General features: G+C 42.3%; 3 protein-coding genes across 4 annotated transcripts; 1 reads left to right on the top strand and 2 right to left on the bottom strand.

Annotated features, from left to right (window-relative positions):
- Positions 1 to 45,962: 45,962 nt before the first annotated feature.
- ARHGEF26 (Rho guanine nucleotide exchange factor 26) lies at positions 45,963 to 94,161 on the top strand. Its single transcript, XM_032193304.1, has 14 exons — positions 45,963 to 46,982; positions 48,356 to 48,395; positions 49,770 to 49,915; positions 55,446 to 55,502; positions 59,125 to 59,285; positions 73,002 to 73,154; positions 73,657 to 73,786; positions 74,862 to 74,936; positions 76,393 to 76,482; positions 82,201 to 82,355; positions 86,519 to 86,728; positions 91,404 to 91,471; positions 91,924 to 92,028; positions 92,335 to 94,161. Exons 1-14 carry the CDS (start codon positions 45,963 to 45,965, stop codon positions 92,475 to 92,477), a joined length of 2,553 nt encoding a protein of 850 aa, XP_032049195.1. The 3' UTR covers positions 92,478 to 94,161.
- Positions 94,162 to 95,107: 946 nt separating this feature from the next.
- DHX36 (DEAH-box helicase 36) lies at positions 95,108 to 114,013 on the bottom strand. Of its 2 annotated transcripts, XM_032192879.1 has the most exons (26): positions 113,810 to 114,013; positions 113,557 to 113,678; positions 112,669 to 112,870; positions 112,063 to 112,101; positions 111,680 to 111,850; positions 110,660 to 110,739; positions 109,539 to 109,613; positions 109,237 to 109,403; positions 108,993 to 109,074; positions 108,345 to 108,485; positions 107,426 to 107,528; positions 105,518 to 105,605; positions 104,416 to 104,471; positions 104,236 to 104,300; positions 103,605 to 103,748; positions 102,845 to 102,962; positions 102,140 to 102,238; positions 101,116 to 101,289; positions 100,716 to 100,802; positions 99,922 to 100,005; positions 99,721 to 99,820; positions 99,546 to 99,636; positions 98,758 to 98,878; positions 98,101 to 98,253; positions 96,908 to 97,112; positions 95,108 to 95,828 (listed from the first exon to the last, which is right to left on the bottom strand). In XM_032192879.1, exons 1-25 carry the CDS (start codon positions 114,011 to 114,013, stop codon positions 96,927 to 96,929), a joined length of 2,952 nt encoding a protein of 983 aa, XP_032048770.1. In that variant the 3' UTR covers positions 95,108 to 95,828; positions 96,908 to 96,926. The 2 variants fall into 2 exon arrangements, with proteins under 2 accessions (XP_032048770.1, XP_032048769.1); XM_032192878.1 differs by lacking the exon at positions 95,108 to 95,828 and having other exon boundaries at positions 96,174 to 97,112.
- A 1,760-nt stretch (positions 114,014 to 115,773) lies between these two features.
- On the bottom strand, positions 115,774 to 139,330 carry GPR149 (G protein-coupled receptor 149). Its single transcript, XM_032193444.1, has 4 exons — positions 137,670 to 139,330; positions 136,468 to 136,660; positions 134,624 to 134,913; positions 115,774 to 118,316 (listed from the first exon to the last, which is right to left on the bottom strand). The coding sequence occupies exons 1-4, from the start codon at positions 138,636 to 138,638 to the stop codon at positions 117,744 to 117,746; spliced, it is 2,025 nt and encodes a 674-aa protein (XP_032049335.1). The 5' UTR covers positions 138,639 to 139,330; the 3' UTR covers positions 115,774 to 117,743.
- Between the last annotated feature and the right edge of the window lie 4,198 nt (positions 139,331 to 143,528).

Here is a 143,528-nt window from a genome sequence, read left to right as displayed (position 1 = left end):
TGCCTCTCTCTTCTGTGCTTATGAACATCAAATCCAGTTAACACTCTTAGTATTTTCCCATGTATTTTCCAATTTTCCAATACATACAGCAGGATAGGTCTTATTTTAAGGAATAAATATATTGAATGTAGACTGCAAATTTTCTTGCTAAAATAAATGTTGCTCTTGTTAAAGTAAACTTATATTGCCATGCACAGAAATAATTCTTTTGAACAGTTACCGTATTTGATCAATTATCACCCAGATGCTTTGCATTTAGAGTGATGATTTGCCTCATTCAAGGAACTCTAAAGGTAATTGAAGTGAATTTTTCAAATGGTGGATCAAGGACAGAAGCTGGTGATATGCTGCCTACTTTTTGGAGAGTAGCCAAGCATAATATTTAAAACATCTTTTTCTCCAGAGGACCATCCAATTACTACATCAGTTACTACATGAGTAAGATCAAGTAGCATTTTTCCAAATTAGCAGTAGATACCGTGAACTAAATAAAATCAACAATGAATTTAAACTAAATGCAAGGTGAGACAACAAAAATGGAGAATGAGCAAAGACGCGAGCACTCCATCTGCCCGTTTGCAATCCAGAAGGGAATGCAGCTCTGTCAGAAGAGGGTCAGCGTAAAACAGCTTGACTCTCAGCAATCAAACCAAGCGCAGCGCAGTGCAATTGTTGTTGATCAAATACACATTTTCTAGTGAAACCATCTGCAATGTGATTTGTGTCTTTCCTGACCAGAATATATTTATGAGAATGCACTAGTGTGATGCAGTAAATGAGTTTCTGTGCTATTGTTGACAACTTAAGTGATTCTTTTCATAAAATCAGAAAATAATCATAGTGCTGGCCATGTGGAAAATGGGAATATTCAGAAAAAGTTGAACTGTCTTTGAGATGTCTGGTTAAAAGGGATGGGAGCTATGTGACAGGATTATAAAAGCTGTGGCGTGGCAGTTGTGAAGGTCGGGTGAGGAAAGTGGCTGTGTTCAGAGCAGGGCTGGGCCAGCCCTTCCAGACAACATCTTGCAGACCTGTGAGAAGTGCTGGCTGCTCCAGTGCTGCCTTCTGTGCTTGCAGATTCAAGCAAACGTCGGAGGACATCTTTGTAGTTCTGAATCGAACAGCTGCAGGGTTATTAGAAGATTCATAAAACCTACAAAAGACCTCATGAATTTCTAAAGACTCAGAAATGTAGAGTGTGCAGAATAACATCTGCTCATGTTTCCTAAGGTCTATTGTTGCATCTGCCCTGACAAAGAATCCCAAAGAATGCACGTTGTTTGTATGTTTTCTAAACACTTCATGAGACATCGTTTCTAACAGCTCATTTGAATATCTAGGAATATCCTTTCACACAAATTCCCTCTGCAATCAAACAGGAATTAAGAGGAAAATATGTTCTTGTTTTAATATTTGAAAAAGAAATCTGGTGAAAATCAGGCAATTACAGTTGCCGGAGGCATTGATGAGAGTGATTGGAAGCCAAAAGATTACTCCCTGTCGGTGATTTTCCTTTGCTTTTTCTACATTTGCTCCCAGTGGTGACTGGCAGAGAGAGCACACACTGTAAAAGCCTTACAGGGCTTCAACAGTACTAAAATATTTGACTTATGCTAATGGGAACATTTGTTATGAGACTGCACGAAAATGCATCACCTTCTTCAAAGTACCCCAGACAGTCACAGAGACAATAATGGTAAATTATTTGATATTGATATTGATTTAGCTTCTGAACAAGCTTCAGTTTGTTATCCCTCTCCAGTTGTTATCAGGGTTGGGGGAGTCATTGTATAAGATGGAAGATTTTCTTTGGAGGAAATTGAAAATGGCAGTACTGTAAGAGAATCTTTAGAAAATCACTGAGCTATATGGGAACTCTGTAGTTAACATGTAAGTACCATCACAGAGAAAAAAAAAAAAAAAATCATGGCATAGCATATCTGTTTAAACAGAGTGCTGAATGGAAACTTCCCTCTTGAACAGCTTCACGACCTGGAGGATGTTCTCAGCTGCCTGCAGCTCGTCAGGCGGGTAAGTGCTCGGCCAGCAGCTCCCCTCTGCCCACCTGCCTTCCATTCTCCTGCTGATGTACATGAAAGTGTGGTGCTGTCACAGGGCATTGCTGTGTTTTCTCTATCTTGCTCTGCTCCCATCTCGTGTGTGTTGCTGTCGAATTGCTGCAGGGAAGCAGTAGCAGCACCTGCAGTGAGACTCGGGACCTCAGTAGGCTTTTCTTGCAATTGGTTTTCTGTCTCCATGCCATCACCAAGGCTAATGAGCAAACAAAGGCTTCATTTAAGATTATACTCACATGACCATAAGACGTTCAAAAGAGACAATGTTAAAAAAAAGAAAATGCTTGAAGTTTTCTCACTTGGTAATTCTGGTTTCCCTTACTATTCCCTAGAGTAGCTGAGGTGTGCTTGCCAAGAGATTAGGAGTTCCCTCTTTTCTAATAGTTTTGTGGCCTTTTCTCCTACGTGTCCTTCTCTTCTTCAGACTCAGGACAGTGCTTTTTAGAATAAATTAAACTAAGTCATGTTCCTTACTAAGGCAGCAGTGCTGGAAATGGGTGCTTGTATTGGCTGCACTGTTTCAAAGACATTCCTGCAAAAAAAAAATGGCTTCATAGATGAGAGCAGTGGGTGCTCCCCTGCATCTGCACCTCAAACCTACCGGAGGGCTATATGACAAATATGATGTGCTGCCTGTTCCCTTACACTGTTTGCCACAGAAGGGAAATAGGGATGTATGTCTTCATGTTAAGCCAGGGTCTCGTTCTCCTCGGAACCCTAGTGTTGGATGTTGGGGTGTGAGAAGGGCAGCTCGTACTTAGCAGCTGCTTTAGTCAGAGTGCACTGCTCTGGTGCGTAGTAATGCTGCTTCTCAGCTGGAGCTCTCTGACTTCCCAGTGCTGCCAGGATGTTGTGAAAGCCACCAGGAATTTCCTTCAGGGCTGATGCTGCAGTGGGGCAGCCGCGGGGCTGCAGGGCAGGGTGCGGCTGTCCCTGCAGCGCTGCGCCTGCAGCAAGTAGGGTACAGCTCCAAACCTTGTGAAAATAGAGTGATAAGGACCATATAATCCAGATTAATAATATTATTTTAATATTCTTTTTGAATGTGCATAAATGTGTTTTCAGTATCGTCTGTAAGTTGTGCAACAGGCATTTTTGTCACTTTGAATAATTGGTAATTGAAAAATCTTCCCCATCTGTTTATAATAAAACGCATCTGTTCAACATCTGCTGGGGAAAAAAAAGTCTTTGGTGGAGGAGAATCCGTGGATTAGGGAAAACGGTCACTGTTCAGAAGCCAGCAATCATCTGGTGAACCTGCATAATGTGCTTTTCCAGGTTCTAGAAGAGCACACTTCCAGACAGAGGTGGTTAGCTGGGGGAGCAGGAAGGAGCTGAGCTGCTCACCTCAGTCTTAGTGCAAAAAATCCTCCTTTCCAGCCATGGTCTAACTCCTAAATTTAATTTATTATTATAGAAACATTAATAAGAATCACATATTCATTCTAGAGTCACACCACTTAAAATATTGGCCTGTACTTTCAAAAACAACTATTTGCTATTATGTGTTAGGTCAAACCCTCTTAACATCTATGCTTTGGGCCTTAGCTGAAGCCTTTAAAAACGGCAGTCCCTTTGCAAAGGAGGCATCTACACCCTTATTCTTTTTTTTTTTTTTTTTCTCTTTCTGCTCAGAGGCTTCACGTACCTCAGAATTTTGTTATTGTAAATAGCACCTCACTGTAATCTACCATCCACTGCGTTCTCTTTGACTCTTTCACCGCTTTTAGAAGTAATAAGAGAATTATTCAAGTTCCTTGATTCTAAATGAAAGCTTTTTTACCACTGAGGTAATTCCAGCCCGTAAGAGTGAGTCAGAGAGAGTGCATCTCTGTTAAAATGTCGGTGTTTTTACCATGTTTCAGCTGTGACATTCTGCAGTAAATAGCTATGACGTATACATGAAACACATTTTCCAAGAAAGACGAGAGATCTGGACTAAATTCCTGGTATTTGTAAAGAAAAGTGGAGAAAAAAAAATCTTGCTATTTTTATTTATTTATTTATTTATTTATTTCCCCAGACTCTTTTAACAAGAAGTATAAATCACAATTTGGTCTGTTCTTTGATAGTCACCTGTATATACCTGTCAAATAACCTGCATGTGCTGTCTGCCAAGGAAGCACTGAAAAGCAGAAGGCTGAACTCTCCCACAGTACTTGCGTTCCTGCAGATCAGCTCTAAGACAAAGAGATAATCTCCTCTTTATTTCCTGATGTCATTACACACAAATTAACACATGAGCTTTTCTGAGCAGAGCGGGCTTTGTTAACAGGTAGCAGGAACACAATGGTAAACAGCCTGGAGTAAGCGACTCCAATGCAATAATCTTTTGTTTTGGTTTCAGAGCAGTAGCTCTCTGAAATGCTTCCTTTCAATGACATTAAAGCATGGAAACTCAACTTCTGTTGCTTGCAAATCTGATGCTATTCTTAAACGGGTGCTGCATAAAGCAATGGGAGCTCTTATGAGGCAGCAGAGCTTGGCAATGTTTAAACACAGGCTTACAAACATCTTAGGAAATGATAGGGAATTTGAATACAGTTAAATTCCACCACCTTCTTTTTTAATCTAGCTGTAAGCATGCTATAAAGTCAATTTGCATTTGATTTAGTGCTGTATGGAATCTTCTGTTCCATTTTTCTTTGGTTCACATACATGGAGGACTTGAGGGACTAAATAAGTCATTATATATTCTGTGGCATGATATTCCTCTGATAACTTTTCAAAGACAAATTGGGAAGCTTGCATATTAAACACCAGCAGTTCATGATAATGATAGGTCAGCTTCAAGGATAAAAACAGATGTGTATTTGGAAGTTAGGATCTTATGTTTGTATAAAAATTCAGTTTGATCTAGAAAGATCTCTTCTAAATAAATTCATCTGATAAAGTCATTTTTCCAGGTGAAAAATATCCAAAAAAAAAAAAAAAAGAAGGCTTAGACACTTCTAGTATTCTTGAGCAGTGTAGCAGTGTGCTGGTAGGATAAGTCATAATGTGATTTGAAGAGGAATTTGGACCACATTCAGTGTGAAAAGGGTTTTTCAGGATTTGTCAAGAATTGTTTTACAAGCCCCAGCTATTCCTGGCCAGTGCACATATCTGCACAAAACCCCCATGAACTCAAATCTTGTTCTGAACTTGAAATACAGACAATTTTTCAAATACAAATCGATGCTGGTCTAATGCTGGATGATAAATTCACATGTGTCTTGTGATGTTTTTCTTTTTAAATGCAAAACTAAGTGAGGCAATACTGACCATTTTCAGCAGCAGCACTTAAGCACCCATCCAAGCACGAAGCTCAGCAGAGCCTGGCAGGGGAGCACAGAGCTGTGGGGGTGCAGGGTGTGTAGGTGCTGAGTGAGGCAGCCACTGGGGGCATAAACCTGATCAATTATTCTGTAGTAATAGATGTGTTGTAATTAGATGTTGTCTTATATCATAGTCCTGCATGTTGTTTCCATGAAAACAGAATTTTGTCTATAAAGGAACATCTTCACACCAGCGAACACAAAGATCACTGCTGCGTTCTGTGTGGCTCAGCCCGTGATGAAAAGCTTGTACACTTCAGCATCACAGATATAACCCCGATGGTGGTACTGACCGAGTGTCATGTGGGGGGGACAGTAGTGGAAGTAAAAAGCTGTTACAGAATCACACAGAATCACAGAATTTCAAGGTCTCACCAGCTCTCCTTTCCTCTGAGGTAACGTGAGAGGTGTGCTGCTCTGTGCCCTCAGAGGTTACTAAATCCTGTGTCCATTCATGTTTCACTTCCTCCCTCTGATATATTCACAAATGCTTTTGTCAAAACTAAAACCAAAACATTAAGATGACACATGTCTGCAGGGAACCTCTTCTCCTTGCTCACCTTCCCTTTTCAGCCAGTCTGTAGAAAACACATTCAGCTCTAAGAGTCAGGCGTCTTCTGCTCGCTGAGCTGACTGGCAGGGTGGCGTCTAATCTCTTGATCAGCGTCACAACCAAAGGAACAGAAGGGTTAGCAGAGGGAGAGATTTGGTAGCATGGAATATGTCTGAATGTGTCCCTGGGGATCCGAGGAGGCCTGGCAGGTGATGCTGTTGCCTGCGGCCGGGGCATAAGGGGGGCCCATCGGGCAGGAACCAGCTCCGCATCTGGCTCATTTGTGCAGGCAGGCAACAGCAGCAGCAACTCGTGGACTGCAGGAATGCACTTTGACTAGGGCTTGGGGATGCTGTTCCAGGTTTTCATTTGGTTGTATGTATACTGAACTGCCCAAGTAATCCTGAAAAATAATTCCCAAGCAATTAGAAAGAACCTCCTAATTTGCCCTTTCAAAACTTGGTTGTATGTTTGTATGTTTTGTGTCAATTTATCCTGTCACTCAGTGAAATCATAATTAGGTTTCACTGCAACATAAATGTTAGTGAAATGTGCTGTCCAAGTCAATCAGTGTTACAAAGAAATTAATCAGATCCAGTTCCTCCTTCTAATGAACTTCCTCATTAGCTGCTGGCTCTTCTCTGCAGCCTGTGCTCGTTGTGTGCGGCGTAGCTTCAGCAAGTTTCGTTACCTCTTTCTCTGATGGCTTTGTCATCGCATCCCAATGGGAACAAAGCAAGGAGCATGCCATTTCGTGGAGAGACGTGTCAGTGAGCATGGACCAGAGCATGGGCTTTGAAATGTGGTAGATCTGCTTTCACACCTTTAGAGTACAAATTGCACAAAATGAGACTGAGAACAGTAGTGCAGGGATTTACCTCTCCCAACCCTATCCCCTACTTGACAATGCCGTGACAAAATGTTTAGCTGCATGGCAATTGAAGAGCAGCAGAGAGGTTACAGCGTAAACATTTGTGTGTAAGTATCACCGAATAATGTTGGTTACAGGTGTTTTCTGTACTGCTTCCTTTTAAGATTGCCCTGATTTGCTGCCCCAGTCATCTGAATACCAGTGACTTGGACTGGTGGAGACAGAGGTGCAAACAGAGCTGTATTGTCAAGATGCAACGGTTGCAAAACTGCAAACCTCTGGCCTTTGTGATTGATTCAGACGCAGAGGCTGTATGATGTAGTGTATGACAGTGCACACGACTTTTATGCAAGGCTGTAGGAGAAATTAGATTTATATTTGTAGATCAAATTATTGCTTGATCAAATAAGCTTTAAGATGCAAGAAGAAGTTAAGTACTCAGACGTAGTTTCATTTTTCTGATCATTCACCAGCTTTTCAATCTTCCCATTGTAGTACCTCCAATACTCTACGTAGTACCTCTGGTTCTGGTATTGATTATACACTTCTCTCTCCAACAAACCAGGTGAGTGCAAAGACTTCTTTTGCTTAGAAGATGCTTATTTATGTGCTGACTGCATGTTGCAGTGAAGCATGAGTCCTTAGTGCAGCTTCCTCTATGAGTCAGCATTGCTTTTTTCTTCAGCATATGGTTAGTATTAAGTTTCATTCCAAGCACTTTGCTTGTGGATGGTCCTTTTTAGAGGTCTTGTTTCCAAGATGCAAAGATTTTCTGACTAAGTCTTGCCCTCTCATCAGTTATGCCACGATGATGTGAGGGGAAAAAGATAGTTTATTGCCACTTTGATGTCAAAATTCCCATACATGAGGTGGCAACTGGTTGAGATCCTGACCCAATCTAAAGCCTGCTGAAATTAATGAGCATCTTCTGTTGGCTTTTGTTGTCTTTGGATCAGGCCATCAGAGCATGATCCTGTCCACTGAAGGCAGTGGGAATTGTGTCTTTGATTTCACTGGACTCAGGCGGAGCACAGTGCATTAACCTGTAGTTGGCTGTTTCTCCATTAAAATTATTGACTTGCAGAACCTGTGTTGGTTAGGTATGTAATGTTAGAGGCAGAGAAATGAAAAGTCAGATATCAGTTCTGCCAATTCAGTGTGCTTCTCTTACCGCTCTTTTCAGCTTTTCTTTATGGCCAACATGACAGCAATCACTACTCAAGATAGTTTTACAATAGAGCCTTATGTGTCATTCAGCAAACAAAAAACCTGAAGTTCTGTCCAAATGCACTGTAATAAAAAGTCCAGGAGTAGGGCTGTTGGTGCTGCATTTCATCATGATGTTCAGTTTAAATATCCTCCCAGCAGCCCTCTCATATTAAATGATCCATCGCAGCCCTGTATGGGCCCGTTTGTTTATTCATTTTAAACCAGTTCCATCATCTGCAGTCACTGATATTTCACTTAGATTGCTGCACAGCTGTGAGGAGACTTTCTGTTACTACGCCCTGGGCCAGACGCTGACCGTGTTTCTCTGCAGTCTGCAAACCCCATCGCTTATTCCCCAGTGCCATTCATGCCCACTGAGGAGTCATTGCAAAATGTTTTACTGGCAGTTTGGGCCTTGGGATTAGTGTTAATTTGATGACAAATATTTTTATTTTTTCTTTTCTCCCTTCCCTTTCCCAGTTTGAAGTAATTGTCTCCTCGCTCTTTTTCTGTGTCTGTGGTCATATGGCTATTGCACCTTTTCTGCCACAGGGTCCCATTGTACTTCCATGTTCTCACTCATCTTGTTCTTGTCAAATCGCCACCTCCAGCACAGCAGTTGGAGAGGGAGTTCTGTCACTGATTTATCACACTTCTGGAAATTAGAGAACAATGCCCTGCAAAGTTACAAAGATGCGAGTGGCAGCCTGTGTCTGCATGCTCCACTTTCTCATTGTTCTGCGTTTCTGCGAGGCACAAAGAGCTACATCTGCTTTTCAGCTTTGTTTGTGTGGTCTCAGGATCATTAGTCCCCTGGGAGGGAGCGCGCCGCAGTGTGAGTTCACGTGGTCTTTGCTGGCAGAGGGAGCACACGAGGAACACTTCTGCTGGCCTCATGCTCCCAGGTTTCTCTCAGAAAAACAAAGCCATGCGATCCAAACTTCCCATTACTTGGCCCATATTCGCTATGGCAAAGACAGACTACGCATTTTCATAGCAAGAGAAACACATTTGCTTTTCTGCATTTAGTCACGTAGTCTAAAGCTAATGTTTTACATTATCTGTTGCCATACCTGTTTAATTATGGGTTTTCAAAGAAATGGTATTAGACACCACGTAACCTAATGACTGCTGTCATGAGCCATTCTGCTGTTAACAATATTTAAGGGCAGATTAATTCAGGGTAAGTTATCATAGAATCATACAATCATTAAGGTTGGAAAAGTTGTTCTGTTCTATCCTTTTCCATAAAGACAGATTACCCTTCCCCTGTTTGCATGCTTGCCTGTATCTTGTGACAGTGAGCTCACAAATTTCGGAGCTCGAGCACTGTGTGGGACATGCGGGCAGAAGAGCGCTGTGCGGATGGGAGCAGCGGGGCTGTGCTGCCAGCCTTCCAGAGCCAGAGGGGTGCAGGCGCCTCGGGGATCCCATCCCAGGGGCAGGACCTGCACTGCCCAGCCCTGCAGGACATCTGTGGGCTGCGAGGGCAGGAGCCCCCTGAGCATGCCCTGAGGTTTGCACCTCACCTTGTGGGTCCCTGAGCCATTCAGCAGCACATCTGCCTTTCCCGAATGGTGCCATTTGTTCCACCATGAGGTTGCCGTGAGGGGAATTCCCCAGCCTGCCTCAGGATGCCCGGTGCCCGGCTTCACCCAGACGGTCAGGACGATGTGTCATCCTGTCTCATTTATGCTGACGCTGGATTATATGGAGCACATCACTTATTACCATGGAGTCATCAGTCAGAGTTCGTAAAACAATAGCTTTGATGGGGCATTTAAAAATATGTGGCTGTTTATAATGAGATCTGATGCCCTGGAGTTATAAAGGGAACTATGGGGGTACATCAATGGTGCTGCAATATTGCTTTGGCCTCAGAGGATTTATTTCGCAATTTAATCTTAAAATAAGCAAATGGTGTTATATGTTCTTGAATTATTTAATGAAGAGCATGACAAAGTGGTAATTGTAAAAGCTGCTCCTTCCCCTGGAGCTCATCGCTTTGCAGCAAGCTGACCCCAGCTATCCTGCTGGAGGTAAAATTATCTGTGCTGCAGCTTTTTCCCTCTGTTTCTGTCTATCCACGCACTTTCATTATAGTCCACTTGGAGTTGTTTTTTTGAATTATATGTGAGCATGTTTGGTTTGAAATTTATGATGTTTTTCAGGTTTCCTGTTTTCAGATCTTTTCCATACTTTTCTGTTAGGATGTCTCACCTTACTTAGTGACAGTAGCTCTTTGGTTTGGCACGTTATGAATCACTGTTGACTGCACTGATGAAAGAACATCAGCACTGATTGATAAAAAGGGTTTTGCATTTTGTTGTGTGTTATTGTTCTCATAATTGCCTTGGCTAATTGCATTGCAGAGGTTTTATCTTTGTAGGCCTAAATCAGTTCATTAATATTTATTATTTAGACAAATGATCTAGAAAACCACTGGCATTTCATTTTTTGTGTAAGGAATAAAAATTGATTCTGCCTCTACTTGTAGCTGGAAAGGTTAACATCATGCCTGGAGTGACTGCCAAACTTCCATGAGGAAAACACTGAAGGAGGAGATACCAGAGGTGACACGTACAGTCAGGACCTGCAGTGAGGCGTGGCGCTCTTTTTGCAGATGGAAGCAAATGGGTGTTAGTTTGTCCTGGGAGGAATTGTTTTTAAACCCTTCACTTTCCTATCGGAGCATATTTGTCTAGCCCCATAATTAATATACTGTAAGTTTTCTTCTGCCTTGACAGATGAAAAATTTTACATCTTCCCTATTTTATAAGAGTGTATAGGTAAAACCTGCTGAACAAAACCAAAAATAAAGCACCTTTTTTTTTTTTTTTTTTTTTTTTTTTTTCATTAACTATAGAAGATGGCAAGTAAAAAACACTTTATTTCCACCCTGTACTTTTTATCCCAGAGGGATTGTCTCAGGAGCCTTTATGGTTTCTGGAAATTTCGTTCATGGAAAGTTTACAACTTTTGAAAATAATGTCAATAAGTAATAGAACTGCTTGGTTTAAATTTTCCTGTTTTCTCAGGTTAATATTTATGTACTTAGGTCCCTGTGCCTCTGGTCCCTATGGATTTATTGGTCTAGTCCCCATTATGTATGCACCGGGTCCTGGTCATGGCAGCAGGGCGGCGGTGCCCGGTGAGCGTGGTGACACGGGACATCCATCACGGCGCGGGGCTGCTGCGAGGTGCTGAGCAGGCGCCTGGCCCGGACCTCAAGGTGGAAGAAGGGCTGTGAGCTGGGGCGATGAGGGACAGGATCCTAAGGCGCTGGCTGCTCCTCTCCACAGCGCATAACGCCGCTGTACGTCGAGAGCTTGGTGGGTACCAGAAATGTGAAAATGAGCTTAATGGGCTGGAGGACTGTGGGGTCCATTCTGTTTCCTCTTCAGTGTGTGGGGAGCCTCTGGCAAGTGTGGGACATTAATTTTCTGTGTATATATTATTCTTAATTGTACATTGCATCGTTGCCATATGGTCTGTATCTGGCACTTAGCTCTAGCAGCCAGCCTATCTCTCATTGTAAGCAGCAGGATGTAGATAGCACAACCTAAACCAGCTGGTCCCGAAGGTGTTAACTCCCTCTGTACTCAACTCATGGTGCTTTCCTTATGAAAGGGTGTAATTAGTTTAAGGCTGTGGGTTCAAACCTTGAGCCTTGTTTCTGTACTTAAAGTTAATATGTTTCAGTAAGATATGATTGCAGTCACACGGACATATGATTTCAGGAATGTTCCCTTGTTCAGGTTCATTGCAGGCTAAGTGTAACGCTTCGTGTTATCTGGAGCGACAGTTGGATGAGGGATCTGTCATCAGCTGAAATTAACCTGCACATGGCTCAGATGAAGATGAAGAGCATTTAAATAAGCCAGCTGGAAAGCATTTGCTGTTTCCTTTTATTCCCCCTCAAACACTGAAAATCCCATAATGTACATCTGTGTAGGTCTCACGGCATTCCAAGTAGCGGGAGGCTGTGTGGCATTAGGGCATACTAAGCCTTTTAGACAACCTTGATGTGTCAATAATCCACGCCATGAATTAAGGCTGAGAAGCGTCTCCTGCTCAGCCTCTCGGGCACTCTTGCCGACTCAGTGTGATTTGCTTGGGGTTAGCAGTGGCTTTATGAAAGAGAATTATAGGAAGTGAAATGCTTTTGTGAATAGAGCCTCCTGACCAAAGCTGGTGGAGGACTGTTGGGGATTAATCCAACCCTCCGGTCCCAGCCAGCATCTCTGGAACAGAAGTCATTCATGATTAGAAGCACATACAAAGATAGAACTAATGAATCCAGTTTGTCTTGTGTGTTGGGCCAGAGCAGCTTTTCTCGTTTTGCATGCCCAAAGCCTTCCTTTGTACCGGGTGGGAACTTAGCTGAGGATGAATTTATTCAGATGTCACTGGAGTTTCAATGTTGTTGAGTATTAAATGAAGCCAGTCTACTCTGCACCACCCTATGCCAAAACAGTTTAAATCAGAAAGCTAAAACAAAAATAGGTGGATATACGCTCTGCAGGCCCTAATCATTGAATCATAGCTGTCCTGGCTTTCTGATTCTGCAGGAATGCACCCCTATATTTCAGGGTAGTTTTGCTGACAGAACAAAGCTGGCCCCTCACAGCTCAGCTCCAGATGTCAGCCCGGTTCCTGGCACGCCTGCTGCACGAGACAGCCTTTAGTTACCACTTCATCTCTGAAGACCCCCTTCATGTGGAAGACATCTGCTTAGTCAGCAGCAAAGTTTTGGCCTTGTTTTGACATGAGAAAACTCTTTGTTTTCTTTAGAAGGATCTGCAATTGCAGACTGCCTCCAACTGCTGATGACAAAAATATGACAAAAAAATCTTTTCCACTTCTCCATGGATGTAAATCATAACCTGTCTCTCCAAATGAGGGAGCAGGCACAGGCACAGCAGGCGCTGAACAGCTGCAATGCAAGGAGTGAATCTGCACTTTCATTAACTGAATGAGCAGTAAATGAATTTAAGTATCCAGAGCACTATTCACATTAGTCTTTGGAGGTTTGGAAATCCATCTTGCTTTGTAATGATATGGGGAAAATAACTATACCAAAAGGATGCTTTTTTACAGAAATGTACAATAAGCTGTAGCTAAAAATACATTTAACCTCAGCTAAAAATCAGTGTAGCATATCCCAGCGTCTGCTTAATCACTGAGAAAGGAAGGATAAGGCGTTCTTGATACATCCAAAGAAAGCCTTGTACAGTTGGGTACAAGGGCACATTTTGGGAAATGTGTTCAGCAGTGACAAGGAAAGGGCACACACTGCTCTGGCTGATGGAGAGCAGGCCTAGATGGTTCCGATTAACATTCTAGTGCCACCAAAGAGGCTCAGCGTGTCTGAGTAATTTACTGCAAATTGGCAGATGGCTGCAGTAAAAGGATTACCATGAATCAAGTTAGATGGCAAGTGTAACAAAGCAATAGCAAGTAAAAATAACATTACTGTTCTCATTCCTAGTTAAAACTAAATGAACCCCAGTAGACTTAAAGCATGTTGAATGACAGCAGCTTCCGATGCCACTTGAGAGCCCACCCAGAGCTCCTCTGCATTTTGCACCCTGTCTTCCTCGTGCCGCTGTCCCCACTGCTGGCCAAGGACTTTCCTCTTGCTGCGCTGCTCTGGCACCATCTCAGCTGCTGCCTGGTGACTGCTCCGGGCAGCACGACCCTTTGGGCACTCCAGGAGAATCATCCCGGCATCCTTTGTACTTTGTATCATCACCAAAAAGGCCCCTGAATTGAATATGTTCAAGCCTTCAGCCATTGCAGAGCCTCAACCTCAAGGTTTGTAGCATTTGGACTTAGCAACTGTTCATCTTTAATATAGGTGTTTGCTCTGGGACCTCTTCCCTCATTTCAGTGTTAGGGCACGTTGCACTTCCATTACCCAGCCATGGAAGAGCCCACTCCAGCTGGACATGGGACAGCCTACCCAGCCCTGCGGCGGGTCAGCCTGCGGGCTAGCTGGGGGTGGAGAGGGCACACGGGTGCTCTTCCCATCTCCCCCAGCACCAGGGTGACCACCTGCAGTTGCTGAACCCTAAGGTTTCTGTCAGGTTTCCAATCATGCTTGCGGATGTTCCCGAGGACTTCCTTGTTGGGGAAGATAAGTTTAGTACTTATAAATGAAAAGTGACTGGAAGATGATGAGTGCTTTGCTGGGGCTGCTGATTCAGGGTAATTAATCCTGTATGGCACCCCGTCTGACAGGGAGGTGCAGCTGACAGCCCGTGATGGACGAGCAGCGTGGCCGCCTTCGCGCTCGCCGCAGTTCAGCACGGAGACACCCTCTGGAGTCTCACACCACTGCGCGCTCCCGTGTCGCGCTGTGTTAATAACACGTCCCGTGTCCCGGGGGGACTGCATTGTTAATGGCTGTCTGATCTTCCTAATTAGCTTGACAGATTGAGAGGTCAGAGCCCTATTAGAAATCTTGTGCCAGGTTTGTTGCATGATGTTATTTTATTGCTTTATTTATCACATGCTGGTAATTCCTAACTGAAGTGTCAGATGTGTTCTGACTCAAAAACCTGGAAAGTAAATTTGGGATTCATTGATTGTTAGAGGTAACAAAATCACTTTATTTTTAGTCCGTTTTTCCATGATTTTCATTGTGTGTATTATAATTAAAGAAAAGTTGAAATATCTTTTCCAGCTGAATAATATTTAATCTGGGATAATATGTTTATAAAGACTGTTTACATTAAAAAGAAGTAAAAAGTACCAATAATTTAGTATAGATAGTGACGTGTGAGGAATCTGCTATCATGTCATACTGCTAGTTTTACACTTTGTGGGAACTACAGCTTGTTGCCAGAAAAAATTAGGTCTTATGTATAATCAAATGCCTTTCACATTTTAGCTGGGGACATTCATATGTAGCTGCAAGATAAAAATCTGCTGCAGGAAGCCAGTTAGTCACATCTAAAAGGAAAAGCTGGCATGAAGCCATTTGGGTTTACACTGATTTCCATTGATTTAATGTTTCGAAAGCGGTTGTGTGCTTTCTAAACAAGAAAAGCAGCTCGGTGAGGCACTAATCTCTCACGCTTTTCCAGCAGGAAGGAGAAGGGCAGCGTGGAAGGATGCAGGTTTATAAGAACAGAAGGTTTGCTTGGCTCCCCCAGAGTGATCTGTGAATTTCACATGAAAAAACAGACTTGGCACAAGGCCTGCCAGAGGACAGGCGCTTCAGTTACTTGACTTTTCTGTGGTGATTGTTACTCAGTTCAAATAATCAGCTAAGCACGGACAAAATTTTTATTTCTCCTGTAGGGATGAGATACACTGCTCTGGTTAATCAGCACGTGATCCACAAATAAAATAGTCTGATCAAAAGATCCATTGCCTACCTGAGACCTCTCGGCTCCTGTTTCAATTCAGGAGGGCACTGTATTACAATTTATGAACAGTATCAGTAATTTCATGGGCATATTTCTTCCAGCAGAGATTTTGAATAAATACCTGCTTCCTTGGATTTTACTGACTATTATTATTTCATATGACGGTTTTCACATTAATTCTATGTTAACAACGGTTTCAGATGATCTTCATATTGCCTCTAGCCCTTTTCTTCATCCTTCCTCATACCTGCTTTTTTTTTTCCAAATTGTTCTACATTTTCTGATTCATCTGAAAATATTTTCTATTTAAATACGTATAGTTTATGTATTTATTTTAATAGTGAGCATTTTTCCTATTTAGAGGTAAACTTCAATTTCTGTTAAAGTATTTTATATCAGTTTGTCATAACACTATCATCATAATATACCTCTAACCATGGGTCTTAATCAAATGAAATTAGAAAATGACTGGTTGAGGATAAATTGCCACCAGTCATGGCGTAACACCAACTATTAAAGCAGTCAGCTCCAGAATGAGCGAGTGTGAGCAGCAGTTAGTTGACTGAGCAACAAAAGCAATTAGGTTTTATTTCTGGGTTGTCCTGCGTGGCAAGGGCCAGCTTGCCCTGTCTTTACTCATACACAGCAAAAATGAATTCTTACTACAATAAGCTGATTAGTACCATAAAACTGATACCAGCTAATATAACTGTTTACACAGGTACTTTATCTGAAGAAGATGGCTCTCTTATCTATTTACAAATCAGTAATGAACCAGCTTTGAATTCTAGGACTGACCACAACTGTGCACGCTGGGCAGTTTGTGTGCACTGGCTTTAGCCAGCGCGATTGCTGCTTGCCATGTTTGATGGACAGCAAAGTCAGCCGAAGTGCGGCATATGAAGTGCCTTAAAGACATTGGGCACAAAAAGAGCACAGTGAGAGTTCAGGTTTGTTTGCAGAAATTGCTGCTTGTGTGGCTAATAGCATTTTTTTGCACACTCCTCATGGACAAAACTGGCCCTTGCAGGCAGGTTGGCACGGCGCAGTTAGCTCACAGCTAACTGGGAGCAGCGAGCTGTAAGCAGGCGTGCACGGGGAGCCTGAATGAACAGTCAGGAGCACTGCTTTTGTGGTATTCAATAGGCTCCAAACTAATAATTTTGTTTTAATTGTTATGAGTCAGTTAGCTATTTTAGGCCTTGCCTGCACTAGAAGAAATCGTACTGGAATAGGTGGGAAAAAGAAGGCAAGCATCCTCAGCAGAGGAAAGTGCACTCCTCGGAGAAGGCTTCTCTGCTCTTACTTTTCTCCCGGAGTTTTGTTTCAACCGTTCAGTAACTAGTTACTCTGATGGTTTGTATGTTAGTATGATGGGCTGATGTTTTGCTAAAGCAAACATAGCATTTTACTTTTTATTATTCCAGATTAGCCAAGTGTTGGAAAACGGACTGAGCAGAAAGTATTGCAACAAAATGTTTTCAGCACGTAAATGTTTTTGAGGCAGTAAACTCCCATCTAATGCATGCTTAACGAAGTGAGCCCTCTGTGGGGGTTATTATGGCATAGAGCAGAGGGGAATTAGTGGTGACTCAGTGCAGTGGGGAGGGGGGGGAGAGGAAAAAAAAAAAAGCTGGCTGTCACAAGTTCTTCATTATCCTCTGACTGAAATGAATGCCAGTTACTGTAGTGCCACTTTGTGGTGAAACTGGGAACAAGATGAACATAAAACTGCAGATAAAGTTTCCAGAATGAGGAGCTGAGGTCCTGCCTTGTGGCCCACCCCAGCCCAGCTTGGTGCCACTGGGCCGCTTGGCTGAGCCCATGGGCCACCAGCCCTGCAGCAGGGAGGGACGCAGCCTCTCGCTGGAAGCAGGCCACCTCCTTGGCCAAAGGGGTGCTCTCCTGCACTGCTGACCCACAGCTGGTTCCACCCTTAAAGCTTCCGAGAGCAGGGAAATGCCCAGCCTCTTGAGCTCGAGTGTTTATCATAGAATGATCCAGGTTGGAACTGACCTTCAGGATCATCAAGTGCAATCGCCACCTAATACTACAAGTCCACCAAAAAGATGGGGCATATTTCATTCTCTTTTTTTTTTTTTTTTTAATTGATTTTCTTTACTACTCTTATTAAGTTATTCTTTTCATTCTCCCTGCAGAGAAGTCCTGCCTTTCCCTTCTCACGCCCTTTCCAGGGAACGGCATGAGCTGTGCTGTGTTCAAGGCCTTCCATGTGATTAGTGGCAGAAGATTGCCCATTATACTGCCTTCTCCCTTCCAGGTTTTAAACCAGAAAACGTGTCTCCTACATTTCCTAAGAGGATCCCCTCATTTCTTTTTGCCCTATTGATGAGCCAGGCTCTCATGCACTGCAGCAGGGTGGGATGTAGTGAGGCCACAGAGCCATTTCAGAAGTCTTCTAAAACAATAAAAGGAAGAATTGCTTGCCAAGTCAAATTTTACAGTCTCTTTTCAACCTGCACAGGCTGACAGCAGAAGCAGCAACAGCTAGGGCTGGTGAGGGTGCACATGATTAGGAAAATCAAAGAATGTTAAAGAACAGCAATCGTTACTTGAATTATTTAGCTATTCAGGAGTAATTCTCCATCCATGGCCAACCCCAGTGGAGTGTAAGCGCGGAAAACACAAACTAAATGAAGTGGAATCAGTTTCTCTATTTTTATAAATGAAAACTGTTTATGGTAGCAATTCCAGGTGCCCTGGTCTGTTGCTGTAAATGCAAATTAAAGGTGATTCACCACACTTCCCTTGCCACAAATTTCCCAGTTGCCTTATTTAACTCCTTACCCAAGAGCAATTAAATCAACACATGTAAGCTATTGCTCCCAAATGTGATGCATTTGAGGAGTCACTTTCCCTAGGAAATGCAGGCTTATAGGGGCACGCTGGCAAGAGCATCCTATGAGCTTGGCAGGGGGTGATGCACTGCAGTGAGCCCAGCTGGCTGTGACTGTCACCTGGGCAGGGACCCATGGGGACATGGGCACCCAGGGCAGCACCCAAGCTGTGGTTTGCTCACAAAATCACAGCACTTCAGTAGGAACAATGCAGGGAAGTGTCCATTGGCTGAGTGTGGCTGATGCAACTGCTATTGCTTTTATTTTTAGTCTGAAGTTGTGTCCAGTTTATTGTTTAAAAGCTCTCCTGTGGGGCCATGTTGTTTAAAAATACTTTCTAGCTATAGGATGTGAAAAAGGAAAGGAAAAGCTGGGATAAGGCTTATGTTAGCTTCTCATGTTCAAGTGGTTATAAGGAGCTGGTAAAAACAAGTCACTTGTTTTACTAAATTGTCCTTTGTACTCTACAAAAGGATGAGAAGCACAGTCAAGCTTTGGATTTCTTCTTTTGTCTGCCTGCTGGCATGAGCAGCTGAGCACATTCACCACAAATGCTGCAGAGCACAAGATCCCCACCTTCACCCCTTCAACAGCCAGTACAAGGCTGCTTGGGTCAAGTCATCCACTCAGAGAGGTGGGAGGAAGGCACACGAACAGCTTAGGAGCTGTGTTTTGCAGAAGTATCACCTCAAAGACATCATTACTTTGTTCTGAGGGAAGCAAGTAGTGCTGAAATGCTTGTTCCTCAATCAGACTGCCACAGGGAACTGGTAAGCCTTATTTCCCAGAAAACTGCAAAACAGAAACCACATCTAAAATGTATTTTAAGGCCTTTTCTTCCCTTCCTTCAAGAACTTCCTTCACATTCTAGTCATGAACCAATTTCTTTATCCACACCTTCCTGGTGGAGGGAGCTGGGTTAGGATAACAGGCAGCAGCACCACATGCTCCCCCACTGCCAGGGGCACTGACCATGGCTCTTAAAGCTTCTCTATCCAGTACAAGCTGACAGTCCCTTCAGGACTTAAAATTCAGGGTTAAGTTCAGTGAAAACACCTGGAAGTGTGTCACTGATTACCTCTGTGACTGTTTTCAGGTGAGTGGAGGACAATTTTGGGGAGGGGCTGTACTCTCGGGGTGGCTGAGCTGTGAGTTGAGGTATAGGGCTATTGCTAGGGAAGCTCGGAGCATCTCACAGCGGATCAAACCTCCTAATAAAAATCATTTTGTTATATATCTCATGAAAGTCTAAAGCTTGGCCGACACAACTGTTAAATTGCGGTCTTCTCAGTTAATCTGAAGTAACTTCATTCCACACTTATTAGCCATTTACCAAATGCCCAGACACTTTTTTTCTTAATTCCTTTCTTATGGCATTATTCTGCCTTCAGAGGTTTGTTTCACACGCAAGCAAAATCTGCGTTTCAGAGTAGATACCGTGTGGGTGGTTCTTTATTACATTCTCTTCTTCCAAAAGCATTCAAATGTTGTTTTGGGTAGATTCAAGATGTCAGTAAGAAACGTTCAACACATTGCCCTGTTTGCATGCTTATCTATTGTGAGAAAACTAGATCTTTTCTGAGCCTTTTTTTCTTCTCTCCTGCTAAATGACAGATGACAGAAAGTCAACAGGTAGATACTTTGCAGTGTGATTGCCAAAGAGAAGTGGCCTAAATCAAGCCTTGATTGCTGGTAAATCTGGAACAAAGTGCCCAAGATTAATTGTCAAAAGACGACAACTCCCAGCCATAACTGTTGAGGCTGTTCAAAGAGAGCTTTGCATTTTATTGCTTGCCAGAGACTGTGGAAAAAATCTAGAGATACTGCTTACCCATAGTGGTCTTCTAGGCATATCAGATATTGGTCTGGTCTCGATGACTGCAATATCCAGTCATCAGCTTGGTGTCCTGGCAGGTGGGCAGGCACAAAAATGCCTGGGAGGAGCAAAGAATGCAGAGAGCAATGGCCTGCACCAGAGGAGCAGCAGGAGGCTGTCAGTTGGATGCAGTTGTGACTGAATTTTGTGGTGTCACAATTAGGGTTTTATCTTTAAAATACAAGGATTACCCAGCTGTTATATGGTGCAGGAGTGACTGGTTGGGTCTTGGTCTTATAAGTAAGCAGAAGGAAAAGCACAGAATTTGAGGAGAGCCCACATTTGTACCCCACACAGAAGTGTGCTCAGTCTTTAACTCTGGCAAACCTGGCAAACACATAAAGAACTGAAAAATTCCCTGTCTTTGGGTGTTTCTGAATCCTGTATCCCAAGGGTCATTTGTGCAATTAATTGTTCCAGACAGACGTCAATAGGAGATTTAGTTTTTTGTTTACCAGTGTTCTTTGCTACATAATACCCTAAGCAAACCCTGATCCAGTGTGAATTGCAGAGTTTCACTGAAGACAATGGTACAATAGGTATTTATATTACAAATGAGATTTTGTTGCTATGATTGCCACTTCTTCAAATACCCATATAATCTTAGTGGGGGAAAAAAACAAAAACAAAAACAAACAAAAAAAACAACAACAACCAACCAAACAAACAAACAACAAAAAAAAAAACAGCCCAGTAGAATGTGTAATTTTCTAAGACAGATTGTACTCAGATGTCACCATAGTACTTAGAATTAAGAGTTATGTATTTTTGTTTCATTTTGCTGGTGATTTAATCTCCTCCTGTGCTTTTATAGTGCATCCTTGTAACTGAAAGCCAGGGATAAGAAGCTTGTGTTCTTGCAGAAGTCCCACGGCAGAACTGTGTTTCAGGACACCAAGATCTGGGAATACAAGGTAAGAGTAAAGGCTTGACACCATTCCGTGTAGCTATCTCAGAGGAGAATGAGCTAGAATAAAGTGAAACATTTCTTTCCTAGATAGAATACAAGGGAATGTTAGTTTATATCTTGTGCTTTGATCAGATTTTGAAAAACACATCAGGAGCTTAATTCCAAATAAAGAATGAGAGATGTTCCAGACAAAGTTAATTTTTACTTCCGAGTTATTGTTTTGAGTGATGATAATAAACAACCTTCTGTTTTGACATTCTTTTGGCAATGTCACAGAATCAGAAGATCTCTAATCTGCATTTTTGTTGAAGTTTATGAACATCTGATACCTTGGGTATATATGGAATAAATCAACTCATTGCACTCATGTTTCAAGATCTAACTTTCATTCCAAGTTCATATTTCTATGTATATATTTCAAAAGATGTGAAAATGGCTTTGGCACTAGGATTAGCAGTTTTTTAATTTGTTTTCACAAGTCTCCATACAAATGTGGCAGCAGGAATAAAAACTCAGGATGGAATACAAAATGAATGGAAGCAACCCCTAGGACAGGATGAAGCTGAACTCCAGCCTGCTCTCCCCTCACTGATACATTCCTGTCCCCACAAGATCAGAGTTCTTCACGGTCAGTAGGGTATTCATCTGCACAGACAGCTGAGATATTCAGTTACTCATTTACAGAACTGAAGTCTAGGGGCAGGCGGGAAACAGAACTGAGCAGAGGCCCGAGGTTCTGTATGGACAAGTGGCAAGTTCCAGAGATAAACTGCACGAAGCACAGTAATTCACGGGCATGCCCCGTGCTTCTGTATTTATCTATGTTGTCAGTTTTGCCTTCTAGGTCCATACTCCTGTTTGTATCTTTCTTGCAGTGTTTCCCTTACGCAGCTGCAGAAGCGTATTTCTGCATTACACATCTGCCAGAGCTGACCAGTCCTTTGCCAATGTCCAAAGGTCATCAGTGAAGCTGACAAAAGGATCGTTACTTCCTTGTTTGTGCCCAGCAGCTGGATATGAGCATTCAGCTTACAGACGGCCGTGAACCCTCCTTGCTGTCAGCTAAAAATTCTGCAAGAATTGAGGAGTGACCCACAAGCCAGGTAACAGGTGCAGGAAATGCCACTGAGCTCAGAAGCTTCACAGAAATGATTAGTGCTGGGAATAGCAGATAATGAATTAGCCTCCGTTTACATGCTGGTGGCTGGGCTGTGCCTGCGCACTTTGCCCGGGGCAGAAGGTGCAGTTCGGCTCTTCTGTCCCGAGTGGGAGTGGGCAGGATCCTGGCACCTGGCAGCTGCCCGCTGCCCCGCTCCTCCTGCTCCCCAGGGCCTGTGAGCGTGGGCATGGTGCAGCTTGGCCTCGGGCCTCAGGTGTGCCTCCGGGAGGAAGAACGGGCTGCAGGGCAATGCCAAACTCCGTGTATGCGGCACTTGCTTTGTGCAGGGTGGGCGAGGAGCCCTGAGTCAGGCTGTTAGCTTGGCACGGCCACGCTTTGAGCAACGGGTGTGTGTACGCTGGGTGCTGCTGGAGCTCGGCTGCCCGGGCCTGCTCCCGCAGCGCGGGGCTGGCTGCTTGCGCTGCCAGCCTTGGGCCACGCGTGTGGAAGTGAGATGCAGCTGAGTCAGGGAGAAGAAAGAGCCAAAGGCTTTATGAATGTGTTCTGAAGCAACAAATGCATTACCTGCAGTGCAGCATGTACGCACTTCAAGTCCTGCTGTAGCCTTCACAGGACCTTAAAGAGAGCCTAGGAGCCGGTGCCTGCCCAAACACTTACTGTGTCTGACACTAAAATGGAACCGTACAACCTGTGTCCCATACCAGCAGGGAAGTGAATTAAAACTTTGGATAGCACACCAACCTCTCTTATTCTCTACATGGACTCTACACGAGTGCTGGCTGTGGCTCACAGCTGTTTGAGTTGCGATCACAACATGAAATCAGTGCTGTAGCTACAGCTGCAGAAATTCCAGAAGTTCCTGCTCCTGGTTGCCTGCAATGTAAATCAGGGCGTGAGCCCTCGGAAAATGCTGGTCTCTGTCTGCTTCATCTCAAAATGAGTGCTTACTTCTATTTAAAGACAATGTGTTTTACCCTGAGTTTTTCACAAAAGGCTGGATAATTGGATGATACAAACCGGCATAGCTCCACGGATGCCAACTGGCATTTAACCCCATTTCTGTATTACGTGATGGCTGGAACCGCTGCTTTGGAGGGGCATCAGAGCACAAGGATAACAAGGCATATGCAATGAGATATGTCATTACCTAGTGGTCAAACTACAGTACAGTATTTTAAGAAGTTTGCATTGTCCTAGCTCTTGAGTCCGGTGTGCTGGCACTAACGTGACGACTTACTGACTGTGTGTCACCTACCTGGAACTGAAACCTTTCTGTTTCCCAGAGGTACAATTGGTGGCACCTTTCCAAAAATTTCCTGGCAAAATGTGTTTGTCAGTAAGCTGCACAATCAGTGCCTTGTCACAGTCTGCGTAGATCTCCAGATGTGTTGCTTATTTTCACATCCCACAGACACACACTGTAGTTTAACGGAGGAAGAACTGGATATATTTTTTTTTAATCTGTCATCTCTTTATCACTAGCTCTTGGTAAATGACTAGAGAATTTATGCATTGCAGATGCAGCCCCTCGGCTCCAGCGAGAAGCTTATAAATAGCATAATGCAAAAACTGCAGCCTGGCGCCAGCGCCGTGAGCTGCAGAGCCATGTGCCCTTTTCATGGAGTCTGTAGCACAAACTCCTCTTGGCCTTCTAGCACATCGCTGGGCTCATAAATATTTCTGAGGTTAAAAATAAGATAAACAGCCCTGTCTAGTGGCAATTTCAATAACTACATCAGAAGGACATTACTTCTAAAAGAATTCAGCCCATATGTGTTGAATCAAGTGAGTTTAAAAATAGATGGTTGGCTTGCTTTTCTACATGGTAAATGCTCCAAGTACTTCTCCAGAGACCCTGGATAAACATGTGAGGCCGTACTCTGCCATTAGCTTTCTCCTAAGAGATTAGCTGCCTTTATTTAATTTTCACCCAAACCAATACAACTCCCTGATGGCTTGCCACTTCTCAAGCTGTGGCTGTATCTAACGCCTCCCCTTGGACATCCTCAGTGCCGGAGGTCCAAAACCTGCCTCGGGCTCCCAACTGGAAGCTCTCTTTGTGCTGGAAGCCATGTGGGAGCAGACTTTGCATCGCTCTGGGTTCTTGCGGGTCCCATGGTGCTCCTGGAGGTAGGTTTTACCTGCAGAAAGGGGCAGGTTCTGCTGGGATCGCCGCCTGTGCAGCTCAGGTCCTGCAGCAGCCCCACTTCAGGGTTCTCTGTGGGCTGCTGCGTGCACTGCTCTGCTGGGCCCAGCAGCACCCGGTTCTCAAGGTGAGCCTGGTGGGGACAGGGGCAATAGTGCAGACGGCCCAGCGAGGATGGGAAACCCAAGGGACTTTTTCATAATTTTAAAACACCATCACCCCATAAGGCAGGCTGGCCCAGAGCTGGTGGTTTGCAGGGTGGGTGCAGCAGCGAGCAGGGACCCAGCTGCCTCCCAACACCGGGGAAGGTGTTATCTCTGGTCTCTAGAGTTTAGCAGCCTGACACCCACCTACTTGGTCTTGCTTTTCTTGTTCTGTCACACTCAGGTGTGTGCTCATTGAGATAAGAGATTTCTGAAACCCTGAGCCAGCCCACCCTCCTGCTGCACACCTACCCACTCATCATTATCTGCTCTGTTTGATCTTGGAGAATGTTTCAAAGAATTCAAGAATTTTTGTTTGTTTGTTTGTTTGTTTAATTCTATTGATTGTTTTTAATAAAAAAAAAAAAAAAAAAAAAAACTTGATCAAAAGGGAAAATAGGTGTGAAGGGAGCAGAGTTAGTGAAATTATTGGTATTATAATTGATTTGTATGCTGGTGTTTGTTGTGTATGTGCATATGCATCCGTGCATTGTACAGCCTAGATCTGAGAGTCAGACTGCCTACATTAGTTGTGGTAAATCAAAATAAGTAAGCAGAAATAATAAAGAAATTGCGTGAGGCAAAGACTCGGCACGCTATCCTTGTCTAATGATGTCAGATTGCAGAGGATCAAAGGTCGGAGCCTGAAGGAGTGAAAGTGACCTCACTAGGAGCTGCTCAGATGTCAGGTGAAGTGCATGCCCCACAAACACCGATAGCATGTTGGTGCTGCAGCCAGAGGTAAGAGCTGAAGATGCTTGTAGACTGCAAAACAAATGGCACCATTTTTTTATTTGTAAAACTCTCTTGAAACAAGAACTCTGCTTTTTCTAAGCAGGCAGTCTTTATTTATTAATCTCAGGGCAAGCAGGTAGAGACAGAAATAAAGCTGTGGCTAGCTGGAAGAATCATGTGCAGCAGAGCTTAAATGTGAAGTCTAAACTTGCATGTTTGTCTGAAGTCTCCAGTGAAGCCAACAGAATTTTATAAAAGGAATGCATTCTTGTTAAATCTGTCTCCTCCCTTGCAACACCTCCAGTCAGAGCCTGCAGCCTTGACTCGCTTTTTGCATAAGCAAAGGCTGAAGATAAGGAGAGAGAAGCAATAATAGAAACCTGCAGTTTGCAAAGTGCCCTGCCCAGAAAGAATTCAGGACTTTGATTCAACTGCTGTCTCTGGACTATTGCTTTATCTGAGTTCTGTGTAAGCGCTTTTCTTTGTGCCCCATCTCTTTGTTGCCTTTCTCTGCCATATCCCAGACTGAATCTGGTGAATTAGGTTTTTCAGTTATTTTTGTCCGATGTTTTTTAAGCTGCAAGTCCTGGATCATGTCTCCTATTTCTCATTCTCCCCTTGAGCTGGGTTTTCTTTCTTACATCTCCTTTTATAAGTTCTGACTCAATTCACTCTCTTTGTGTGGTGTTGGCATCTCCCATCACGACTGCCTGCCAATTCCTTGCAAGCCCCGTGTCATCTCCTCCACGCACTGTGGTTCTTGGCTGCCTGCCGAGTCTCAGACTTCACACTTCAGGATTTCTAGGATCTGCCCTCTTGAGAATTTTTCCTTTTTTATTTATTTATTTATTTATTTATTTATTTATTTATTTTATTTCCTCTCCCTTTTAATATTTAAAATGATTTCTCCTCTGGCCCTGAGTTGAACTCTCTCCAGGCACAAGGCAAATCAGACTGCTCTGCAGCCTGAGGTGGAGCACGCTGAGCTCAGTAGGGCAGCACAGAGGGCAGGTGCCGTGTGCTCCTGGGGCCATATTCAACGCATGAGGGTCTCTCAACAGCAAGATCTGTGGGTAACCCAGCATGCAAAGTTTTAATATGCTCCAAAGATTGATAGATGCTAAAAATTCCATTTGGTGACAAACTGAGGGAAGGCAACAGTTGACAGGAAGCATTATCCTGTCATTTTAAACTTGTTCTTCCTATTTGCTGTAAAGGGTGTTTCCTACATACAATTGTGCAAAATTGAATAAGAAAAGCAAGCTAATTTGGAGAGGAGAACAAATTCTTAAATGTGGTTGTATATAAACCAGCTTCTCTTACAAATTTATTTCTAAGGCTTCCTGGAAGTTGCTTGCTCTTTTGAAATTGTGTTGCTGGTTTTGTGGCTCCATTTAGTACTGAATGGCTACTTTGCCTGCTTTTTTTTATGAAACAAACTGTGTATGTCAATCACATATAAAACAAACTTGCACATGTTAATGTTAAATGGTCACAATTGCTTTCTCATACTCTGTCTTGATCTCTGTGGGAAGCAGGCACACAAAGAGATGAAGACTGTGGATCTAGAGATACACACACACTTGCAGAAGAACTTGCTGGCCTGCACATGCATTGCTCCAGTCCTCATGAGAAGTCTCTATCTGACCTAGTAGCTGGACAAAAATGTGCTTGGTTCTTAACCTGTAGTATTAAGACGGTAATTCCATAGCTCACGTTGCTCGTTATAACTAATGTAATAATCACATAACGAAATATACAAATAGAGAATAAAACTCTCTTTTTATCCTTAGACTAGAATATTGTGTTCTTTATAAGCCATTTATACATTTGTATAAACATGCCATACAGATATTCATTAATGAATGTTCTTTGCAAATATAACCCCTTCTTTCTGCATGTAATAAGTCAGCCTTGACTTCTGGATAGTGTTTGCATAATTGGAATAACCTTATGTGCCAGACTCAGAAATTGCTTAAGTCAATGAGAAGCTGTAAGTCTTTCCACTAAGCTGAACAAGTTTAGGATCGTAATTTATATTCATATTTAAATTCAGATCTTTCTGCCTTTGTTTGTTTTGCATAGCAATTTTATCATATTGATCACTTGTGACTGATCACATAACTCATACACTATTATTTCTTTCACTTGATTTGATACCTATAAACTCTTTTGTAGTAATGTTACTCTCATCAAATTTCCTGGGTGAGGATGCCTATATTCATATTTGTATACATGCATATAATATACATGTGTGGGGTGTATGTATATATTTAACAGCACAAACTCCATTCTACACACATGGTTTCTGTGTGGGCAGAAAGATTTAATTCACAGACATTGGTGCTGGAGCAGGAGTAGCCTGGTGATTAGCAGTCCCACACTGGCTCCCTTCCTAGCCAACACATGCTGCCTTTCACACAGCTGTGCGCTCATCCTCACGGGAACAGAGATGCCTGCAGTGACCGACTGTGCAGGTTTCTCTGTTACTGATTCTCAAATGCTCTCTTTATAACTCAGTGTTCTTATAAATAACTGTTTATGCTTACTTTCATGAGCTGCAGTTGACAGCAGTGGGACTCCTATTTAATTACATTATGGTTTTTATTAATACCAGATGTGTTCATCACAGCTTGAAGGATTGCAGCGACTACCAAAGGAATTACGCCTTAAGTGGAGTTTGACATGTAAATCTCAGAGTGCTGTTCTCCAGAGATCCATGTAAACCGACCATCATTTGTTTGCTCCTTCAATTCTCAAATTAAAGGCACCCTAAGCTGTAAGTGTAACTGTCACTTAACTGGGCTTGTGTCTAAAGCACTCTGCTAAGGCTGGCTGCTCTTTGCAGCAGCCACAGTGAACAAAACAAGCTGAAATGTCCCAGAACCTCAGACTGAATGTTGCTGAAGGATAAATCTGAAGGAGCAGCTGATTTTGTATCAGGGCCTACCTGGGTGCGTTCTTTAAGAAGAGTCAGCAATGGGGCACCAGAGCAAGCAGTGAATGGTTGATTATACTGTGGTATGCAAAGTGAAGATCAGAAAAAAAGGCTGTTCCTGCATGTGTTCTCAGTGGTAGGAATTAAGACGGAATATCAGGGAGGAATGCAAGACAGAAGGCTCTAGCAGATAAGGACGGTGTACAGTAGCAGCTTCTCAGGAGTCAAAGGCAATATGAGAAAGAGCAGCGTCTGGATCTCAGGGTCAGTTGATATGTTTGCAGATAATACACGTTGCTCGTTGACTCTGTTTAAACAAGTTTCTCTCTTACAAACTGATTTTTGCCAGTGATTTAATTGCTGGTTTAATGATTGCTTGCAACTGTGTATAAATCACTGTCTAAAGCATTGTTTTCTTTTGTTTCCCTCAAATATCCAGCATTAATTCTGGAGTAATAGGATTGGCAAACTACAATGTATATTATTCTCATCTGTAAATGAAAATAACTATTAGTTAATGTCCAACAGAGATTATCAGCTAGATGTCTTAGCAGCAGCTCTATTTTATGCAGGCAGAATTTAAATAGGATTGGGGTCAGCAGTAATTTAGTCTGATTAAGGATGTGGTTTTTGGTTATTGCTGAGCTGTATACAGATTTGAAAAGAACACAGGCAGAGAACTTGCGTAGAAGTAAATGAGAATAAAACTTAATCCTTTTCTATTTTCTTTAAGCATCTGTTTCTTCTTTTATGTGCAAGGGAAGGGGGCAGGTAAGGAAATATGTGTGTGATTGAGTGATCTGTGAATTATTTGCATTGACAAATTAATAACCTCACCATACAGAGCAAAAGGGATGGAAACATGTACTGTGCAAGTTGGCGTGTGGCAAATTTCATAATACTGTGCATTAGTGATTTATAGGAGAGGATTTTCTCAAAAACTCATATTGCCGGCTTAACTTGATTCCCAGCAAGGATACAAATCTTGCCTCTCACTTGATGAGAACAAAATTGGGATAATGGTGACTGTATTTCCTATTGCATGCTTTGCGTAACATAAAGGACACAAGCTGTCTTCCTGTTGTCCAGTGGTGTAGGTAATTTTGCATAAAGCAAAGCACCGGATTCTGGTGCTTTGCCTGTGTTGCCAGATGTTATTGGGTGCAGGCTTGCCTGGGTGCTCTCTTGATATCTTTTCTTTATTTACTGCGAAAAACAGCCAGGCATGGCATTCTGCTGCACCAGCATGGAAGTGTCACACACACACCTGACTGTGCGAGTAAACCTGTCTGTAGGAAGGTGTCACCTGAGGGTGATGTGCCTCGGTGAGGCTCCTTTGCTGTTAGGTTCACATCCAACAGCACCTGGGAGCTGAGTACGGCAGGTGGGGATTGTGCTTCTCCACCAAACCGGCAAAGAAAAGCTGTAGATTTCTCTCAAGTTCTCCTGTCCCTTTATATTTTAACTTCATCATCTATCTCCAAGTGGGGTGAGTCAGTTGTGCAAAACCTCTGTGAAATGAACTGAGGCAGGCTGTGGAAGTAGGTGAAAAATGCTGCTAGGAATGAGCTTTAAGTGTCAAGGGAGGCTCGGGGAGAAAAGCTCATCCGTTTGTAATCCAAGGATTACATCTCCTCCAGGGCTGGGAAAGCTAGCTTTTTCTTCTTCATTTGCTTCTCATTTTTCTACAGGTGCTACGCTCCTTTCTGGGCTAAAATAAGGTGAACAAAGACAGACGTAGTAAAGTAAGCAGCCTATGCATTTGTGGCAACAGTGGCAGCATGAGCAGCATTCACGGCAGTCAGGGTACCCACTGCTGCATGGTCAGCATGAAGCACCACCAGTGAGGTTTCTTTCCCCAATGGAGCTGTGGATGCACATCGTTCAGTCCCCCCTCACTGCTTTTGTGCCCCTGTGCATCATTCAGCCCCCCCTCTGTGGCATGCAGCACCTCCAACTCTCCTTCAGCTGGCGTGCTCTCAGCCCCCATCATGTTTGGTAAAGCCAACACCATCAGCAGTGCTGTTGGAAACACGTACAAAATTTAAGTCTTTCAACCTCTATGTGAAAGAAATATTAGGGAAGAGATATTTTACACTCCAAAAGAAATTGCAGTTCAGATGCTTGTCTGTGGTTCAGCTACACTTTGTGAACCTCTTGGTTCTCCCAAGCCACTTTGCAAATTCCATATAGCTACACATTTTCTGGTGGTTTCCTACTGCTGTGCTGGTAGTCCCAGATAGAAACCTGAAAAAACATTTTCCTACATAATTTCAAAACCTAAAGAATGTTGGATTTGAGTTGAATTGTTAAAAATACATGGGGAGAATCTTAGATTTCTAAACCAGCTACAGATGTCATTTTCAGGCTGACACTTGCTGTGTTCTTGTGCCTCTGTAGTAGTCGAGGATGTTTGTTTCCAGCCTTCAGCTGAAGAGTTAAGGATTAGCAGAGGCAACTCCTGCTGAGATGCACATGGCACAGTTTTACATGATGCTAATCATCTCTGCATTGAAAAAATGATGTGAAATATTCCAGGTTCTTATCTCAGAACTTTGGATGTTGCAGAAATGAGTTAAAGCCCCCTTCCCGCAGATGGATTTATTCAAGCAAAAAGTGCAAATAAACGACTTGCACACAGACATGTGAATGTGTGCGTGACACAAACGTGTCCTCCTGTGCCTAGGTGAAGCAGTAGCTAAGGTCAGACACTTCCACACTTTTCTACCTTCCAAGTTTTAGTCACACTACATTTTCAGATGGAGGCTTGTAAATGTTAGCTGGAAATGAGCTTATCAGTCCAGGAATGTAAGTCACAAACTTCTTCAGTTCTTAATCTAGCCTGGGAATTTGAATGCAGAAGAAACAAAGGATTAATGGGGCTCTGATTTTTATGTCACACATGTGTTAGTCTGATGCCTGTTGCCGTAGATACAGCACAACCGATCCGTGAGCAGCCAGCTGACTATAATCCGCAGTTTCTTTGTACATAAAAATGGTGCTGCGGTTGTATGTGGCTAAGCATACTTCTTCCACGAGGTGAAGGAGTTGCATGAACAGCATCTCTTGTTAGCTGGGGACAACCCTTGGTGTCCCCGTGCCAGCATGAGGTCCACAGCTTGGGCACAGAGAGGGCCGAGAGGAGCTCTGGGGGTAGGGGACAGCCTGGAGAGTGTTCCTAGTGCCTCTGCCACAGCTAGGAGTGGTAGAAGGCAACTAAAGCCAGACAAACTTCCTCTCAAACCATGGAAATCCAAACAGAGGCCTTATTTATTAAAATGATTAAGTCATGTATTCATTTTCATTGAGTATGTTTTTGGTCTGTGAATGCAGGATTTGGAACTGCCCGTTCTGCGCTCTTTTTTCCATGTCTAAGCCATTCTCACTCCGGTCATGTTTTGGTCCAGCTACATCCTTTTCCCCATAAGAGCACACTGCCTGCTGAGCAACTGCAGTGTGAAGGAATTTGGTGTTGGAGATGGGACACTTGTGCTTCTTGTCTCACCTTTATAGCCTTGATATGCATGAAATATTTCCCAAGTCTTACAGTCACTGTGACCGGCCCTACTTTACATGTTATTTTTGTTATTTAAAAGGACTTCTTTACTAACATTGGTCTTTTTGGTCTTTATTAAGTGAACACTCTTCATAGCAAATGTGCACTTAAATCTATTGTTCCATGCTGTTTTTTCCAAATACAGTCTTTTCACTTCTCTTTCTCCAAAGAGCATGAGAATGGACAAAATGTGAAGCATGTGTAAGTGAAATGATGGTGTACAGCCCAGAGGAGAAAGGAGATCAATTAAAAGAAAATAATAATAATTAAAAAAAAGTATTGAAATCTCTCTTATAATGGATTCAGAAGTTGCCTGCTTGCTTGCTTGTTAATGTGGGTCTATTAGGACTGCTAGCTCCGCTGCCTCTGTTTAGCTCTTTGTGAAGAGCTTTTCATACTGTATTTTTCAAATACAGAACTAAAACCATGCTGAGCTTTTCTTTTGCCCTGACAAGAGCTTTTATGTATGTGCAGTGGCTGCCTTCCATTTGCTATCTTGTTCTCCAGTCCTGGGCAAAGCTCTCTATGTGTCAGAAGCAGGCAGCCCTACCATCCTGGCGTTACCTCTGGTTACTAGGAGCAGGATTTCCATGCTCCTGGAAGGAGCGACCCATTTTTTGATTCATTATTTGCCTGTCATTCTTGTGCTTAAATGAGAGAAACCTCTGTTTCCTTTGGGAGGGACAAGGACAATGGAAAATAGTACCCTTTCTGATAAAGAGGCTTCGGACTCTTTGTCAGTGACAAGTCAGCTGTGAATATGTATTTCCCCAAACAAACATGCGCTGTACGTATATGCTAGCGGTCTGTTACATATCCTTGACCTCAGCTGCTCTATCCAGAGGACTGGAAGTATGCGAGGCATGCCGAGTACTCTTCTTCCAGGTACTAGCAATGATGGGTTGAGAACAAAGAGAGAAGAAATAATCACAGAGTGGTTTCTAAGCCAGCCATTTTTTTACAGGAATGTATACATGAATATATGAATACAGATAGGTGCATAACTACTGAAAAAGAAAGGAACTAGCTTTAACATCAGCTTGCAGAGCAGCGTGCTTGGCATTGTTTTGTACCTCTTTGTACAGTCTCAGTAAAGAAACCAGGAGCCGAACGGGCAAAAAGCCAGCACTCCCCGCTCAGCCCCACATTCACCAGGACTTCCCACAGGCTTGCAGAGCGCTGCCAGGGGCCTCTTGGGGCCGCTCTGTATGGCACGCTTACAGCCTCTGCAGCGGTCCCATCCTCAGCAAATGGGACGTGGTGATCAGGGTTGGTGCTTTCAGCTCAGGAGGCATGCAGGACGGTGTCAGGAAGGGTGCGGTGACACCCGTCCTGTGCCCTGTTCCTGGCTGCATACCTGCCTCTGACCCTGATCTCTGCCAGTTTGGGTGCCTGGGAAAGCCGGCACTGTGGTGGCTGTGGGCAGAGGGAAGTCTGGATCTAGACTAGGGAAAAAAATATGTGCATTGATGCCTATAAACATATATAACTGTCTTAATAATGTGCCTAAAGTGCCCAAATATTTAATTCATGGAAGTATGTAGCATACAAGTGGTGTTTAAATGTTCATCTCAAAATAACGCATCCCTCTTTCCCGTTTCTGCAGTGAGTACCAGCAAAAGGGCAAAGCAAGGCATTTAATTATATTGTAATTTAAATACAACTTTTATCCAAAGTAGGACTCTGTGAGAAAGGCTATTTTTAGACTGAAATTTTGGAGCAGACCTCTTCTGTTGTAGTATGACGTACTTCTAATAAATCTCCCATGTTGTGGAGATCAACTTTCAAAATGTTTGTGTCATAGAAGCTTGCAGTTTCTGTGTTTTCTCCTGTATTTGAACCATTTCAGTTTTTGTAGCTTTAGTTTTTATTGGCTGGTTTGGGTAAGCAGTTTAGTCCAAGAACACTGGTGTGGTTTTTATCATTGTGACTGGACTCTTCTGTTAATGGTTTACTTAAAACAAAGATAGGTATTTGCTGTGGCGTTCGCTGGCCAGTCATAACTATCTGGAGTATTTCAAGTATTCCTAGGTTTTCACTCACAAGGATAAGAACATCTGTAGCCAGCTGTCCCTTTTCATGTTGCCTGCTTCTGCCTTAAATATTCCTCTTGGGATTCCCAGGATATCTGGTAGAGGCTTTTGAGACTTTGAATCACGATGAATCGTAGCCTGCCTGGGGCCACTGGCTCTAGCTGTGCCTGTGGGACAGACAGCGGACAGAGCTGAGGTTGCAGAGGTGCTGGCAGCATGACGTGGGGCTGCAGCGCCCGTGGCACAGCGCTGGGTAAGGCTGAGCACCCGCAACTCTGCCTGCCGGTCTGGGGAAATGCTGCTCCATGTCTGCAGGGGGACCGAGTGTCTCCATTCTTCCGACGTGCTGGGGACGTATAGCAGTGCCATACGGGGCTGCTTCAGGCTCCGTGTCCTCATGCTGGGGCACTACAGTGAATGTTATCATTAACTGGAATGAAGTTAAACATCAACAGCAAAGAAAAGAGAACCGGGGCACGAGAGGATCCCGTGTCTGTCCATTACGGCATGTGCACATCTTTGTTCTGCAGAAAATGTTCATCCATTTATTTAGTGTTTGAAGTTATTATAACAACTGTTAATTCTTCTGAGGAGTTATTTTTATTCCACTGGAAAACTGAAGTTGTCATACTCTTTATAATGGATCGTAGCTGGTTTGCACTTTGGTGCCTCTCTAGATGGCCTAAATTCAGCACTGAAGCTACTGCAGAACTCCCCTCTGTGGCATCCCAATTGTACATGGTGAATTGTCGTTTTTGTTGTATTCCCACTGCATGCACTTAAATCTGTTTAAAGCTGGCATGTATTGGTGGAGCTCAAAAATTAATTCTAAATCAGTAAACTCGTTCATGAGTATTTACAAAGGAGTTTGGACAGGCTGAGCTGAGCGGATCATAAAGAATTGTTCGTTATACAGCTGGAGAGGTGTGGATTGTGCCATGGCTCCGGCTGCAATGTAAGGCCAAATTCCTTTCGTGTGAGCTTGACTGTATGATTGCTGCCAAGTCACAGGAGTCCGTAAAGGCACTCACAAACTGATACACACTGCAATCCATAGAGAGCATCTGGAAGGAGAAGCGTTCTGCCTGACAAAAAGGAACATTCTCTGCCACTCAGCACGTGAGAGTTCACCACTTGCAAGCCTTTGTATCTGGTATTCAACGTCCCTTAGCTAGGTCTTGAAAATAATGGCTCTTTTCAATAAGCCTATATAACCCAAAGTGAGATGATTAAGATAATTTATTTTGGCTATTTTGCTGTTTGAAATAAATGGTTAATTATCATACAGAGCAAGCAGACACCGAGCTAGGTAAACTGGCTTGTAGCACTTCTTCTTTGGTTTTCTCTTAGAGAGAAAAATGTGTTCTCTGTATTTCATTCTAGCTTCTGTCTTTTATCACTGACAACACAAGAACACAGCCTGCCTCGAAGCACTGCTCTGGAATGTCAGCCCGTGCCTCAGCAAGCTCCATGCCCCAGCGAGCCGGCACAGCAGCGGGCTGCTCCTGAGCACCAGCCCCATGCGCCCAGCTCGGTTCTGCAGGGACACACGGGGTGCCAGCATCCCTTTTCCTCCTTGTCCAGGTTCTCAAAGGAGAAGGAACATGCAGAAACAAGAACAGGACGCACTTTGCAGAATCACAGACAAATTGCCACTTGCGATCCTCTTTTTAGGTTTTCCAAGTAATGACAGAAATGTTAATTTTTTCTTCTCTTGCTTTCAGACTGCATTTTTCAACATTTTCAGCCTCTTTATTTGTCTTTCATTTCCTGAGAAAATTTGAATAAATATGTAAATGAAACATGAGCGTTTGACACCACACATGGATCCAGAAATGTGTGTTTAACAACGCAGGGGTCTCTAGGAAGGAGCCAGACAAAAATTTCTGAGAGCTGCGAAGAAATTTCCTTGCTGTATGTGTGCATACCTTAGCCCACTCTTACCAGTTTTAATGCCACGCCCCAGAGGAGCATACTTCAGCATAAAATGAGAAGATACAACATTGAAAATGTCATTTCAGCCTGTAGAAATGAAAAGCCAAAGCATCGTAGATATGACCAGTATAACTATGAGCAGCATTGTACCAGGAACCACAGTCCACAGAGCTCCCCGTCACTCGAGGACCACCAGCACTGCCACCTGGCTCAAACCTTAGACAAGTCTCGGGCCGTGCCCCAGCTCCCACCTGCCGGAGCAATTCCCCACTAGGTAAGGTACACGAGCTCGCTGTTATGCTGCACGCTGTCCTGCTGACCTGTGGGAGTAAGGCAGGCCCCACGGCTCCCACAGTAAGTTTTTTTTCTGAGTGACTTGAAAAGTATTTAAGCTCTTCATTCACATCCATGAAACTCATTCACCGCAGCTGTGCTGGGCAAGGACTCTGCTTACTTTGGGTCCAGCATTGCCTCCCTGGAAGAATGCCTTTTTCAAGGTCTTGGTCACCTTCAGTTTGATTTCAGGCATAAAATTAATCTAGCAGTAATTCTGAAGCCAAGTGAAAAGCAATAAAAATATTTTGTCTAAGGGAACTTGTTTCAGAGATAAAATTAATAATCTCAGAAAGCCAAGTTTACTGCTTAGGCAGAGCACACTAGCTGTTCTCCTTCAGACAGAGGCCTTTGGCAAAACATTACTTTGTCTGTCCACATCTTTTTTTCCCCTCCTTTTGAATCCAGACTTCTCCTTTGGGAATCTGTTCTTGGCTCAGAAAATGCCTCTCTGTCCCCAACTCTTTTCTCTCTTTAGTCTCGTTGAAAGCATTGTATGAATTCTCACACTTCTCACTCTGCTTCTAACTTGCTCTTGTTTCAGCTGAAGGTCTTTCTTTTCCTTCCCGCAATATTCCCTTACACATACCCCCTCTCCTTTTTTTTTTTCTTCCTCACAACTGCATCTATGGGTCCCAGAATCCCAGTGCCAGAGCTGCAATTCGCAGGTCAGGCAATAAACGTGCTTTGTAGTGGTGCTCTGTAGCGCTTTGCAGTACTGGGAGCTGTGCGAGCACAGAACTGTCTCAGCCTGTTGAGACCTTCACCCACGCCTCGCTGCTGCAGGAGGAATCCCTGTCTGCTGTCTGATACAAGGGCAGACTCAGTGCTAGTTCAGTGGTGTTTGAAACCCAACCCAGGTTCTCTGCCATTGCTTTTAGTAGCTTGCACTGAGCACAGACCCCCAGGAAGGAGGTGTCTGCACAGACAGCTGGGGATCTCCTTTGTACAAGAGAGAGATGAAGCTAAAGTCAGTTTGGTGGTGCAAGTCTTCCTGTCGCAGCAGTCATGTAGAGGGTGTAGCAGAAGCGGGGCTGAAGTGTATGGTTCTCTGACCAATCCTTAATAGAACAACTTCTGGACCCCTTCAAAAATCACACAAATTAGACAGGCTATAAAAAAGAAATCAAAAATGCAAGATGAAAAGTATAATAATACAACACTACCAAAGAGCCACAAAGCTTGGCTTGGTGTGCCTTTTCTTATACTGACTTCCTCTTTATTTTGCAGAAGTTACTCCTAACTTGCATTTTCTTTCTCTCCAATGGCAGAACCAGCAGAAAGGGGCAGAACTGAAATATGAAGGATGTACATTTAATTCTCTGCTCTGTCAAGAGGTTTCCTAGCTGGTCATGGACATGTCATTTACGTCTTTGCAACTTGACAAAAAACTGGGTCCTTTCCAGCTCAGAGGGCAATGATAGAGCTGCAGCTGACCAGGTAATAAGATGAATACTTCTAAGTGATGCTTCAGCTGTGGTTTTAATCCTTAGCTTTTAATGGGAGTTGTTGCATGTAAGTGCTGAGATGTGCTTTGGGGTTTTGTGTACTTGTTTTATATATGCATATGTATATACACATAAAAGCTGTATGCATTTGTATAATTTATCAGAATTATTTTGGTAGGGCTGTGTGGGTTCTTGTGCATTGCTTATCTAATTGCATTCACTGTTAATAGCCTCCTTTCTTAATTAACATAAGGTTCTTTTAGAGAAGCGAATGATGGGAATGATGTCAAAAGGGCTCACTGAAGAAGAAAGCCAATCAGTTCTAAAATGGTGGTGTAGTGGGTGAGAAAATGGAAGAATGCAACAAAAGTTCAGCCTGGGATATGTCTCTTCAGTCCTAAGGATCTTTAGAGAAGCAGAGATGAAAATGAACTTTGAAGTTCTGTATAGTAGGTTAGGAAATAATTCACAGTCAAGGTGAAGGAGATAAAAAGGGCTTAGAAAATAGAAAATATGATAGAAGTTATTTCCAAATGAGAGGAACACTGAAGTGATTGCTAGAAAATAAGAGCAGAAATCTGACCACGAGGGTGATAACTACAAAATTATGCTCGAGTTTAATGAAACCATAGTGGAAAATTTCAGCACACACTAACAGACTAAATCCTGACAACTAAAATGTATTTGAGTTAACTAGCAGGTTCAGAGCTGAATTGGGAACACTTCTAATATCTTGAAAAAGAAAAATAATAAAAGAAGTGCTAATTTTTCTGAATGTTTAGGAAAGGAGCAATCTTTCATATACTGATCTTGACCACAAAACCAAGCACCACAAAAACCTCCTTACACGTTGTTTGGAGAACTCCCAGCACACAGTTTGGGAGTTACAACGTAGAAGGAACGGTGAAATGAGGGAATGGCTTCCCACTTCGCAGATGCAGGAATTCTGTCAAACTCATTGTCATGGAGGTGCAATTAGTCACGTTACAGCCAAAATCAGGGTCTTTCTGAAGTCAGTAATAAAACTCCTGCAGCCTTTCGTGGAACCCAGATCCCACCCGTTACGTATGTGTTGGTGCATAGTTTCCACTGAAGGGACCTCAGCCAAGAAGCTAAGCGAAGCGTGGAATCTGAATGTGGAGAGGACAAATGGCAAACTCCATTTTAAGGAGGAAAGGCACACTGTGGAGTTTCAACTCATTAGAGAAAAACATTTATAAGCTTATGTGCCTCACACTCCAGATTTCCTCATTTTCTGATTCTGTTGCTATGACAGCCATAAAATTCCAGGATTTTAATGCAGCAAAGGGAAAGTCAGGTGAGTAACTCTGGGTTAATCAGTTGTGTCATTGCCTGACAGTGAACCATGCTTTCCTGAAAATCAGCCCAGTTAAGGTACGCCATCAAATAGGGCTCGGGTGTCTAACCAGAGAGATGCAGGTTTGAAAGTCTCAGCCTGCATTCCCAGTGCCTGCCCTGTCTGTAGAGCTGCAGCACCGCATTGGGTTTTCTTGGGGGTCCCAGGGCGCAGGATCAGCGCGAGATGGACAGGCACAGCCCTAAAGGGGCTACAGAAATGGGTGTTTTTTCTGCCCCAGCTGTAAGGAATGACACCAGCAGTGAATCAAACCCATAAGCTATTATCTATCATTATGGAAGTTGACCACAAATGCAGTGGTTCTTCAGGTGCCTTTTATTTTTTTATTTTTTATTTTTTAACTAGGGCTAAGAACTAGCTCTTTGGAAACATCCGCCCAGTTCCCTCATCCCCCTGCCATTAATTCAGGCATTTTCTCTGCAACATGCAGGCAAAGAAGGAATAAAGAAAGAGCAGACAGAAAATAGCATCCTTCAGCTGCAAAGATGTGGTTGTGCAGGCTCCCAAGCTTTCTTTAGTTTCTAATAGCAACCACAAAATGTCTTCAGCTATGGCAAGCAATGCTTCAATCCTTTTGTTGGGAAATGTTTGAAGTACCTTATCTTCCTGCTAGGCTGTTGAAATAGCAACATCTTATGAACTATTGTAATCAGTTAAAGGAGTTCATATCTACATTTTTCAGAGCCTTTTCCTTGACTGTTCCCCTACAGAAAGGGCATTCTTTGGATTAATGAGTTGAAATTCACTTTCAGAATTGCAGACATGTAAATGCAATCCTAAAACTGGAAAAACACTGTATAGAAATCAATTGGAGATGAAGGGACTCAGTTTTCTGTTTCTTGATTCTCCTTTAAAATTCAGATTCATTGCACATTCACTGAACAAAACTTACAAGTAGGTGTGACTTTTGGAAAGTTTGATAACATTTTATAGAAATTACCTACTTTAACAATAGGCTAACCCCAGTGGAACTAATTATCTCCATTGAAGTCCATGCAAGTTTTACTAGTGAAAGTATTGTAGATATAAAACTTGCTGGAAAATAAAAAGCAACAGGAAAAGAGGACAAATAATTCCAGCAAGGCAGGAACTGGTTCTCACGATGGAATTAAATCCCACATACACACAATTCGGTCAAGATGCTGAAGTCTGCACAGCTCCTGCTGGGAAGCTCCCAGGCACCGGACAATGACAGCTGGGGTTGCTACGTAGCTGCCCTCACGCTGCAGGAGATGCCCTGAGGAGCCACCCTCGATGCAGGCAGTGAACAAACATTATTAGGGAAGGTTGCTGTTAACAGACCTGGTTAACCAGTAGCATCAGCTTGAGTGTTAGTAAACATAGGGTTGTTTTTATAATGGTGCAGATGGGAAGTTCATAACTTGCATGACAAGAACCAAGGAGGCAGCAGACCTCAAGCACCAGGCATGTCTCAGAGGGTGCTCATTCTTTCCTACTCTCTTTCTGCTGTCCTGTTCCAAGCTACGTCCCAGTTTAGCAGTAAGTATTGAGACTTGCTTCAAAGTTGTTAGTCCTTGATGGAAACATCAAATCCTGCTGTATATTTCCCATTAACTTAAGCTGAGATCACATCTGAAGTACCTCAGAGGCACACTGATGCACCTGAAGTGACTCAGTCTATGGGTTTTACAAGGTGCCCACAGCTGGACCTTACTGGGACCATCCGTGGTGAGAAAGGAGGGGTGCTTTGGGGCAAGGGATAGGGAGAGAATAAGCTGGCAGTGAAACATTTGTTTCCATATGCATTGGCTGAAAGGAAGGCAATTAGAATGCAGGCATCAACAGGTTCTATATTACCGCAGTGCAATCTGTTGGGGTTTTTTGTCCCTGAAAGCTTTTAGCTAATGCTGCAGAGCTTTCTGCCTGTGCTGATTATTTTAGCAACAGCAAAAACGATTGAGAGAAAAACTGAAAGAATTAAGGAACCCACCTTTGGCTGTCTGATCAATTTATATTTACAATTTAGCTGAGTGTTACCCAGAGCAAAATCTCTCACAGTCTGTAGCAGGACGGGAGAGAGCGGGCAGGGCAGGGAGAGGAGCGAGGCTGTGTCCCTGCTGGGTGCCGGGGCTGTCGGTGCACTGCGACTGCCTGTGGCGGTGGGGAACGAGTGTCCTCCTCAGCACAGATCTCCTGCTCACACTGGCACCGCTCCCTTGAAGTTCGTGGCCCTGCCAGAGCGCAGGAAGCAGTAGCAGAAGCATTCTGCCAGTGGCCTGGCTGCAGCACACTTGCATCTGGTCTGCGCTTCAGTTTGGGGTGACCTCTGTCGCTCCTGTTGTCGTGGCAGGGCTTTGGGAGACAGTGAGAGTCTTATTCATTCATGCATGCTAATTACGAGATGGAGACTGGCACTAATCTTCTGAGAACAGTTGGCTCTTTTCCAAGCAACTGTAAACAGACTGCCTGAAGTCATGAAAAGAGCTTAAAGAGAATATTTATATTGATATCTCATAGCTGCCAGTGCAGCGCATGGGACCTGGCTTTGAAAAAGGATAATTTTGAAGCCATGTAACTCACAGCAAATGTATAGGGTTTATTTCTGCTGCAGTTTCCATGGGCACTGTTTCTTGTTTCATATCTCCCTATGTCCTCAAAACAACTGGGAGAGAGAGGGGACTGATAAAAGTATGGATTAAGAAGCATTGATGCAGCAAACAATGTAAGTCCCTTTATTTAAAGACACTTCTAGAGAATTTTCCTGAATATCTCCAGGTTGTCTGCAAAGCTGAAGAACTAGAGCCCCCCCCAACACACGAGCTCAGCAATGTATATGAAAGCTTTTTGAAACTTAACATAAATAATGCCCAATTATTTTTCTTTCTCTTCTGTCACATTGCACATTGTAACTTTCTGGAAGAGTTAATGCTTAGGAGATTCAGTTCATATAAATCAGTGTAATTCATTTGGATTTTAAACCTTTTAGTTCATCTTGTGTACGTGTTAGAGAAATAAATAACAGGTGAGATAAATGCAGTGATTGCTCTTCCACAGCTCTAAAATTCCATTGGGATAACATGAAAAAGCTGTTAATGCGTAAGAAGCTAATCATCTGCACGTGGTACCAGAAGAAGACAAGGAGTAAGAATAATATGACAGCAGTTCTGTGCATTTGCTTTGTGGTTTGGTAGCACAAGGCTGGCCTTGTAAAAAGCGCTAAGCATGGTAAAACTTTTGAATATATTTGTAACTTCCAGCACAGAAGTACACGTGTAGTGCTGAGCGTGAAAAGAGACCCGGAGTCTCTCTGGTCTGATCTCCCATATGCACGAGCCGTCCCAGTTTACTCAGTTACCGGTGCACTGAGGTTTGTGGAAGAGGTTATCAGGCTGAGAAAAGTATGCTCTTGATTTGAATGTGGGGAAAGATGAATAATCCCTCATTTTCCTTGGTGGATTTTCAGGGAATAACCACATTCACCACTGAACAGATCTGTGCATGCCTTTTAATTGTCTGCCTGGTAGTAGCTATGATAAACAGTCTTCTGGGTAGCAAGGGCAATATTGGCATGTTTAGTGGCAGGCAGGTACAGAAATGCTTTCTGGTTTGGTGCAGATTCATTACGTCAGCTTTTAGGTCATTTGCACTAGCTAGGAAACAGAGGATTGACTTATTTTTCACTAGTGAATGTTCAAGGCACTGACTGGGGTAACCTGATTGCTGTGAAGACAGGGATGAAAGCTGTACTAGCAGATTTCTTCCCTGTGTGCAATGTTTGGGGTTTTACACTTGGCAAACAGCTGAGCCTCGTCTGTAACCAGCCCTACAGACAGGCACACTCTCCCTGCCTCTATTTAGTTCATTTCAGATTTTTCTCAGCTAAAAAAGCACCTTACTGATTTTACACTGAGACTTTACTTTGTATGAGGTGTTAATAACTACATTTCAATTTCCTTCTTCTCTTAAATTATATAGTTGGTTCTACTTCTATTACAACTTTAATTTTATTGTGAGTCTTATTTCTTTTATCCAGGGTATGAAATCGAACGCTGAGGTGGCCATTCAGAAGTAAAAATTGTTCTTGTAAGTGCATCATAGTTAATAAGTATGTGTGACAGAATAATCTTGTAAAAGCTGATTACCTCAATTATTAATAATTAGGATTTATGAGTTAAGTAATATGCTGCAACTGTATCCAATTTCTTGGCAATTTCATGTGGAAAGTTAAGAGATAATTTTAGAAAGAATTCTCTGTGTGAGTTTTATTTATAATTACCGCATAAGGCTGTGAAATCCTAAGTGACAACTGAACTAGCATTTTAGGTTATGCCTGTGGCTTTTCTGTGTATGCTTTGGTTGTTTGAAGTTGGTGTGGCAATTTGAAGGTTTGTCTCATTAGTGAGACAAAACATTTGTCAGTTTTAATTTTAATGTGCCTTGCTTCATTTTATTCTTACAAATTATTTTGTTTTTCATGGATTTTTTTTCTGGCAGAAGAATTTATTTATCTAAATTTCATGCATGTGTACATGTGGTTGGATGAGTAATAAAGCAATTTTACTCTACTCTATTTTTTTTTCCAATTCATTGATACACGAACTCTTGAAGTCTGGAGAAAAGAGCAATTGAAATTCTAACAATTTATTTTTTTCTTTTGGCTTTTCTCCCTTGAAGTACAGCCAGGAACTCAAGCAGGTGCCTATCTTTAAATAAGCAAGTGGTTTTGCTGACTAGCGTTGGAAAATTTGTGCTCTCAAAGTTAAGCACGCACTGATGCACTGGAGTGTGTAACAGCCTATGCGCAGCCATGTCTGGCACCTTCTCCTCCAGCCCCTAACCCATGCATTTCCAGTGCACGGTCGGTCAGCAAGCCTCTGCAATAGTTTGCCTTCAAGTCTGGTGATGGTCTTGTCACTACAGTTCTCTCCTTGTTTGCAACTAAATTCCTGTCGTGTAACAAACACAGCTATCACCTCAGCTTTCAAACTTCCCAAGAATTGGTCTAATATTTGGCATCTCCCAAACAGAAACCTGGTGGCATTTTTTGGTAAAACATACTCTCACAGAGATGAAACAGCCCCCCTTGTCCCTGCCAACTGTAGTGACTCAACTGGTTTTTTAAATTTGGGAGTATTTCCTACCCCATGGACAAAGCTGTCAGCGCCCGTACAGGGACTGTCTGTGCCACAGCTGCGTAGCACACCCGTCCCTGCGTCCCTCTCCCCATGGCTCCAGAACTCCCTGCTACAAACCCCTGAGCCTTGGGCCCTAAAGAAAGCCCCAGGGTGGTTGCTGGGTGGCAGAGCTCCACCAGCAAAGTGTTCACCATGCGGTGTTGCTGTTGTGTGCTGTAAAACAGATCGGCCATAGGCCCAGGTCTCCACATTAAAGCTTTGTGTGCTACTCTTTTTAGGCTGAAGTCTGTGGAGAAATCAAGTTTGCATCTTGGAGGTGATGGCAGCCCTGGCAGCCAGGTGGGAGGAAAGGTGTTCAGCGTAACAAAGCATCCGCTGGCCTGAGCTACTTGGCTGTTTCCTGGAGCTCAGTGGGATGTAAATGGCCTGAGTGCTTCACAGCTGTGGGTGGCAGAAAGGCTGAGAGTGAAGGCCAAGATGAACAGCCATAGGTATGCACCACACGTTCTTCAGCGCCTGATTTTCCCACCTCCAACGCTCTGGGTTGGAGAGTATCCCAGGGCCAGGATCCAAGCATCCTCAGGTATTCGGGGTATTTCTGTTCTGCCATTCCTGGCCAGATGCATTGCACAGGGATGGAAATCAGACCTGGATTCCAGCTTCCCTGCATCTGAGGGAAGCCCAACAAGTAATGCAGTTTTGAGGTTTAAGGCTAGGAAAGCAACAATCCTAATTTGTTTTTTTGACAAGTAATTGTGGAACTAAATAAACACTTGTGCTGAATGCTCTGCATACTGTGACGTGATAGCTTGTAAAACAGATTGCCAGCTGGGACCCTGCCTGCAGCGAGCCTCCTGCCCTGGTCAGAGTGGTGCTGGGGCAGTCAGCACCGTGTCCTGGGTGCTCCCCACAACCTGTGGGTGTCCTGACCCTCGAGGCCTCATCTAGGTCCTGCCTGCAGGTGAGGGGCCGAGCACACGCTGCCCCCACACGAAGCACGTGTGCAGCTTTTCTTCTTAAATCCCACTTGATTCTTCTAACTTACCTAATAGCACAGGTTTTGCTGACATTTGCCAGAATTCCCAGTAAATTCACCATTCATTTCTCATTTTCGTACCAGAAAGCCACTCCCTGCTTTCCCCCAGCACCTGAGCACCCAGTGAAGCCGTGGCAGGAGCGGCCGGGCAAAAATCTGGTGTCCCCTGGGGGCTGAAGGGGTGGCAGGGCGGCACCAGGGCTGCCCACAGCACGAGAGGTGAGTCCTGGTGCATTCCTCGCAGGATTACCACAAGTAGTAGGCTTTGAGGAAAGGCCTGGAGCACCTGCGGGCTGCCCAGCTCTGCCATCTATCCCAACTGGTCTGGGTGCTGCCCTCTCCCCACTGAACTTAGGCGCTCTGCGGACCTGGCAGCCCAGGGGACACCCGTCTTTATGTTAACAGCGAGGGGAATTAATTCGTGTTTTGGTGAGGTGTGACGCCGTTTATTCACGGAGAGGCCCCTGTGCTCTCAGAGCCGGCGCTTCACCAGCCCCGGGGCCCTGCGGGGAGCTCCCGGTACCTGCTGGGCGCAGGCCCGAGGGCGGAGGGCAGGGGAGGAGCCGCGCGGCGGGGCCGAGCCGAGCCGAGCCGGGACAGCCCGCAAAGGGCTGCGGAAAGGCCGGGACCGAGCCGCAGGTGGGGCGGGAGGCGGCCGCCGTAACCCCCCCACAACACCTCCAAAGGCCGGGGGGGGCGCCGCGATGAGGTGAAGCCTCCGGGGGCCGGGGTGGGGGGGGCCGGGGCGGCAGCGGGGCGCTCGCAGGTGGGAGCGGAGCCCGGCGGCGGGGAGCGCGGCCCCGGGGGTGCGGGCGAGCCGGGGCAGCTCCTGCCCGTGCCGGGCCGTCCCCTCCTCCGCTGGCCCTGCGCCTGCCGTGCGGGGTTTTGGCGGTGTGCTGAGCTGAGCTGAGCCGAGCCGTGGGGCTGCTTCCTCCTGGAGGCGGCGGCGAGGAGCCGGCGATGGACGGGGGCAGCGAGGCCGAGCTGGGCGGCAGCAGCGCGGCGCCGCTGTGGAAGAGGAGGGCGACGCCGCGGCAGCACGGCCGGGGGGGCAAGCCGCGGCCGCAGTCGTACCAGAGCCCCAGCGGGGTGCTCGTCACCGACTTCCCGGTGGAGGACAGGTGCGCCTTCACCGTCACCCAGCCCGCTGAAACCATCAGCACCCGCCCGCCCGGCGCCGCGCCCCGGACGGCGCCCCCCTGCTTCGGCTCCGGCTCCGAGCCGGCACCGGCGCCCAACGGGACCCTGCGGCCCCCCGGCTGCCCCGAGCAGCCCCCTCGCCTCCCGTCGCCGGTCCCCGCCGGCCCCCTCGGGCTCGCGGAGAACGGCACGGCCGCCCCGCAGGGCCGGCAGCCGGCTCGGGGATCCCGGAGGGCTCCCAGCCCGCGGCACCGGAGCGCCGCAAGCCCCGGCCCGCAGCTCTCGGCCGCTGGAAATGAGCGCTCCCCGAGCGGCGAGCAGCCCGGGCAGCCTTATAAGAACCCCGAGCAAGTGCCAGCGGGGCCCGCCGCCGTCTCCCGGGCGATTTCCCCGGAGCAAGACTTAACTCCTCAGGGCCCGGCCCCCGAGGGGCAGCTCCCGGAGCAGCCAGCCGTCGTCCTGAGCACCAACAGCCCCGCTGCGCTCAAAGTGGGCAAGCAGCAGATCATCCCCAAGAGCTTGGCGTCCGAGATAAAGGTGACGAGCAAAAGCGGCGGCCACAATGCGGAGGCGAACAGGAGGGTGCTCAAGGTCCGCAGCATGGTGGAGAGCCTCAGCGTGCCCCTGGTAGCCGACGCCGAGGAGGAGGCCGAGGGGGACCTGGACAGCCCGGGGGCGCTGAGACGCGGCTTGCGCTCCACCTCGTACCGCAGAGCCGTCGTGAGCGGCATCGACTTCGACAGCTCGTCCAATTTCAAGAAAAAGAACAGGATGTCTCAGCCCATCCTTAAAGTGGTTGTTGAAGATAAAGAGAAATTCTCAAGCTTGGGGAGGACAAAGGTAAGTTGTGCTGAGCAGTGAGTGACAGATCGCTTTGAGTGTTGTAGACTGCATGCTAGAACAGGGTGCACTCTCTAGTTGTCCATAAGTGCTTGTTTTTATTCCTGTTTTTTTGCTAGCAACAGCCTTTTTGTAGTCATTGGTGAGTCCCACAGATGACTTATACGAGTGGTGCTTCCAAAATGAAGTGGCAGAGACCTCAGGGACACAGTTCTGTTGAAATCTAGGCAGCTCAAAAATGTGGTAATAGCAGCCTCATGCTTGCATTTCCTGCTGGATTCCCCAGCACGTTTAGGTTTAGTTTCACAATCAAATTGATATTATAAAACCTGTTCCCCAGAAAGTATAAACAGGAAAAAAAAAAAAAAGAGTCAAATTGAGTTTATTATGTCCTGGCTGTAAGAGAAAATGGACTGACAGAAAAATAAACTTACACCCTACGATGGCTGAGACATTACTGTAAAAGTACTTAAAAAAAAAATCAGTGTGGTTTTTAAATTGACAGAGCCACTTTGATTATCTTTTTTTGTGGCTTAATTCCAACACCTGCAAGTTACTTTTTTGTAAACATCCTGGTAAATTTCCGAAGAGTGTTTTGGAAATGTGTTATAAAGTACTCCAGGCAAAGGGCTAGTGCTGTACCTGTTAAAATAATTATCAGCTTTTTGACAGTTTTCAGCCAAACTAAAAATTACAGAAGTTTTTGTGAAAATGGGACAAGTGGTAAAATAGCAATAGATCAAATTGTGAACTACTGAGAAAGGAGCTTTTTTGGTACGGTTTTGGTAGTAGACATTTATCAGTAACAGTAAGAAGCTGTTTAAAGTAGGCTGCTGTGATATTGCCCTGTCTTTACACACAAAACTCTTTCTGCCAGTAGCACTTTTGAAATTGACTACGTAGACCCAGATTGTTGCACCAAAACAACTGTTGTATTTCAAAGGTTTGTCTTGCTCATTTTGTAAACATTCATTTACAAAATGCCTAATGTGGTTGTTCTTTGCAGAGTGTATGGAATGCTTTAGACAGCTACTCAGATCCCCTCAGATCACCTTAGAGCCTTGCAGCAAAGCCCAGAGACAGTGAAATGAGTTACAAGTTCGCTGAGCTCTTGTAAAGTTAGTATGTGTTACGCTTTTGAAAGCATAAAAACAATAAAACATTCAGGACAAATATATAAACAACATATGCATAGAAAAATCTGTGGTAGCTTTTCAGTTTCTCTGATGAAACAGTTGTTTCCACAAATACTTCTCCAACATAACAAGTTTATAGATTAAGGCCTTTAATTTGGAATAAAGTGGAAGTTGTTGTTATTGTTGATTATTTTTCTTCTTTTAATGTGTATATCTCTTTCCTCTTAAATTTGTTAGAAGAAAACGCTGAAAGGACAAGGGACATTTGATGGGGAAGGTAAGCCCTTTTCTGTACAGACTTGATGGGATGCTCAATCACAAGAGAAGTGAACTTAAATAGCATTTTGCACAATTCTTTAATACTTGGTCAAAGACTAAGTATGTTGTTTTTCAGTAAATTGATCATAATATGGAACCATAGTTTTGGCACTGGGTATATTTCAATGAATATTTTGATGAATATGGAATGGCAGGTTACAAACATGCTTTTGTTTGAAGGGTATCTTCTCAAATTAGACTCCCGTTCCTCTTAAAAGAATTGGTTGATGTGTCTATCTCAGCCCTTACAGCTCTATGGAATTACATAGGTAAGGCTTTCCCTCCGGTTGGGACTGTCTTCCTGCCTGTTTCCTGTGACTCCTGCCAGGTGTGAGACAGCTTTTGTGGATCAGCATAGAGGTTGAGGGTCGTCCCCTGCAGCAGATCCCTGAACTGTTTCTCTCAAAGTTCAAGGTCAATGCAGCTTTTTCCCCCTCTTTGTCATAATCAAAAATGCTGGGACCGCTGGAGTGAATTCCTTGACTCCTTAATCCTTTACTTTTCTTGCTACCTAGCCTTCAAGTTCAGGTGTCAGAGGATCACTGCCCATGTATCTGCCCTTTCATGCTATTCATTAATTCAGAGCTTTGTCAAGTTCGCTGCTTTTCCCAGTAATTCAGCACACAAAAAACACTTGCCCGGCAGTAAGTCCATGGATGTGTGGTGGCAGTTTCACCCTCATGAGAAATGGGAAGGGAACGCTTCACATCTCTGTCTCTGCCATTGTTGTAACTGACTTAATGCTGGCAGTACTGGAACAGGTGAAAAGCACGTTTCATTTTCAGATTCATAGGCCCCATGCTTATTCAAGCAACCTTTGAAGTTTCTGTTTTGAATAGTTCTGACTTGAGATTTCTGAAGTTTGGGCTATTTTGTTCACTTAGTGAAGTGCGAAGAGAGGCTTTAAAGCTGGCAATAAAAGTAGACGTGTATTGGACTTACAATGGTCCTTCCGATTAAAATAGCCAGACCTCCGGATTAGTGACTGCTCTACTGACACGCTTGTTCCGTTCTTAAATTGCTGGCTAATTATGAAACATTGTACAGCAAACCAAGGAAGAAAAAATTGTTGTCTGTTTTTTCTTGACAAAGGACACATCTGTTCTTTAATTCAGTCAGTGTGGATCTTTTTTGGTAGTGGTACAGTGATCCATTGTTACTGTACTGCACCATTGTCCATCCTAAATAAGATACTATCTTTGTCTTTTGGAGTTTGTGAACAGCACATTGACGTTTTCATTTCTTTCATTGTTTAAATGTTACTTAATTTTTTTTTTGAAAGCAACTAAGCTAACTTTCTAGCAATTAATGACATGCTGTTGTTGTTTTATAGAAAACAATGTGTTATATCAGAACTATAAAGAAAAAGCGCTGGATATAGATTCTGATGAAGAGTCTGAGCCCCGAGAGCAGAAATCAGATGAAAAGGTTGTTTTTCACTATAAGCCCCTGAGATCAACGTGGAGTCAGCTGTCAGTTGTGAGTATTAAGTCATTGCACAGCCAGCCAAACAGTGTCTGAGACTGTACTGAAACAAGTCTTTTTACTTGCTACTGGAATATTCAGCTGAAGTTTTTCTTCTTTTTTTCCCTTCTTGTATTTTTTGCAAAATACAAGGTGGTACGTTCTCTTACCAACACAAAGTATTCTGGATATTCTTTTAGCAACAGATTTGCAACTGCTCAAATGTTACCAATCAAAATCTTGGGCTCTCAGTTTAGCTTTTACTGAGGTTTTGTGTAAAGTAACTCCAGCAGCTTAAAAATGCATAAGTCATGTTTTCTCCATCAGTTTTAGTAGGTGTAGACTCATGTTCCTGCCAGAATCGTTTTCCCTGGTTCCCTGACATCTCCCATTTTCATTTGCTGGCACAAGTGTTTGTAGGCTCATGTGGCCAGGCAGCAGACTGGTTAGAGGATCTGAGTTGAAATTAACAAGAAAAAATGTCAATGTAGTTTACAGTGAAATTAAATTGAACTTTGAAACCCAAATTCCTTTGCATTTCATAATCTTAGCGTTTAAGATACATTTTTTTTTTTTTTTAAATATGTGCTGGATGGAATGATCAAGCACACCTCTTTTGTTTGCATGTTCAGTATAAGCCTTTCTACTTTCCACAGTCCCCAGAAATGGTGGCTTAGGCCATGCCTGATAGTGGTGGCAGCCATGCCAGTGCAGGTCCTAGAAAAGCTAGGACTTAGGCTAATGTGTATCACTGCATCAGGCTGTTCTGAATGAGGCACCACCAGAAAGCCTTAAAAGGTAGATTTAACTCCTAACAGCATGTGAACTTGAAGTGGAATATGTGCTTTATGGTTCCTTTCAATAAGTTGGGAGTGGTAGGGATCAAACCTTAAGTAGCAATCTTATAAGAACAACATGAAAGTCCTGATCAGTTATTGGTCTTTGTTTTACGAACAAGACTATAAAATGAACTTTCTCAATTGCATTGCTTGCTAAGACACAAATTTAGCAATTCTTTTTTTTTTAAAAAAAAAACAACAAACAAACAACAAACAAGTAAGAAAACACCATAATTCACTAAAAATGTGAATCCTGTTAAAGGCTTTAATTAGTTACAAACAAGTTTCTGCTGAAATACTCGCAGTTGCTACAAGCCAACTCTAAATTTATTGACTGCATATATGTAATGGAAAGCATTTAATAAAGCTATTCAGATGGTAGTATTCTGCTTTTGTTAGCAAAGCCTATTTAGCACATGCAGCGGGTTTTTCTTAGCATTGTTAAACAAAGTAGCATTGAGCTCTTTTAATCATTACTGTGATCTTGCTAGCATCCCTGCTGCTAAGCAGGAAAATCAATGATACTAAGTGATAATTCTGCAGGCTTTCCTGGTATGCATATTTTTGAGACCAAAGAGTACAAATTCTGTGTTTCTATGGTTAATTTTATCTTTTGATCATTTCTGTGGTTTCTGGGGATAGCCATAAATTTATTTTTTGTAACCTGTAGAATGTAGAACCTCTCATCTCTATATATGACATAGGAAAGGATTGTTATCATACCACATGGTCACCTAAAGTATTTGACAGCTGGGGCCATTAGCTATGTATACCCTAATAAACGAGTAACTAAGGCTGAATAAGCTCTGCAGGCTATTTAGACTGTTTAGCAGAGCTGTCTGAGAGATGTTGACAGTTCAAGGTATTGAAATATGAATACCTCATTGATTCAATAATTATAAAGAAGCCAAGACAAAGTGGTTTTAAAAATATTTGCTTTGAATTTTCTTTCAACAAATTGAGTATTTGAAATACAGTTAATTTTGCTTAATACTACAAAAAAGTTTGTTTCTTATGAAGTCAAATTAGTATTCTTCTGCCTTCTAGGCAAACTAGCAGTTAAATACTCAAGAGCCGGAAAGAATGATATTCAGTAATAATAATAATTGTGAAAACACTAATTTGTCTTGAGACCAAAGCAGCACACAGACTGGCTCAGTCAGAGAACCACTGGTGTGTCATGCTTACGGTTACACGAACCAGACTTGTTCTTTCCCGTTTCGAATGTGGCAAACTTGTTTAGTGTCCTTACTTGATTTACAAGGCTCAAAGTGGGAAGTATATGGGAAAAGGTAGTGCACTGTGAAAATAGTGTGGGAACCTGCAGAGCTCCCGGCGTCTCTGTTTACAACTCTCTGGAAAAGTTATGTGTTGTCATCGCGTGTTAAACGGGAGTGCTGAGTTGTGGCAGGAGGTTGCTGGGGAATGTCCAAGTACTGGGTTTCAGCGTGTGGTAGGGAAGAAGCATGGTGGGTTTATGGTACTTGTTAGCAGTGAATACGCTAGGAAATCGGGGGGGAAGGACAACAGAGCGACTACCCCATCTCTGTGAGTGGTTTCTTGGGCAGCCCAGGCCTGACAGCTGGTGCAGCTCCGACCAGGCTTGCTACTGGAGGGGGTGAGGGGTTGTGAAGCCTTCATGTATGGAGTTGTCAAAGCCTTTAGACTATATTAAAAAAGCTTTTCCTCACCTCTTGCAGCATGCAGACACCTGTGAAAGTAAAACTGAGCTGTTCAAAGAACATTTAAGGACTCTGAAGTAGGGTGGTGTTTACACCCAGTTCCTTTCAAATTGCTCTCTTGACCCCTCTTCCTCTTTGGGTTCCTGCTGCAGATCAGGCAGCAGGCAGGGGCTGAGCAGGTGACCAGTTTAAGGGCCAGCTTACCTGCTGTCTCTGCGCCTTCCAGCTTTCATCTGTTCATTCAAAATTTTAATTTGGGAAGAATGAACAGTATTTCCAAAAATACATTCCAAAAGCTTCTTGCAGTACGTTGTTGGAATTCACTGCAGATCAAATGCACTGATACTACCTTGTGTGTCAGGTTAAATGTATTTAATTCCCAACAAATGCAGCAGTCTGTTTGGGATAATAAAGGTGTGTACTTCACATGCAGAGAGCAACAGGCTCAGTTAGGCTGGAAGGGACATTGGCTTGGGATCAGCTGTCCCAGGCTGTGGCTGCTCAGGTTTTGTGTATGTCCACAAGCTGCTTTGGGGCTTCCACCACGTCTGTCTGGACTGGGAATGTAAATGCCTCTCCTGCCAGCTCCTTACCTCTGAGCCCGGAGAGTATGGTGCATGTTTGCTTTTCATTTGACTGCCCATGCTGCTCAGGTTCTCACAAATACTCATCAGATTTCATTTTCTGATCTTTTTTCTCTGGTGTGCAACAAGTATGATAGAGATTTTTCTCTGCCGCTCAAAAAGCTGCTGCAGGTTGCTCTTCTGAGCTGCTCTGTGACCTTTCCACGGCTGCTTCTCCTCTGTGGTATCAAACAAAACTATGTGTTTTTACTGTCAAGGATTTTCAGGGCTCCCTTGTCCTTCAGTGTCAAAAGGATTATGTTCATTTTGGTTTATGGTGTAGCCACTCCAGCATATTTCTAAAATATTTATTGTAAGTTCTTTTTTCCCCTCTGTGTAGCTATTTATTTTAGAGGAAGTTCTTGTAAGTAACTGCAGAGTTAACCCCTCATCCTTTTCATCATTTCCTCCTCCTCCTTGCCATAGTTGAATCAGTCATGTCTGAGCCTCTGGAAGAAAGCTGTCCAGCCTGATGGGGAGACGGCAGTAGTAGCTGGAGTGTTTCCCTCTGAGTTTTTTTTTTTTTTTTTTCTTGCTATCTTCTTAGCTTATATTAAGTCATTGTTGATGGCATAGCATCACAAATATGATTTTTTTTAGTCTTTCAGCTAATACACTTTGGACACTTGATTTGATTTGGAAACTTGAATTGATTTTTTTTTTTCTTAGAGTATTCCAGAAGCAATCTCTGTATTTGGGCCTCCTCCTTTTTGGAAGCTTTGCAGTTAATTCAGTGCATAAACTAGAGCTGTTTGCTTCTACAACTAACTTATACGTGCACCTCAAATGCATGCACACATGTATGACTAGATGATAATCACAAACACAGCTTATGTTTTTGGAACATAAATTTAGCAGTTGCCACATTGTTCTCACTGGAAATTTACAATTGCTATATTAACAGGAAGCATTGTAATCTCTTGGATATCTTCATAGGTATTTCCTGTGTCAGCATATTTTTAGAAAAGTCCTCCATGGCATCCAAAAAAGACATTTTACTTCCTCATGAGTGCTTTAAAGCTTTCAGGCTCTTGACTGAAAGGTAGTTTAGTAGAAAGTCAGCTAACTAGTTCTGGCTTGGTATTCAGAAGTGTATGCTCGTGGTGAGCATGGGAACCTGTAACATATTCAAAAGAGCAATTGCTCAAATACATTGGGATATTTACATTTTCTTTGTAAGTATGTATTACCAAGCAACGTGCCTGCAAACTGGAGTGCAGCACCCTTAATGTTATGCCATCTTACTGCTGAGCCTGCTATCCAGGTTTGTGGTGGCTGGTATGCAAGAATAAAATTACAAATCATATATCCTTTAAAATCCAAGGAGCGAGTGGAGGAAGAAGAAGCAGCTATTGATGATAGTACGTCAGGAGCTTTTGGAGAAATTCAAAAAGGAAATGGGAGAATGGAAGCGCATCTGTTAAGTCTGACGAGTGCCTGAGTACCCTGTCCTGTGCCACGCTGCTGCTCCACGCATAGTGCTGTGCCCTGGGCTCTTCCCCACCGCCTGGTTGGTGTCCTGTGCTGGTCAATCAGTCCTCTAGGAAACGCACAGAGCCAGTCCTCCCCTGTTGTTCGCTCTCCTGTGCTTTTTAATGTTCTGCTAAATGGCATGTTGCCCTCGATTCACCCTGGGAAGGGATAAATCACCCTGGGAAGGGATGAACTTAGCAAGTCTGTGGCGTGGTGTGCGGTAGCCGAGCACCTGGCCTCGAGCTGCAGGGTGTGCAGCTCAGGCTGGCGTTCGTGACGGTCCTGTGTGGGGAGCTGGGGCAAACATCTTGGCTGATTTGGCTGTAGGATGCAGAGGGAGGAGGAATATCATTGTAGGGCTGGGGATGGTAAAAACACAGAGGTATTTACTCAGGACTTTACATATCTCTTTAGAGTAAAGATGGAACTTCTCCAGAATAATTCTTGGTCAACAAACTACCTGCCTGAAAAACCTTTAGGTGTGTTTGTTTCACAAATGAAGATGCTAAGATGTTTCAGGCCAACCAGAAAATAAACCTTATGATAAATGTGTATCAATCAAGACATCTGTCTTAAAAGGAAAAAACAGTTTTCATGCTTCAATGTGTGCGTGAAATCCAGGAAGGCTGTGCAGGGTGGCAGTGATTCAGCTGGGAAAGCTGTTGCTGTAGTAATTCTCTGTGTGTCCTGTAGTAATTCTTAATGACTTTTTTGTTCTTAGGATAAATACTATAAACATCCAGCCGTTTAAAAATTTATTTCTCATGGTTCGTTGTCTTCAGAAGTGGATGGATTCTTTATCTGAATTTTTAGTTCAGTACTGAAATTGTTGCTTCTTAGTGCAGTGTTTTAATAGTTCTCCATGTTTGGTTTTGTTTACTTTATATGTTTTCTACAAAATGTATTAAAAATTATTTTTTTTTTTTAGGTGAAAAAGAATGGGTTATTGGAAACAATCAGCCAGGAAGAAAGAAAAAGACAAGAGGTACTTTTTTGAAGTAACACGTTCTTTTTTTGTTGATAACTTTTTCTATTGTTAACTTTTTGTTTTGTCACACGCACGCCTGATTTAATACTCAGTATTTGTTCATAAGGAGGCAAGTTGAACACACTGCTTCCTGTCCTAGGGTGAAGCATGCTGTCTTCTCAAGGGAGAATAAAGAAATGAAACCTGTCTCTTGCTGATGTGCACAGATCCCTGCTGCATGTCTCCTGCCAACACCTGCAGGTCTTGCTGGAGTGGTGCCTGGGTACGCTCACTGCAGCAGGTGTAGCCCGGCTGATGGCTACTCAGTAGTAGACAGAAGCAACCCTGTTCTGTGCTGGACTGGGAAGGTGTAAGATTAAACCTGCATTCACAGAGGGTAGGAGGTGGCAGATAAAACAACTTTTTGCAGTGCCCTTTAGTTGTAACTAATCCTGTCAACAATTCTGAACATCAGTAGTGTGCACCTAGTGTAACTAATGTATGTCTTTCACACTGAAATGAAGTAGGAGCATCCGTGCTATCAACAATACAGAAAACAGCAGCAGTAACTGATACAGTTATCTTTTCTCTCTGTCCCTTTCTGTCTCTGTCCCTCTCTGTTTCTTTTTTGCACCTTTTGTCCTCTTTATCTGCTTTCCCCTCTTTCCTTACTTACAGGGGCTATGTCACAATGAATGAGAGGTGTTGAAAAGAATAGCCTGACCTAGCCCGCTATTAGATACCTGCATTTCTTGAGGTATGTCCTTTAATAGGGGGAAAAAAAGGCGGTGTTTTTTTTTTTTTTTCTTCTTAGTTTTTGTTTTGTTTGTTTTGTTTTTTAATAGCAGCGCTGTAGAATTACCTGCTATGGTAATTTGCTCCAAAATTTCCTTCAGGACATACCTCAGTGAATGTAGCCAGATGAGATCCAGCTGGGGTTTTCCATGCATCATAAAATCACAGAAGGGTTTGGGTTGGAAGGGACCTGAAAGATCAACCAGTTCCACCCCCCTGCCACAGGCAGGGACACCTCCCGCCAGCCCAGGTTGCCCAAAGCCCCATCCACCCCAATACAGACATGTATTGCATATACATGATGAGACAGTAGGGGTTGGTTGGTTTGTAGTAATCCTACATTTTCTTGACTATTTTCTGCTTTTGGGGGCTGTCAGCTGTGCAGCAGTTCAGGCTATGTGTTCTGCTTTTCTGTCTCCTCCTGCTGAAAAGCTTTGAAACACAAGGCATTTATTTCAGTCGTAGCCTTTAGAAGCCTTTAGTCAACATTTCCTGGAGCCAGATTTACATCTCTTCAGAGAAAACAAGTTCTTTAGATGCCTTTTAAATATGAGGTCTGTAATGTTATCAGAAATGTTTCCAGCTTGGCTTTTTTTTTTTTAATTTGAATATTAGAGGCCCATCCTTTCAGAGAGAACCCAAAGAAATATTCTTAAGACTTGGTTGTGCTATCGTGTTTTTGCTTTATTTCTTTTAAATTGCCTTTTATTGATTATTTTATTATCTATTTAAATTGCTTTTTAGTCTTGCATTATTTTGGCTATCATAATATATTGTCACTGCAGAAAAATGGATTTGTTTATACCTCAATTAAATGTCAATGTCCAGCATTCATAGGCACCCCATCCTTCACCAAACATTACTGACTTGGATCTCTGCATCTTTCATCTAAAGAAAATGCATCATATATGTATAGACTGATATGGACTGAAATAATTTTCAATAGACACTCCAGTTTTCTTGCAAGCTGGAAATTCTAACCTTATGCATGTCTACAAACTCCAGTGTGCTTCTGGTCTCTTAAGTTCTGTAGAGTGTCCATCAGAATTCAAGTATCTGCTCGTGCTGATAAAAACCAAGTTAACCACAACATAATTTCATGTGTCGCTCAGACACTGTTAGCAAGCAGCTGGTAAATACCACCACAGCCTGTGATCGTGGTGCGGTTATATATGTCAAAGTTGATCGTTCCTTAATCCTTTTTTATCCTCTGAAATGTTTGGGTCACGGGTAAGAGGATATCCTCTCCCATCTTAGGACATCGAAAGAAAATGTCCCATTTATTTCTGACTGGGCTAATGACTTTCTGTCACCAAACTGGATGAAGTCTATGAGGGCCCTCAGTAGAAGCATAAACAAAGCCCCTCCAAAAAACAATGGGAGTCTGTATGTTCTTCCTGTGTTGAAAGCTGCCTGGATGGAAAGCAGTTAGTCAAAGCACTGCACCGCTCTCGAGGCAAATCTTTTCTCTGTGGGCACAGCAGAGAGAAGCGTGAGAGGCAGATGGGATTATTCAGGAGGACTGCCTCCAGCATGCCTGTGTCTCTTCTGGTTTTATACCTGACTGGGGGAGATCAGGGTTTCTCTAGAGCACGTGCATCAGATGTCCAAGTGAACTCCTCTTGTAGGCTGTCACCTGCAGACACTCTGTCCCCCTCCGCAGAGCCATGGGCATTATCGCTAGGTACTCAGCTCTGCAGTAGTGCATACAGAGTACTTACTTCTCCTTTGGTTTAAGGATGCCTGGAGAAGTTAACTGCAAATAACCGATGAAATTATATGTGCAGGTAATAATGGGAGCAAAGTTGTATTGTCTCTGTGGATGGTATTTTGTGTTAGTAACGTGATGACAAAATGTGGCTTGCTGGAGCTTATGACAAAAGTAGTCTCAGAGTTTTATTTTTTTTCCACTCTGTATGTACAAGAACTCCAGCAGACTAACAGCAAATCAAGCCTAGAGAGGTAAAAGATGCTTAAAAGCTGGAGGGGTTTCTATGTCAGAGAATAAAATTTCCACTGGAACAAGTATGTGGATTTCAAAGTCCAGGAGTCTGCTAGAAGCTTGCTTTGTGTGCCAGCCAGCTGATGGAAGTTACAGTGCCTTTGGTCCTTAAGTGGTGGGGTGACAAACTGGAGAGAAAGTCCTCAGGGGGAGGTGAGGGGAAGTACTGGAGGTCTGCCCCTCAGCCTTAGCTGCCTGCTGTCTGCTCACTAATCACTAAAGCAGATGGAGGCGGCCACCCCTCCTGGCTGCTCGGCCTCCAGGCTCCTATCCCAGCCGCAGATATCTCAGCTTCTCGTATGCCTGCTCCTAACTTCATGTGTTAAGTCTCCACGGCATCAGTGTTGATAGATGACTAAAGCTGGAATTTTGCTGTTCTGCAGATGCTTGGGGAAGCAAGTACTTTTTAAGTAAATAACTTTTCAGCTTCTCTTTTAAGAGAGCAAAAGCTAATTCTGGCTGGTGAGCAGCAGTATTACAATGTGAAGCTTCCAGGCAGACCACAGAAATGGACATATTTGTAACTTTAAGACAAAATAAACTCTCATGGGTATGAATAGGGAGTGATCACAGCTGGTGTTAAGTTGTTGTCCTCGAACACTGTTTGCAGTTGTAGTGAAAAGTCTTTTCAATACACACTTTTTTTTTAAGCGTGAAATCATTAGTTTCCAAAGGTAAATGATAAAACTCTCATGGAAATGAAAGCTTGCATTACAATTTCTAGTTTACATCCAACAACTCCTCTCTGCAACCCTTCTCCACATTTTCCTTAAAACAAACTAAACAAAACCTACCCCCACCTAGTCAATAGTAAGTCTTTTCTTTCGCCCTTCCACTTTGCAGGCAATATTTGAAGTGATATCTTCTGAGCATTCTTACTTGCTGAGCCTGGAGATTCTGATCCGGATGTTTAAAAATTCCAGAGAACTGAGCCTCACCATGACCAAAACGGAGAGCCATCACCTGTTCTCCAATATTACGGATGTTTACGAAGCAAGTAAAAAGTAAGTGTAGAAATGCAAAAACATTTTATTAATTATACCTGACGATTACTAATAGTAGTCAGAATTCCTTTCAAGCACGTAATAAGATGTTGTATACAAAATTGTGTTTTGTTTTGTGTTATCACAAAATAGAGCAGCAGCCACAAGGTTGAAACTTCAGTAAAAGGTGTATGCCTAACACTTTAAGAATGAGAAGTCAAATGTTACACTTGTTGAATATTCAGAATCTTTGGCTTTCTATGGTCTGTCATTGAATTAGAATGGAATTTGGCTCTCTCTCACTGTAATCTATGTGCTCCACATCTATGTGCTGAGAATTTCCTTAACATAATCCAAAAGCCAAGGTTTTGATTTTACTAACCATAGATTCTGGTTTTGTGATATGATTTAAGTCTCTGTTTATTTGGATTATATTTGGATTATACGTGTATTTTCCTGTTATACCAGAGGAGCTAACCAGCTCCTTGGACAGCAGAGCTTTGAGTACTATTTATGATGTATGGTAGTATTGCAGACTCAGGCCATGCCTCACCTACGCTCGTGTTTCAAGAGTCATATTGCTCTTATTTGGAAAAATTTAGCTTTTCTTGTTAGAATACTCTCTATTTTTAAAATTGAACGTTTGTGTTTAATTTTGTTTTGTTTGTTTGTTTTCTGGCTGTGCTGGTTTAGTAAGGAGAGCTTACAGGTAGGATGAACTAGAGATGTCCACTTAACATGATAATAGGTGAACATAAAAGTGAGTTTCTTATTTGAATCTCAGATGATTCTCAGATGATTTTAAAGTGGTAGCCATCCCTTCCAAAACTGTCATGCTTGTTTGAAGAAGTAAAACACAAATAATGGTGAGCATGCATGTGAGTTTGACAGACTGACACACCTTGCTCCTGCATTTGAGCTCTCGTTTCATGAGATAGATGTGCTATTAATTTATCTGAAAATTGGTAGGGATGGAAAGAACATGGTGTATTTCAGTAGGGGTAAGCATCCTTCACATCCGAACGGTTCCAAAGCTAGATGCTGATACATGAAGCAGTTGTGCTTAGTCTCTACAGTGTATGAAATTAAGCTTACTCTGCCCCTATTAAACTGTTAACAATTGAGCAAGAGTTGCATACTTGCCCTTAGGAACTGACTTGCCAGTGTTTAACTTAATCAGTTGAATCACTGTTTACTTTCTCCTGAGTACTCAATGTGCAGCATAGTGTGCGACTTTGGTATCTTTTATGTAAACAGCATAGGAGTTCTGCTGCTTGTGAACAGTGCTGCACATGCCATAGCACCTGGCAGCAGGGACTCGGGTTTCTTTTCGAAGGAAACATGTCTTATGCTCAGAGCTGCGCTGTGGTTTGTTTGGTTTTTTAATTTCTTCGGTGTGAAGTCAATAACGAGAGAAATTGATACAGTACAAATGGGGCCTAATGAAAAGGAAACGTTGGCAGATCTTGCACAACACAAATGCGGAGAAGCCTCTTTTGTTATCATTAATAATTATTGCTGGGATTGTTTAAAATTTCTTGTGCAGATGTGTGTGCACTCACAGCGTACTTCAGGGTTATGAAAACCTTAAACTCTTCAAAAAGTTGTTTAATGAGGTTTAGTTTAGTTATCATTTGCTTGGTGCCTTGGTGTGATCTACAGCAGTACTGGAAGTAGAACTCCTATGGCTGACATAACTAAAAAATAAAAATGTTCATGCTTGTTTTCTTGTACCTTATATCCAGTTTGAAGTAAAGCATGAGGCTTAAGGATGCACTTGGCCTCGTTAAGATATTGTTTGATCTTCTTGGCATCGTACAACTTGAAATGAGCCTTGCTTTGTCTCTATGGAACAAAAAGTACCAGCCTCTTTTCAGAAATGGGGCTAGGGGTTGGATAAGGAGTCTGTCAGGCTAGGAATATTTCTGGAGTCAATCTTCTCCACCTTTTCATCTTTCTTTCATCCCATTTCTTTCCTTGTAGAAATCATGAACTTCTGAACTCTTTAGCATTAAACCTGCATTTAGGGAGTCTAATGTGTTGTGTGAAGCACAAACCTAAGGTAGGAGCCATATAATGGGTGTACATTTGGAGTTACTGGGTATCCCTACATTTCAGCATCCCTACATTCCTTTTGATTTCTCTCCTTTTCCCGTAGCTAAGGTCTTCAGACGGAGGCTGGGTATTTTCCCAGCTTGTAATTCCCACCCCAGGATGGAGAGTTACACGACGGTGGTGTTGTCAGGGAGTACAGGTTACCCAAGTCCATCTTTTCAAGGAATAATACTTTTTTTAAGCCTCTGTTTACCTGAAATGTGACTGGAAAAAGTAAACTATTTAGAGCCCATTTTTTGCTAGACAAATACTGGTGTTACATCCACATCATGTGTTAGGGGGTAATTGCCATCTTTTTAGATAGCTTAATAGACACTAAACGTTAATGAGCCTGGAGACTTTGCTGCTCCTTCGGGATGGTTCGAAGACACAGCTGAACATATTAGTATAATTATGTGTGCAAATAGGTATTTGTTTTTTCCTGTGTTTTCAGTGAATGAGCCTTCAAACCCATTAAACCTACTTTTAAATTTCTCACTTAAAATATTTAAAGCTGAGGTGGAGGGGACAGCAGTATTTTTAGGGGAATTCTTTAAAACCCTTTTGATTAATAGTCTTCAAAGGCAGTGAGAGGGGAAAAAGGAAAGAATGGAAAATACCACACTAGCCTAACATTATAATCTTATTCTTTTTTGTCTGGGAAGCGTAGTGGCTTAAGAACTTGTTTTTCTATAACTTGGAGTAAAAACAGAATTCGTAACTCCTTTTTAAACTTAAATGAAAGCATATTTTGTTTCCTGAGTTATGCAATACTGTTAAGCTATAACAAAACTTAGTGCTCACTTTCTACAGCTTCATTTGTGTAAATAGTGCAAGTGGCTTTCAAACAAAAGCCTCTTTATCAATAAATACCTCCAAGCTAACTGCCACTTCTCATTTTCAAGCTCTTCTAAGGTAGCAAAACTCATCGTTTTGTTACAAAAGTGTCCTAAACTTGGACATTTATCACATGTGCTGTATTTTAAGCAGTCTTTAGCTTTCTTAAAAAGACAAAATAACTCCGAGGGTACGTGTGTAGTTATCAGTGGATTTGGTTGCTCGGACAAAGGTTTAGGGAGCTGAAGAGTATGAACTGATAAAAATGTCATCTTCAGTCACAACTGCTTAGAAGCTGTATCTAGGAACTTTGACTCGGAACATGTTTAATGGATGCTCTCCAGAAACACCAAGATAGGCTCGTAGTGCATGGCAAGGCCGTTTCTAATGGAACAAAGCTGCCTTTGTTAGGAGCTGAATACAGACAGTAAGGACGGTCTCTGCTTTCAGGAGGTCACTGGAATGTTTCTGACAGTGAGTCTGAAAAGCCCGTGCAGCTTACATCGTGTTTGCGTATTAAAACATCCTGAAAGGTGGCTTCAGGAAGCCTTTAATTGTGTATTTGCCTGTACGTGTAGTGTGAGAGCTCATAACTGATAGAGCACAGAAATCACACGACTGGCATCCAGAGCCAGTGAGAGCTGTTAAATTGAGATGTGAACTGGTCGGTATGCCAGAGGTCAGCTTATTCAGAAATAAAAGCTTGTGTAGTCTGAGAATACTGCACGATCCATCTCACGAGTCAGAAAAACTCTGCAGTCTCAATACGTGGTGCAAAAGAGGTCAGTTTCCCAAGAGCGTGCCTTGGGAACGGGGAGTTGCAGGGAGATGAGAGAAATGTCTTGGAGAACAATTGGTCTGACAGGCCAAATCAGCAAATTTATAGGGGGACAGAGAGCTTTAGCTTTTTGTTTCTCTCTCTGCCATTAGGCTAGCAAAAGGCAAAAAGCTTAGGGAATATCAAAAGGTTAGCGCTAGCAGAAAAAAGCAAGAACAAAGCACATTTGGACAGGTTCAGACTGTTCAAACTCTGTGTGTTGATTCCAATAGAGATGCCTGTGTGGGTTTGTGAGGTCGCTTAACACCTCATCTGAGCATCTTAACTCTGTGTGTGTGGGCGTGTCAGGATCCAGGTAAGCTTTTTCATATCACTTTTCTGTAAATTACCTTAATGCTTCACCTCTTTCTGGCATCCTTATGTATAATGTACCTTCATCTTTCCCCATGGGATAGTATGGTCCTGGTCTGCGTTTAAGAAGTGTTTGCACTGAGCATTAGTGCATTGTATAGCATTAACCAGGCATTAGAAGCTTTGCTTAAAGAGAATGCAGAATTTTGTTACTTAGCTTCTTTGTGAGACTGGGCGGAAAAAATGTAAACACTAAGAGTAGACCCTGGGTGGAACGGGCAAACTGTGATGTGCAGAAGACGGGGCATTTCATTGACCCCCAGCAGGTGCTGGTGACCACTGAAACCATATGGCACACCTGACTTTTTTTCAACATGTAGAGCACTGCTAAGTTTACAAATTGTGATTTTTGCCTTTCTCCCAGCCTTGCGCTGCTGATGGGGCCATTTTTGATTGTCAGGAGACTCCAAGGAGTCCAGAGGACATACTGTAGAGCAGTGAGTCCAAAACACCATTTGTTTTTCTCTAAATTTCAGTTGCTGACAGAACACGTTTAGGCATTTGTGTCGTATTGATGGCTTGGGACAGTTAGTTTATTTTTGTATTTCCTCAGGTTGCCTCCCTCATGGTTCAGACATCAGCGCTATTTGCTGAACTCTTCAGCTTTAATATCCAGGGCTTATTTGTTTGGAGAGTTCTTTCTGCAGCTGAGAAAACTCACTGGGTTGACCTGTGCTATGGTTCTTTGCAAATGACTAGCAGTGCAGGAAAACAGTAACTTGAAAATAATATGCAGCTGGTGCTTGGTTGCCTGACCCAGTGGTTTTTCTTTTACCTTCATTATTTGAGACAGGATTAGATTGAAGATTTCTATATTTGGGAACTGCCAGTCTGGACAGAATCATATTTCCCTCAGCTTGGATGAACAGAATTTGAGAGCAAATGCTCTTTTAAATGACTTTAGAAATTTTTATACTTGTATATAAAATAACAATTTAGTAAATATCTAGCAATTACCTATGCAAAAAGTGCCTTGAGAAAATACCTGGTTTTCCAGAAAATACGAAATGCCTGTAAGTTCAAATTGCTCACTTAAATATCTCTAAAGGAATACCCCAAGTTTACAGATGCCATCCATCACCTTCATAGTGTCTCTAAACCACGGCCAGCTGTTGCCAGATGTAGGAGAACAAAACGACAGCAAGGTAGTTGTGCAGTGGCTGTCATGATGGCTGGAGAGTGGTGACACTGCCCTCATTGGTGTTCGAGTGTGCTCTTCCTCCTGCTTCCAAATTGCCCTTGGTAACCCTGACTGATCAAAGCTTTCCCCTCCAGTGGCTCTGACCTGGCACCTGCAGTAACGGTTGTGACCAACGTAAGGAGGCATTTTTTGGCTGGTACCTATGGAAAATGTTCTCAGCCCGAGATATTTACTGTTGATAGTGATCTCTGCAGGGGTTGCCAATGGGATGGGTTATTTCCACTCTTAAAATAGTGGACAGTAATAGTGTTTTATTATATATATTAAGTAACATTTTACTCTAATATTGGTTTAGAGTGAAAAAGTGTTTTTCAGTATATTCCCTCGTGTCCTGTGTAAAATCCCTTTCAAGCTGCCCATTGCGCTCTCTGGTTCAGATATCTGTCTGAAAGAATGCAGCTAAAAGTAAAGAAAACTGGATGCATTAGAGGTTCCCTTCTGTCTGACTCGTGGTCCTCTGTGAAATTCAATATAGTTCTCGTGTTAGGTTGCAAGGTTTCTCTGCTGGCAGCCTGATCTGTGCCTTCACCCGTGCTGAGGTGCTGTGAAAGGTCATTTCCAAAGGGGCTTCCTGAGGGTCTGCAGGAACACCGTGTACGGTTCACGAGTGTTGGTGCTGTTCACTTTTAACAGAAACTGGCCTTGTGTATGGCATTTGCAGCCATTTATCTTACTGGTCAACTGAGCCTGGGTATGGAGTCAGTTGCAAAAACCAGATGGGGCTAGAAGCCAGAATAAACTTGTGTTTTCTCTCAGATGGATTGTGCGATATCTTCAAGAAACATCAACATGAAGCTTATACTGCCTTTGGTTGTGTACTTTTTGTTCTTTTTTTCCAGTGCTGCATAAGTGAAATTCAAATATTAGTTGCATAAAATTTGTATTCACTCAAAATCTGATATATCCCAGAGGTAATTTGTGATGTCATTTAAATGCTGACAATGTAATTGTTTTCCTGTTTCTTTCTAGCATCCTGTCTCCATGGTATTTTACCCAACAGATCTTGAAATGCTTATTAAGCTTTGCATAGACACAGCTTAATCCCTTTAAAATGGTAATAGTTTGTGCAATATTTTAAGGAGACCTTCAGATCATTTCAGTGATTGTGTTTACTCATTTTGGTAGTTAAAGTACAGACTGTGTAGAAGCATTTTTTTTTTTTTTTTAAAGCGAAGAAAATGAAGGCAGCTGATTTGCCTGTTTTCCACGTGCTTGGAGCTACTACCTCCTTTTTTACTCAGAGTAGGCTCTTCAGGGGATTGTTTCTGAATGATTGCATGCTGAAGCAGTACATTGAGTATCTTGTTTGGGTTTTAGGGCTTTTTATTTGGCAGTGTAGATGTACCCTGTATTTATCATCTTTTCACCACATGATAAGAGACCACCACTTGCCAAGGTCAAGAATAAGAGATGAAAGTCCCCTCGTTAGAAACTCCAGTACTGACTGAAGTATAGGGGGAACTCATTCTTGTAATGAGTTTTATTCATGAGTTTTCTGGAGTAAATCAGGGTGTTTTGTCAATGAATTCTTCCCCCCACCCCTCCCTGCCCCATCTTCCCTGAAATAACGTGATTCAATTTGCTTGAGCATTTACATGTCCAGGGAAGGCATTGAACAGCCCTGCTCAGCCCCCTCTGTAGCAGGGTTGGGTTCACTGGGAAAGGCGAAGACCCAGGCTGCACCTGTAACCACTCACGTGTTCCCTGGGTTACTTCACGTTTTCTTTTAAGGTCTGTGCAGTCTCTCCCATGTGATAGTGTCTCTGGTTCTTTTTTTTTCCTCATCAGCAAAAGATGACTCTGCTTCAAAATGTCAGCTAAATTGCCATATCATCTCAACTGCGTGATTGTATGTGTGCATGTTTATCGATTTGTTGTGGTGGTGGCTAAAGCTTGATGGTATTAGCAGTGTTGGTCAGATGAAAGGTAATTCAATTTCTTTTTTGACTTAACAAAAGCAGTCAGTATTCTTGAATAGTGGCCATTAAAATCTTATTTTATGTTAACTCTTTAAAGAGAATTTTAGTAATTTTTTTTTAGCCTATCTGCACTTGCATTCAGAACTTCATCTGAGCTCTGTCCTCTCAGTATTCTTCATGTGTTTTGCTGTGAAAATTATTTTGACAAATTAATTTTCCTTGTGTCCTTTTCCGAAAAAATTGTCTTTGAAGAACCATACTGTCAATTTATATTCCCTGTGGAAATGCAGCACAGATGGTACGTAACTCAGTGTCCCAGAGTTTTATAAGGAGAGGCTCACTGTGAGGTCCCCTTGGAACTCTTCCTATTGTAATTAAGTTACTTGTCAGAACTCTTCTGACAGTCTGTTGTCTAGGACTTTGTGTCCAGTTTTTCTTGTTTCTATCATTAAGTACTTCTGGAGATACTTTTTTCTTATTTCTCCCGCTGAGATTCTCAGCCTAAGAACTCATACTTCTCTACCTCATGCTCAGTTAATGACTTTTTAACAAACTCTATAGCTTCTTTTCATAAGAGGAAAAAAAATAAACAACACATAACCTACAACACACACAATCCAAATCTTCCCTCTACCAGTGACTTAAGATAGTTTGTGTTCTACAGCAACTGAAAGTTTTGGCATCTAATAAAAAAATACCTTATTTAGAGATGGCATTTGTGGTGATGTATCTGAAAGAGCATGGTAGGAACAAAAAAAAAAGGAAAGATCTGTGGCAGCTGGCATCACCAGATCTATGGCAGGAAGCTCCCATCGACCATGATATTTGTTTGTACCGAAACCCATCACCGTATTATGTGAACATATTCTCTGTTTAAAAAAAGATAGTGCCAGCAGCAGCATTCCTGGTTGAATTCTTGCAACCTCTGGCTCTTCTTTTGTGGCTTAAGTTCTGCAGGGAGAGCTATTTATGTGAATATTTGTGTTTAGAGACAGTTGTTGTGTAGAGCAGCAGTACTTAAAATTTTAAAGCCTTCCAGCTGTAACCAAACCCTATCTATCCAGTCCGTGGTTATGCAGCCTTTCCTGCAGAGCATTACAGCCCCACTCATGTGAGCCTCGCTACCTGCACAGATCCTCTGCCTGTGTTGCTGGGTCCCGCAGGGCTTGTGCTGGTGGCAGCTTATGAATCTTGCTCCGATTTTCAGATTTGCCGTTGCTGCAGGAAGCACAGAAGAAGAAAACTATTTATCTGCATAATTTTGGTAGTGAAGTTTATGTTCAACAGGTATTTGAGCTTGCCCTCTGCTTTCCCTATGGAAAGACTGATAAGGGGTGAAGAAGCAGTCTGTTAGTTGGGGCTGGGAAAGAAGTAACTACTCCAGTGGTCAGCCTAGTTCCAGAGAACTGCTGTCGCCCTTTTTGTGTAAGAAGAATGCGTAGCTTTGAAAAGGCACCAAGTTGTTAGTAAGCCTAGAAATAGCCGTGTTTAGCAAGCCTGTCAAAGCAGGAGGATGTATGCGTGTTCCCTTGGCTCCTCTCATGCCTCGTCGGGTCAGTGTGCTTTGTTTAGATGAGGCTTTAAAGCTCTGCAGTCTTTTACAGGACTAAATTGGCGAGATGAAAGCCTTTGGTGCAGATGGACGAGTTCTGTGGTGTTACTCCCCACAGATGTGGATGCCTGAGGTTGGTCTGTGTGGTGGCTGTACCTGGGAAGCCTCGGCTGCCACAGCGTGGTACCACAGCTTCCACTGGGGCCTTATCAACGTGATAATGATGGATGCAGACATTTATCCTTACTTTTTATAGCTTTATGTGCAGGAGTATCAAAACCTGCAACTTTCTTCCTCCTGTTAAGCACTCATGATAGTTTGCAGCTGTGGGTAATACCACCTGCTGCTCTTTAGGAAAGCAGCTGGTGCTCTGAAGGCATGAAGACAAGGCCATGGCGAGCCGGCAAGGCAGCCCCCATGAGCCGGGCCTCGCTGGCTGCGCCTGCGGCTGTTATGCCCTCAGCCTCTTCCATGGCCAGCACCGCTGCTCCCGAGCAGTACCTGTGTGGTGCTGAGAGCGGCACTGCCTGGCACCATGCACCTCAGACCCCCTCTCTGCCAGCTCTGAGTTAGCCTGTCACCAGCTCAGCATGGGCACCCTTGTGAGGAACGTAAATCTGGAAGCGTTTGTGGTCTCCCTCCGGTGCAGGCCAACGCTGTGCTCTGGGCAGGAGGGTGGCTGGGTCGATGGGGAGGTGACAGTGACAGATCCCAGACCTTCCTCTGCAGAGTCTCCTGGGCACTCCCTACATCACCGTCACCTCCAGGCTGTGGTGGAGTTCCCTGGCTGAGGAACTTCCCTGCAGACTAAGCAGCGGTTAATTTATGTTTCTGTACAGTTCATGTTTTTATATTAACAAATGTTTCTTCCCGAATTTAAGGACTGGTTAGCTTGCTTGCTTATGGCAACAGAGGCAGTAGTTGTGAGTACTGGTGGTGGATGTTGTCCAGCTGGGGATTGCAGGTGACAACCCAGGTGCTTAGAGCCCGAGGATCGCCTGCCTGGTCCCTCTTCTCTGCTCTCCCAGGCCTTCGCTTGCTGTGTGTGTTAGCAGTGCCATTTTAGCAAGTGTTACATGGGAACAGCTTCATTCCTGTGGTTAGAAAGTTTCACAAAAAGACATATAAATTCTTTGTTTGTGACATCAAAGAAATCATTTTGTTCTGTGGTAAACGAGCGGCTGACTCTTCAGGCCCAGGGCCATGCAGATACACACTGCTGCTTCTGAGGACAGGGAGCCCGACTTTGTCCAGCATGGGAAAGGTTTTTAAAATGAGGGCTCTTGTTGTGATGTCTTCGTAATTTATTAAAAAGATTTACATTTCTAGTGCCACAGCGTGTTCTTTGTGGGCTCATTTGTCAGTGGGTATTAATTGATTGAATAGTTTTTCTTAAAATGCGTACCATTGAATGAGATGCTATGAGCACTTCACTGCTATCTCAGGAATCTCCCTATAACAGAATATATTGACAGGGTTGCCATGGCGTTTTTATTGCTCTGGATTTCTGCCAGAATACTGTAAATAGTTGAAAAGGCAAGAGGATTACCATTAGTACAGTTACTCATGGGTAAGCCTGCTGCAAGTTGTTCGCTTGCTGCAGAATGAAAAATAGGTTGGCAGGATCTTTTCGTTGTTCTTTGGCCTTTTACGTGCTTGGTGGATATTGCCTGATAAAAGGCATTTTTGTGGGCTGTTAGCTTTGCAGTCTTTGGGGTTTATAAATATGTCTCTATACATACTGTTTTCCATTATTTAGGTTGTGGCAATCCCACAAACTGATTCATTTCAAACACCTGTGGATGCAGTCCCTCACTTTAATTACTCTCCTTTTCAGCCATTTTGTTTCTAAAAGCTCTGATTGTGTTTCATCATGAAAATGCTATGGAAATAAGGCTGTAATTTTTCCATTTTTTGCTACTCAAAATTCTTCTCTCTGAATAATTAATCTGTGATGTGGATGCTAAGTATCTGTCACTGATGAGAAGATCCACATTTGCGGAAGCAAAAATTGGAAATTTTTATTACCATTACCTGAAATTCTTTGAAATTGATCGTTGTTTTTGAAATTGATCATTGCTCCTCTCTAAGTGGAAGAAGAGGAATTGCAGTTTGATTTCACTCCAGTGACTTTTTTTCTGTTACTGGACAGTGATGTGTCAGGGAGACTACGTTTTTACCTGAGATTTCAGCAAGGTATGGAGGCTGTGCAGAGGGACATGGACAGGGTGAATTACAAAGGTGATTTGTGTGGAATAATAGGCAGTCTTGTACTTACACGGCTGTGCTCGCAGCTGAATTAACTAGGGCTTTTAAGGAAGTTGTGGATACCTGGCACTGCTTTAATCTCTGCCTAAGAGTAGGAAAAGCTAGCTTAAGAAAACTGCCTGAGCAAGTATTAGGATGTTGCTCCACGTGATGATCACCAGCTTCTTAACATCTGCTGGAAGACAGGGGCAGAGCCTTACCTCAAGCCTCCAGATCGCTGAGGGGGAAGCTCCTGTCGTAGGGACAGGACAAACTCCGGTACTGGTGTGTGCTTCAGTGTTTCTAGATCTTGAACTAGAAAGAGAAACAAACAGGAAATTAATTGCATCTGTATTTCTAAATTTGGCACGTAGTCGTCAGGAGAGGAAGAGTTTGAGGGTATTTCAACTTGGACATTTCTTCTAAACAACGCAGGCAGGACAGAGGAAATCTCTGATTCTGTTTGACTTTCACTTAATTGGATCTAACCAGAAAAGTTCTGTATTTAACAGAAACAAACGCTTGAAACAGATTTTTCTGGTCCTAAGCAAAAAATAAAAATCACAGAGTACGATTAATTTGTAGTTGGTTAAGTTGACACTAAATTGTTCAGTACAAATCTTTATGAAAGAGTCAGTCCTAACCTTTTAAGTAAAAGGTTTTATGTGTCTGTTTTTCCATGTTTGGATGCCCAAAAAGATAACCTTTGAAACAAACTTCTACGCATGATTTCCAGAGTTAATAGTTCTCATAATGTGTTCTGGGGGGATGGGACTTGGCTACGCTGCTTCTCTCTGGCCTGTTTTTTTTTCTTTTTTCTTTTTAGTATCTCCTAGTGTGCAAGACTTGTACTGTTCCCTAAAATGACTGTGACTGATGTCATTGATGAAGAGCCAGATAAATTTTAAAAGTGTAGGTTCTTGGTCCAGCATGGTCAAACACTTTGTCAGTGTGCCATGCGTACAGGAGGGAGAAACGCAGTATTTCCTGAGCAAAGTAAAGCTGGCAGTGTGCGACGAAATTCTTCCAGCTATAAACATGTCTGAGCAGAGTGGAAATGAATTCCAGTCGTCTGCAGCTCATGGTGGTCAGCTGTTGAGATCTGACTGTTGTGGTTCATGGGAAATTGTAGGCTGGGTGGAAATTTGAAGCTGACTGTTAGCTTGCAGTCCCTGTCCATGGATTGCAGGAGAGATCTCACTGCAGCTGGTATCCTCTGCCAGTTAGGGCTGCTCTCTTAGGCACTACAAAAGCACGTAGCGTATTGCAAGTTAGTGACAACTTGAAACAGCTCATGCTTTGAAATGAAATGGGTGGAGGGTAGGATTCTGCAGGACTATGCCTTCCAAAAGTGGCAGTGCTATTAAAAACACTGCTGTACCTCTTTAAGTGGAAAAGGGAGGAGAAAGCCATAAACCAGAGCAGACAGCGTCATATCTCTTTGCAGGCAATGTCCAGGTTGTCATTAAATGACAATACATAAGGATCAGTCCATAAATCTGCAGTGCGTGTGTCAGGAAAAATAAAACAAAACACCCACAAAAGAAACAAACAAAAAAAAGATATTCGTTTGATTGTGTGACTGACCATTTGGGAATCTGGTAATCATTCAGTTCAGTCTTTTTCTAAGCCCGCTGGACAAAAATTTAGTGAACCTGTGTTGCTAAACAACCAGTGTTAGTAAAGAGAAAATGTGATAAAGGGTTAAAACAAAAATGTTTCAAAATATTTTAGCTTAATGTGAGATCGTGTGTTCCAAGTATCTCCTTTATTTTGCTGTGTTATGTGGCAGGTTTTTGTTAGCTGGTTTTCCCTAGTGAGTTTGGGATACTTCTAGTGAAGCATCTCGTAAAGGCTTCAGACAAGACTGATATCAGAGAGATTTTTCAGCAACTTTTTTTTTTTTTTTTTTTTTAGCGATTGCACTGATGTCAGACTTAGTGCAAGTAATTTTAATGACCTGCAACAGCTCTAATGCCAATTTGAGCTCTTACACCCCCAGAGAGTCAAAGTGTTTCTAATAAGCAGCATTGAAATAAAGGCATTTGTTTCCTGGTAAAATTAGAAGGGCAAGAATGAGTGAGAAGCTTTCAGAGGCCAAAGGGACTCGGTATGGAGCAGAAGACAAACAACAGAGAAGAGGATTTTAGTTTCTGTTTCTCTTTTCACTGTTCCCAGTCTGTGTTTGGTTTTATTGGTGGATCAAAGTTGATGGTACATGACTACCTTGTTTAAGCTCAGCCTGCTGTGTGTTTTTGTCTCTAGTTTAACAGTTCACACTTAACTTTGTTTGCTTGAACATTTCTGGTATTGCACTTCCCTTATTACAAGAGGAAGTGCTGTGTTAATGTTGTGCTTGGAGTTGTTCCATTTCTTTTCAACCCTGTTTCTGGAAATTCCAGTCCAACCAGACCAGTAAGGCTTTTTTCGGTTTTGGCAGCTAGAGTATGGGAAGTAATTTGCCAGCATTGCTTTTGCTGAGCTCTGCCAGGTGACACCACCACCCTTTGACATGTATAATATAAAGACTTCCCACACTCTTTTGCCAAAAGGAGGAATGATCTCACCCTCAAACAAACCATTCAAATTGTCATTAGGTAATAAAAGCCATGGGTTGTATCAGGTGAAGTATAAAATGTTGCAAGAAAAGTCTACTATTTTGGGGTAGAATGAGTAATTTCTTTGCATTTTTTCACAGGTTCTTCAAAGAACTTGAAGCAAGACATCAGAACAACATCTTTATTGATGATATTAGTGATATAGTGGAAAAGCATAGTGCTTCAACGTTTGATCCGTATGTAAAATACTGCACTAATGAAGTCTATCAGCAACGAACGCTTCAGAAATTGCTGTAAGAGCTAATTTTAAAATGACTGCAAAATCACCCCCCCCCCCCCCCTTTGTAGCTGGAGTCAAAGGCTATGGTATTTGGTGCAAAACCTATGGCTTACAGCAAAGCATGTACTTACATGCTTAGCTTTTCTTCATGCACAAGTTCCTTTGAAGTAATTGAGAGTGAAAATATGCCTGGCTGCATAGTCCAATCCTATTTGTTGCCCTGTGTTATGTTCCCTTTTCTTTGATAAATTTTCTCTTTATAGATTTGTCAAAGCCATGGTTTACTTGCATGTTACATATGAGTCTGTTTGCACTCATGTTCATCTGTGGGAGGAGATACCTGAATGTTGATGCTGGTCTTGCATATCTAAATAAATAAAGCTGAAGGCTTAAGTGATACGAATCTTTCAAGCTGTACTTTCCTTGCTATTAAAATGTTTTATTAATAGTCTAGCAATTTTCACAATTCTTTGGTAAAACATTCTGTTTAACTCCCTCCTTCTTTTTCCTACCAGAGCTACAAATCCAGCATTTAAAGAGGTGTTATCACGGATTGAGTCCCATGAAGACTGCAGGAATTTACCAATGATCTCTTTCCTCATTCTTCCCATGCAGAGAGTAACTCGTCTTCCCTTATTAATGGATGTGAGAACAGTTATTTTTCTATTTTTTCCTTTATGCATATTTTTTGAATGTTAGCACTCTTGCATTCAATTCCCAGTTCATTCCAGAGAAGGCTGTAGATACTGACTTGTCTGTTGACCATGAACAGTAGCATATGCTCACTTGTGCAGTCAGAAATTAAAAGTTTACAAGTTCTAATCAAAAGGTTTGTAAAGGATAAAAATAATTGATTCAGAAGACAAGGAAGAACCTAGCACAGAAAATGCACAGTGTTAGGATTAAAATTAAACCTTACAGTTTAAAAAAAACAAGACTTCCTAGCATATAGATTAGATAAGGATCCTTTTGCAATAAATGCTTACTTATTGTATTATCTATAATTCCTATAGATAGGAATTCATTTTTACCTCCAAGTCATGAAAATAAACTCAGTCTCTCACGTGTAAGTTATAGATCAGATTTACTCATCTTTACTTTCCAGTGTTTACATATGCTGCAGCAGCCTTTTTTTTTTTTTTTTTTTTTTTTTTTTTTTTTTTTTTTTTAATAATATGGTTATTTATCTTTTATCGTGGTACACATAATAGTGTGTGTAGCCTTCTCATTTAATCCTTTGGAAATGATTACCTCCTACAAAGAGGTCAAACAGAGTAGTCTGGTACAGTTTTCTTATTGCTTGTACAGTTGCACATAAGTGGATATTTTGACTTCCAGAAAAAGCTTAAAGTATTTAAAATTGGAAGAACCTATTTGTGTACAGCTGCAATGGGTTTTCACTGTAGTTTGCATAAAGGTAGAGTGGAGAGTGCAGAGCCTTTCTCTTTTCTGGAAGGATATGGCCTCCCTCTTCCACTATATTGCCACAGATGAAGACTGGCCAGAGATGGAAAACATCACACTCCTCCAAAAAGTTCTCAAGAGAGGCTTTCCTTAGTGTCACCAAGGCCTCTGGAGAAGTGACCTAGTGTTCTCTCATCTATCCCAGTACACAGCTGGGACTTCACCTCTTTGATTTCCATTAATACGTTTGTAAAATTCTGTATTTGTTACGATTTGTGCTTCTCAGTCCTCTGAAGTAACTGATATTTTATTTCAGACTATTTGCCAGAAAACTCCTAAAGATTCACCAAAATACGAGAACTGCAAGCAAGCTCTGAAAGAAGTGAGCAAGGTATGTCCTGATGGTACAGAGGGAAAAAAAAGTCTGAAACTAAGAAAGCCATGCTTTCTGCTTTTATTGCTAGTTAATGATATCTGCTGCACTCAGTTGTTCAGTTGTTCTTGTCTTACTGTGTAATCATCAGAATCAATGACAGAAGAAGAGCAGAAGTCCATTTCCTTGCATAGATTGTAAAATACATCAGGACTTTCAGAATAAATTCCAGTTCCATTTTATGTGAAACTGAGCAGATTCTCCTTTTCAAATGGGGAAATTCTAGTTCATCAATTCATATTCACACACACATACAATATGTATATGTATATGCATATATATATATATTCTGGAAATAGAAGACTGTAAAACAGAATGTTGTGGTTTGAAAAGAAAATTTAAGGATCTAAGAACTGTCTGGTTTATGCCTCCGAGATCTCAGAATTTCAGAAGCTGCAGCTCATCATAAACTGTCATTAAATGTGTTGTATTGGATACTCTTTATTTAAACAAAACAAAACCTTTCCCTACATGTTGGGGCTAGACAGTGCCTTGGGCTTTGAACATTCCTTATGTAAGGGAAGAGCAGTGAAAGATAAAAACTAAGTTGTCTTATTTAAGAAAGACCACTAGGGATTGGTTTTATTGCGAAATTTTTGCCTGTTACTTAGGAAAATACCCTAAATTCAGGAACACTATACTGCTGCCAAAACAATCATTATTTTTTTTTCTGTAGAAGCTATATATGATTTGTGAAGTGTTTGATTATGAAAGGAGAAAAGGCTTATTAATGGTTGGGAAATGCTGCATGATGTTTGTGAGGTTAAGGGGAATGCATTTTCCTGCCTGTCCTTAGCCCTGTTGTTGTACACTCCTCTTCCTCCCATGCGCAGACTTCTGACAGACTGCAGGATGCTTTAAGACTGCGTTCTAAAGGTCAGCTGCAATGAAACTTTCTCAAAGATACTGTTTGCCTTAGTTTAACAAGGTGGTGCTGCAATGTTTGTGTTGGGACTTTCTTCTCTAAATGAGTTGCAGGTGTGTGGTGGACAGGGCAGCCTGCAACATGGATTTGTCAGCCCAGAATGTTGGTTTTTGTGGGGCTGATCATTAACTTGGATCAGAGAGTATAACCCTTTTCAGTCAGATTGTCTGGCTGTAACTTTGTACCACCTGGGCTTTGCTGAAGAATAAATAGTTATTATAGTGTTGGGTAATCCAGGTTGAAAGGGACCTCAGGGTGTCATCCAGCCCAGCCTCTTTCTCAAAGCAGAACCAGCTGTTGGGTCTGAACGGGTCACTCAGAGATGCATTCAGTCTGGTCTTGAAAACATCATGGCTGTGGCTGAACAGGAAAATGTCAGGTGCTTTATAAATTTTACGCTTCCACAGATGTGTATTTTATAAAGGAGCAAGAATTAGTGTTACAAGTCTTGAGTACATTAAATGTGCTAAATACGTGTCTTGTTTCTAGTTGGTGCGTTTGTGCAATGAAGGTGCTCGGAAGATGGAAAGGACAGAAATGATGTACACAATTAACTCCCAGCTGGAATTTAAAATCAAGGTATGCTGCTATTTCTGATGGTAAACCATTTAGCATACGAATAGCTTTGACCACATGCTATGGCTTTGACTACGTGTTAAATTTTGATAGCTTCATTGCCAGCATAAAGTACATTAGCATAGGCTGTATGTGCTGGCATGACTTTCAGTCAAGGAAGTCAAGTTCATATTGTGGGGTAGCTGAAGCTTTGGAAACTCAGAGGGTAACTGAGGACTGTTGTGTCTTAACCAAGGTTGATTAAGCTTCAGGTTGAGGCTTTTCAGGGAAAGAGTATAGGAAACTTATTTTTTAATAAGAATGAAAGGGACTATTTAACTATTGCAGCGGAAATAAAACAATAAAAATTGACCAAATCTTAGCACCCTAGCATTTTATTTTCTGAAAACATCATGAGTGAGATTCAGCACACTATTTCTGTCAAGCTGTAAGATGAATTAACTCCATGGAGTGAGTGTGAGCTGGCTTTGATGCGCTAGAAAAATTGCTGTCAAGTTTTTACCATTAAAAGAGAGGCTGACCTACTACTTGACAATGAGATGATCCCAACTGTGTGACTGTCTGGATTACAGCAGCGTGATATCAAAAACAAGGTGTGGTTCCAGCCACCCCAAGATGTGTTTCTTTAAATTACGATGTATTTGTACAAGATTCTGGTAGTTCTGCTGTAAAAACATGTCACTTCCACGAGTTCCCCTTTAATTGGGAGGTGATAGAAATCAGGAAGACAGTGGTGTGTGCTGCATGCTGCTGAATTCAAGAAGGCAGGTGTGAAATAAATCAGCCCAGCTGGGTTTCCTGGTAGGTTTGTGTGCCTGCTCCTTGGTCACACCTGCGGGCAGGAGTTACCGAATTCAGCTACGGCAGCACTTCTGGCAGCGTAGGATATGCAAACAAAGAGTGAGGTGCCAGCCCGGAAGAGCAGGCTGTGCAACAGCAGACTTTGGCGTAGGTGAAATTACTTAAGATAAACTTTGCTAATGCAGTTTGTTTTTGTCATTTGTCAGCAAATTTTGTTTTGCTAGTGCAGAGTATGGTTGTACTTAAAGCTGCCTGTGTCTGTGCGACGGTGCAGGCAGGGCTTTGAAGTAGTAACAGCTAAGCGTCCTGTATTAAACCAGTGCAGGTAACTTCTTAGCTTACTTTTCAACCACAAGAATAGCAAGCATATTTGTATATGCAGATGAAATTGAATTCTATACTGTCTTAGTTTTCAAAATGAATGTTGTAGTCTTCCGCTGGAATGCTCCTGTTCAAACACAGAATATCTGAATGATGAATGAATTATCATCATTGTATTTGAAGTAAGCAGAGGTTTATGTTTTTTGAAAAGACAGTTATTAAAGGATCTTCCTCAGTCTTGCTCTGAGGAAATCCTGTTTCCAACTTGTCCAAAGGATTTTTATGTACATGCTTTGACTAAAAACTGAGAATAATAATAGTTACTTAAAGCAACAGCAATAAAATAAACTCTCATTAACAAGTGACATCACTACATTTGCTAACGAGGCTGGATAATAGTCTCAGGTATTTGGGATATTCTGAAGTGGAGTTTTGGATAGCCTGAAAACTTTGGGTGACCTTCTCCCCTCATTCATTCATAATTTTCAAATCTACAGAAGTACCTGACAGTTTTAAAATGTATTGAGTTCCTTAAAGGATTTGTAGTCTGTTACTTTCCCCATTGGAAGAGGATGCAGAAGCAAGAGGCCCTGTATAATTCTTCCCGTGGACGTGCTGTGACTAGCAACTCTCGCTAGTTTCATGGGAATAATAGCAACTTTATTTTCTTTTCTGTATTCTTTATGCAAGTTTTTTTTTTTTTTTCTTCTCTCCTCTGTGCATCTTAAATATAACCACTTAGTGGTTTTAGACCTTATCTGTGGTTTGAGAGCTTGCCAGCTGGAGTGCTTGCCAAACTGCTTTGGCCAAGTCTCAGTACATTTTATGTTCTAATGGCTTATTTTATATAAAAAGGTGGTGATATACGTGTTGTACTCTTTTGGTAATTGCAGGAAAATTAATATTAAAGAAAAAATAAGGTGCCTCTGGAATATAGTCAGTTAGGAAAATGAACTCATTTGGAGTAGAGATTAAAGGGATTTTTAGTTCACGCTCATAGAAAATCGTGAAGAAGTTTTTGTCTGCAATACCATCATCATGGTGTTATAATGCTGCTTTATAACCATTATGAATTAGGTAAACTCATTCTGTTCTTTCCTCATCTGGTGTTTTGGGATGTTTTATTTTGTTAGGTGTGACTGTAGAGCAATTACATAGGAGTTACAAGAGAAGCTACTAAATGTAGGTCATTTTTGTAAACAGCTCATCTGTAGAATTTCTTTTAATTAAGATTCAAAAGGTTTTATTCTTAAAATTTTCAACTTTAGCACCAGAAAAGCTTTTTTTCTGCAAACAGGCATTTGAGTTCAAGAACCAAACTCTTCTGTATTTTCTATGTTCAAGGACCATCTAGCCCAATGTTTCAATGTGTAAAGTCACAAGAACTGTGATGGTGTAACCTTAGGGCTATGGCCCAATGTTTTGCGTTCACGTACCATCACTTGGAACCATTACTGCAATTCAGAAAGTGTAAATATCTGGAGCTGTTTTGTTTCAAGAATTGATTTTCATACCAGTAGAGTTTAGATTCAGAGTAAGACCTTTTTTTTTTTTTTTTTTTTTTTTTTAATAAAAAGGGGAGGAAAAAAAAAAAAGCAGACTGTTTATATAAAACTTCAGAAATTACTTAGATTTCAATCATGGAATTTGGGAGTTCTGATTGCCACATATGGGTACCGAGCTGAATTGGCCTTTTGTAACCTGTGTGGTTTAATAATGTGTATTAATAAAATGACCATCCATAAGAAAAATGCTATGGTACAATCCCTGGAGAAAGTAATAATGTTGGATTGATGTTAGCCGCTGATACAAGATAAGTGACGGTGTCAGTTAATGAAATTAAAGAGATTTGTAACCAGATTGTTCTACTCTAACTCATAACAGAGACTTGGATAAAAATCTATTTAGGAAATATGGATTTGAAACACAGTTCTGCATTTCTAGACTGGAGAATACAGTAGAAAATGCAGTTGGTAAACTAATGGCTAATACAAAACCAGAAACGTGCAAAAAAGTTGCATAAATCAAAACAGAATGTGTGATCTGAAGTTAATTGGGAAGAAGTATCTGAAGGGAATTTGACCAAAACTCAGTACAGGTATTTTGTCTGTAATTTTGCCATTTTGAGCAATGTTCATCCGTCATTCATGTGCCGTCTCCTAACAGAAAGCACAAGGAACAGGCTTCCAGGAGCTTGGTCCTGCTTTTTGTGCTGAGTGTGGTACTGCATGGTGCTAAATAATTAAATAAATAAAATAAGATCTTTTGAATTATTTCTTTATCATGTACCATTTCAAAGTCACTACAAAATCATTCCTCAAAATTCACAACCAAGGGGATGGCCGCGCATAAAATTAGGGAGGTTAAAGTTTTGTTCCAACCACACAATCGCAGTCAAAGCACCGGTTTGGTTTTGGCATCGTGCTCCAGGGCGAGTATTGACAAGCTGAATTAGTTCACTAAAGGGCAGCTGAGTGATTAGATACAAAAAGACAATCTGAGCAGAATGATGAAGACAGCTGACAAGCTGAATGAAGAAGTACTTATACAAGCACATGAAAGATATTTTAAATGGAAAAGAAGCAGTTGTCTTCGTTAGTCTAATCATTACAGACATAACGAATTTGAGCAACAGCAGAGAAAGTACATGTTTTTGATAAGCTGAAAGCCTGTTATGTGTAAAGTAGAAACAAAAATTTGATTATTTCGCATGGGGTAAAGAAAAATGTACATAAGTTAACAGTTAAGTGCCCTTTCACTGCAGTGGGTTTTAGGTACAAACATTAATAAACACGGGCAAAGTGGATGCCTCTTCTCCAGGGGCAGTGTGGACCTGCTGTTGGAGGGTTTGCAAGGTACAGGACGTGCAGCTTGGGCTTCGCCTGCAGAAGTCACCCCGTGAGTCTTCTGTTCTGGTGCCAGACATCTTCAGGTGCTCCATCCAGCACGCATGCTGTACCTGGAGGTGCATAGACACAACATTGTCAACATCTTCAGTTTTGAAATTAGGACTGAAATAGGGCATCCCAGAGATGACGGGTGGGACTTAGGAAGGGGTACCTTTATCAACAGCCACTGTTCTAAGCATAGAAGAAACCTTTCCTCTGTGTGGCACTGAAACCTGTATGAACCCACGTACTAGCTCTGGTCAGCTCAGTGCTAACAACTGTCAGTGAGATCACTGACGGAGGAATCTTGGCCCCTGGGAGATGTTGCAGTGCTGGCAGCGCTGCAAGGGACCTTTGTCTTCCAGGCATCACGTCAACGTACGGCTTCAGAGAGGATCTGTTCTCTATGACGGGACATGCAGGCTCACATCTCCATTCACGTTCATGACCCAGAGAAACAAAAGGTCTTTCTGTGGTATCTACTTCTCCAGCAGTTGGGAATAGTTTGGATTAATAAAGCCTGGCCTTTACATTAGACAGCTATTATCCTCTTTGGCTTGATTCACCTACTTGAGATGTTGGTCCTCACCCTAACCCAGAGAGAAATAGAGCTCCTGCTCCAGAGGACTTTTAGAGTTCAGTTACATCAGCTAGATAAAGAGGAGCTTACGATATCTTTGGTTATCCATCTCTGATAAAGCTATGGCAGCGGACTGGTAATTGTACAGTATTTCAGGAGCTGCTAATGAGAACAGGAAGCACTTGGAAAACTTCCTGCTATCAAAGGAAGAAACATAGGTTATTCTGTACGGTGAGTGCCTTGGGAGGGTGATTCTCTTCTCATAAATTGAGGGCTGAAGGTTTGTGCAAGCCTACCTGTTTCTACACACACAGTGAGTTATCAAGGCTGGCCTGAGAGGGTGCTGACGTGTACCTCGTTACAGCAGCATGCCAGGAGCAGCCCAGCCTGCCTGCCCCTGCAGCTGCAGCAGCAAGTTACAAAGGGGTTGTGGTCATGTACAGGTACCTTCCTGACGGAATGGGAGCAGAGAAAGGAAAAGATGAAATTCATCCTCAGGAAGGACACTTATTTCATATGGCCTTTCATAAGTGGATACCTTAAGGTCCTGTAGATTCAGACATTTTTCAAACCATTGGTAGATTTATGATGACACGAACAAACTGTATTGTTTAGGCATGTTACAGCATCATTTTAACTGACTTTAGAAATGTGCTGAAAAGCCGTGTAAGATGCTGTAGCCCATGTGTTTGAGATGAAGTGCTGAAGCTTTTCCTTCCAACTGTTTATGCAGAAAAGCTGTGAGAAAAAATCAAGTGTTCAAAGAATGATTGCTTTCTCTATGAAAGCTGAAATAATCCCCAGAGACAGTAATTTTAATCTCTTTTGGAGATCTCATGTAGTTTGGTCCATCCTGAAGCATATGACCAGTCAAGTCTGTTCATTTTTGTCTTAGATGAGTAACTAGGTCATGAACATGAGCAATTTTCAAGTATTTGCAGGCTATTACTTGTGGGTTATATGAATGATAAAGACACCTTAAACCTTGGGATCCCTGTTTTGTGCTTGTACTCATAATCTCTGAGCTCTGAGTTTATCTGAGCAGTTTTTCCAAATATTTCAGACTGTTACTTGATTTTTTTTTTTTAATTCTACTTATACAAGATTAAAATATTATTTTTTTCTTTGTAGCCATTTCCATTGGTTTCTTCTTCACGATGGCTTGTGAAAAGGGGTGAATTAACAGCATACGTAGAAGACACTGGACTTTTTTCTAAAAGGACTTCTAAACAGCAGGTGTACTTTTTCCTTTTTAACGATGTCCTCATTATCACCAAGAAGAAGAGGTAAGAGCTTCACCAATGTAAAATCGTCTTTCTGTTCAACTCCTTGCGTCACGAAGAGAGCATCTAAGTTATCTTTTAAATTTTCATGCCTTTTGTGCGTGCCTCACCACACGGGAAATGAGAGCCAAAACTTCCTGGCTTTGCAAAGCCGAACTTTATTGCATCCGCAGCATTTTTGCATGTTTGCTAGCCATCTGCTTTTTTGAAAGAATGAATGAGATTCAAAGAGATCTGGTACATTTGCAGCATAAAATGGGAGGAAATATGGATTAAACTTGTGTTAATTACATTCAAAATTTGTGAAACATTTTGTATGTTTCAATACACTGTGTCTGAGAAAGTAAATGAGTTATGAAGGTATTTGAGTTTCTAACATTGCTCCATCAGACTGCATTTAGAAATTACAAGTAACTGCTTGTTAAATGGGATTTAGTTTTTGCAAACTCGATTGAAATTCTGACTTGTCAAACAAATTTAAAAGGTCATCCTTGGTGCCTTAAGAAAGGGAGATTTTTTGTGAGAGGGTAAAGTGATATTCTTTCCCTTCTGTGCTTTACCATGTTGGATTGCTCTTGAGAGAGACTGATGGGAAATCGCTTCTAGTAGTCTCCACTTCTATTTTATCTCTAGATTCGAGCGGAGGCTTAAAATCATTTAACGGAATTGACATCCTCTGCTATTGCTGTTAAATAATACTTGATAGATAAACTTTCTTCCTGAGGCTGAAAACCATTTTGAAGAATAGTTTTGCATTTGCATTGATCAGTTGAACCAAATACCAGCTATTTTTAAAAGATAGCATTCTGTGAAACTTCTTAATTTAAATCAGAAATTGAGGAATGAGATAGTCACATTCTCTTCCCAGATTTAATATTCTATTTAAGCAAATAGAAAGATAAAAATGAAGGAAAAATATATTTAAATCAAAGAATTTTTATGCAGATGAGCAGAAAGGCGAATAGAGTTTTCCCCAGCTATCGTAATGCTGGGAGCACATTTCTGAGATTCGGTGTTTATCAAAGTTCACGCTGCAATGTTTCTTTGAAAGTCCCTTGCTAAATCCCTGGCAGCAGATCAGAGTTATGCCTCATGTTTTTAAACTGCGCGTTTGTTTTCTCACGGGATGGCTCTCAACGTATTGCTGTGTTGGTAGCTAAGTAAATGTCCGAGTTAGGAAAACAATGAAAAGCTATTATCTGTGTTGTTACAGTGTTTATTGGTTTCCTATGTGATGGCTTCTTGTCCAGATTATAAAACAGATTTTTATAGCAACATATTTTATTCAAACTTTGGATTTATAATAATTTCCAGCTGTTGGAACTGAAATGTCATAACTGGGCCCAGAAGCCAAAATTAAGGAAAACTTGATGTTAATGATCAGATTTATCTGTTCACCTGAAGAACACCCCCAAGCAAATTAGGTAGGATGGAAAAGGATTGGTTTGTATGAACATCCCAAATATTCCGAGCACGAAGCTTACACTTGACCTGAGTGGGTAAGCTTATTCATAATATTTGAGCTTTTGGTGATCTGTTCTCCTGCCCACAGCGTTGCTGTGGACACCACGGCAATGGACAGCAACACTTGTTGACAGTTGAGCTTTCTATGCTTGTGTTTTAGCCGAGGAGTTGCTTTCTCAAAAGATTCTTAGCATTGCACACACAAAAAATCACTCGACTGTGCTAAAAATACTAATTACTTAGTGCTGCAGTCACGCTGCTTAATCCTTTCTCCCAAAGTGAATCCCCGGCCGTCCCGGGGAGCAGTTTGCCGTATAAGTCGAAGCAGCACGCTGTGCCTCCCAGCTCCTCGCTGTGCCTCCCAGCTCCTCGCTGTGCCTCCCAGCTCCTCGCTGTGCCTCCCAGCTCCTCGGGGCCCGGCGCTGCCTGCCCGGCCCGCAGCCAGCAAGGGTCAGCAGCCCCAGTGCAGCGAGGCTCGGTGCATCCCTGCTCACGGGCTGCTTTCAGGAACGATTCCCATGCGTCAGAATCACCGCTGCGAGAACTGCATTTTGAATACTGAGTGAGCAAGGGTTCCCAAAACCTTTTTATAATGAGAATTATGACATTTTAGCTACGAAAAAGATAAAGGGTGTGTTGTATACTTACAGTTCTCCAGAGGTCTTACGCTTTAACTTTAATGATGCTTTATTAATCATAATCTTCCTCAGCTACAATTTCACCTTTTTGTTGAAATTGCAAGGTTGTGCTGTGTTCTCTGCCCCATTCAGTAGGTTAAGTGGCATTTAGCTACCACAATCTCTTCCTTTTTAATGGACACTGAAGGTAATATTCTGACACGAGGAGTAGCAGGCAATATAACTCACATCTTGAGAGTTCTTTCTGTCTGTCTCATGATTCACATGGACTACACTACAATTATTGTTATTTGTGTCACCTTTGGGAAACTTGCTTTTGCTTGAGCTAGTGAAAAAATGCTTTCACATTGCAGAGTACGGTGACAGTAGCGCCTTATTAAAATATGGGTTATTTACTTTATGCATACTGCTTTTAGGTTTGTACCTATTCCCTTCAGAATGAACTTTCAGCTTTCCTCTTCTAAATCCCAAACCACAGATAAAAGTATCATCCATCCCCGGTGTGGCTGATGAGCGTAACTGCTGGGTTCAGATACCCATTTGCCTGCTGTCAGGCGTGGTGGAGCTTCCATAGCGGGCATTTTGCAACTGCCCTCGGGGAAGAGGAGACTGGGCTACAGAGGAGGTGATTCCCTGATACCTCAGGCAGACCTGGAAGCTTACACTGTAACAATACTCTGCTAAAAAGGGGACACATAGGTAGCTCTAAACTTTACAAAAGTCAGGTTCTTCCTTTTTTCCAGCACGCCCTTTTGAAGAGGTGGTTGCATGTTCTGGATCGTAATGCTCAGAGCTGCCTATGAGCTTGCTCTGCATGCTGCGGAGCTCAAGGGAGCTCCAGAATTAATGAAGTCCTGTTGTGTCCAACTAAAGTAACACTGCTCACTGAGCTATTCGTAACATCTACCAGCAACGTCCTGAGATCTTTTAGAAGATTTCAGATGAATTGCAAAGAGATGTATATTTTTGTATGAGGATACATTTATTGAATACTCTTCTCTCCCATAATATCCCCTAAGGACACTGCTAGAACCCCATCTGTTTTCATGGCTCTATGGCTTGTCAGCTCCTGAGATTGCCTTGACATTGGAATGCAGCTGGACCTCATACACTGGAAATCACCCAAAGGTTAAATACTACTTGGGAATGTTACCTGTTCACAGCTGCTTGAAAAACATGCTATTTTAGCCAAGATGCCAGGAATGATTTTGTAACTAAAGTAATCATGCTTAAAAAGTGATTAAAAATTGCTGACGATTTATAAAGGACATTTACTGCTTTTTTTTTTTTTTTTTTTTTAATATATATACATGTGATAAGGGAAATAGGGAGAATCACCACATGCTTTCTGTTAAAGAATAGGTGGCCTAGAACTCGTGTCTGGTCTTCATAAAAGTGCCTCCAAGATGTGCAGGCCTTCCTTGCGAGGGGATATAAAATAGCCCTGTTGCTCTGTGTTCTGAGTCAAAATAAGAGTTTGGCAAAAAGTTCAGCCATGAACTGAAGGTGCACGTCAGCGCGTCTGTGTTAGCTGATTACTGTCATTTTAAAAAATGTGTTAAATGTCCCTCCTGTTACTGCACTGCCTGGTGGGAAGATTTCATCCCGTTTATGTCCATCTGCTTGCTCTGACTGCGGTGCCTCCAGCCCTCAGCCAGCCGTACCCGTGCGCTGCTGGTCAGGAGAAGTCTGTGGGCCTCCCGGAGAGCACAGGGGTAGAAAGATAAAGACTCCTCGATAGTTCAAAGCAGGCTGTTCTGTTGAATGGAGATAAGAAGAATTTGTAGAGGTTTATCTCAGGTGATTAATTAGTAAGGAATGCATTCATTATTTACTATGCAAATGTATGGACTACTTTTCTTTTTAGGTTCAGGATCCCAATGACTACAGCATCCCTAGCTGGTTTTGCTGGTTCTGTCCTTGGCTAGGCAGCAATTGCTGCGTAAAAGTTGTTTAAAAACAGAACTGACTTCTTAAAAACAAACAAGGAAGGGGAAATCACACACCTGGTGGAAAACTAAGCATTTTAATTTTGTGTTTTTCTTTTTCTCCTTTGTTTTACAGTGAAGAGAGTTACAACGTCACAGATTATTCTTTAAGGGATCAGCTTGTGGTACAACAGTGTGACAGTGAGGACCTGACCTCTTCTCCTGTAAAGAACACTTCAGCTATGCTGTACTCGCGGCAGAGCGCTACAGTGTACCTCTTCAGGTTGGCAGTCCTCAGTAACCACGCAGGAGAGAAGGTGGAGATGCTCTTGGGAACAGACACTCAGTAAGTAAATAGTTATAACTTCTGTAATTTTTCACCCGATCATCTCAACAGGTTGTTGTTGCTCTCCCAGCTCCCTCCCCCCCAAAAAAAAGGTCGTATGAAATGCCCAGCCTTTCTTTGTTTGCAAAGTTTAAAAAAAGGTGAAACAAAACTGAACAGTAGAGTTTGCTGATCAGATATCATAGACTGCCTGCTTGCAGTGACCGAGGAAGGATTACATTAAAAATGACCCCGTATTTGTCACGGGCCACGCTGGCGTCCTGTTCAGCAACGCTGGAGAGTTTGTTGTTCCACCTGCTGACTGCTGTGATTTGCACTGTTTTTATTCCATTAAGTGTGCACTTCCAAAGCTAGGCAAGGTAACAGTGACAAGCCTTTCTGTTGTTTTAATGATTGGCAGAGAAGAAGAATGTGCAGCTTGTATAAGATCCTAGATAGAGGAATAAATATTTACTGGAATAAAATAGAGCCTCTCCAAACCTGGTTCAGTTTCTCATGGATAATCTTGTCATGAGAGGGCTCAGGGGTTTTAAGTCCATGTCATGTTACTGTCATTCTATTTTCTTGATGTCATGTTGTAGGGATAATAGCAAATTGAGTACACATGCTAAAATTATGTAAACTGAAGTATCTGTTACTAGGTGCTATTGTTTTAGGTCTTCAGACCAAGAATTAACTGTGCTTCTGCCTCAGAGACTGCCAGTTCCCTAGCCTGTGAGTAATGGCGTGGCCATGCCTTGCAGTGTGTTATATTAATACCATTAGGATAAGTAAATTGAGAGCCCATTAGAGGGTAGAATAGAAAGGAGAGATGACAAAGCTCCACTTGTATGTTGTACGGTGTGGTCTGAAATAGAGTTCTCATCACAAAGCCACGTCTGACTTTCTGCATTTTGCTGGCTCTTCCAAACCTGCAGCCAAATGGATAAGTACAAAGCTGGTGGTGCTGTTTTTTCCCCAAGTAATGCAGCAAGGAACAAAAAGGAACTAAAAAATACATTGAGGTAATGCAGAGGGAGTCCATGTTGATGCAAGGTACAGTGAGCTACAGTCGTGCATTGCTTCAAGGTGCTGAAAGATTATCTGTGATAGCTTTGCATAAAAATGCTTCTCATAAACAGGAACCAAAAATCTTAGGTTTAACACTTCTTATTTTTGCAAAAAAAAAAAAAAAAAAAAAAAAGGAGAACTGACATGACCATTCCTAAACAGTAAAGACTTTTTGTTGCATGTTAGTTGGAGAGGGTTTTCATCAGAGGGAAGGTGTGTAAGTCCGTGTAATGTTGCTGAAGACAGCAGAGTATCTGAAGGGTAATCCAGGCTGAAGATAATAATAATGCTGGATTTCTGAATCCCTTCTGGTGGTTATTGGTGAGGCAAACATGCCAGGGCTGCAGGACAGGGATTTACGGGGGATTGGAGGGGGGAGCGTGGGGAGAAGCTTGTATGTACAAAATTAAAGGTGGTGTTTTCCAAACTGAGCTTAAAATGCAACCCTTCTGATTCCGGCAAAGAGCAGACTACAGGCTGTCAGCGCTCTCATTTGCAGTCCTCACTTAGCGTCAAGACAATTAGCTCATTCTAATTAAGCCAAATCTAGTGAAAGTTAATTATTGTTCTATTTGCTTCTTACAGTAGGATGACCTCAGGCTTTAGTGGCGGGTAATGTAGTTTAAAATTACTTTAAAGACAGAGTAAGCAGTGTAGCTGCCATTAACCTTTCACCGTGCCCTGGATGCGTTTTTCCCGTGCGAGGTTCAGAGGCTCCCAGGCACAGCCCCTCAGGACCCGGCTGTCTTTGGAGCTTGTGGAGAGGGTCTGACTGCCCCCTGCCTGGCACAGCTCTGGGTCTGGGCACTCTTGGTGTTAAGGTGCTGTCTCTATTAAGCATCACAATACCTCTGTAGCTACGTGACTGGTGTGTGGCATACCTCAACTTCTCTGCGTAATGTTTCTGACCTGCGTTGCCTGCATACACTCCCAGTTTAAATTGTGAAGTGCTCAGTTTCTGGAGCAGTTTCATTTGAGCTTCTCTAAGTCTCTGGATCATTGTTGAGATCCCAGAGACGACTGTGGACAATGAAGGTTAGTTACCCAAATACTACAAACATGACAACGCTCTGAGATGGGGTTGGGGCTTTGGGTGGCCCTGTGTGGACCAGGAGCTGGGCTCGGTGACCCTTGTTGGGTCCCTTCCAACTCGGGATGCTCTGTGGTTCTGCTTCCACTTGAACTACAAATGGGGCTGAGTTATCGCTGTTGGTTGTTGTAGTGTAAGTACGTGGTAGGTCAAATACTTCCCTAATATTTTCTTCTGAGTGCTGGAAGTTGAGATGTGGGTTTCCTGCCTCACTTGCCTGTTAGCAAAGAACTTCCCTCAAATAATCATTGGGGCTAAGGGGTAAGTGCCTGAAGTAAAGTGGAGAGCAATGAGTGTCCTGTTGTTGCAAGCAGTCTGTACACCTGCCTTCTGCAGTGCGCTTGGATGTGCAGCTGTCTCTCCAGGAGTTACCACTCCAGGTGGCAGCAAACACTGAACTGGGTGCGTTGGGTCCAGTGCTGAGCGGTGCTGTCCCGGGGCAGCTTTGTGAATCTGCACCACAGCGGGGACGGTGCGGGAGCGGAAACTGCAGGATGGGATGGAGGAGGAGTTTGGCACTGCCGCGGGGAAGCTGGGGAGCTGCGCTGGATAGAGGTGGTCCTTGTTCTCCTGGGGCAGTGCTGGAGTGCTCTGCTTTAGAAAAGGGCAACAAGCAGCGTCTTGTTCTTTCGGGTGCGAGTCTCGGAGAGGCCATCGCTTCTGTGTGGTGCCATTAACATCCACACAGCCCTTCACAGAAGTGAAAGATGGTATCTGTTCCGCGGAGGCTGGGGGTGGGACACAAGACATGAAACAGAACGCTCCAGACGCATCCCAGCCTGGAAAAACTTACAGTTTTAGGTTTGCTTTCAAAGTTTAGAATAACTCTGAAAGAAACTATAGATCATTAATGATTCCTATTAAAGATCTTATTATAAAGTAAGCAGATGATTCAGACTTGCTTGGAAATGTGATTTTATTGGGAAAAAAATGAAGCACATTTTTAGTTGTCTGGGCTTTTTATAAAAAGACATTTTGTTCTACAGAATATTGCTGCTTGCCTATATAAGGTTTGTGATAGAAATAGCAGTTCAGCAGATTGTCTTTCAAGGGAAAAAGTCTCTGACAATACCTCCTTGATTTGAAAACTTTTAATAGAGCGTTACCGTGTGTGGTGTGCTCAGGGCACTGACACTCCCAACTTTTTGTAACTTGAGGCGAGCGCGATGGGGAGGGCAGCGGCAGGAGGAGGGCCCAGCTGGACGCTTCAGAGCGCTCGCTGATCGGAGCGATGCATGTTCAAAGTGAAATGTTTGTGTTGACTATGATTTCCAGCGCAGTTTGATCGCGTTGTGTCACTTTGTGTGGCTTGTGGTTCCCAGGTACAGCAGTAGAAGCGCAGGGTCCGGAGCGTTATGGTGGCATTACAGCTCCAGCAGCGGGGCACGGCCGGCAGCTGCGGGTGGCATCAGGGGAAGGCTCCTCACAAACCTCATGTGTCTTTCGTGGCCTGTTCCCACTGAATTACAGCTCTGGAGCAGCTGTAATTGTGCCTGCTGCTGGAGGCGGAGGGTTAAATTACAGGGTCACTTAGCATTAGATGATCCACTGGCGCTGGCATCTTTTTGTGTTTGTCTCCCGGTCTGTCTGTTTACACAAGTAACATCGATTCCCTTGAAAAAATACACAGAAAGCTATGGAAGGACAAAGGCTTTTTTGGTCAGAGGTTGGACTCGATGATCTTGAGGTGACTTCCAACCTAGACGATTCTGTGATTCTGTGATTCCCTAGTCTGGCTGAGAGCCGTGTTTTTTGGACTGGATTTTTCGTATGCTCTTAACACTGCCTGCTGGAGAGAGGATGACTTCAGTGGGAGCAAAGTTGTTTTGTGTTCACCAACTATCTGGTGTACGTGGATTTATGAAGAAACACATATTTAGATAGGAAGGCAGTCTGGTATTATCCCATTTTTTAAGAGTTGTTTGAAAGGAAATGTAATTTTCTTATTAAGACTGGTTATGGGAAAATACGAATCTGTAAATAACATGTTTCTAAAAATAAGAACAAAATTAAGGTTGTGCAAAATTGTATATGTTTTCTTACTGTGGTTGAAACACAAGTTTAGCACTGGTTTCAGATTTTCAAAAAATGGACAACTGCAGAAGACAGATGTTACTATTTTTTGTTAAAAACTCAAGTTATCTAAAGACAAAATTTTGAAGAAGAAAATTCAAGTGGATTATTTAATTTTGTTTAGATTAGTCATAAGTATTGGTCTCAGACACTTAGAGAACTTTACCTGCATTACTTAAAAAATAATTAAAATAAGGGTATGTAAGATGTGATGCCAGTAAGAACCATGTGTGTATAGGCATTTTTTCTACTTGCTTAAAATGTTTGTGTTTGAAGAGTGTTATTACAAGAAGTAGTATCACACCTGGCCATGTTTTGAGAGGAGGAGAAAGGAGGTTATGTTTAGTTTTTCTTTCACAATAAGAGGAAGAATTTAAATACAGAACCTTGAAAAGGGAGTAGTCTTGATCATTGTTCAAGAGCATGAGTTGGGAAACTGAATTTTGTTTTTGCTGTTTGCAGAAGTGAAAGAGCTCGCTGGATTACGGTGCTTGGGCAAGACAGAGATGGGCAGAAGACTGACAGAACGAGTAAGTTGCAAGTACTGAGATTTTTGAGCACTCTGACATGAGAATAGAAGTGCACTGCCCCTTAGCGGGGATTTGAGCAAACACATCCTTAAAAATGTCACCTTTCTTTTCCTGGGCTGTGTTACTTTAATATACATGAAGCTGTCATCGCTTCCTTCTTTGAGGAGTTTTGCTTTGCCCAGTTATTTCTGTTTGCGTTCATTAACGCTGGTCAGTTGTTTCAATCTGTTACCAAGAGCAAAGCTCCCTTCTTCGTGTTTAACCCAAGTTTGTGCGGTTGCTCAGGTGAGAAGCCATCTGCAGCATTTGCTGCCACCTGCGTGGTGGATGGGGTGGGGCAGGGCATGTGCTAAGACACACTGATTTCTTCAAATCAATTATATACACGTTTGAATAGAAGATTTGAAATGGAAATATTGTAATTCAGCCTTTCTTTTCTTTTTCTTCCCCAGCTTTGACTCAGGTAGAGATCATCAGAACCTACACAGCAAAGCAGTCAGACGAGCTGTCTCTCCAAGTTGCTGATGTTGTTCTGGTTTATCAAAAAGTGAATGATGGTGAGTATGCGTTGTTAGCAACCCTCTCTTACCACTGCACATGAATCCAGCTAGAAGAATTTGTTTCCTAATAGAGTTGGCCATATGATGAATAAAGGCTAAGCTTCCAGGAAAAACTTGAGCATTTAGGCTCAAGTTCCTAAGGACAGCCTCTGTTTAGGCAACAGCTGTTTAAAGTAACTCATCACCAGTCATAACTTATATAGATAAATCATGTATGCGGTGACACTGACTCAGAAGTTCTGACAAAGTGCCTTTAAAATTACTTGAAGAGGTTTGTTGCTCCCTGTCTGTTCACGCCTGCAGGCTGGTATGAAGGGGAACGACTGCGGGATGGTGAAAGAGGCTGGTTTCCCATGGAGTGTGCTAAGGAAATCACGTGTCGTGCCACGATCGACAAGAACATGGAGCGGATGGGACGCTTACTTGGACTTGAAACAAATGTGTAGATGGTTTTTGCTTCTTCATACTGTACTAGAGGATTTGCACTAACTGCTGTCAGCGGGGAATGGCTGCATGCACTACAGCTCTCACATGGAAGACGTGGGTCACAGATGTGTAAAATCTGGTAACAGAGCACTGATGTTTCAGATAGCCCGTTTTGGTTTGCATTTTGAGAGCTCTGAACTGATGCCTGGCTTGAACTGTAGCAGATTTCAACTAGAAGTAGTTTCTTAGGCACTGGAGATCAGCTTTGCATTTTTTTTTCCTCAGATTTCCCTTTCAACTTCAGTTCCTTCATCCCTGCTCTTTACTTACTCTTCTGCCACTCTTTTTTGATCATTTTGACTGGCTTTCTTTCAAAACTGGGCCTTGCTGTAGCAGACCGAGCACCAGAAACTCACCACATCTATATGCTGAGCTGGAGGTGAACAGGAGCATAACAGCGGGGGGCAGTTCCTGTTCCTTGGAACCTGCAGCCGTACGCTCCCAGTACAGGACTGGGGATTTAAGGGGATACTTCCCAGCTGTGTCAGAATCCTTGTTTCATGTAATTCAGAAGGGCTTACCTCTCCAGCACAAAGCCAGGGAGGAGCCAGATTTGCTAATTTAAGAGTGAATGAGATCGCTGCAATCTCCGTGGGCGAAGCTGACACAAGGTAAGAGCCAGAGACGTGCTGCTTGTGGTGGTGGCCTCCGGTACTGGGTGTGGGTACTCAGTCACACAGCTCAGGTGTTCTGGTGCTCTGGTGTTGAGATTTCTGCAAGCAAGCAAGAAGTACCGAACTGTACCAAGTACATAATGACGTTGAGGGTCTTTGTTCTCAGATCCATTTTAGCACAACTGTCAGCCTCAACTTGGGCTTGTTTTCATTAAGAACAGCCTTGGTGGGAGCAGTTGTTAGTTCTCTTAGCTCCTCCTGGCAGGTGTATCTTACAGTGTTTCTTCCAGTAATTTTTTTTAAGCTTATGGGCTTTGCCAAATGAACAAACCCTTCTGTCTCGTGTCTGCTGTCTGTCCTCAACTCTGACAGCTCTTTTACCTCTGAATGCCTTCTTGGCAGCATGGTTGCTTTTCCAGTACCTTGCAGTAGGTTGCACCTTTAAAGCTTAAACCTTATTTTCAATACAAAGTAATTTCAAGCTGCAGAAAAGTAGCCCTGTGCATAACACAATGTGGTTTTTCCCACTAGCATCATCACTGTGAGTCTTAAATGCCACTGCTCTGGTTCAGAATTCAGGTGTCTGGACTCACAGGATTTTTTTTTATTTTTTTAAAGGATTGTATAACTGCTGGAAATGTGTCCATTTTGTTTCAGTTTTCTCCAGGTGTTTGGCTAGGTCTTTCTATTAAGTTATTGCTGTAGAGCAAGGGTTTTGATGGAGACTGCAGAAAACATGAAGTACATTCTTCTGTTTATTTTTTTTCTTCCTTTTTGGTCTTCTGTGCTAGAGGAGATTGATTATTTCCTTCTGTGGAGGCAAAAAGTTCAACTGAACTTCAGTTTACTGACCTTCCTCTTTAGCATTTGTCAGCGTGTTGAAGCCACACGCACAAAAAGAGGGAGCCGTAAGACCTGTAGGGACCTAAGCGGCCAGGTCTCTGCTCATCTCCGCTGTACGAGGTAAGAGCACCACTGAGGAAGGACGTGGGAGCTGAGAGCTCGGCCCCTGGGGTAACGTGGTTATAGCTTGGTGCTATAGCTTGGCAGCTGGGTGCTGCCACACACATCTCAGCTCCCGAGAAGCCCTCTCACCATTGCACTACCTGCACCACCTAGATTTTTGCAGCTGCAGTTTAGCTTTGGAATTTCACAGAAAAAACAAAAACAAAAACAAACAACCACTAAATATTGCGTGAAGAAAATGCACTAAAAATGAAGTAAGGTTCAGTGCATCATTTCTGTATATCCGTGTGACAGGTTGTACTATAAAAACCTTCATTTAAGGACAAGCTGGTAAGTTAACAGGCTTCAATACCTGCTAAATAAAAAGGTGGCAAAAAGTTATAGTACAAAGGCTTTCTTCTTGTCACAGTCCCAGTCTTTTTTTTTAAAAGGGTGGTGTTTATATTCTGTACTATGGTGATCTGTGAGTGACTTTGTTTATAAACATGTACCTCTATAACAATTGAAAGTCGATTAGGCAATAATTTTGTACAAAAATCCTTACCTTGATAGTCTGACAGTGGTTTTACAGCCTTTTGAATTAATTTATAAGTGGACTGATAAAATGGTAATGGTATAAACTGTAAATTGAACAAAGTCTTATTTAACATAGTAAAAATACTGCTAATATTTTAACAAAGAGTTTATTGTACACAGGCAGATGTTTAACAAAACTGAATGTATAAATCCAGGCATTAATTTTATTCAGATTTTTAATACTGTATATATTTTTTCATACCTTGTCTTTCCAAATAATGTTTTAAAAGCCATTTTTCCTACTCTCAGACACAGTTCTTCAGGAATTAAAGACAGTTATGATTTTATAGGACAACAATCAATAAAATCTTTTTAAATCCTTACTAAAAAAAAAAGCTTCAATTTTTCTTGACCTGCAGATTGTTAAGGTGATAGTTCCTTAATGTTATTCTTATCAGATAGGTTAAATTTGTTCTGTAACTTATCTTTGCTTGTTTTTTTGCTGTTCTGTAAAGATAAACAGTGCTACTGTGTCCTCCTTCATCTCTCATGGACCTACCTGTACACAGGAGGGTTGAGCAGTGACCAGGCACAGGCCCAGGACCCCTCACCTCTGGGTTAGGGGAGAACCCGCAGGGTAAGGGCACGCAGGCACTGGGGAAAGGCATGGGGCTGCAGTGGGACAGCTGCCACAGAGCAGCCCCCAGGCCCTTCCCTCCTGCCCAAGGCCAGCTGCTTACACTCCAAGCTTTAGGTTGAGCTGGAAAGTACAACTCATATCATTATTTACACATTTTTCATGTTACTGTGTAAGTAAGGCTCTGACCACACCAACCCACAACCACCTCAGTGTGCTGTGGTCTGGTTGCTACCCCAAGCACTCCAGCACCTGGGGTTCAAGCAGCAATCCCACCATGGGTTTTCAGAGGGTAGAGGAAGATGCTCCAAAAACAAACCTGGCCTCCTCTGCTCCTTCTTATTCCAAGAGAAAGTACAGCCCAGTCACAAACTGACTGTTGTATAAAAAATAGCTATGCTGGATCAGAGGGGTGGCGTTCCTTATATACCAGAGATAAATACAGCTGATGCTGGATTAACTGACAGGAAGATGTGCCCCTGTTTTAGTTCTGTTTTCTTCAGGATAACACGAATAAAGTGAATAAATCCTCCTGAGCCCATGATTCAGGTGGATGAGAAAGGCCACAGGGACGATTTCTGTCAAGCACAAGAGAAAACATAAAGCCTCTAAAAACTGAAAGTTGGTTACATTTGCAGAACATCAAAATGAGAAGCAAAGGCTTTTTATTCCTCAAGGATAAACCTGGAAATAATAAAACTATGGCTGCAGAGCAAACAGAAGGTAACAGGAGGCTGCCAGCTGAACTGCTGGCACTATTCAGGCCCTGGTTTGATGCCCACCCATCAGGTCCAGACTAGTTCTCTCAAAATCACCCCACTTGAAATCCTAAAATAAGAATAATTAATCAAATGGCCTTAGGTATTTGGAAGCATTCAAAACAGAATGACAGTCAGAACATTAAGAACTAAGAGCAGATGAAATAACACTTTAAAGAAAAGTATTTTAATGTAACACTATACCTATACATGGATTGCTTAAAAAAATTAGAATACAATGAACCCTTAAAGTGTATTCCACCATCAGTTTTTATAACCATGAAGGTCCTGTAGTCTAAATTTTTCCATCAGTACTGATGATGGATGGGTACAGAAAGTGAAAAAAGATGAACTGAATGGGATGAATGGAAGGCGAGAGTATTTCTGAAGACTTTCCTCCCACAGCACAAATTCAACAACATGTTTTCAAGTTAGTTTAGTTAAGCTATCATTACCTTCTGTGGAAACGTTGGTGAGAAAACTGCTGCAACACCACAGTAATCACTCCCCACCCCCAAGAAAAAAAAAAATCTTCTGAGATGTTTTTACCAATAGCAAGAACAGTTTAAGCACAATTAAGCAGTACTTTAGCTTCTTTCCCTTCCCCACCCCCCCAAATCTGGTAACAAATATTTAAAAAAAAAAAGCTACAGTTTTAGAGGACTCGGAGGAAGGACAATACATACACCAATTAACATTGCTAACATTGCATTTTTTTCTTATTTAAAAAGCTACCATGAACACAGAATACCATGCATATACAGATATTACCAACTATTTTGAAATAACTGATCTTCAGTACGAGGGAATTACCTGCTTGCCCTAAAAGAGTTTTTCCCTCTAGCTAAATAAATGCTATAAAAAAAATGAAACAAAGTAAGTGAGTATATCGGCTTTACCAACACAGATGAAAGTGTGTCAACTATAGCGCTCGTTCTGAAACCGTGGAGCATAGTTTCTGGCACTTTCATTCTCCTGCGTTGTGATTAAGTCTATAATAGCGGTCAGTACTGCTGTATCCCTGGATTTAGTGTCGTTCCAGTCCACGGGGTGTGGGTTTTCTATTTTTTCCTGTAGTAGATCATCGAGCTCTTGTCTTAAATTCTGCAGACAAAAAGTTTGTTGGAATGAGAAGAGACAGGCAAGTAGAAAGCCACACAATGTTACCACAGTAAGTTCAAACCCCTCACGTTCTCTGTTCTCCTAATCTTTAGGCCTGCTGTTCTTACATCAATTTATTTCAACACTGCTACCTTCAGGATCAAAAGCTGCTTTTCAGAAACCAGCTTTGCCTTTTATGACCTGATCTCTGGATGTGATGGCCTGTTCATCCATTAGCTGACTCTTTAAGGAGACTAAAAATATTTGGATTAAGAAAGAGAAAGTCAGATGCAATTTCTAGGATCTAATAAACAAAGCTCTATTCAGCTCCTCTTTTCACTGGAAAGTATTATTGCCAGCTGAAAAGCCCCATCCTCATGTTCCATATTCACGTGGTTATTTATGGACTGATCAGGTCATCCTACAGCTTTTGCTACAGTAACTACAGAAATTGTGCTCTTCAAATCTCTTACTGTAAGATGTTTAGAAGCCCTTTAAATCCACCTTATGACTCTTCCCTGAAGCCTCCACTATTTTTCAACATCCCCATGAAATTTTCAGCAGAAGCTTTAAGAGTACCTTCCTTCCAACACTGCAAAAGGAAAACAAGCCTCATTCTCATCAGCCCAGCTATTACACTGGAAACTCAAATACATAAATAAAACTTCCAAGTGCCAGCTCCTAAGGGCAAACAGAAGGGAGTTCATCAGTGTTTACTTCTGCCCAGTTTATCATGTGATACAACAAGCTGGTCAGAATGTTATTTTTACTACAACTTTTTAATTTGCATTCATACACAAACCTTCAGTTAGATACCTTTCATTTACTGTGTATACTTCACATGCTTACTGGGAATACATTAAAAACATTTTGTTACCTCCCTATAGCAATACATCAATAGTTCAGCAGCAACATCAAATATAAAAAAAAAAACTCTAGGAAGAGTTACTGTTAAACTAAGATTTCTGTATATATTATTAAATATAATTACCTTAACTAACTGTGCTATTCTAGCTGGAGACTGGAAAACAATCCATTCATCCACAGCAATGGTATCCTGATCTTTATCCTTCTGAATGGATATATCCCCTCCAAAGAACAAGAGGCAGTACGGAGAGACTTCTGTACAATCATATAAGTAAATCTGCAAGAAAACAAAATTGTCCAGTCATCCTTGAAAGCATCACTAACCCTTAAGGAAACACAAGACAGAATTCCAGATCATTTTTCAGTCATTCATAGATTTGCAAAACAAATCTGAAGCAACTCAGTTGGAACAGTTACATAAAATCACATTAAATGGGAGCAAAAATGGTTCCAAATACAGTCCTTCACAGAAAGCACTGAACTCCAACTAATAAAAAGAAAGCTTGCAAACTTTTTTTCCTTAAAAAAAATAAGAAAAAAAAAAAAGAAGCAGAAGCAAGAATCTATCAGAAGTTAATATACCAGCCATTTGTGGAACAATACCACCAAGATCCCACAGAACAGAACCTGACTGCATGTGCAAGAAGTGACCCAAAACATGAAGGCTTCAAACAAAGCTGGCGCATACCTTCTGGGCCATGTAAGAGACACTATTCACATCCCTTGATCGAACACATTAAAGAGCTACAAAAATAAATAACAAATATAAACCACAACATACACTGCTAGTTCTCATCTTCAAATGGTACACAAGCCAGTTGTAATGGAACTCTGTCTCTTCCACATTAACAGATTTAGGATGAATATTAACTGTTCCATCTGTCTTAGTGCAAACTTTCACCCTGAAAAAAAAAAAAAAAGTAGTTTTACCATGGAAATAAGATACTGAAAACAGCAAAACCACATCCCAAGTTAAAAACCCTCCAATTCTCCACCAGTGTTCTGAACTCCTAAACGAGGACATTTGAAGGAACTTCTATTTCTTTCCTCAAAAGATTGCAACTGAATCTACAGTATTAATTTTCAGATACGCCTACCTCTGTGCTTAAGTTTAAATTCACCTCCTTAATAAACCCTGTTGTTCTCTCAAGTGGAAAAGACACGAGGCACTGAACCTTCCTGGCAGCTGACTTATACCTGGCTCCACCATGCGGCTAAGATGCAGTGACATGGAATCTCCCACCACATTTGCAAGCTTACTCTTACATGCATCCTTGAGGTGACTGAAGCACAGTGGACTTGGTTCAAAATGGAGAATCAACTGACTGGTAGTGCCAGCTGCAGATGGATCTAAATTAAGAGATCTGATGTAGAATTTTGACTACCTATTCTTACACCTACCACAGAAATAATCACTTGTTTTGTTTGTTCTTCTTTTTAATTCTAGGCACAGTGACCACTCCTAGCTTGGTGCTTCTATGTTACATACCCAGGAAGTTAGGAAGTTAGCCAAGCTACCTAATTTAGAAAATACTTGAAACACAAACCAGCATTGTACCAAATCCTTACATTTTTCTCTTTTTGCTAAAGCTTGGCCGAATCTTTGCAACTTTTGGATATAAACCAGCACAGATGACTGCTTTGAGCAACTTCTCATTATCTGTAAAAGACAGCAAAGTAAGTAATGCAGTTCTGCAAATTGAGAATTTGACTCAAAAGCTTTCTGTTTTCTTCTATTGTTTACCCGAGTTGGTATTAGATTTGGGATCCTTGGGGTCTCTGCTATTCACAAATCCAGCTGCAAGGAGATGCTCAGCAAATTGTCCTTTCATGTTATGAAGCATCTATAGGAAATAAAAATTGTCCCAGAATTATGCTGTGCCAAAAGGCTCCTCCCCTTCCCCAAGAGATGTATTCCTCCATTTTCAGACCATCAGGATGTTACCTGGAGTGTATTTGAAGACAGGAAATATTCCCAGCAGTAGTCTTTCTCAGTTCTGAATCCACGGCGCCGAGTCTCTTCCCAGCCCTAGAAATTCATACCATAGTTCAAAGGCATTTAAGTGAACACATACTAAAAATATTAACTATATAAGGACAGACCAAAAAAAACGTAGGTCATTACAAAGTTACATTTATCTCCTTAAGAGAGAAAGCAAACCCTTTCATCTCTTTGTATTATGTTATGTACATATGTGTATGTATCTCCACACACCTATACACATATGGCACAGAGCAGAAAAACACAACATTTTTGAATTGAAAACTTAGTTTTCCCATGGTGAGGAGCAAAATCTAGCCAAGTTTGTCAGAACTTCATTTGTTGCTACTAACAGTCTTGTGCTACACAGCTAAGTCTCTAAGTCTTTTCTAAGTCTCCAATGCTTTTGAAGCCCACTCCAGCCTCTTGCAGGTGCCGGAAGGTCAAGAGCTAATGACTCGGGGATTTTTATAGCACAACTGCCACCAAGAAGTTCTACTGTGTTCATTCTTCATCAAATACATGTTTAGAAAGTAATGTTACCATGAATTTACATTTCCACCAGCATATCCACAAGAAATTAGGTTACTGAGCCTGGACAAGACTCCTTAACAATAGAAGGGTGAAAATTAATTTTGTTTTGTTTCTGTAGAAACCAAGAAATACTTCAGAGCATACACTGATCAGATTTTTCTTTAGATTAAAGCATAACACCTAAACCAAAATTTCTGAAGGAAAGAACGTTAAAACATGCTTACCGTGAAAGCATTTACCACTGTCAGATGATCACTTTTTGTATTCTTTGACAATTCCTTTCTTCTTGCATCTGCTACTTTCTCCTTGCCCTATGAACAATTAGAACTTATAAAATATTCCTGACTGACAGACCATTCTTCCTTCTAGCTCACCTTCCCTAACTAGGGTACATACATACAGCAATACTTTGTATGGAACATACATAAAAAGTGATGCTACTTCCAATATTCTGTAAGCAAAACACATGCTATTAATTATTGTAAGGCAAACAGTACTTATAAACATGTAATTAACCTGAAAGTAGGATTAAAATTATTTTAAACTACAACATCTCAGTAGCATCCTAATATTCTTATGAGGATCTTAAAATCTTATCTGTAATGCTCTTCTTAGAAACTTTACCAAAGGAATGACAAAAGGGTCTTTGAAGCTGAGGCTTGCTGCAATCGTAAGGACTGGATCCAAGCAACAGAATAAAGCTCCAAAGAGAATCATTTTTCCGATATGTGGTTCAACTGGTAATCGTGCTAAATGTACACCTAGTGGAGTCAGCTCTTCTTGTCTGTCCAAAGCATTCTGTCATAAAAAAAACCAACAAAACACAAAGTCATAACTGCAGTGTGGAGGATGCAGCTAACTGTAGTACGGTCAGACAGGAAAGTGATCGTGCAAATTACAAACAGAAACATTCAACAGATACAATAAAGAGCAACCATCTTTAATTGTGTTTCAAGTGGTTTACTGGGCTCAGTGTCTTTCTGGACCGAAGTATGAAGACTAATTAACACTTCAGTGTCTTCTCCTGATCAAGCTTACGTTTGGACTTGTGTATTTCCTATCCCTTCAGTATCACTTCTTGTTTCATTTACTCTTCTCTTTGCTACTATACAGCCTTGTCACAGAACAACAGATGTATCACTGAATGTCATCTAAACATTAATAGAATTATGACAATCAGTCTGCATAGTGCCTTTCATCTAAATTAGACATTGCAATTTATTGCTACAACTGGTTTGTATAATTAATACCAGGCAAAAAGTCAGTAGTACGAACAGCTCATTGATCTCTCCTGCCCCAACATCCAAAGGGGCACTGACATATGAGAGACCTTGTTCCTATCTGCCTTACTTACCCCCAGAAATAAATTCTTCACTAATCCAACTGGGACAGAAATACCACTTCAACATACAATATAAATATTCAATATTCAAATACAAAGTAAACTTCAATATTTGAAGTTTATTTCCTCTGTTCAGTCAAGATACAGGACGCTGCATAGCCTAGAGATACAGAGTCTGCATAATAAGGGATTCAAATGTCTAGACCTGTACAATCAGAATGGTCTTTGATAACAAACAATGCAGTAATAACATGGCTGTAAACAAACTTTTCCTTGCATGAAACTGTATGTTAAATAATACTTTACCAGCTCCATCAGATGATTTATGGCCAACATTACAGCATCACGAGATGGCGGATCCATTAGTTTGCTCAGAAAATAAGCAATTCCTCCAAGCTTTAGAATCTGAAAGAAAAAAAAAACAAAAAGAATAAAGACGGCTACCCACCTAAAAATCAATAAGCAGTGATCACACTAGCTACAAAAGGTGTGAATAGCTCACAGCTTGAATTAGGATTTCAATAATTAAGAAGTAAGGACAAAATAAAGACATATTAGTGATGAAATTTTAAACATCTATTCTTCAGTATGTTGCATGTGGTATTCCTTATGCATGCATAGGAATTCCATGCAAACTTCCAAAAAAGAAATGTCACTCATGTCAGTTTTAGAAGAATTTTACCAAACGGTAGTTTTAAGAAGCCTTCTCTCTCAGCTCCCTGGCATTCTCACAGAAGCAACTCTGATCTAACATTTTTGGAGGAAAAAAACGTGTTCACATTTGTGTTAGAGTTCAGCTTTTATTTATACCAGACAATATATTTTTCTCGGTTTTGGTACCATTCTGCAAATAATCGCCGCACTTACTAATAGCATATATTGTGCTTTTGCTGTGACAGAATTTAGACTTGAAGACAACTCTAACCTCAGAGTTGCATTGATTTAATCTCTCAAGCTCTTATTCCAACAGAAATGTCACTAGTATACATGTTTGAAGACGCATATGCTTACCTTGATCTGCAAGCAAAGTTCTTCCAAAGGTGTCCTCAAGATCTCAGGTAGCTGATAATCATCTAGAAGGCTAGCACGGAGCCCATTGTATAGATGGTAACAGTGACCTGGTTGAACTCTACAACATATTTGAAGAAATAAATGCATGCTTTTTCTACGACACTGTGACATTATGACTGTGTTCATTTATAAGCAGCTTTCCAAAACACTTCAGGGAATTAGAATTGAAGTGTATTCAATTGCAATAGCCATTTCAGCTTTCAGAAATATAGACCCATCAACAGGAAAACAAAGGCATAGAAAATGCAGAAGTCTCCAATTAACTACTCAAAGGGAACAATGAGGAGATCAGAGAAGAACTGTACATCTGAACAAAAGAAATTCCACAAGGTATTTTGCGGGGGAGTGAATATTTCTTAGATATATACCAAATTATTTAAAATTTAATTTGAAGGCAATTTTCACTTTAATGTATCATAGCCTCATAAGCGAGGTGTGAATGCAAACATTATCAAATTTGAAAAAAATGCAGGATTTATTCTTCTATAATAAGGAAGGACACTCATGACTGAAATGCAGCACAAGTTATGTCAGTTTCTTAGGAAAACAACAAACCATTCTTTCCCTAAGTACAAGAGAGTTGTGCTAGTATCTGCTTCCAAACATGGGATTAACAAAGTACTACCTTCAGCACACATGAGCTCCAAGACAGACTGAAACTTAACATCACAAAAGTTTTCTAACTCGCCATTATTCTTACCTTCCTGCTCGACCTTTCCTTTGCTTGGCATTAGCTTTACTAACCCACTCAGCTGCCATTGTGCTAATGTTGTTCTGGGTATCAAAGTGAGTTTCCTTTATCTTTCCACCATCTATAACGAATACCACGTCATCTATTGTAATGCTGTTTTAAAAGAAGAAGAAAAAAAAAAATGCAACTCTTCATCTTTGCAAACTTAGCCTAGAATCTTAGAAAGGTTTAGCTTCTCTTTACCCCCTCCCAAGCTGCAAGCCAAAAGTTAAAAAAATTCTGCGCTTGGAATTTCATTAAGAAGAATGTTACTAAGCAGTTCAAGAGCAAGCTTGTTTTATTCTCCTAGGTCTGGCACTATAGAGTCACTATATGCAGTTATAAAGTCTGTAGAGGACAGGCAGCTCACATTTATTATGTACAACAACTGCAAGTCATTATAGATCATCCATGTTTTGATTTTTTTAAACAACTCTCAAAGGAGAATTCCAGCTCAGTCTACAGATGTATCAGAATTGAAAGTGTTATAAATCTATGATACAAATATTTCAAATGCATTTTGAAAAAAAGTTAAACAGGCTTATTTTTTAATTTTCTCAAAATTATGGTTTTTTTTTGGTCTGCATAGCTAGCTATTTACCTAGTCTCTGCAATGTTGGTAGCAATCACGATTTTCCTTACTCCTGGCGGGGTCTTCTTAAACACCTGTAATTATCCATGGCCCATTTATATGTTTGCCAAAACCAAACATACACTCAATTAAAATTGTTGGTAGTTGCAAAATATTATGTTATTGCATAATAATAAAAGACAAGCATACCTGAGTCTGGTTAACAGTAGGCATCAATGAATGTAAAGGTATGATAATAAACCTATCTGAAAATTAAAATCAGTAGAAGATACAGAGTAAGCACAGATACTTTAGTTACACAGGAAATCAAGAATACAGAACAGAGAAAATATGCTGCAAGTAAATTTACTATTTCCATTTCTTATTCTGAGTTGGTTTTTACCATGTAGATAATGGCATAGTAGCATAGTTTAATTATTATTATTTTTTAAATTATTTTTATTTTTTTGCTATTTGTTAGCAATGTTCGATACATTGGTGTTACGTGCAGATGACACATTCTGAAATACAGGCGTATATGCTAGAAGCTCCGAATAATATAAACTGAATAAACTAACCACCAGCTACAATAAGCTTCTCTGGTAGCCGCCAGCTACCTAAGCTTCTCTGGGATACAAAATCATTACGTTATTCTGCAGAAGATTCCCCCAAAAGCTAGTAAAACATAAAACTCACATAATAAACTCCTTTATACCTTTTTACTTTAGAATTTGCCATGTTGTATTATGATATGATATCTTGGTGAATACAAATTACTGTACAGAACATAATATATTCAATTGTAAATTAACTATTTAATAACTATTCAAGTTTACTTATTAAATTGACATTCTCCTCTGGTTTTCAATAATTCTCTATCTGTGGAATATACACAACATGAATTATTGTAAGACTATCTGAATAGTCAAAAGCATAGTTAGGACAAGTTAGCTGAACATGAGGTATGCAAACAAGACAAAATAAAGCATATAGGATAGGCATAGGATATTTTACTGTCCTATTAAAAGGCATCTAGGAAAAAGAATTTAAAAGAACCCATCAGCAAAGTATTAGAGAGAAGTTGCTTAAGCGTCAAGCAAAAATAAGAAATTAACACAGAATGAAGAAAGAATTTAGTTTTGGATGGAAGTTACTGTAGCTATGTAAAAAAACAAAAAGCCGAACACACTGCAATCATTTTGAAAGGGAAGGAGGGAAGAAGAAAAGTCCAGTGCAATACCAGCAAACATAGGCAAAAATAAAAGTTTGCCACTAATGCTGCTGCTAAACTTGCACATAAAATTGTTTTTACCTGACTTAAACATGACTTGTGACATCAAGAGATCATGCAAAGTGCTAATGTTGTCCCATCCTGGAAGAAACACTAGAATTGCACCATCCTATATATAAAAGAAGTGAATGGGAAAGGAAACAGGTTACAGTAAGTTACATGCTATGCAAAATATCACCTACTTGCATACTGATACATATATTTCAAGTAAGTGATACCTGAAACCTCACTGACTACAACTTGAAATACTTTGTTTACTACAGAAAAGTTTGTCTTGCTACACATTTATCTGAACTTAATAAACAAAAACTTCCTTTTCGACATTTTGGCCTGCAGCATTTTAAACACTGTACGACTTTGAGCTGCAGTTAAACCTCGAAGAAACAAAGTGTAATTTTCAACAAAGAACAAAATAAAAAACAGTAAGTCATCCTCATTATCCACAGCTTAAATACTCTATCAATTGAAATATTAAGTAATTTGGCATTCTCAATTATCAGAATTTTCTTCAGTGACTCAAGCTACAATGTCAGCTCTTCCAGAGATGTTTTTGAACACATAAATGAATATAAAACTTCAGGCTATGGTGTAACCTACGTATATTCCCTATGGCAACAGAAGTTATTCTTTCAAGTTTCTTACTGCTTCAAGCACAGAAACCCTCTGATAACAATGTACCTAACAGTATTATGTAAAAAACCTTTTACTGGGACTCTAATTAGGATCTTCAGCTTCAGAATCTGGTAGTTTTATATTTCAAGAACTACCTCCTCTAAAACAACATAAAAGAAGCTACAAATTGAAATAAAGACTATGTAAGAGTTACTATACTGGTCAGAGCCTCACAGAAACCTAAACGTGTAGGTGAGTAAAGATCTCAAGCATTCTTACATTAAAAATTAACTAGTTGCGTTGTCATTACATCTGAAGTACATTCAGGGACAACTACTAATGAAAGCGGAGTAACTACAAAGCGTGACACGCTGTAAGTAGGAAGAATCTCCTAGCTACACATTTGGTAAATGTGACTGAATTTTTATATATCCTAGCAAAATTCTCATCTTCACAACTGCTAAATTACATTCAGATTACTCAGGCAGAAAACCATTTAAAGCCCATGACATACTGTAGATATGAGGGACTGGATATCAACTCTAAGCAGTGCTGTGCCCTCTCTCTGTCATTCCTGATAGGGAAGCTCCTAGATGTAAAACATTTAGTTGTACATTGAAGAGGTTCTCAGATTGGTTTTCTACAGCTATTTCACAAACCGTAGGTTTTACTACACACCCCAAAAAGTACTACCTTGGACAAGATAAACACATGCAGTCAGAAGAAGAACTAAGAGTTAAAAATTCGTGTGCAATTACACTAGTTTTCATCAGATGACTAATGTGTATGAAGACATTTAAAAGCTTATCCCAAGGAAAAGAAGCTGCAATCGGAGTTAAATGGAACCCAAACCTTCAGACTTCTATCCTGTTTTATTTGAGTCAATCTCCACTATCATCAAAAGATTTATAGTCTCTTTAGAACAAAAAAGTCTGAAATTACTATATTGAATATATATGCAAGTTATCCAAGCTTTTTACATGCATAGCTATCGTTAACGCCTACAACTGTTATTCAAGAACTTAGATACGTGCTACCTTTTAAACCTGGAATCTGTTGCAAAAAACACTGTCTGACCACATTCTAAACTCGGGGCTTAAATAGCAATTGGGTATTTAGAGCTGTTAGATTACTTTTGAGAAAACAGAAAATAAAACTAATAACAAAAAAAAAAAAAAAAAAAAAAAAAAAAAAAAAACCTCTTCCTTATATGCATGTAATAGACCAAAATAACCACCAGCTTTAACTTTCTCCACCAGCCACTGACCACAATTCAGTCATAGCATGAGAACATGCTGATAGGACACAGAAACATACCTCTTCTTCCAAAACAATGTGTCTGATAAGTGCTGCTATAAGGTCAAGGTCAACCTTGTCATCGTCCATCATTTCCAAGGCATCTATAGTACTCGCTGAGTACCTACAGGCAACAAGAGCATGCAGATTGGTTACTTGCTAGTACAAAGTCATGCACTCATCTCTGCTGTAAGGTTCTGCAATCACTCATCTGTGTAACCTACTACTGCTCAATTTCCGTCTTTCTTTGTAGGTACAACTGAACAGACATGCTGCTCTGGAGACTTATTTTAGTTCAATTATTGCCAGTTTAGAATAGTAAGTTTAAGAATTATGACTGAACTGTGTTTGGAGCATTTACATGACATTTTTGGGTTATGGATCTCATGAATTATCTAGGATCTAAGTAATCTGAGTTTACCCTTCAATTTATCTCTCCCTCACAGTAAGCACAGAAGGCATCTCATCTGTTCAGCCCTTTCTTTTCATGAAACCTAGTACCAATTACCAGATTGTTCCAAAGACCTGTCTGAGAAAGGGACGGAGAAGTAGAAAAGGACAAGTAGAACATGGGATAGAACAGAGAGCACCGAGGACTTGCTCCCTTAGGAAAGGGAGGTAAAACAGAGCCACCTGTATTAGTTATTGCTGTGAAGCTGGATATATAGGAAGTCACAAACTGCAGAGGTAAAATAAGACAGGAGAAGGAAAGAAAGATGCCGTTCCTGAAATAAATTTGCCAGGCTACCTAAGTAACCCACTTATTCAGATAGCAAAGCAGTCAAATGCTGGCAAAGAGAATGTCTCAAGCACAGAGTCTCTGCTGGGTGCTGAAGAGGCAAAGTTATTTAGCTTAGTCTTAAACCACTCTTGAGGTTTAAGGAACATATTAAAATGTTCATTAAATTAACAACACTTAATGCAGAAGAGTGAGAACAACCTGCCCCGCAGCTGCCTTAAGTATTCTGGCCATCGTTCCCTGTAGATTTCCTCTTTTTCTTCTTTTTCTGGTCTGCTTATATGCCCTTGCATGAAGCCTTTCTTCCACCGTGGCCGACGGTCTGTGTTTTCTGGCATATACCTTTAAAGTTAAATAGAAAATAAATTTAGAAACTAGTAATTTAATCCAGCTGCATGGGAGTTTTCTAAACTGTGGACAATATACAGTACTTTAGCTGTACCATATAATACACGTAGGATTCTAGAACTTTCCTCTAAGACTTTTTTTTTTTTTAATTACAGAAATGATAGGTACCATCTCCAGTAAGCATGAAAACAAGTAAAAAATAAACATCAAAGACGAGCTTAATTTATCCACCTGAAAATTCACCACACTGAAAGACAAAACACAAGTTGTTCTCGCCCCAAACCAACATTTCCAGGTTGCTACAAGCCTTTTACTGTAAAAGCTACCGAACTTCCCTCAAAAGGTTTTCTGCAACAAGATGTCCAACAAGTTTACTCCTGAAAACCACAACTAATTTTTCAACAGGCTATGTAGACTGAGATAATCTTCAAAAAGACATACTAAATAAAATGAAAAACAAACTAAATACTATCTATACTGATGCTGAGAAAATACACTTACCTCAACTTCTCAATTACGTCTTCAAGAAGATACTCCACCACTGGGAAAGTGAACCCAGGTATGTGAATCATTGGACAATTATCTGTTGAGAAAGGCATACGTCATTTCTAAGCAGCAAAAAATTTGCAAAAAATTACATCATTAATTCCTTTTATTAAAAGCAATCCTAAAATTTGACATCTGCATTATGCCATAGAAGCCTATCTCACTTAGAAGGAAAATTCATAGGAAGCATTTAACCTACCAAAGTATTCAGAAAACTTCTCTGCGTTTAAAGTAGCACTCATCAGTATTACTTTCAGATCCAAACGGACATTCAAAAGATCTTTAATAATGCTCATTAAAACATCTGATTGAAGATTTCTTTCATGAATTTCATCAAGGACTACATGACTAATACTGGACAAATGCCTGAAACAGAAGAACAAAAAATTAAACATTTGCTTTTAGCAGAAGTAAAAAATAGAGCAGAGACTAACAAGAACAGGTCATTAGTCAAGTCATTCGATAATTGCATTTAGTTTCTAATAAAACAGGAAAACTTACTTATCTGACTGAAGCCACTGTAGGACAATTCCTGTGGTACAGTATAAAATTGAGCCTTGTTTCCTCGGTAACCGACTGGAAGAAATACATCAAGAATTCTTCAGTTCTCTTCTTTATTTTACAAAGTACTTAATAAAAAATTAAAAATTAAAACACAGGTAGTTGTTACAGACATTATGAAGTATGCCTCATTCTTGAACTTGTTCACAGTTCAGCTGAGAGAACAAGGGTTTTGGACAGAGTCACAGCATTTTTGGTGATGGGAAATTAACTACTTGTAGCCTGACGGAACCTCTGACTTCATTTCTCATCATTTCTGCACTGATCTGCTGACTCCAAATTCTCACAACCATCTGAACTCAGCACAGATGACAGCTGTGTCATACACAGCACTGTAACATTCTTGATTAAACATTAAAGAAAACAGAAATGAGATTCCATAAACTAGTGCTTCAAATTAAAGTGCTGGAAGGACTGAACTGTCATCTCTCACCAGCAGTTTTTCCATCAGTGGTAAGTGAGGTTTCGTTGTTTGCTAGTTACATCCCAGGTAATTTTTTAAAATTACAAATCACTGCAAGCATAGTAACTTTTGTTCTATGGCACTAGGTCTATGAACTCTTGTTAACAAGACTAAATTTATTACTTGACCTTAACGGAATTACTCATTAGGTAACAAATACATAATTCTACCCAGAAATATAGTTTATAGCATTCTCTCCTTTAACATTTTAATTTCTCCTTGAAATTAATTGATTAGGGACATCGCTTTTAACCTCTGTGTATAGCAAAACCTTTCAGAAGAACTGAAAAAAGGACTTACTAGTGAAAGTACAGCTTAGTGCTAACCAATCCTGCCAGCCTGAAATTCAGAACTGACTTCGCGTAACAACCTCAAACCACTCATTTACATGCTACACAGAATATTATAACCATGCTCAAACTTTTTGAGTATTTTTCAAAAACTTTATTACCTGTACCAGCTATTCAGAGGAATGTCTTTTGGAGAAAACAAGAGAATAAAAGTGTTTGCCCGTGTTAAGAACTGCCTTGCAGTTTTTTCGTTTTGAGTCGATACCACTTTACATGAAGGAACAAAAACTGTCAAGAGAGCCTCTTACCTCTGAAGACGAATCTGATATCCTGTACTCTTGCCATTACCGCATGCTTCTGCCCTTTCAGCAGCAACTCTCTCAGCCACCTTCAAAAAAACAACAGCTCATTAAAAAAAAAAAAAACAAAACACACAAGGCTGATCCATGATTTAGCTACTCATCAGTAAGAAACACCTAGAACCAAGATGCAATGTAAACAACAGAACACCATGAAAAACATCTTTTCCCTTTCCTTGAGAGCAGCGTTTCCTGTCTGCAAATCAAGAACAGATGAGCAACCCAAGACACGTTTTAGAAAAACACAACCACCTAGGCATCAGCAGTACACTCCTCCAGAATGCACCACCCCTTTCAGTACGGCCAGCTTTCCTCATGGAGAGTGATGTTCTATACTCATTGGATCCTTAACTATAAAGAAGAGCAATTACTGTGCACTGAAAAGCCAAGTTCTTTCTTGCTCTTTAATACATTTCTAAAGGGCTACACAACACTACTGTTTATCTTACTTCACATATGCAGTGCCCAGTCCATTAAAGCCACCAATATAAACCATGCCTACATTCAAGGAAAAGGGAGGCATACAGCACCAGTACTCTAATCACTACCAAAACTTACGAAGTATCGAATTAGTGTATATTAATAAAATTGTTATTTGCAATAGCATCAATTAAGACTGAAAATGAATACACAAAAAACAACCTTTCCTGTCCACTGCAGGCGGAATGCTTATCTTGAACTTTACCATTAGTGTGACAACATCCAAAAATAGATCAGTTTCTTTGAGAGGTACACAGTATCTATCTGGTCATTTGGATTTTTTCCAGATCTTAACTTCAAATAATCTACCAGATTGTATACTCAGCTAATAAACTTGCCCTGTAGCTTAGGCCCAGTAGAAAAAGATCTGTTTTTGTTCAAAAATCCTAAGACAGTAATTTTATCTGGACTTACGGTGGGGATGACAACAAAGAAACACACCTACAACCGTAAGAAATAAGTTAGTCAGCTTGTCAAAGTGGAACTTACTGAGATAGCACTGATCCTCCGAGGCTGAGTACAAACGATCCTGCAGGTAGACCCCTTCCCTCGCTCTATGTAGTCATCCAAGATGAACTGCGTGACTTGTGTAGTCTTTCCACAGCCGGTTTCACCACTTATCACAGTTACTCGATTATTATTTATAAGGTTTACAAGTTCCTGTTTCCAGAGAAAGAAAACATTTGCAAGTATTATGGTCAAAAACAGATTTTAGAAGTACTTTGGTAATTCTCTACTACTGTGAATTTAAAAAAAAAATAAATAAATCACAACAACCATATACCCATCTGTTTCCAGTAATACTGAAACTTCTGAAAGCTGCAGCACCTCCACAAATCATGAATCTTTCTTCAAATTAAACACATGCTTACCTGTCTCATCCCATACGAAGGGAGTTTCTCTCGGAATCTCTGAGAAAAGAAAAAGCAACAGTACATGTTTTCAAACTTTATTTCAAAATTACTTCAACACTGAAGTAATATTAACAGATTTCATCCATGATCTAGATGAAACAGACCAATAACACGACAAGCTGCTCACCCAAGACTGAACAGGCCCACTAGAAATAAATTTAATTCCATGCATGTTCTCAGTTTCACTAAACGTACCAGAAATATTTAACACCAACAGTTCCGTACACAAAGAGGCCAACATACGCAGTTAAAAGACTAAGGCCTCGAACAGCAGGCTTCCCATTTGAGAGGTGCTAAAACCGTTTCCTTGTACGGCTTTATACACTGCCATTACAATAACCTCAACTACATTTTGAAGAGTTGTTCCTTCACAGCCTATTGCCCTACTTTTAATTTTACACACAAACGCAGAGATAAAAGTCTATTTAAAAAAGAGAACAGAAAATACACATCCAACTATACAATGCAAATACTTAAAATTTTGGATTTTAAACAATCAGAAATTATCACTGACAGTCTAATGTTCAAAACCAAAAGCTTTCTTTTTAACTCATGGGAAAGTACCTGCATTTCAATATATCTAGGATCAGACTTCTTCTTTCTTAGATCTTCTTTAAGTTGCTCATCTAAATCTGTATCCTGCTGATTTTTTTCAAATAGGTATTCCACATCCCGATCAAGGAATGTTTTTTCCAAGACTGGTCTCTGTTTGATAGGAGCTTTTTCCACCTCTGGTTTCACTTTTGCGGGCTGTTCTGGAGTATTACTGAAATAATGGCAAAGAACAGAAGCTTCAAAGGTTACCCAATATATGTTTGGCCACTGAGAAACGTCCACTGAAAAGTTCACTGAACCACTCCAGGCAGATCTGTTTTTGAGACATTACATCCCCAAGTTTTTTGAGCCCTAAGCTGAAGGCAGCGTGGTGTACATTGTAAAAGACAAAGAAACGTACAACAGGGTCATGGGATCAAAAAACATACAACAGGATCTTCAAATGTAATGTGTTCTTTTGCATTAAAGCTAACGTACTAACGGAACATCTCCAGAGAACTGCTGCTTAACGGCCTGTCAGAACCACCACCCCGTAGCCAGATCTTTCACCAAAACCCAAACCCATCAACCCAGCGCACTGAAGGCAAGGTACATGACCTCCCCGTCTCACTGCCTACTTAAATCCTTGCAGAAAAGGCGTCAAGAATGGGCCCTATTTCACAGAGGCTGAGAAAACCTCCCAGCACCAGAGGAAGGATGACAAACGCCACCTGTGGATGAGCACTCCCAGAGGCCACGGGAACTTGGTCACTCCGATACACAAATCCCCTGCTGTGGGCCTGGGGATCAGCGAAAGGGTTTTATGACTCTGGGTAAAGCCGTAACACCCCAAACTCCCCAGCAGCCCGGGAGGGAGCCTTGCAGCAACGGTCAGCGCCCCCCAGCCAGGATCCTTACCCGTCCTCGTCCCCGGACCACCAGGACATGGCGTCGGGCTCCTTCTCGCTCCTGCTCTGCACGGCCGTCAGCAGCTGCGCGATCTGCTCCTCGCGGCGCTCGTCCATCCGCACCACGGCCCGCTGCGGACAGCACAGCGCGGCGTCACCCCGACCCGCGACGTCACCCCCGCGGCCCGTGACGTCACTCGCACGACCCGTGACGTCACCCCCGCGTCAGGCAGCGCCCCGCCGGCCGCCCCCCCGGCCCCCACCTGCTGCCGGTCCGTCTCCTTGCTCCTCTGGCCCTGCTTCCGCGCGTACCACAGCCCGATCTCGCGGCCCTTCAGGTGGCTGGGGTGCCGCCCCCGGCCTCCCCCGCCGCCCCCGCCGCGCCCCCCGTGCCCGCCGGCCGAGGAGGAGGCTGCGGGGCCGCCATCGCCGCCCCGGGCCCAACCGCGCCGCTGCTCCGAGCTCATGGCCGCCCCCGGCCGGCTCCCCTCAGCGCCGCGCCCCGCCCCTTCCGCCGCAGCACTTCCGTCCGCTGAAGGCTCCGCCCCCCGCCGCAGGCTCCGCCCCCCGGCTCAGGCACCGCCCCGCCGCCTCCGAGCCCTGGGGTCGCGGGTTCGAGTCCCGCTCCCCCCATCGTGGCCGTGCGCTGCTACACGGGGTGCAGTGGCAGAGGAATGTCCTCTGTAATCATCGCTACCGCCTCTCCGCATTGTCCCCTCAACACGGGGAGACGCGTGTGTTCTGAAGGAAATACGACGGGTTGAAACATTTCCGATAGATTTGTACACGTAAATGTTGGGAAGAGCAACTGCGCATCTCCCAGCGCAAAGATCATCTCACAACGTCTACAGATTACATTTCCTGCAATAATCCTGGTGTCTCGCAGATTATCGAGCCTCCCCAAGGCCTGTTGCCCACCCCTGGCACTCGCCCCTCCAGCAGCAGGCCGTCACCATGCAGTAACGTGTCCACACCAAGCCTGTGGTGCAGCAGCCCAGGAGTGCTCTGTGCCCTTCCCTCAGTAATTGGGGGCACTCCTTGAAGTCCAGCTCCCGATGAGGGAACGTGGCACTTGTGGGGCATGCTCTGGGCTGAGGCACAGCCAGAGAGGAGCCACGCCACAGCTGTGAGCCTGCGAGGCACTGCCACCATCGGCACGGCTGTCTGTGTGGGGACAGGCTGTGTGTGTAGGGATGGGAGGGTGTTAACATCGTTCTGCACAACAAACAGGAGAGTGCAAAATACAGGCATATACGCATATGGGTACTGCAATTCATATAGGAGCTGCTGCCTGAGTCTAGAAAAGAATTTATTCCGTTCTGAATCACCTAAATCTGCAAAATTCATTACAAGAGAGGAACGTAACGCTCAAAAGCTCATCTTGGAAATCATTATAGTGATATGTACCGGGAGGTGAAATCGTGTTCCAGAATCTATGTATCAACCCCAAATCCATAAAGGTAAAATAATATATAAGTAACATTTATTTTTTATGAAATTACTGCATGTTGAAACAGTTTGATGTTGTCAGATGTATTTTCTATCGAGATTAGAACAGGAAATTTACACTTCAGTGCCACGCTATAGCTTTTATTGCAAGAAGCACAATCCTTTGGGGCTTTGGGGATTTGGGGCTGGTCCTGCTTCTTACAGACTTCGTTTTCTTGTAACTCTGTTAACTTAATGTTATTCTCAGTGTACATGAGCACCACTGAAAGGAAACTGGATATACTGCTTACCAAAGATTACCCCCGAAAGACTTTTGCCCTTGCTTGTTCTCTATCCTTTGCATTATTCAAAAGCCCAAGTACTAAGAGCAGGGGAAGCCCAGGGGCTGATGCAGGTCACATTTTCCAAGGGATTTTTGTTCAGCCAGTTGCTATGGTGTCTGAGCAGAGATGAGGTCTCTTTCAAGTCACCTTCAAACGGTCATTGACAAACACTTTGCCCTCAAATGTCAAGCTGTCAGTGAAATACATTGAAAGGTCATACAGGGGATAAGCAACAGAAGAAGAAGGTTTTGTTTTGTTTTGTTTTGCTTTTCCTTTAAAAACTATTAGAAAAGAAGTGCTTTAAAAATTAAGTCCAAATGCATTTCATACAATGATAAATACACATTGACACGTACTGAATACACAACCAGGTGCGAGTGTTCTCGTACAGCAAGTGTTTGCTGCTTTGTGCAAGGAGCTGGTATCTACTGAATAATTACATAATTGCCTTTTCAGACAGTTTAAAATGTTTAATGATGTTAGTTTAAAGTAAAATATAAAACAATCAGACATTTGTACATGATCAAATTTACAGATTCATTAAAGAAAAGTTCCTTTTCATTACAGCAGCAAGACAACATTCTACAATTAGGTCAAGCTCAGGGTCACAGTTATGCAGTTATGCCTCCTAATCCTAACCCCTTCTAAATGCATCCATCAGAACAAACAGAAGGTGTGATGGGCCGCATCCTCTATCACAAACTTGCTACCTTTTTTCTGGAGCGAGCATGTCTGTTGCTATAAGGCAACTTTCTGTGTTCCTGCTACAAACACAAAGCAAAGCAATATATTCGGTCCCTCTGCTCTATGCCTATGGATGTAATTTATTCAATAGACTTATTGTTTGTTCCTTCTACTGTAGTTTCTTGTTAAATCTGAAATATAACATAGCATCTTAGTGGTACTGAGAGTCTTGAGGCAGTCTTACAAGAACTCTTGTTTCCACCTTGGAAAGGTGGCACATGAAAAGCACACCTTGCACAGTGATCCATCTCGATTGCAGCAGCAATGATTACAAACCCTCAGAAAAAAGAGCTCCCGATCAAAAAGCACTAGCGTTTCAAGCCTTTAAGGACTCCATTCACTGTTTCAGCCTTGGCTTCTCTAAATTTGACACAAAACAGAGTATTCACGGGTTTTAGGTTGATTTCAGGCTTATTTCTAGGTTCCCCATAAGCCAGTAGAGGAACAGGCTCCTCCAGAGGGTGCTGCAGGGCAGGATCCTGATCTACGTAATGTTTGACTCTCGAGGTCAACATCTGCCAGGTCTCTAAGTTTGTCCTCCTTGAATAGCTTTATCCCCCTCTCCTAAGGAGTCACAGACCAGTTGTAACCCCCAGCTCCTGACTCAGCCCTAAAGCATGAGGGTCCACCCGGAGAGGTCTGATGGCAGGACTGCTGACAGACAGAATATACAGGGGCAGAAAAGGGGCGAGTGTTCCTTGAAAGCCACAGGGACTTCTGCAGCTATCAGCAAGCTGCGCCCGCTCTCACGGCTGTGTTGCTGAGATTACTAGCTGAGGAAGAAAACAATATTGCAAATCTATTCCTTGCTTAGGGATGGCTCTAGTCTTTAACCATGAAAAATTACTGAAATTAATGTTGATGTTACAGCTCTTCAAACACTTCAAATGCTGCCTTATCTGGATGGAGAGCAAATATCTGCAAGGTTGAGAAACTTCTTAACTCGTTAAGAGATCATGGAGGCAGAAAAGGGCACACTTTAGAGTAACTGACAGAAAATTAATGAACATTTGATGCACTTGCAAACAGAAATGTCAAGCCATGAGAACACTTGAATTTCACAATTTTGGACTTACAAAATGTGCACGCTTACATTTCAGCCACTTGTATCCAAAGGTCCATACACTGGCCACTTACATAGGTATTACATATGAATCATGTACAGAGCGATAGAAAATTAAACCATCTAGATAACTTTTAGTCCTTTGCTTAGGCAAATAAATGAGTTAGTCTTAGGCTTGTGCTACATATTTTCAGGTAAATGATTCAAGTCTGGTACGTCAGTATGAGCAGCATTGCAACAGTCATCCAAACCTGTTAACACTTCACCCGTATGAAGTTGTTCCCTCATTTTCTGCTGGTTCCCACAGACAGACCACCCAGTGCCAAGCAACCAAGGATGGTTTTTAAGACTTTATTTAGGATTTCTTTTAGAGAGAAGTGTTCCTCAAATAAATAGATATATAAATAACTTGAAATTCACTATGCAAAGCTGTAAAGCACTTAAGTATTTGCTTTGCTATTTGTATATTTTAAACGTTTTAAACTATTTAAGAATCTACCCAAATGAAATTAATTTATGTGCAAGGAAAAAACAGTTGGCATTGTATTTGCTAGGGTAGCTTGAGTCAAGAGGAGCAACATCTGTCAAATCAGTTTAAATGTTTAGGTTAAAAGTCATTTAATTGTTGTTGTCATCTTCTTCCCGTTTTCTGTATGCTTTGTTCAACATTTGTATTTCTTCCTGATAACCACCTCTTTCCATATGTTGCTTTTTACTGTTCTGCCGATGAGCTTCGACTGTGTCTGGAATTGTTATGTTAATATCGCTGTCAGGATTGTTTGATGGTATGAAGAGTGAGTAGGAAGCAGTTTCCCCTAAATCACATGAGACGAATCTGTTTTCTTTCCGTGAATAACGTAAGGATGGAGACCTCACCTGTGTGGACGACTGGCTGATGTTGCTGATGATGGACACAGTATCCAGGGCCTCTTCATTGTCACAGATTTCAAGAACTTCTAAATGAATTTTAACACTTGTGTCAGCAAATGTATTAGGAGACTCCTCCGGGTTTGGCTCGTGACCAACACTTTTAGATCGATAAACTTCAATTTTCTTTGACGTGGGTGTTATTTTTTGTCCTTCAGTGCTTACTTCATACGTAGATAAAGAGAGAGTTTTTCCTGTGGGTGCTTGAAGAGACACGGTTCCTTGAAATGCACACAGGGGAATAGCTAAGGCCCCACCCGATCGCTGAAAAGAGAAAGAATGACCATTATCTAATGCTAATTTTTGAAGTTAGAATCTATTATAAATGATCAATCGTGCTTAACTTATTAAATTGTTAGAATTTTCCTTGCATTATTTTAGAAACCTGGTATTCATTATGACATTTTAAAGAATACAAAATGTTACTAATATGTACTTTACTATAAAAAGTACACTAAAGTATAGTGTATTTTATACTAATATACAGACTGTATATGAGTATAGAGTCATAGATAAGAAGTATCAGAAGTAAAGTCCCAAGTTACTGTGAGTCAGCTTATGGACACAGACTCTTCACTGCAGCAGTCTACACACGTAACATTTCCTGGCAGCCAGTGCACAATGAGACAACGACCGTCAGCAGGCACCTCTCTAGCTAGTATTAACAGGCATCTCTGAAAGTGTTTTCACTTAATTTCTGCTTAATTCAGACTGAGGTACTGATCTCCTGAGGCGTCTCATATGGTGACCAAAGGGAGAGAAGTGACAGCAGAGAGCTGTTCAAAACCTGGACCCTGTATTGAGAGCATTTGTCTCCCTTAGGTGCTCCATTTTTATTAATCTTAACTAAATTATGTGCCTAAAGACAGACTAAGCTAAAATTTCCAAAACAGCTTGACAGATACTATTCAAGGAAGTTTTTGCTCATTTTTGTTTATTTTTATGGTGGAAATAATAACAGTAGGAAATCTATAATAAGGATTTACAAATTCCCTACAGTGATGGACAGAGGGTCAATCCAGCATCTTGCTCCCAACCACATTTCACACTGGCTCAAGACACCAGTATGGATTTCTTTCTAGTACGAAGCTGAATTTATCAGTAGAGAAATTTTCACAGACTTGAAGGAATAGAGAGTAAATTCAGTTAGAGCTCTGGAGCACTAAAAGTCATGCTCAAAGTAATAATTTTTAGCAGGTGCAATGAAAGTAGTGTTTCAGAGACTGTAAATAAATAAAGGCATTATACAAAGAAATCAGTGTGAGTGCTTGCATGGAGAAGAGAGGAAAAAAGCTCCTACGTGGACTATGGTAGCTTAGGGGTGAGTTGTTGCATTTCCTTCCACAGTGCTGCAGGACAGACAGATCCTGTATCTTTTTCTCATGCCATTGGGTCTCACATTTTTAACTGTGGAGGTCATCCATTCAGCAACTCAAGGTGGAGAGAGTGAAGTTGATGGCAGCAGGAGACACAAAGCTACCAAACACCGTACGTGGGTTCTGGAGAACCTCGCTGCGGGGCTCATCCTCATCTGCTTTGCTACAGCTGGGTTTTGACTGCTTACTGAGAGGGGCAGGAATTAGCACCTGAACACTTCTTATTTGCTAAAATCTGCTATTAAAATGAACTGCAGCTTTGCAGAAGACAAACTCCTTGTCAGGCAGTGGAAGTGCTGGCCCTGAGACAGGGCAGCCCACAAGGAAGGGCTACACTGGTTAGAGGGAAACATACACCAGAGAGGTACTGAAATTAGGGAAAGCTGCAAAATCCAGCTCTGCACCCACACAGACACCAGGGAGAAGTGTGTGCAGAGGGTATTGAAAAGCTGCCAGCCAGCAAGGTGAATCACCCTGTAACCCTCCTGTGCTGCTGTTGCTATGCTGCCTTCGGGACTCCTTGGCAATCTGTTCAATCTACCTCAGGTATCTCCAGATCACTTTGCTATGTGAAATGCAGACTGACTCCTACTGCGCTGCTCTCTGCTGTGTTCCCTCTCCAGCTACGGTACCTCCCTGGTGCCCAGAGGGGCACACTGCCAGCCCAAACCTCATCCTCCCCATCCCCATCCACCTGCAATCAGGAGACAACCAACAGAAACCCTGGGCTTCCAAAAGGATCAGTCTTTCCCTAGCGAGTTAGAGGGGGATGCCCCGAGCTCAGCCTTGGAAGCAGAAGTTCCAGTCTTGTCCTCTTGGGCTAATGACTTACCCTGTGCAAATGGTGTGAACGGAGAAAGGAAGAAAAGGAGGAGGAACAGAAACACCAGGTCTAATAACTGGCAGCGGGGAGATGTGCAACATTAGCCAGGCGCAGAAAGGAGTCCTTCCACTTGGGCCAGTTCTGTTTAATGTTTCCTTTCCAGTAAAACTGAGAATTGAGTTGAAACAGAGGGGTTTAGGGTACTGGAAAGATGAAATTTTTCTTAGGGAGCTGGGAAGTGCAATTACTTGCTTAATATTAACAAGCAGAATTTTACAACCACACAGCTAAATCAAATGACACATTACCTCATCTTCACTAAAGAGCATGAAAAGGAAATTAGGTTTCATTGTGTAGAAAAATCTTGCCAGACTGTGACTTAATACAGTCCTTTGACAAAGGAGTTTGGCTGACAAAATAGGAGCTGGGCTGCCCTCCTGGAAGGAAATCAAAGTTGTATTGGTCTCCTGAATAGGTCTGTTGGGGAGAAATTGTCCTCAAGCATCTTCCAACGTGCAGTTACAGAGGCAGCTATCGTGCTCTGTCACAGCCAGCAAAGGCTGGGCTGGGCACGGGGGTGTCCGGGAGGGTTGCTCACTAAAGGGTGAGCACTGGCAGCCCTTGTTTCAAAGTGATGATGAGGGCATTTTTTTTCCAAGCACAGTGAGGTGCTGGCACTTGCATGTTCTGTACTAACTGGTAACTAGGATCACTCCTCCAGGTGAGATGTGAGACTAACTGCTTTCTGTGCTGTTTCTCTCTAGGAAGCTCTACTTCACTCGCCTTCCATCCCAGATGCTTCCAGCCCGTCTAGCTTCGGCAGTCAGTGCTGAAAGGCTTCGCAGTGTCATTTAAGCCTGTCTGCATTCCTGGTAGTTACTCGAGCTCAGACTGGAGAACTGTCTAAAACAGTGCTTACATTATGCAGAAAGACTTCTGAAGAATATGTAAAAATGAAGTTAAATGAGAACTCCTTACTTCGGTGCAAGGTTACGTTCTACTTGATAAAACACCACAGATTTGTCAGAGTGGATGTCAGGAAGATGGACGGTATGGCTGAGGCACCTGGTGGGGGAATCAATAATCCTCGCTTGCTGGAGCGAGTACTCCACATCTGGAGAATAAGAAATTTTCCAATGACCATAGATTTAATAGCTCTTGCTACAAGTCTGTCTTCTGTTCAGAGAGCAATATTCACTTTTAGAAGTGAAAGGGACATGCCAGGTCTTCTGCATCACTTCCTGGGCACCAAGCAGGAACCCAGTAAACAACACCTAGAAACTAGAAAACTAGAAAAAAATTTCAACTAGAAAAATTCCAGTAGAAATACTGTTCAGTTACAGACACCTCCAGCTGTTTAGACAACTAAGAGAATATATTTCTCTCTCCGCAGCCAGCGCATCACAAGGCCACGCAGTCAGGACTGTGACAGGAGCCTGCCCCAGGAGCCATGGCCCTTTTTGGGAGCAGCTCTCCAACCACAAACCTCTCAGCACAGAAACTGAGTAGCCAGAAAACCAGACCACTGCCTGCAAGCTTTCATTGTGTACACATGTATGAAACAGATCCATTTATCACCAGTGCAAATAGTAAAAGTTTTACAAAATCCAACTAATTACTAAAAAAAGAAAAAAAAAAAGAAAAAAAAAAGAAAAAGAAAAAGAAAGAAAGCGTTTGAATAATACAATAGAACTTCCCAAGCAGAGGTTATTAAACACTAAATCCAGCCCTGGGGCCAGGTGGCAGGGGAAGGCAGGAATAACGCCAGAGGAGAGATCCGAGCCCCAGAACTGAAAGCTCACCGCCAGGCACTGATGTCCCTCCCCAGGGAGACCCAGCGCTCCCGCAGGGGGGTGTCTGCAGGCTCTGGGGGGGGGCAGGAGGGAGCTGAGCCCCTGCTGCCGCTGAGCCTGCCTGCCCTGAGCCCTGATCACCCCACCAGGCTCTGTCCTGCAGCATTTCAAGCCTCGCTCAAGTCAAACAGCCCAAGGGAAAAACACTACAAGTGAGACCACTGCTACTCCAAAAGAGGTAAGAATTCATGGCTGGTTTTATGTATGGCCGGGAAAAATCAATCATAGCTGGAACTGCTCTCAATGTAAATCACTGTGAATAAGGACAGAATGTGGCCCTTGTCTTGGTAACGTTATTAAATTCTCATTTTTGCTTCTTCTATGTTATTAACACCCCATTACCTTATCACACATCCGTGGCAATAAATGGGAATCTACTAGCAAACCAGACCACACGGATACATCCTGGGGAGAAGTATTTTATCTTCCCTTCCCGTTGTTACCTACTGGTCAGCTTTCTGATTTTAGGTTTTATGATACAATTTAATTCTAAAGCAGGAGGAGCAGGAGGCAAATCGAGTAATGCTTGACAGTGGCCATCAGTGTATCCATCCAGGGTCTTGGATCTCATCCTTGCAGTATTTTAGTGTGAGCACTAAAATAAAGCATCCACAGTTTCAGAAGGGTTATGATTCATTTTTACTTCAGTAAAAACAGAAAAAAAAAATCTTCTCTGCTGTTTCTGAACATCTGCCTTCTCACTCGCCACAGCTCAGGACCCAAATGTTTTTTGAAAGGGTCCTGCTCCATCGGGCTCTTTCCACACTCTTCTGCCCACTCTGCGTCCCTGTATTTAAAATACAACCTAGTCCTTTAAAGAAATGAACTTATTACCTATTACCTTCTCTCCTACAATTTATGTCACACGTTCTCTTTTAAAAGTGCTACTACAAGGATGTTTTTAAGACATGGACAGAGAAGTCTTGCTCTCAGTGATTCTGACCCTGTAAAGACTTGCCTGTCTTTCTGGAACCTTACTCACGCTCAGCTCCTAGGAGAGCTGAAAGAAGGATCAGACATCTACCTCAACACAGCAGACTGAAAATCAAGCCTGCTTTGTTTTTTATGTCCACTTAGAGATACTTTTACTTTGCATGCACACGGGCGTAGATACACAGAAGTATTTATTTATTCATTGTAGACACACACATATATAAAATATGTACCTTCTTACAGCTCATGTCTTAACTTCTGGTAGTTCTGAAGGGTGTCAAATTGGAAATGATCAAATGTTTCATTAAAAAAAAAAAAAAAAGTGGCATTCCCCATCCAAAACTGTAAGCTAAAATTGCAGTCTGCGCTGAGACCAGCTTTAATTGAATCCTGAAAAATATTTGCTGGGTCTCATGAAAGCTGCAGGCTAGCACTAAATCTGAGCTCTTCCTCTGGAGCTTTCCACAGGTTTGCATCATAGAAACACCAAGTTGGTAATTTCTGAGGTTGCTTAATATATTTCCACATGCTCTTCACCACTTGGGAATGCTGCAGGATCTCCGATGCTGTGATGCTCGCCACAAGCTCCCTGCCAGCAGGAGCTGGCCCTTCCCTTGCCTCGCGCTGCCTCTTGTGCAGAGCATTCATTTCCATCATGTCCTGTCCCAGGGCATACCCTCTGCACAGCTCCTGCCAGAGACGGCCGTGGGCTATGCTGTCTGTTGGAATCTGGGACGGAGTTTTCACTGGAGGACTACGTGTACCAGCACATGCATTTTTTAACAAGCAAAGACAGAAAATTACAATGAAGTAAATCACAAATGCACTTGTTCCTTAAGGAGTGCTGATGCATTCTGAACAGAGGAATCGCTACATAATTGATAAAGCAAACGCTTTCATTATTAAATGAAATCACCGCCCTCCAGACTTCGCAGAAGACAGAAAATAGTTGTTGCTATGAGGCAAACCTTCAGCGTCATCACTGTGGTTTAATGCTGGTCTCTTCTATCCCATTCCGGCTGCCTGAGCTGAATTTAACCACTCACCAGGTGAGGATGTGCGAGGGAGGGGAGGTTTCAGCCCATGCAGAGGACACAACTAAGTCCTACAGCAGCTGGCCCTGGAGGAACAGGGAGAAGAGCCACCGAGAGCCACCTGGCTTCCAGCTTTCACATGGCCCTACTGAGGCCATTCACAGAGCCCAGAAACCCCACAGTCTTCCCTGAAGAGAAAATAAGCATTCGACCCCTGTGGCTTTTCTGAGAGTGAAGGAAAGGAAAGAGGAAGGTAACTTTTATACAGTCTGTCACTGCATTTCTCCTTGCAAACTGGCACAAAACGGAACAGAACACCCTTCTCTATCTGTTTTGCCAAGAAATGGTTATGCTTATATGAAAGATTAATAAAGGGGTATTAAGATGAAAGCACAGTTGAAGAAAATTTTAATTTCATCACTTGCCAAAGCAGAGCCTTGTTCTGCTTGCTGGCAAGTGCCACCCGAGGGTGTATGGCATTCCCTCTGCCTCCCTTTAGTGTCTGCAGGAGCTATCAGTATTATCATCAGTATGGTACTTGCATTTGATGTTCAGAGTAATTTGTTTAAGATTGTTGTTTACAAGCGATCAAGAATTTATTCTGCTAGAGGGAGCCCAGAAGATTCCTTAAGGGTAACACTACCATTCCAAGTACCAAACATTTCTACATGTATTTCGCATTTTCTGTTATGTGTGACTGGATACATTGTCTTACAAGGACCTTAAACTCCATGGTCCCAGTTCTTCAGTGCTGAGCATCTGTACAGACCATCGACTAGTCTGGATTAAGCACACACTTCCCAGGATTTCCTGGCAATTCTTTTTTTGTTTGTTTCAGGGATCAAACGACTGCAGAGCAGGGAAAGGAAAGCATGACGGCTCTGTTCTGCAAACACGGTTATCAGTTAATATTTCATCTCCTGCAAACAAAGCTGACTCTGCTCCAGAAGTAGATCCTTAGCTAGAAAATGCTTGTTAGCAATTGAAATCAAAGATAAAAAACTGCTACATGAGCTGAACGGTGGCTTGAGTACAACAGTTGACTCAATTTGGTTTTAAAGACAATAAATTGTTATCGCAATACTGGCAAAGCCGGTGGATAACAAAGGTTAATTGGGGGAAGAAAAGACATGCCTAACAACCTGGAATTCCTACATGATCAAAGAAGCAAATTTGGCTGGAGGATACTCCAGTGTACCTAAATAAGAAAACTTTCAGACACCACACAGGGCTAAGGGGAGAGCTGCAGCACACAGCAGGCTCAGCCAGCTCAAGCACAAGCCAGTTCAGAGACTCCCCCTCAGGATTCCTAATTTTCAAATGTCACGACTCACAGGCCCTAGAATCCTAGACGGGGGTAGCATTAGTGTTACAGGGAGGCAGAGCTCCTACTAGCACGTGCATCTTGTCCTGGGAAAGGTAGGAGAGCACTGATGGGAGCGCCCAGAATGGGAACGATGCTTCCAAGCCTGCTGAACACCAGCCACCATGCGGAGCCACCGGCAGAAGGCAGGTCTGGCTCTGTCCCAGCCGTGTCCATCAGGCCGTGCTGCCTCCCAAACAGAAATATCAGTACTCTGAACAAAGCTTTAATGAGCCTGCATTCCCAGTGGCTTTGGTGGAATACAAGCTCTAGATGAAAAGTTTTATTTTTAGAACGTTTCCAGTAAGGATCCCATCATTTCTTTTCAGAGACAATGTGTTTTCTGTTTATTTTAGAACAGAGGCTTAGTCTTCCTCTTCCCTAAAAATAAAAATTAGCTGCAGTAAAATTAATTACTGCAATGGTTTGCCCTTTGAGAGGCTGTCTGCAGTAAATTTAGAGCCAGTCGGGTATGACAAGAATAGCCAAACTCACCTCATATGACCTGAAAACCTGGGTTTGTCATTGGCTTGCCCAGTCTGGACAGACTCTCCTTTGGATGAAATTGGCCACAGAAGGTCCAACCGAGGCATCCAAGATAAGGATGCTGCAGCCAGGTATCAGAAGTCCTGTACTCAGCTGTCTGTGCCTGAAGTAAATGAGCTCAATGGAAAGTCCTTTAAAATTCCACTTTGCATGGGAGATGATCTGCTCACATTCAGCCCCTTGTTTGTAACAGCTGCAAAAGTGAGCCTTGCCCTTTTCACCACACTTGGTGAAGTTTATTCCATGTAGGTACTGCTGGTCTTGGAAAAAAGCTCTGAGTTCCTCTGCAAGCACCACACTAACAGATGCTCTGCTCAGCAGCTGGCACTGTAAAGTTAAACTGAAATGGTGGTTACTCCTCCCAGGAAACTACAGTGATTGACTAATCCATGGGATCCTGCCTGCATCCAGCCTTGTCCTCCTGGGCAAATGTTTCTGCTCTAGGTTTTCCTCCTGTTGGTGCAGTTCGATAGAGTTAACTGCAGTTTTACTGCAAGCAGAGTCAGCAGGCATCACAAAGGCCACACCACTCTGTCTTGCTCGGTGCAGAGTTAGAAGATGATGGTGAAATGCCACCTCAATTTTCCAACCAAGAGAACACCACTTGAAAGACAAGATGGGATGAGAACACCACAGTAAGTTAGCATCATACAGGACAGTGGAAAGCAAATATAAGCTTCAAGTCCACTCATTCCATGTTAACTGGGATGTTTACTGTGTACCTGGAGTGAGACAGAGTTATCACCCCTCCGACTGCAGACACACAGATACAGCGCTGACTCCTCCTAAGTGAAATCATTTACGCAGGCTTCCCCCTTCCTCTCCGCAGGGCATGTACATAGATCCTATGCACAGAGTCTCTTGAAGGAGCTTGCTCGAGGCAACCCATAGATGAGGTAATCAAGTCAAAGGAAGAAAAAAAAATCAGAAAGCCTATAAAACATTGCAAGCCTGGCAGATTTCTTTTGCCTGAAGGCTCTTAACTAGAGGCAAAAAAAATACATGACATATTTACAGCCAATCTCTTTAGGAAAGGGAGATACACTGCTATTTTATAAGATGTTAAAGGTATCCTTCAAAAATGCAGCTAAGCAAGAGTTAGAAATGACAGGTACAATTTTTTGTCTCCCTCTCAATTATGGCTGGCCTATATAGGTATTAAATAAAAAACACTGCCTCATTCTTCTTTCATGCCACTTTTCTCCCAGAGAAATCACCTTGATGGAGTTATTCTTTCCTCACAGAACTGAAGATGAGGGGACAACCAGTGATGGCATTTTCCATGACAGCACCGTCTTCACAGTAGCACACAGCCTCAACAGAAAATCAAAGGTGTCACATATATTGTCTGGCACCCTACTCTCCAAAAGCTGAATCAAATTGATTAATACCTGCTCACTGCTTCTTTAAGGTTTGAAAAAATAACAGGACAAAAAATACTGCTTTCAAAATGCAAATTAAAATGGACAGCCTTCTGCAAGGTACTCTTTGCTCAGAGGTTCAAAAAATGTCATCTAGGGAGAGATTTCTTATCCTTTGTTTCCCTTAATAATCTCAGGCAAGTGAGCAGTGTGGGCCAGCTGGCACATGCTCGCCCTGTTCCCCACAGCCAGCAGGAAAAATGTTCAGTCCTGCTAAGAGCTGCTTCGCCCTGAAGTGCTGCAGTGGCTGTTGGCATCTGATGTCTGAAATACCCGCAGCTCTTCAAATGAAAGCTTTGTGCAGACTGTGACAAAGCCCTGCTAGTTATAACGGAGTATTTACCCGGCTAAAAGCTGCAAAGTTTGCACTTGGGGTGTTTTGGATCAGACCTCCTGTTCAGCAACCCCGCTACTTACAAACTTCAGTAAAACCTGTGTTGATTTTTCATCCGTTTTGATGAAGTTTGAGTAGCTAAAAGTCAACTACCCACACCTGCTTCTGCCCTCCCAGCTCGCAAAGCTAGGCAGGTCTGCCTGCGGTGTTGGGCTGGTGTCAGGCAGAGCCCGTCGCAGCATCCACTCCCCCCGCGCGGTGCAGCCTGCAGTGGGTTGGCAGCAGCCGATGGCATATGTTTGGGACAGAGAAATGGGAAAGTTAAGGATTAACATTTCATCTGCAGCTGAGCAAACCCCACATGTAACCCCTAGCATGACGACTACAACCACCTGACGCCTCTGAACTACTCGTGCTGCAGAGGCAGCGCCAGGAGGAGACGTACAAGATGGCTTTGTAGGACAGAAATAAGGGGGCACATTTGCAGGGTTCAGCCTCTTGACTTCCATTAGTGATAATGGGAAAAACACAGCTATGTCCCTACCCGGAGGATGCAGCCCAAGAGGATATTTTTGCCTGTAAACACTGCGATTTAGTCACAGCACTGCACCCAGTATTCCCACCTCTGTCTTTATTTTATCAGCACAGCCACTGCCATGTGCCAGCTTTGCAGCAAGACAAGATTTATGGAGGCTTTGTTTTTGTGCTCATTTTTCCCACACTGAAACAAAGGCAAAATCACAGCTTTTAGGTGAAAGGATTGAGTAAATTTACTGGAAAGTGATAAAGAAAGAAAGAAAGAAAAAGGTGGACAGGACACAATAGGAAGGACCTTGAGGAGAGGGGTGAGGACGGGAACCTGGTGACATTTTGCAGCTCTTCACATGCTGACATGCAAGGAGGATGTCAATCCAAAGTCATATAATGTGTAAGCCAGTATTACAGAAACGTATGTCTTCATTGCAGTTGAACTTTATGACATTTGTAGGTCCCTTCCATCTGAACTATTCTCTTCTGTTCTATTCTATTCACTCACTTTACACCTATGCCATGCTGCTCCTTCCACATGCTTCTCAGTCACAGGCAGCCACGTTCTGGTGCCCTCCTTCAGCTGTGCTCAGGTTTTGTTCTGCTGAAAGGAAGGTACTGCTGCTTGCTCAGAGTGCAGCACTTCTACGTCAGCTTATCTGGAGTTTACCCAGATGATGTGCAGGACACAGACAAATTCCACTTTCCCTCCATGTTCTCAAGAGTTTACTGGACAAGCAAGCAGGCTCCCATCTCCTGCTCAGACTGGAGGTTGTTTCCTTTGTCCTTCCCTGTGTGGGAGCAAGGAGACTGGTGCACAGAGCACTGGGCACTCCCGGGTGCCTGCTGCCCCCCAGCATTTCCCTCCCTGGCCGAGGGACAAAGCTAAGACAGCCTGGACCTGCAGATTCAGCACCTCGCTGTGGTGGCATCTCAAGACTTCAGTCTTGGAGAGTCAGAATTTGCACCTGGCACTATTTCTTTTATCTGTCCAGTTGGGGGTCAGCCCCCTGTCAGCCTTCCCTTGCAAGGCGGCACTTCTGTTTTCCCTTGGAATAAACAACCGATCATTCACACCCTGCATGAAGCTCTCAAATCTTACCGCTCAGTGGGGAAGCCTCACTAATTCTCCTGAATTCTGTCACACACATGGAGCTTGATAAAGCACTCCACATGGTCATCCGTGAATAGACAGAAATTGCAAGCCCCCAGGAACCAGCAGATATCTACTGCCCAAAGTTCGGCCACCTCCGCTTACCCCAGCTGAGGCACTCACACAGAACTTTTCACGCTTTTATCCAAGCCCCTGGTGCTTCTGCCATTCGGTGGTTCCACAGGTCTTATTGAAAAGCCAGTAATCAAAATGGTGAATAAATACACTTACATTGTTAATTTACCTTACCCGTTTTTCCAAACTTCAATTTTAGCATAACCGACAATGATTCCTTCCTAGAAATCTCAAACCACAGCTCCAGTGTGAATTCTGAGAATACCCTGCAACTGTGCCTGCTCCCTGGGGAGCCAGGTAAATCTTTTAAAATAGGAAAATAAAAAATGATGAATAACAAATAATATTTATAAATTAATGGTTACAAGCTTCCATTGCAGATATCTGAAGAGAGATCAGTTTCTCCCAGGCTTTGTGTAAACAAACTTGGACAGGATCAAATTAAAAGGGAAAGATGAGTGCCTGTGAATATTTATAAAATAAACATTTCTCAGAGAAAATACATTCTGTAAAGATTTCTGAAATAGCTTAGAGCTTCAGATGCAAAGCTCCTCATACTGTCAGTGGATAGTGCAAACCCACATCCAACTGGCAGCAACGAAAAATTTCAGTCTTCCTGACTAAATGTAAAGGGACTAAAATTCCAATAAAGCATACAAAGCACAAGGTTCATGATCCAGCCCCCCCAAAACAGCAATAGCTTTAACTTAAAAAGGGCACAGGAGCTGGCTGTGGAACTCAACCCCCCCATCAACTCTTAAGGTAAATTAGCTAATTTGTTTCTAAGACCAGAACTAGACACTGAACAGAATATTGTGCATAGGACCTCAAGAAGCACAGACACAAAAAGGATTAACCCTCAGTGAGATCAGCCATGCCTGTGATCAGGCAAGGGACTGAAGAATTCCCATGGGATTAGGTCAATTCTTTTTGATTGCAGCCTGTAAAAAACATCAGTGAAACTTCAAAGTACAGACAAAGCTTATAATAGATGTATTGGAAGATAATCAGAGTAAGTAGAAGGGAAAACACAGTCTGCACGTATGGACTGTTTCTGGAAATGAAAACCAGAACACTTCCTACCCGGCTCTTGCAATGACTTTTTGTGGTCTGGAAATCGTGCAGTCACTAGAACTGGCTAACAGCACAAGACTGGGTTAGGAACTGGAATAAATAAGTCAAGGCTAAGAAATCAATATTAAATAATGATAACTAATAAATTACAGAATCCTCAAAAGTAAGGCTAAAAAAAGACAATAGGTCATTCTCCAATGCTTCATCCTTCTTGATTTTCTCAGATCCTTTTGAGAAGCACAAAGCGGGAGCACAAAGCCAGCAGCTGCAGGATCCCCCACCAGTTCTCTGCTAACGCAAGTGCTGCAGCCTGCACCGCCCTCCCTGGGGGCAACGTGCAGCAGGCAGCACAGGACACGGCTGCACCACACCCCCCCAGAGACATGGCCATCTTAATGCTGTCGGAGTAATGTTTTTCTACCTCTGGATCACTGCAGATGCCTATGAAAATAGCATAACCAATTAAGCGGGTTAATATAAATCAACACGCACAGACACACAAATTTGTTCAAACTATGTCAATTTTCTAAAGCAGCACCACTAAAAATCTCACTCACTGCTACGACCTCTGGACACTGACGTGGCGTTAGCGATCTGCAGCAGGAAGCATACAGCCTAATTGCATTTCCTGAATTAAGCAGCACCATGCTACAGGGCCAGCACAGACAGAAGTTACTTCAGTTAACAGTTTACCTTTTAATGATTCCACAGCTTTTTAATGTAACACGAAGCGACAGGTCTATGTGCTCTGTGTGTATCCTTCTTGTAAAGGATAAAATGCATCAGATGCTGCAGGCACCTTGAGCAGGAAGCGCTCTGGGTTTGTTTGAGGGCTTCAGCATGCTCAGGCCGGGCTCATTTCCAGCATGCTGCTGTTCTTCCTCACGAGCTTTCTCAGAGAAACTTTGGGCAATTAATCTTCCACGAACCTATGCTCCTTCAAACCTGCTTTTATTAGGACACTACATCTCATCTCCCTTTTCTGTCTCTCCCTCTATTTAGTCTGCAAAGTGACTGTGAGAAAGATTAACTAAAAGTCCCTTCAAATGCTGGTGACAGCCAGCTCCATATCTCCCTACCGGCACAGCGCAGGTGAAAGCCACAGCCAGCACCAGGCGACCGCTGAGGCAGGTCCTTGGCTTCATCTGCACAGTAAGATCAGTGGTGATAGAAACAACAGCACTGCACCAGCAAGAGTTTACTCGTCCTGCTGGAAAGAAATACTTGCTGGGGGGCTGCTGCCTGCAGGGGCATGGGGCTTTGTGGGGCGCAGGGGGAAAGCATTTGGGGATTGTGCAACATGGAATCAAGGTATTTTTGGGAGGAAGGAGCATGGGAGAAAGGAGGAATAGAGCATAAAAGGGTCCTGACACATGCCTGGGGTGGCAGCAGCTTACGTGCGTGCACACAGCCATGCATATTCAGTAACAATGGTCCCACTGGCTGCTGAGCAGGGTAAGGGATGGGGGAGCCAAGCACTGGAGCAGCCACTCCAGGCCAGATGCTTGGAGAACTGGGGGCTCTGGGGGCTGAGGGTGAGCACTGGGGGGGTTCTGAGCCTGTCCCAGGGGCTCACGTTGGGATGCAGTGCCTGAGGTCTGCGCTGCGAAGGCGCCCAGCCATGCTGCAGGATGCAAATGGGAGCACGGAGCTACCTGGCCTCTGCTAGCCTACTGGGTTCAGCAGCTCCTAACACAGACACTTTACAAAAGCTGAAATAAAGGTGAGTTTATGAGCTAAAAGCACGTCAGCACACTCTGTGAGGAACATATTTTCCCCTGTAACTACAGTACTTTCTGTTAAATTTCCTGGTACTTTCTGTGCTTTCAAACCAGGTAGTAGAACAGAAGTGATACAGAATTTTAATGTGAGAAAAATACATTCGAACGTCCTGTAGGATAAACCACTGTGTATTTGCAACCAGTATGTGCAAAGGGACTGAAATTCTGTTTTCCTCAGTAAGTTCTCACACTGAGCATCCATGCCCTTTGCTATGCGGAAATTCAGCATGTTAGAACACTTTTACCACGCCACTTGCAGCTACACAGAAAATTCATCTGTAATTGCTATTTTTCCTCCTACTGTAAGTTATTACAAGTTCTGTTTGTGGAACAGAAAGCTGGAAGTACCCTAATAAGAACATCTATATTTATTTCTGTCATCAAGCATTTATAGTCTGAAACTACTGAAGATGAGGAACTTTTATCTCATTAAGATAATCATCCATTTCCTGATAAGGTATGCTGTCTTCTCCCCAGTTAGCTAGCTTAATTGGCAAATGAAGCAAAGTACATGGTCAATAAACACTAGGGAAAGACTCCCTTTTTTAACAAAGTGAGTAATGGAGAGAAATGAGGAGAAAGTGACTTTTTTTAGATACTTAGGGACTCCGGATAAGCTGAATAAGAGCGGTGGCTTTTAACTTATTTAATGTTTGGCCCAAATTGATCTTTCACCCAACATACATCTGAGAAATGCATTAAAGTTCTTTTTACAATGCTTGCAGGAGTTTCATAGTCTGCCCTTTTTCACCAGCAAAGCAAATGTCAGCACTGTGAAGCTCTGGAAGCTCGTGCTGAATGTCAGAAACAATGAGATCTGTAACTTAGAAGCCTTGAACTTTTAGACCGTAGCAGCCTTAATGCCTGGCAACTGCACACTGGGTTATAACTTGGAAAATGTCAGAAAAGGATGAATTAGGATTCCTTGTAATGCAAGTACTGAAGAAGTCTGTCCAAAAGTGACATATAAAGCCTCAGGGCAAGTAAAGCCAGCCACACGCAGTCATTGCCAACTACTTCACAACAAGACACTCATACCTGCTGTAATGGAAGTCACAGGTCTACCAATTTGAAATGGCAGCCATGGGAGATGGGAAAATGGTTTTATTTAAAAAAAAATATATATATATATATATATGGAAACTTTGGCAGGGAGAGCTAATAATGAGCCTAGTGATATATCGACTATTAACTAAACTATACATGCACACAATGGGGCACCAAGAACTAGCAGATTAAAACCAGGTTCAGTCAACATTTACTTTTGCTCATAAACATAGTTCATCACAGCACACTGCAAGGGAGTGAACATTTGCCTTTTCATGAAAGGGATGATCAATCATATCCAAAACATCAAACAGAAATTCCTACTTCAGCTCAATTTATAAACTCGTGTTTATCAGAGGGAGAGGGGATTCTGCTCTTTGTTTTAGTCCTTGGGCATGTGCTCCCTGGTTGCTTGGGCATTATAATTTAAAAAGCTGATCCTAGCTCCTTTTGCATTCCACCAAGAGAAGCGTCCAAGGTGAGCAGGCAGAACTGACACTTTAAGTTGTCTCAATTTACAGCAGCAATACATAACTGTGACTGTGTTGCATCTAAAGCATGAAAACTATGCACACAAAACTGCACTGGTTTATCTTGAGAACGGGCATGTATCTCTGCTGCCAGACGATCATTATGTACATTGTTTCTGCAGACCAAAATTGTGTGCTAGAGCAAAAACACCATTGCCCAATGCAGGTGCACACAGAAAGAGCAGATAACTGCGCAATACACCATTGCATTTTTTCAGTCCTTAGACCACCCTGAGATGCTTTTTAGAGCCTGCAAAGAGAGCAGCATGTAAATTCCACAGGGGCAAGCAGCTGTTGCTCGCTTCAATTTCCACTACAGATGTCAGACTGCAGGCTTGCTTGGTACCTCACGCCAGTGTTCAGCCTTTGGTTCATAACCACCAGTTCTTAGGAGACAGAAAATCTCACACTTGTTGCCCGCTTAACTGACAGTTGGAGAGGGAATGGCTAACAATCCTTCCCTTCTTTCATCAAGAGCAGGACCAGGACCTGCAATAGATGTGTGGGTACTAAAACAGACAAAAACAGGCAATGCTAAGAAAGCTTTTTGCTAGAAGCAGCTGCTCGACCAACAGAACTAATAGGAGTTTCAAAGCAAGGAAAAACTAACTTTTTTTTTTTTCTTCTTTTCCTTTTTTTTTTTTTTTTCTTTCTTTTTCCTCTGTAAAGTGACTCCCGCTGCCGGAAGGAAGCTCCTTACCTGCCGAGGGGCCCTCTCCGACCTGCTCCGGCACCACTCCCAGCCCGGGGGCTCGGTGCCTGCCCCCTCCGCCTGCGGCAGGCGCCGGGCCGGGCCGGGCGCTCGGGAGCTGTCCGGAGCCGCGGTGCTGAAAGGCGGCTGCGGGGCGCCGGGAGCGCTCCCGGGGCTGCCCAGGCTGGGGCAGGAGGCGGATTTGCCGTCGCCGTCGCGGTGGTGGTTTTCGGGGGATATCCGGTAGATTCCGTAGCCTTGCTGGAATGAGAGGTTGAATTCGAAACCCCTGCGCCTGGCTGAAGAGAGAGGGGTACAACGTCACGTTAAAAAGTCAAAGGCAAGAACAGAAACGATGAAAACGACATTCTAAAGCATAGAACGAGTTTTTAGTTACCATTAGACAATTTTCTATCCGTAAAAAGAATGAACTGTTGAGAAGAGGTTTCTCAGAGAGTGTGTTGTTGTGCTACCTTCTCAATGAACTCAGAAGTGATACACTCCAAAGTTCAGGGTTTCCAAGAAACCGGCAGATTACCTGCCATTCTCAAAACCACACAATGCATGTTGCTTTGTGGGCTACACACAAGAAAATACTTATGTTTTGTAATATTTTTTTCTGCCTCAAGGCCTGTTTTGGCCATATTCTCAAAGGTGAAAAATTGTACAAAATGATAAAACATTTCTGAGAATTCATAATTAACCTTCAATGCCAACAGTCAAGCAAGACAAACAGATTTCTCTAACAAATAGCTGGAGTATTTACACAATGAAACATTTCTGTATTTTCCTTTCTAAATTCAGTGCTCCAAGTAATCTAAAACAGTAATTGAACAACTGTTCAATTTAAGTAAATACACATTCACGATCAATATTTATATCCTTTCGTTCTTTCTCTTTTCAATAACAAATCACCTGAGATTCCTCATCCCCCACTTTCTGACCTTGCATTATGTAGTAACTGGAGAAGCGTCTTATTGAACTAATGAAAATGTCTTCCCACCAAGCCTATCATGCTACATTCTAAACGAAAAGGTTAAGTGGTACATTTATAAAACTTGTATTTCTACTCACTAGCTTGTGTGCTTACTACATCATATTTAATTATGGGTGAAATTCTGACCTTAGCAGTCATTGTATTAAAACTTCTCAACGATATTAGTCGCAAACATCTGAGACACAGAGAAAAACAGGCCTTTAGAAGATTCCAAAAATGTTATCAGTGAAGGTTTGGCAGCCTGTTACCTTCAGTTAAAATTTATAAATGTGCAGTTTTAGGCTAAAAAGCATGTGGTAGGTCCTCTGCTTTGAACCAGCTCCATGCATGCTCTGGGACACATGCCACTCCCACAGCCCCTGTCCTCTGCTGTTTGCTTTCTGGTGGCACTGTGATTTCCAGCCACAGCTATAGGGCAGGTGTACAAACAATAGCTCTTCTCCTTCTTATAATTTGCTCGTAATTAACATGTTGGTTTTTCCCCATGACATTAAACATGTTTAGCATGGTCCTTGTATTTCATTAGTGAAAGCCAGATTATGACAGATAAATCTTTCCCAGGTAAGAGAGAAAGCAGAAACTAGGATTCAGAGTCCTTTAGTTCTGCTAACATATCTGCCAGTGGCTTGGGAAAATCACCAAGACTCTGTGCCTCAGTATCCATTAGTACCAATTAACTTAGTTTTCTCCAGCTCTCTTGCAAGAATGCTGTGAGGCTCATATATTGTTCTAAAAAAATGTGTATGTAATTCAGGTAAATGATTTCAAGGAGTACCAACAACTGGTACTGACACCAACTTCTTGCCCTGTTTACTACGAGATACATCGCACCCGCGTTTCATCCTCCCATCCTTACTTTTGAATTCTTCTGAAGACAAAGCATACGAATTCCTTCTGCAGTTTATGATGCAGCCACAGGGCAGATGGATCCAGTGTTCTGACAGGACAAATACTGGGGTGACGGTGGCAGCCAGCAAAGTCAGCAGGAAGCTAAGAGTCTCAAATGAAAGGCTTTGAAAGCCAGTGATGTGCTGGACAACCATTTGTATCTGAAAGGCAGAACATTTTGAAATGTAAATAGCTTTGGGCACATGAATTCCATGAATTCACAAAATATCCCACTGTGAATGTGACACAAGTAAAAGCCCAAAGTTTTCATGTATGTTTGTATGTTCAGCCCAACAATTTCATTTCTAATAGAGAGCAGGGAAAACATACTGACAGCAACTCTCCTCCTCGTTCTGCATTTCTCAGAAAATCCCTTGCTTAAGCAAAATGTTAAATACAGATGCTGAGCACTGTTAAAACAAACTACTCACAATCCAAGCATATTAGGTGAGACGCTAGCTAGATCTCTCTTGCCTGGTACTGAGGAACTCCAAACCCTGATGGGGAACAGGAGAACTTAGCACCACACAGGACGGTGCTGCAGATGCTCTGTGATGCTCTCTTTCAGTTGAGGGGAGCTCAGACACAGAGTCTGAACATATCCCAGCTGCAGAGGAAACACCGACCCAGAGCCACACTCCATGTCCTCAACCTCCTCCTTCCTAACTGCACGTGAATGTGCCTCTTCCCAAATACACTGCTGCATGCACACGGACAGTATCCCCACCAAATGCTCTTTGTACACAGATTACAAAGATGCAAACAAACCTCATTTTTCTAACAAACTTATTTTTCATCAAGCCTAGCAAAGGACGTGACTCACTGCTGTTGACAAGAGGCAGAAAAGCTAGCTTACTAACATTCAGACCCCACAATGCTGAAGAAATGTTTGTCAGGCATCTGGAAACACAAAAAGGTGGACCTTATTCATCCCTGGATTCAGCTGACACAAATAATGTGGTGACAGAGTAACACAGTGATGAATCAGGTTCTGCCAAAGCTGCTGAAACCCCGTTGTGTTCACGTAGTGTGACACAGACCTGTTTAAAAGGACTTTTGCTGACACAAACTACACTATAAGGAACAACGGCAATGGCAGTTCACTTCATGGCACAACGACTCATGACCCATTTAAATGTAAGCAAACATTAAAGCGATCTGATAATTTACCATCATTGGAAGCCAGAGAATGACTTTTGTCAATGCGAGAATCAGTGAGAATCGCTTCTGGGCGAAGCCCACTGTGAAGCTCCTGCTCTGTGCACTGCTCCCACAGCGGGGCTCGAGGCCGCTGCTCTCAGCCACACCTTTCCTCAAAACTGCCTCCGAGCTTGGACATGTGTTTTGGAAATGCTTCAGGGTTTTATCCACGGGGTCCACCGGTGACAGCGATGGGGTGGCAGTACTGCAGCCTGCGGGTGTCCCAGGGGTGATGTAGCCTCGAGAGATTTCCTGGTAATCGATGTGCAACAGCTGTTGCTCGTCTGAGCACAACAGCTGGTAAGTCAGAGGGACAGACAGCACTGTGAGGAGGCAAAAGCACAGTGAGTAGACAATAAATAAGAACAAGATGTAGGAGCTGGCACAGTCAGTGAAGCAGCCCCAGGAGGTGGGGACATACTTGCCCCAACCACAGAGAGGCAAAACGCAGATCAGCAAACTGACAATCCAAATGCTGAGAATTGCCCACACCATGCTTACTCGCCGTTTGGAAGTGCTGCAGCTGATTGTCTCAGTTTTATTGATGCTGTAGAAGTTGTAAGAAACTATAAGAGACCCTTTGAGATTGCTAGAAATGCCCTGGAATAAATATATAAGTGCTGAGGTGGTGCACAGAGGCTGGGGAAGGATGTCACTTGACCACTGGGTGAGCATGAAAATAATCACTGGCACAATGCTGATCAAATCATCTATTGACAAAGAGGTCACAATCATTGAAATTGTGGTTTTATTCTGCATTTTCAGCAGAGAAACTAGAGAATAAATGCTGCCCAGAAGCACCGTGAATGCAATGACAAAAGTCAAGCAGAATAGAAAGACATTCAAAGTTCTCTGTTCACCAGGTTTATCCATAATGCTATGATTTTCAGCAAAGAAGCTTGTCCCATTGAGTGACAAATTACTAGGCGTTACCGACATTGTCCTTGGAAAATCTTTTTCCTCGCCTTCTCACTGACTCTGCAAGTTTTCACGAGCTGAAACCATAACTGCTAGCTCCACATCACAAGTTTCTTTGTTTTCCTTTATCTTTTGTGGCATCCGATGAAGAAACATCCAGGTCTAAGCGTCCCTGATAACCAGAACAACACATGCTCTTGAAAAATCAGGCAAAGGTGAAGTACCAAAGGTGCTGGAAAAAATGCAATTCTTCATAACCCTTTCAGTACTGGAAGATGGCTAATTTAGTCTCCTCAGGTAATAACAAGCCATTCACTTCTGACAGATATCAGGCAACGTGCCTTACTCACGAGTCCAGCTGCAACGAAGGCAGTGTCAGGTATCTTCAAGCTCTAGTGGCACGGGGAGAACATAGTGGCAATGGGAGGCTGTTGGATTCACCCTGCGCTGGTCGGAGCTGCAGGAGGGAGGAGTCAGATGCAAGCAGGATAGCAGGGAAGAGGGGAGTGAGTATCTTCCCACCCGGAGCTGCCTCTTGGCTGATCAGAAGGCTGAGACAGTGTCCCCGCCAAGCCACACCTCCGATGCTGACACTGAAATCCAATGCAAATACTCAGATCTGATGTCAGCCGTAAATGTCATTCCCGTAAAGCCCATGGCTGCTCCACAGCTGTGCATCACAAGCTGGAGTGCTGCTTTCAGCCTTCTGCACTTCTGCGCTCCGAGCTTAGCACGGGGAAAAGCTGCAGGAGCCTTATAGGAAGAAGAAAGAGAAGGGGTGTGTCTGCTCTGCCTCTTGTGCTCCTGCTCCCGCTGCACACGTGTGTGCACACACAGCATACAGACGCTCACTGTGCAGTCACTCGGTGGCAGCCTGTTAGTAATGGCAGGGAAGAGCCACGCACATCAGCAAGGTGTTCCCTGCCTCTGTGGTGTCTGCTCAGGCTGGGGCTTATAAAACTTTCATTCCCCGTGTGGTTCAAATCCAAATGCTCACTGTCTGCTCTAACGAAATACATGGGTAGAACCACGGCCAAGTGCATTTTGGTATGTTAGGCGCGTTTTCTCTTGAGAAAGAGGAATACTGCTGAAGCTTACAAGCTGACAAAATTTTCAGCACTCGGATGTCAAGCAGATGGGTAAGTTCAATGCAGTCTTCTTGGAGAACTCTGCCTCTCCTTTCTTTTCAGCACCACTTTGCATTCAAATGCTCGACAGGGATGCAGGACAAATATTTTCTGATTAAGGCTTATATTGTAAGGCTGCTCCAGTTACGTACTAATCTGTGTAACATTACAAATCCACTTGGTTAGAAACCTGTTACTAACAACAGATCCTTGCCCGGTTCTACCCACCCAAACCAGCATGACTTGGGCCTCTTCCCCCCATCAGGGCAGCACAGGGCTGGAGGCAGCAACTCTCAGGGGTGCTGAGCCCCCAGCAAGACCAGCAACAAACACAAAGGCACAGCCCCAGCTCTACCATGACGAGCCCACAATGCAGGGATCAGAGCTAAGGACAATGACAACTTCTCTGAATAACCCCTCCTTCCCTTCCCATTCCCAAGCTGCCCTGCCATGGCACTGGGAAGGCCGATGCCCCAGCATGAGCCAGGTCTTCAAGCTGTCCTCACCACAGGACCAAAGTAAAAATGCACTCCTCCTATGCAGCCCGACCAGGAGCCACTGCCCTTCCATTCTCCCCTTCCCATCGCGGCTGCCTCTGTTGGGGATCCCGCACTATTTACCAGGACTGACTGGCAACCCTTATGTCATGAATTTGCAGAATAGTGGCATCCATCCTGCCTTCCACACAGGGCACAGTCCTGGATCTGGACCATCCATCTGGCCTCTATCTGTACAGGATTTGAGTTGGCTTTTGTGATTTATCCGTCCTGCTGGACTATTGATTGTTAATCTGTGCTGTGCCAGCTAAAGGCCAGGGCTCATTTCCTTCTATTTACAAATCACAGTCACCTCTGCCCCCACAAGTCAACTTTAAATTGAGGACAGTGTTCTAAATCTTGAGATTAACAGCATGAGCCAGATCAGAAGAACAGTCACAAGAGATAAGAGAAAGAAGCATCATTCACCCTTGTTTGGACCCCTATTTTCCAGTCTGTCTTTCTCAGGAAACATGCGACCACCCTGTCTGAATGTGGATATGTGCATGTGCATGTCTCTCTCCCACTCCTAATTCCTCAGTTCACTTGGACAAAATGATCATTTTCATCTCAATCTGATGGTGTCAGAACTTCCCACAACGTTTATGAAAACGAGCAGCTGATGAGAGGAGATAGATGCCGGTAGGCTCCCCAGCCAGGAGGCAGTGTGCAGTGGAGCCCACTCTTCACTGGACACTAGTGAACACAAAGCAGAGACTTTGTAAATATCCCAACCATAAGAAAAAGCATCGGCTGGGATTCATGCCCTCCTGGCTATCAAAGTCAATCAACTAACCTAGATGTTAAACTGCAGAAAATAGGCTTCATTCACTCTGGCATATCTTAGTGCTTCCTGACACATGATCAATTGCTTTATTTTTAAATTCCAAGCTTCCATTGCCTGTGTTGTCTTCATTTGCTCTTGCCACGTCACTGTGAGGTATTTAGAAACAATGCTAATAATACTTGGAAAATGCAATTTTCCTACTTTGGGAATTTTTGCTCCTGTATCCCAAGCCATTATACCTGCATTGGATGTCCAGTAGCTCTGATTGCAGATATCAACCACAAATTTTCTGGAAGTTCCCTTAGTACAATCTTCTATGCACACTTCTTTACTGACCTTGCTTTACAAGCTGTGCATACACAGCTTCTCTGCCTCTCTACATTTTTGGACACTTTGGCATGAGCAGTTCATTCCATGCATTCCCTTTGTATTTGGAGTGAAATGCTCATCAGTGTTTTTAAGAAGAAAGTCACTTTTATTTACCCCCATATCCACTCAAGGCAGGTGATGTATTACTCACTTCAGCTTCTCTTCCCACAGAATGTATTTAATTATATGAACTGCACCTTGCCATTCCCTGTGGCAGCTTTTACTGTAAGTTAGAATACGGTGAAATGTTCTTTCCTTTCTGGTCATTTCGTAGTTATAACCTGAAGGTCTTAGGAGCCATGAATTCAAGCAGTTTCCCCTCTTATTTATTTTTTTTAAATGTAACTGATAAATTCCAATAAAATAAAACAAGTACAGAAAGAGCAGTTTCAATCTTAAGACTAAAGAGAGAATGCAGCTGCAGTAAGGAGCACAGAGCTCTGTGAGTGCCAGCGAGAGCAGCCTGATCTCCCACGGAGCTGTGCCTCGCAGTACTCGACTGGCACATCCAGCGGGGGCTGAGCCCCAAAACTTCTCTTATGACCAGGGCACATGAATCTGCACTGGGTTCTCTGTTCTTTTCTAAAGAACGAGTTTATATTGCAATATTTCAGAACTTACAGGAACACTACCTTTCATATTTCAATTTCAGTCTCAAATTTCACTGAAATCTGTGAACAGGCTCAAATGGCTGGAGGTGGTGACAGGTGAGCAAGCAGAAGGCAGACAGCATCATCACAACCCCCCTTCTACCCTCATATTTTCTAAAGAAACAGTGCTAGAATGGAATATATAGCAGTGCCAAGAAAGCCACAGGTAGCAACCTTGCAGAAAACACAACAAAGAAAAAGACACTTTTCTCTGCTGTTAAGTCCCTGGTTTGGGCTGCGCCAAGGAAGGCATGCATTTGTAGACTGAGATCCTTCCTACATATTCCCTTCATTCTCTGCCTTTGGACTCCTGGATTATGGGAGGTTCCTAATACAATACTGTCCTTTGCAATATGCATCTTGGTGTGAGCTCTCTTCTGTGCTAAATAATGACCACAAACAGAAAATATATAAGGCATGGAAATCTCTCTGGCCTCATTTCAAACATCACTGCACAAGGTCTCTTTAACAAGTCAGCACTACTCCACAGTCTATGAAATGATTTCTAAGAGACACACTGCATGTAGCAATTCAGGAATGTGTGTGAAATGAATCAAATATTCACCATTCATAAAATACAATCAACAAACAGGTTTTTAAAAATTTATCCTATTTAGTGTATAAGTCGTTTTATTTTCATACCTTGCACTAAGCTAAGCTTTAACTTATGGGTTTGCCTCCTTTTCTCACTCATGAGAGACAAGGTTATTATAGCAGCTGTACAAATATTTTATTTCAGATAGTAATATATGCCTCTATGCCAGGCATAAAGGTATATATATAAAATTCCATAAATGTCTTTGTAATTTATTCCTCAATAGCATTTGATAGATTTTTTTTTCCTCTAGACTTTTTAACAGACTTTTAAAAAGATGTCAAACTAAATGACCATTATTGGTCTACTGGATTCAGACAACACTTCCAGATACAAGCTGGTTAAATGCAGCTAATTGTTTCATCTGGTTATTTGCCCCAGATGAACTCAGTCCATGCCGGCTTCTAAGAAAAGGCAGATACTCTGATACTTAATCCATTTCCGCTGCAGCTGTATTGCTGTGCTGTAGGAAAAGGGTGCTTTCTGAATTGGAGCAATTAGAGCAGTGTAAATCAGGAATAATTCCATTAAACCTAAAAATATGATTTAACTTATGTGCTCATTATGGGTTAGCCTGCAATAGCTCTAACTCAAGTGAAACAGGAATTTGCTGTGCGGATGCTCATTTCAAAGCCAGGGGACTGCTGCTGCTCACAGTCCCTGTGAGAGGTAGCACCCTCTCTGAACAGACGTGCTAGTTCTAAGCACTGCCCACTGCCAGATCTCCAACTTTTCTTTTTTGCTGCTGTGCTGCAAATGTAGACAGCAGATTGAGACTGCAGTGAACTGAGCGTTTCTGGAGAACTGCAGAATTAGTAAAGGACAAATGGAGCTGAAAAGTGAGTAA

The sequence above is a fragment of the Aythya fuligula genome, chromosome 9 (assembly GCF_009819795.1).
Source record: "Aythya fuligula isolate bAytFul2 chromosome 9, bAytFul2.pri, whole genome shotgun sequence".
In the NCBI taxonomy this organism is placed as follows: Eukaryota; Metazoa; Chordata; class Aves; order Anseriformes; family Anatidae; genus Aythya; species Aythya fuligula.
Note: the sequence above shows the minus strand (reverse complement) of the source record. Positions and strands in the feature narration are given on the sequence as shown.

What these genes read in the sequence shown, in the direction of transcription:
- ARHGEF26 (XM_032193304.1), top strand. Translation starts at nt 45,963, where the DNA reads ATGGACGGGGGCAGCGAGGCCGAGCTGGGCGGCAGCAGCGCGGCGCCG. An exon ending in AGCTGGAATTTAAAATCAAG is followed by an intron (nt 76,483 to 82,200) that starts GTATGCTGCTAT and finishes TTTTCTTTGTAG; the next exon opens with CCATTTCCATTGGTTTCTTC. An exon ending in ATTATCACCAAGAAGAAGAG is followed by an intron (nt 82,356 to 86,518) that starts GTAAGAGCTTCA and finishes TTTGTTTTACAG; the next exon opens with TGAAGAGAGTTACAACGTCA.
- DHX36 (XM_032192879.1), bottom strand. Translation starts at nt 114,013, where the DNA reads ATGAGCTCGGAGCAGCGGCGCGGTTGGGCCCGGGGCGGCGATGGCGGC. An exon ending in ACAAGTCATGTTTAAGTCAG is followed by an intron (nt 104,472 to 105,517) that starts GTAAAAACAATT and finishes TTTAATTTTCAG; the next exon opens with ATAGGTTTATTATCATACCT. An exon ending in ACCAACATTGCAGAGACTAG is followed by an intron (nt 103,749 to 104,235) that starts GTAAATAGCTAG and finishes CTTTTAAAACAG; the next exon opens with CATTACAATAGATGACGTGG.
- GPR149 (XM_032193444.1), bottom strand. Translation starts at nt 138,638, where the DNA reads ATGTCGGTAACGCCTAGTAATTTGTCACTCAATGGGACAAGCTTCTTT. An exon ending in TTCTCTGGCTTCCAATGATG is followed by an intron (nt 136,661 to 137,669) that starts GTAAATTATCAG and finishes TCTGCCTTTCAG; the next exon opens with ATACAAATGGTTGTCCAGCA. An exon ending in GTCTTCAGAAGAATTCAAAA is followed by an intron (nt 134,914 to 136,467) that starts GTAAGGATGGGA and finishes CTCTCTCTTCAG; the next exon opens with CCAGGCGCAGGGGTTTCGAA.